This window comes from Quercus lobata, chromosome 5 (genome assembly GCF_001633185.2).
Source record: "Quercus lobata isolate SW786 chromosome 5, ValleyOak3.0 Primary Assembly, whole genome shotgun sequence".
NCBI lineage: Eukaryota > Viridiplantae > Streptophyta > Magnoliopsida > Fagales > Fagaceae > Quercus > Quercus lobata.
Window position 1 is genome coordinate 1,904,528 of NC_044908.1, and position 144,179 is coordinate 2,048,706.

At 34.1% G+C, this 144,179-nt stretch overlaps 11 protein-coding genes across 16 annotated transcripts in view; 7 read left to right on the forward strand and 4 right to left on the reverse strand.

Annotated features, from left to right (window-relative positions):
• Positions 1-4,854: 4,854 nt before the first annotated feature.
• On the forward strand, positions 4,855-5,205 carry LOC115989093 (protein PELPK2-like). Its single transcript, XM_031112756.1, has one exon. It carries the CDS (start codon positions 4,855-4,857, stop codon positions 5,203-5,205), a length of 351 nt encoding a protein of 116 aa, XP_030968616.1.
• Positions 5,206-12,724: 7,519 nt separating this feature from the next.
• On the forward strand, positions 12,725-27,475 carry LOC115989397 (phosphoinositide phosphatase SAC2-like). Of its 2 annotated transcripts, XM_031113069.1 has the most exons (17): positions 12,725-12,948; positions 13,114-13,214; positions 17,909-18,113; positions 18,201-18,366; positions 18,585-18,807; positions 19,269-19,345; positions 19,499-19,689; positions 19,770-19,867; positions 20,706-20,845; positions 20,953-21,078; positions 21,493-21,853; positions 22,339-22,460; positions 22,600-22,680; positions 25,254-25,472; positions 25,574-25,714; positions 25,885-25,921; positions 26,871-27,475. In XM_031113069.1, exons 2-17 carry the CDS (start codon positions 13,155-13,157, stop codon positions 26,946-26,948), a joined length of 2,325 nt encoding a protein of 774 aa, XP_030968929.1. In that variant the 5' UTR covers positions 12,725-12,948; positions 13,114-13,154; the 3' UTR covers positions 26,949-27,475. The 2 variants fall into 2 exon arrangements, with proteins under 2 accessions (XP_030968929.1, XP_030968930.1); XM_031113070.1 differs by lacking the exons at positions 12,725-12,948; positions 17,909-18,113 and having other exon boundaries at positions 13,128-13,214.
• Positions 27,476-39,482: 12,007 nt separating this feature from the next.
• On the reverse strand, positions 39,483-42,396 carry LOC115992183 (40S ribosomal protein SA-like). The gene is made up of 5 exons (XM_031116272.1): positions 42,140-42,396; positions 40,886-41,148; positions 40,528-40,725; positions 40,239-40,437; positions 39,483-39,862 (listed from the first exon to the last, which is right to left on the reverse strand). The coding sequence occupies exons 1-5, from the start codon at positions 42,282-42,284 to the stop codon at positions 39,771-39,773; spliced, it is 897 nt and encodes a 298-aa protein (XP_030972132.1). The 5' UTR covers positions 42,285-42,396; the 3' UTR covers positions 39,483-39,770.
• A 6,012-nt stretch (positions 42,397-48,408) lies between these two features.
• LOC115989036 (uncharacterized protein C4F10.09c) lies at positions 48,409-58,720 on the forward strand. Its single transcript, XM_031112685.1, has 16 exons — positions 48,409-49,392; positions 50,825-50,900; positions 51,335-51,454; positions 51,523-51,598; positions 51,965-52,033; positions 52,154-52,234; positions 52,920-52,991; positions 53,835-53,927; positions 54,129-54,284; positions 54,433-54,516; positions 54,657-54,800; positions 56,119-56,208; positions 56,564-56,646; positions 56,740-57,099; positions 57,617-57,839; positions 58,002-58,720. The coding sequence occupies exons 1-16, from the start codon at positions 48,609-48,611 to the stop codon at positions 58,680-58,682; spliced, it is 3,192 nt and encodes a 1,063-aa protein (XP_030968545.1). The 5' UTR covers positions 48,409-48,608; the 3' UTR covers positions 58,683-58,720.
• A 1,460-nt stretch (positions 58,721-60,180) lies between these two features.
• Positions 60,181-62,926, reverse strand: LOC115989037 (17.4 kDa class III heat shock protein). Of its 2 annotated transcripts, none has more exons than XM_031112687.1 (3): positions 62,769-62,926; positions 61,635-61,871; positions 60,181-60,662 (listed from the first exon to the last, which is right to left on the reverse strand). In XM_031112687.1, exons 2-3 carry the CDS (start codon positions 61,836-61,838, stop codon positions 60,405-60,407), a joined length of 462 nt encoding a protein of 153 aa, XP_030968547.1. In that variant the 5' UTR covers positions 61,839-61,871; positions 62,769-62,926; the 3' UTR covers positions 60,181-60,404. The 2 variants fall into 2 exon arrangements, with proteins under 2 accessions (XP_030968547.1, XP_030968548.1); XM_031112688.1 differs by lacking the exon at positions 62,769-62,926 and adding an exon at positions 62,320-62,700.
• A 14,427-nt stretch (positions 62,927-77,353) lies between these two features.
• LOC115992302 (auxin-responsive protein SAUR78-like) lies at positions 77,354-78,045 on the forward strand. The gene has a single exon (XM_031116455.1). The coding sequence runs from the start codon at positions 77,368-77,370 to the stop codon at positions 77,866-77,868; it is 501 nt and encodes a 166-aa protein (XP_030972315.1). The 5' UTR covers positions 77,354-77,367; the 3' UTR covers positions 77,869-78,045.
• A 15,623-nt stretch (positions 78,046-93,668) lies between these two features.
• Positions 93,669-93,980, reverse strand: LOC115989102 (auxin-responsive protein SAUR40-like). Its single transcript, XM_031112765.1, has one exon. It carries the CDS (start codon positions 93,978-93,980, stop codon positions 93,669-93,671), a length of 312 nt encoding a protein of 103 aa, XP_030968625.1.
• Positions 93,981-97,055: 3,075 nt separating this feature from the next.
• On the forward strand, positions 97,056-102,231 carry LOC115988399 (probable complex I intermediate-associated protein 30). Of its 2 annotated transcripts, XM_031111944.1 has the most exons (9): positions 97,056-97,140; positions 97,304-97,442; positions 98,362-98,423; positions 98,701-98,814; positions 99,217-99,267; positions 99,985-100,076; positions 100,525-100,605; positions 100,746-100,844; positions 101,608-102,231. In XM_031111944.1, exons 3-9 carry the CDS (start codon positions 98,384-98,386, stop codon positions 101,794-101,796), a joined length of 666 nt encoding a protein of 221 aa, XP_030967804.1. In that variant the 5' UTR covers positions 97,056-97,140; positions 97,304-97,442; positions 98,362-98,383; the 3' UTR covers positions 101,797-102,231. The 2 variants fall into 2 exon arrangements, with proteins under 2 accessions (XP_030967804.1, XP_030967805.1); XM_031111945.1 differs by lacking the exon at positions 97,056-97,140 and having other exon boundaries at positions 97,170-97,442.
• Positions 102,232-115,163: 12,932 nt separating this feature from the next.
• On the forward strand, positions 115,164-120,134 carry LOC115989601 (chaperone protein DnaJ-like). Of its 2 annotated transcripts, none has more exons than XM_031113376.1 (6): positions 115,164-115,643; positions 115,950-116,043; positions 116,264-116,334; positions 117,257-117,313; positions 118,519-118,719; positions 119,569-120,134. In XM_031113376.1, the coding sequence occupies exons 1-6, from the start codon at positions 115,536-115,538 to the stop codon at positions 119,638-119,640; spliced, it is 603 nt and encodes a 200-aa protein (XP_030969236.1). In that variant the 5' UTR covers positions 115,164-115,535; the 3' UTR covers positions 119,641-120,134. The 2 variants fall into 2 exon arrangements, with proteins under 2 accessions (XP_030969236.1, XP_030969235.1); XM_031113375.1 differs by having other exon boundaries at positions 119,573-120,134.
• A 19,947-nt stretch (positions 120,135-140,081) lies between these two features.
• On the forward strand, positions 140,082-143,383 carry LOC115989604 (25.3 kDa vesicle transport protein-like). Its single transcript, XM_031113379.1, has 4 exons — positions 140,082-140,211; positions 141,028-141,236; positions 141,777-141,937; positions 143,294-143,383. The coding sequence occupies exons 2-4, from the start codon at positions 141,049-141,051 to the stop codon at positions 143,362-143,364; spliced, it is 420 nt and encodes a 139-aa protein (XP_030969239.1). The 5' UTR covers positions 140,082-140,211; positions 141,028-141,048; the 3' UTR covers positions 143,365-143,383.
• Positions 143,384-143,476: 93 nt separating this feature from the next.
• LOC115989603 overlaps positions 143,477-144,179 on the reverse strand; it is a 4,712-nt gene continuing 4,009 nt past the window's right edge. For both annotated transcript variants that reach the window (XM_031113378.1, XM_031113377.1), the window contains exons 2-3: positions 143,971-144,179; positions 143,477-143,774 (exon numbers count right to left, since the gene is read on the reverse strand). The exon at positions 143,971-144,179 is cut by the window's right edge. In XM_031113378.1, the coding sequence (XP_030969238.1) occupies positions 143,499-143,774; positions 143,971-144,179 (485 nt within the window). In that variant the 3' untranslated portion in view covers positions 143,477-143,498. The remainder of the gene's footprint in view (positions 143,775-143,970) is intronic.

Here is a 144,179-nt window from a genome sequence, read left to right on the forward strand (position 1 = left end):
AAAATGGGACATTTTTCAGATGGATGTCAAAAATGCATTCCTTAATGGAGATTTAAGTGAAGAAGTTTATATGCAACCTCCTCCTGGTCTCTCTGTTGAATCAAATAAGGTTTGTTACCTTCGGCGTACTCTTTATGGCCTTAAACAAGCTCCACGAACTTGGTTTGCCAAATTCAGCTCTACCATCTCTCGCTTAGGTTACATGGCCAGTCATTATGAATCTGCCTTATTTCTTCGTCGCACTGACAAAGGCACTATTTTACTTCTCTTGTATGTGAATGATATGATCATAACTGGTGATGACCTCAGTGGCATTCAAGAACTCAAGGATTTTCTTAGTCAGCAGTTTGAGATGAAAGATCTTGGACATCTCAGCTATTTCTTGGGTCTTGAAATCACTTATTCTACAGATGGACTTTATATTACTCAAGCCAAGTATGCCTCTGAACTATTGTTTCGAGTTGGACTCACTGATAGCAAGATTGTTGACACTCTAGTTGAGCTTAATGCGCATCTGACTCCGTCAGGGGGGAAACCGTTGTCTAATCCCTCTCTTTACAGACACTTGGTTGGCAGTCTAGTTTATCTCACTGTTACTCGTCCAGACATTTCCTATGTTGTTCACCAGGTGAGTCAATAAACTATGCTACTGTTCTACACATTCTTCGATACCTAAAAGGCACTCTCTTACATGGTCTTTTCTACTCTGCTCAGTCTCCTCTTATTCTCCGTGCATTTTCTGATGCTGATTGGGCAGGAGATCCCATTGATTGCAGGTCCACTATTGGTTATTGCTTTCTCCTTGGTTCTTCTTTGATTTCTTGGCGAAGTAAGAAACAAACTTTTGTAGCCCGCTTCAGTACTGAAGCAGAATATCGTGCCCTTGCTGATACCACATCTGAGCTCCTTTGGCTACGATGGCTTCTTACGGATTTGGGTGTGTCCACATCTTCTGCTACTCCCCTTTATTGTGACAACCAGAGTGTCATTCATATTGCTTACAATGATGTCTTCCATGAACGGACTAAACACATCAAGATTGATTGTCATTTTATTCGTTATCATCTTGTCTATGGTGCTCTCCAACTTTTCTCTGTCTCCTCCAAAGATCAACTTGCAAATATTTTCACCAAGTCACTTCCTAAAGGACGCACTCGTGATTTAGTTGACAACCTCAAGCTGGTCTCACATCCACCTTGAGTTTGAGGGGGGCTATTAACGTATATTATGTTATGGACTTTAGGCTCAGTTAGGTTACTTGTACAGCACACTTATACTTGTACTACACTTTACTTGTACCACACACATATGCCTCCTATATAAAGGCACTGATGTATATTCTTTGATTGGTGTGAAATACAATACTATTGCATTCAGTATTTCTAACAAAGGAGATATTATAATTTTGTGACTTTTGTACATCAAGGATTTTGCACCAAGCATCGTCTCTGGCACCATATTGAAGAAGTATTGTTGTGGTGTTAGACACAAATTGAATATCCGTGCATCAAAGAGATCCACCAAGTAGAAGAGTCCAACTGGTTTGGAGCTACACCTGGGTAGTGTTAGTAAGTTTTAGTATAGGTAGCAACTTTGGGGTCATGTATATTCCTTATTGTTGTAACTTCCATTATATTACAGTGGATTTTCAAGTTGGTGGTGACCTTCAAACCACCCGTTGGTTTTTTCTAGCAAGAGTTTTCCACCATGACTTGATTGCTTGTGTTCAAATTTATTTATCATTGCATTTAATTTTGGTGAAATGGATGTACCCATCACATGTAAAATTGGATCATTGCATAATTTGAATAATTAATTAATTGTAATTGATTAAAATAATTCGAAGTCTAAATTTCCCAACACATAATTTTGGGCTAAAGACCCAAAAGAAATCCCAACAAGCCCAAAGTTAAGCCCAACTTGAAGCCCAGATCTGCCCAACCAACAACCTAAACCACCACGGTCTGACCTGACTATTCGGTTGATAGCGGGTCCATGACCCATTCACTTGATTTAATTGGGTTGAGTGTCAACTCCAAACCTGATCTGAGCCGACTTATGGACAATCCTATTCTCTATTAGGATTTGCTTTCAAATATATATGTTTTTGGCTTAGTTCATGGTTTCATAAATTGATAGACTACCACTTGACGTTGATCGGTAATATTCATGGACGGAACCTGAACTTTATAAATTTAGTTTAAGGGACCAACCGCCAAAGCATGAACCAAAGAATTTTAGAATCCAAGAATAAAAAATATGCTAAAATTAAAAATTAAATATACTATGAAAAATAAAACTAGCATCCATTCTTAATACATTTTAATGGTTAAAATTTGGATATAAACTTTGTTGCACCCTAAGGGTCCGTTTGGTTGGAGAAGTGGAAAAGTGGGAGGATAAAAAAGATTTGGTTTTCCCTCATGTGTGCTTGGTTGAAGGGGTAGAAAAGTAGGAGGGTGGAAAACTTTTTTGTTTGGTTGGAGAGAAAAAGAGGAGGATGGAAAATGTAGTTTATATAAATTGACTATTATATTCTTGTTATATACTATATAAGAAATAGATATATTTACACTCATTAAATAATATAAAAATTAACACAAATACATGTAAATTTATATTAATTATTTTATTATTATAATAATTTAAAATTTATGGCTCCTGCTTACTACCTGGGAAGACAATTTCAAAAAAAAAAAAAAAAAAAAAAAAACCAGAATGACATAACAAACAACTTATTGGCTTGCACTTTTTGTGTCTATTGTTTAGTTATATTATATACGTGCTATGTGAAGACCTCTGAGAATAATTGAAAAAAAAAAAATAATCATTCACAGATGAGATGAATAAAGTGAGGGGTAGGTGAGATGAATAAAGTGAGAGTATTTGTGTAAAATACATCATTAAGCACTTTTTCCTTCCCATTTTCCTCCTAATTGGGAGGATAAAAAAATGTGGGCCCGAAGGGAAAATTTTCCTCTCCATTTTCTATCTCTCTTGTTTTCTATTCTAAGCCAAACACTAGAAAATGTCATTTTCCATCCTATTTTCCTCTCCCTATTTTCCATCCTCCCTGTTTTCACCCCAACCAAACATACTCTAAGGTTACAAGTTTACTCAATATATATATATATATATATTTATTTATTTATTGAATATGAATTTTGACAAATTCACCATTAGATTACATTTCTTCTTAAATCCTCCATGGTTGCAAAATTTTTAGAATATAAAATATCAATAGTTATGTCATCAATCAATTGTTTAAATTTCAATTTTTTGTAGTTTAAAATTAAACATAAATTATAAGTTTATGAATCATATGACAAATAATATCTAATTGATACAAAATTTGATATGTTTGTTAAAAGCGTAAAAAACATGAAATTCAATTGTTAAATTTTCAAAATATATAGTAATGTTAATTTTTTTTAAAAGGAATTTGTAGTTTTATATTACAACCAATTTTTTTAAAAAGGAATTTGTAGTTTTATACTACAACCAAGTTTATAATCAAATTTTGTTCCATTTTTAATCAATTATTTATTAAAACAGAATTTAACATTCTTTTAAATCCTGAAAATAATCTATGACTGATTTTGTATTAAATTTGCAGAAATTTTCTTTTCAATGTACAAAGCCAAATATTCTTTTAGAAAACCATATTCATTTTTATTGTGAAGCCTAATTTTAACAATTTATATTATTGAAAATGCTTATGTTGTAACTGCAGTAAAAATAGAATAGTAAATACAAACAACAATCGCTCTATATACGATATTGGCAGGTTGTTGATATCAATTCCTGTCAACAATTAGACGCAATTAAGAAAGAAATGATGATGAATGAATGAAAAAAAATGCATGTTTTGGAAAATGTGTGTACACACACAAACTGGTAAAAAAAATAGTTTAATATGTAGAAACAAAAAGAGTAATCATACTTAAAGAATAATCTTTGTCTCTTAAATATTTTGTTGATTTAGAAAATATTTTTCTCTCTAAAGGATTTTGCTAACACAAAAAGAAAGAAAAAACCTTAAAAATCAAAATTTAAAAAATGTTGTCATTTGTTGAATAACTTGAAGTAAGTAAGTAAGTAAGTAATAATAATAATAATAATAATAATAACCGTTTTACCACTATTCTAACAAAAGAGTAAAGCTAAAGATATAAATTATTTTACAAAAAAAATTTACAAATTGTTGATGTGGTGATTGATTATTGGTAAATGAAAAAGTGATGTTAATAGTGGGTCTAGATGAAAAACAGTAAGAAGTTGACCACAATATCATCAGTTTGTAAAAATATTGTAAAATAGTTTATGTAATATTACTCTTCTAACACTACTTTCTTCTTGTCTGTGATGAGATTCTGGTACTATTAAACAATTAAGTACATTGGTTTGATTGGTGAGTTTACGAAGAAACCTTGGCTTCACAAGCCCCACGTAACTCAGATTAATTAGCTAACCAAACAGACAGCAAAAAGAGTTTAGTATTCTGTCAAAAAAACAAAAGGTTTGGTGTCCAAAGCCAAACCAAACCTTTGTGAATTATTAGCATTAATTTAACTCAAAAAAGTACTAAACCACAACAATAGTCAACATTTTTCATTGATTTTCCATGCAAGATGGTTAAGGAGATAGCCTAACAACAGGAAAGCTCGTGAGGGCAAAGTATATGCCAAAATAGTGAAAATACCAATCACCAACCTTGCATCATACACAACCCTTTAGACATATTCCACCTTGCTATATAAACCCCGAGCATGGTCATTGTTTCTATCATCAAAACCAAAGAGAATTCCTTGCTTTCTCAATTTCAAAACCTTGTAAAACATTTATTTTTCTATCATGGCATCTAACAAGTTTTTCATCTTGGCTTTCTTTGTGGTTTTCAACGTATTATCAAGCCTCAATCTCAGCTTAGCAGCTCGCAATCTCTTACAAACCACTACACCCTCTATACCAACCGTGCCAGTGGTGCCTACTTTGCCTAAACCGACACCATTGCCACCTTTGCCTACACTACCATTGCCAACCACTCAGCCATCACTGCCCAACTTGCCCACCATCCCATCAATCCCACAATTTAACTTTCCTCAAATTCCAAAGATTCCCTCACTCCCAACTATTCCAACTACAATTCCTTCCTTCCCATTCTTCTCACCACCACCATCTGCTACCAGTACTACTAAGCCTTGAATTATGTTTTATCTCATGCCAACCAGTATACAGAACAGACACACATTCAATGGCATGGAATTATTGGGGGCGCTTATTTTCTGTTTAGTTTTCTATGGATAATTTATGTTGTCTGTTTATCTGAAGTATTGTTATTTATTGCTTTAAAAGTTGTGTGTGAGCTGTGTCAGCTCTTGTATTGCTAGATTTCATTGTATGGAAATTACTTGGTGTTTTTATAGATATATTTCTATGTAATTTTACTTTCATTTACTCTGTCTCTCTTACTTATTTTTATTTTTTTCCTTTTTCCTTGGGCCCTTTATGTTGAAGCTCATTTAAGTTTTAAGAAATACATTTTTGTACCTAAAGACTTTAACATTATTGTACCTAAAATTATAGTAAAAATAATGGAATTGCTATTCTACAGTACTCAAAGAAATCAAAACGACTATTGGCAATGGCACATACCTAATAACAAACACTACTAAATTATTGAAGTCACGTGATGATTTTAATATAAGTCATATAATTAGAAGAGCACGTTTTGATAATAATTTATATAGTCACATGATGCATTGAAAGAAAAAACAGAGCCAAGAATTTCAATTTGGAAGGCTCACTTAAGATATTGATACACCAATAAAAAAAAAACACGTATATACATACAGTAACAATTATTTTTAATGATAATTTGTCATCTTTATAAAGGTTCATGAATAAATATATATAATATTTAATTTGCTATAGATATGTAAAAAAAATCACAATTATTTTATTGTCTTTTTTATTATTTATTATTTTAATCTTTCTTATTTTTCAAATGCTATCATTGTAAAATTAAATTAAACTCCTATGTTTTTCTATTTCTTTAAGTATTATAATGAATTTGATATCTTGAGTTTTAGAATCAAACATTAAAAACATTTGAAAAAACGTAACAAAGAAAAATATATTTACAATTCCATATATTATACAATTGTAAATCCAACTTATTACTTATAACTCATAGCAATGATAGAAAATTCTATTAGATCCAATCAAGTCCTCAGTTACCAATGATTAGAAGTTAAAATGAATAAAAGAAATTTTTTTTTTATATTAAAAAATCGCTCATTAGATTTAATCAAGAATAACTAATTCACTAGACAAGATAGGAAAAAGCTAAAAAGGAGAAATACTATTCTAGCATTATTCTTATTTTTTTTTTCCGAAAACTATATTTCAAGGAGGAATAATTTTTTTTTTTTTTTTTGAGGGAGCCATTTGAAAATTATACCATTGATATCATTTTTTTTATCTACTAACAACAATTAACCACCTTGATAGGTATGGAATTATTTGTAAGATGTATTAATTTTTTTGGAACCATTGGGCTAATCAATTGTTTTGTCTTCGTGCTTGTCACCTTGGTACTAAATTGACTTCAATAAAAGTCTAGGGGGATATAAGGGTCACTATATCAAAGTTCAAGGGGTGTTGGATTTTTCCCTCGAACCATACGTCATGACTATTAGATAAGTCATGTTACTCTAAGCACACATGAATAAACATTTGACTAGCTTCATAAGAGAATGAAGGAATTTTCCTCAAAACAAGTTTGAAGAACAATTACCTTCTTTATAAAAAGAAAAGCGTATGTGATCAAATAAGTTAGGTCCACCAAATTTTGCTTCGATCCAATTGGGTACGGGTTAAATGAAGTTCGGGTTGGAAACTTATCAAATTAAAACAAGTTGTAAAAGTTATGACACTTTAACATTTACGCAGATTTTGATGGGTCAAATCAACCAAAAATGACCCAAAAAAATAATAATAAGTAAAAAATTAAACGCAAATATATATATATATATATATATAAATATATATATATATATATATTTTTTTTTTGTCTCTCTTTTAATACAAAAAAGAGAACAACGAAAAAAACCAAGGGTTAGGCAATAAATTCTTAAGTTTTCAATCCAAAGGTTTCCAACTTAATAATTTCATAAAAGAATGAACAAAAAATCATATTCCATTACCAAATATAAACCTAAGGTGCACCTATTGTAATATGTGAAATATGGTTGACAGAGCAATAACAAGCATTTTAAATTTAATCCAGAAATACATAATAAATTAATTAAAAATTTACAAGTGAATGAGAAATATATATATATAGATAGTGAAAAATATGTTGAGGTACACGGCTGCACCAAGAGTCCAGCCCAATTAGGAATGCAAGCACATAAAAATCCTATTTCAATAAGAAATAGGTGAAAGTGGTCTACATGAGTAAAACTTCTATTCCTAATGTAATTAGAAATTGGTGAAAGTGGTCTACATGAGTAAAACTTCTATTCCTAATGTAATTAGGAGAGTGGCAGGCGGTGGCAGGAACTTTTATATAAAGCTTGGGACGTGTATTTCATATATAAAGAGATATAGTGAAAAAGAAGAAAAGTGGTGTGTGCCGCATAAGAAAAAGAAAGGGTGCTGCACAAAAAAAAAGGAAAAAAGAAAAAGAGATAATTAGTGTGCATGTGAGAGCAAAGAAAAATGAGAGAGATTTTTCTCATTTTTCTTTAGCAGTGAGACATACACAATAATTATTGTAATTGATTTGATAATAATAAAATTATTCGGAGTTTGTCCCGTGGGTTTTCCTTTAGAGAGAAAGGGTTTTTTCATGTAAATATTTGTGTTCTTATGTGTGATTGCTATTTTGGATTGCTAATATTTGTGTTAATATTATTTGGGATCCAACAAGTGGTATTAGAGCCAAGTTAGAGTGGAAGTGATGGCTGGAGAAGACGGCAAGGGTTCAGGAATTGAGAAATTTGATGGAAGACTTCACGTATTTGAGGATGTAGATTGAAGATTATCTTTATGGGAAGAAATTGCATCTGCCTCCTTTGGGGGCGAAACCTGAAACTATGAAGGATGAAAACTGGAACCTTCTTGATAGACAGGTATTGGGAGTTATTCAATTAACTCTCTCAAGATCAGTTACGCACAATGTTGTGAAAGAAAAGACCACAGTGGATTTTGATGAAGGCTTTGTCTAGCATGTATGAAAAGCCGTCGGCTAACAACAAGGTGTATCTGATGAAGAAGTTATTTAATCTGAGGAAGGCAGAAGGCACTCCTGTAGCGCAGTATCTGAATGAGTTCAATACAATCACTAATCAATTATCCACGGTGGGAATTGAATTTGATGATGAGAGGTTCGTGCATTGATATTTTTGGCTTCTTTACCAAACAGTTGGGAAGCCATGAGAATGGCGGTGAGTAATTTTGCAGGGAAAAACAAACTTAAATATGATGATATTTGAGATTTGATTTTAAGTTAAGAGGTTCGCAGGAGAGATGCAAATATAGACAATGCACAAGATCAAGCTTTTGTCACGAAGAACAAGAGTAGAGGTAGAAGTAGAAGACCTAATGATCGGAAATTCAATGGTAGGTCACAATCAAGAGATAGATCACAGTTCAAGGAAAGTAGAGAATGCTTCCATTGTGGGAAAAAGGGTCACTTAAGAAGAGATTGTTGGCATTGGAATAAGGAACAAAATAAAGGAAAATATGAAAAGAATGATAGGAAGAAAAATACTATAGCTACTGTGATTGATGAGGATGTTGTGATGCTCTCCATTGAAGAGCAAAAATGTGAGCATGTTGTTAATAATGATGTTGAGTGGGTTGTTGATTCTGCAACCCCCCACCATATTATCCCTACGAAGGGGTTGTTTACCATGTACAAAGAAGGAGACTTTGGTACAGTGAAGATGGGTAATTCTAGTTACTCAAAAATGTGGAAATTCGTGATGTGTGCATTGAAACCAATGTTGGTAGCACTATGATGTTGAAGGATGTGCGACATGTTCCAGATTTAAGGATGAATGTGTTTTTTACATTGGCTATGGATCGAGTAGGTTATTGTAACTACCTTGGTAATGGAAGATGGAAACTTACTAAGGGGCCATTGGTTGTTGCAAGAGGACATGCATGTTGCGATTTGTATAGGACTCATGTGAAGACCTGTAAGAAGAAGTTCAATGAGATTAAAAATTTTAAGAAAACTCCAAAGATGAGTGTTGGGATTAATGGTGTTGAAACCAAGAGGGTGAAATTCTCATTGCCTAATAGTGCTTCAGAAGAGGAAGTGGTAGGTGATGAAGAATATGAAGATGCTAAGGCTACATGAGATGATGATGAAGTGAAAGATCCCTAGAGGTCTTGAGCAAGGGGAGCAATATCCTCCACTAGAGATTGTTGAACCTTATGAGAAGAGGACTGCTGGAGAACATCGAACTGTTAGCTTCAAGAATAATTGGGCTTTTGATGAGGGGGAACCAATGGATTGGATTAAATAAATCCAAGATAAGATCAATTATTTGAGAATGAAAGGGATTGACGTTGATGAGGTGTTCTTAGTATTGGTGAAGATAATGAAGAAGGTCAAGCCTTGTGTTGGCTTGACTAACATAAAATTGAATTGAAGAGATGGAATGAAGATCTCTTTCCTCAATGGACTGGAGGGGGAGATTGTTGAGATGCATGATTGCACCAAGAGTCCAGCCTAATTAGGAATGCAAGCACATAAAAATCCTATTTCAATAAGAAATAGGTGAAAGTGGTTTACATGAATAAAACTTCTATTCCTAATGTAATTAGGAGAGTGGCAGGTGGTGGCAGGAGCTTTTATATAAAGCTTGGGACGTGTATTTCATATATATATATATATATAGAGAGAGAGAGTTATAGTGAAAAAGAAGAAAAGTGGTGTGCCCCACATAAGAAAAAGAAAGGGAGAAAGGGTGCTGCACAGTGAAAAAAAAGAAAAAGAGATAATTAGTGTGTGTGAGAGCAAAGAAAAATGAGAGAGATTTTTCTTTAGCCGTGAGACATATATAATAATTATTGTAATTGATTTGATAATTATGAAATTATTCGAAATTTATCCCGTGGTTTTTCCCTTCAAAGAGAGAGTTTTCCACTTAAATAATTGTGGTCTTGTGTGTGATTGCTATTTTATATTGCTAATATTTGTGATAATATTATTGCGACCCAACAAAATAAATATGTAGAATTTATATATAAATGATGAGTGGCATAATGAGGGTGCATTTTGTTACCCCAAGCCCTTTTTTGGTTGTGGATTGAAGTATGCATGATGTTAGAGATATATTAGCCCATTAGCATAGGCCCAAGTCTAATTCTACTTTGTGTGCAAGCCAAGTCTCCTACTTGTACTAGAAGTCTATTAGTCTAGGATTTAGTCTACTATATATACACATGTTATGATTTATTGTAACACAGGATTTGTACTACACTCTAATATATTATTGATGTAACCCTTTAGGTTTCCTCCGTGGATGTAGGTCATTAGGCTGAACCACGTAACTCTCCTGTATTACTGTGTTCTATATTTTATGCTTTCGCTTCCGCATCCATACTAGCATATTCAATATGGTGTATCAATGCTAATATTTAACACATGAGACACTTCCAAAATGGTTTAGAGGCGCCAGTTAAAATGGTTTTTATTTAAATTTTTTATTTTTTAATAATTTTCCCTTTTTATTTCTCCGAAGATTTTATTTTTTAATAATACGGAGGTGGTGGTGGTCTATTAGAGTTAAACTGAAATTGTATAATCTGTTATAAATTATAATACCAAAAAGTCGATCAACACAAACAAATAATAGAAACTAGAAAAGCAAAACACACTTCGTTCCTCGATCATTGAAAAAATTAGGTTCTTCCATTGTTCAAACTTGAAATTTGAAATTAAATTCCAAGGTCGGTTAATTATGTATTAAGTAAATTTGTTCTTCTTTTTTAATTTTTTTTCTCTCTCTATTGACTATTATGACTCAAAGCAAAAGTCCTTGTCGCTTTTTGTGGCAGTTCCGTCGGTTTTCTGTGACAACAGTTTGGAGAAGCGTAGAAAGCAATGGTAATATTCTCTATTATCATATATTCTTTTGAATGTGCTTCTGATTTTGATACCTTTTTATAGTTAAAAGATTTGCTGCTTATGCATGCTGTGATTTACGTAATTTCTATTAAAACTTTTTTTCCTTTTTTAATCACCCAAAAATAATGATAACTATTACATCTCACACGGGATGGCAATTACAAATCGGATAAATCTTCAAATTTTTTATTTTTTTAATCTTGATTATCTTAGTTGGAAACATCAAGAAGTGCCACAAGAACTATAAAACTCTTAGCAACTTAGGATAAATAGGATAAAGTTACAAAGGGTACTTCTTTCTTTCTAGGAAACTTGATTAAATTATTATACCTCTATGCAAAATCTTCTAGTACATTGTATGAATTTACTACTAGTTTGAATTTAATTCGTGAGGAAACTAATATATGTGTATTGTATTTAATTAAGTTTTACAATTTTTTTAACAATTAATAATTTTTATTATTTTGAAAAATTAACTAAACATCAGCAATTTCTTTGAGGTTACGGAGAAATTGCCATTGAATTTCATAGTAGGTTGAGGTTGCGGAGAAATTGCCAAGGTTTCCCATTTTTTTCATCTGAAAATAGTCAAAATACGCTACGTTTAATTGTTGGGGTCAGCCGAGATTTCCAATGTTTATGTTGGTTGTTAAATAAATAAATGAAACTTATAGTACTAGTTGGTAAGGATAAGGACGAATACTTTTCTCCATATCAATTTAATATTAATTTTCTATTAGCTACCGTACGATTCTTGCACTATCTTAACAAACTTTATATTAACCTCTTGCATATATATATATATATATATATATATTTGACAAATATATCTATATATATTAAATTTGAGTAAAATCAGAAATTCAATCCTCATTTTTTTTTCGAGAAAGAATCCTTGTTCTTATTAGAAAATAAATGTTCAAAATATAAATCACTTGGAGAAATTTAAATATCTTCAGGTTTTGTAGAATCATTAGAAAGAAGGATTAGTAATAACAAAAAAGTCATAAAACCAAGATGTTCATTAATGTTCTCTTGTTGTGCTAAAAAAATCAAATAAGTTCACTCATAATTAAAGAAAATCCACAAAGCTTAAGAATTTTTTTTTTTTAATATATATTCACTTGTTAAGACGAATTGACTCTTAGTAACATTTTTTTTAAAGAACCAAAATAACTTTTGAAGTCATAGCTTTGTGCTTTGAGGCAATTTAAAAATATATATATATATATATATATATTTCACATAAAATTTCAAGATATGAAAAAAAAAATTAAAAAAAATAAAAATCCATGAAAAAAAAAAAGGTATATATATATATATATGTTTTGTATATGTAAACTTATGCATTATATTATGATTTATGTGCATATTTGTATATATGTATCTATATAACGCTAAGGAAAAAAAAAAAAAAAAACCTATATCAATGATAGCTAGTGTTACAAGACTTTGACCGAATACTTTGGCAACAAATACAGCTCATAGGGAGAAGCTTTCTGTATTTGCCGCCTTATAAAAAGGAAGAAACAGAATGATATCAGAGTTCTTTTACAGAAAGACTTATAAGTTTATCCTTTAACCCGTAGTCCAAAATTCACACTCAAAAAAGATACGTATGGATAAAAGCCAAGCAAGCAAGCAAACAATAAAAGCCTAAACCTCTATATGGATCATATCATTATCATTCTTCTTGTTGTTTTAGCCTCTGAAAGTTGTGGTTTCTGCCTCCGCCATAATCTGATTATCGCTTTGTTTGGAAACAGAAAAAAGCACAAGGATAAAGTTTCATCAACTGGGTATGGCCTCGTTTTAACTTTCTTTCTTCTCAATCTTAGTCTCGTATTATTCTTTCTCATAATATTACACACTTGTGTCACATTTTATGTATATATAACATATGTTTTTGGGCTGTATATGGGTGTGCATGTGTGAAGATTGATATTGGAAGGTTTATTGTGCAGTGATAAAGCGCTTGGTAGTAACGAGGTTTTAGTGTTCTATCATGGGTTCAGAGTCATCTGAGAGCTGCTTGCAAAGTTTCAGGCTCTATGAGACTTTTTCGGTAAATATATTTCATAGAGAAATAAGCAATTTCTGTCTCTATATGTTTTGTGTGTGTTTTTCTTTAGTTTATATGTTATGATTATAGTTTTTTTTTTCACTGTATTTTGTTGGTTGCTTTCTTTTTGATCAGCTTATATATAAAGATCAATTTGGGTTTGTTTCGTGTTGATTATATATAGTTTTTTTTTTTTTTCCCTGTATTTTCTTGGTTGCTTTCTTTTTGGTTAGCGTCTTTATATATACGATAAAGATTAAGCTTTGAATTTTGGGTTTGTTTCGTGTTGATTATAATATATATAATCATTATAATTGAGTTTCCAGATTGAACGTGGTGCGCATATATTTAGACTTTGTCTTTTGAGAGGCGATTGCGTGCAGATTCATACTAAAATAATTGATTGACTCCTGAACATTACAAATTTTGATATGATCTCCGTCTAAAGGTGATCTTGTTGTTAAATGATCCGCGTAAACAATTAACGAAAAACCAAATTGTTTGCCTTGAATTTCTTTTTTATTTTTACTGATTAAAATGGATTCTATTTATTTTTTAGTTTGTCATTTAAAGAGTGGAAAGTTTGGTTTTACCATGTGATGCATTATTTGAGATTCTCTTTATTGCATTTATATTCATTGAATTAACTAATGAAAGTAATGCATATAAATATTATCTATAGTTCTGCGTTGGCTATTTATATTAAAATAATTTATATGATTATTTTTAAAAAAATTATAAATATTACAAAAAAAATGTTTTTATTTGAAATAATATTATATATTCTTACTGTAGTAACAATAATAATAATAATAATAATAATAATAATATATTTAGAAAAAGGATATTCTTCATTTTAATTGCTTTAATAATAATTGAGACAAAAGCCATCAAAATTAGAATTTTCTAAACAAAAATTAATTTAACCATTTAGATTCTTGACTTCTTATAGTGAAATGTAATACACACACACATTTATTTTGATGTATTAATTATTTACTTATAATGAAATTTTGATGTCATTTTTCTAAGATTTAAATGATAAATAATTGATTTGAAATATTATATTTTGCTCAAATTTAGTTGCTTTTGCAACAATCGAAACAAAGTCTAATAAAAAAATTAATAATAACACACAATCAAGAATGTAACAAAATAATTGAAGGATATTTGAAATTTTATTTGATCAAAACAATATTTGCATTCTTGATCTTGAGTAGGCATAAAACATGCTTGTTGATGTAAGTCAGTATATCATGCAATTTTTAAATTTGTAAACTCATATAGTGTGATCAAATCACTACACCACCCTTATTATCTTTCAATTTTGTCTATAAATTAGAACATTATATATTACAATTTTTTACAAGAAAATTTATTAAAATATTGGAGGAAACTAATAACATTTAGAAGTTTTGATCAAGAAAATAGAAGAGATTGGCTACGCTTTCTAACCTTGAAGCCTCTCTCACGTATATTTCTTAGATATGTTTATATTTATTTTGAATTTTATTTTCTTCCCCTTCTTTTTAATTTATGTTTTCTAAGTTTAGATATCAAATTCTATAATTGTAGATAGTCATTTATTTTTGTAAGTAAGAATATGTTTCAAAAAAGGATATAATTTGATGCAAAGTATAGGTTACATTGTGATATCTATAATATTAGATTTCATTTGTTACTTATTTTCATTGGTTTATTTTTGTTTAAAGAATAAACTAGATGAAAATTATAATTATATTTTAAAAAAAATGAGTTTTTAAGAATATATATATATATAAAAGTAAATAAGCTAAATAAAACCCCAAAAAACAAATCAAACAATTACATAAGTAAAATTCTTTCTAATTAACACTCAAAATATACCATTCCAATAAAATGTTTTAAACAATATTGTCTTAATTAACATTAGAAATTTTGTTTCATTACATAGATTAAAATGTTTTCTATAAGGATCCGATTTGGGTCCCTAGCCCAAAAGATGGATGGACTTAGGCCCAAAAAGTCCAAAACAATGAATTTGTAAAGAGTGGGTTGGAAAACTGAGTTGAAATGAGTTGGAAAAAAAATAAAGTAGTCTCAATTGACAAGAACAGGAAAATAGATTGAATTAAACCAAAGAAAATCATTTTCGGCACAGTCCGAGGAGATCAGTTCTTATATATTTCTCAAAAGTTTGATTACAAAGTTGGTTTTTGATTGCTACAGTATTTTTCTCTTGATTTCTCGATCTCATTCTTTCACTACCTCCTTCCCCTTTTATACTCTTTTCCTCTTTCATCCTTACCCTCCACGTGCAGGCCAGATTGTTGGTCTTTGATCCTTATCCCATCAGCACCTTCTTAAAATCTTCATGTGGTAGCTGTAAGGCTAAAAACCACTATTCATGTATCATTTTCACATTAATGCGGCTAGAGAGTTAGTTGCAGAGTATTTAATGCGGTGGTAGCAACTTTTTCCTTAGATATTTTAAGACTCCCCTTTGTCTTTTGTTTCTGAAATACTTACCCGTACCAACAGAACTTTTTGGAACATTCCCTTGTACGGCAGACCACCTCTACGGACCTCGGCTTGAGCTGGCCGAAGAGGCATTCATCCTTGGCCCAGCCTCTTAGGCCATTATGGTCAAAGTTGACCTCTTCATTTATTAACATGGGCTCCCCTGACAATGTTTACCCTTTTCAGATGACCCATTATCCTCGGCTTGAGTCTCAGGCCTAATATTAATATAGATAATGAGCTCTTGGGCCCAATGCCCCTATATTTTCTAACATAATTTCTATAATAATATATATAAAACGGAAGATATTTGAATTTTAATTGACATCATAATATTTTGTTATTTAAGTTTTTGAAGTTAACATGTCATGATTATAATATATGTGTATATATATATTTAATTGAATTTATATTCTATTTTATTTTTAAACACTTCTTTAGAATATTCTTTCATCATATTTTATTTAAATGGTAGAGTCTAATTCTTTTACTCCTTAAAAGAAAATTATCCCACATTACTTAATAAACTGTATTGTATGTTACCGTATAAATTGTCTCATCATTCTTTAAAAATTAGAAAAGTGTCATGTCTCCACAACATTTTTACAAGTCTTTCATAACAAATCTTAGGAAGTAAGTTGTTATTAGTTTTAATTTGAACTCATCAATAAAATTATTATTATTTTTTTTTTTTTACTTACCAGTAATAGTCACTAACAACTTGTTACTTAGAATTTATTGTGAAAGTATTATGAAAATATTGTGAACATAACATTTCTCTAAAAGTTACTAGTATGAATTTAGAGTAGAGTATGTGTCCTAATAAATACTATTATTGAAATATTATATCAGTAACAACCATAATTATGAATTTTATATTTAAGGCAAACAAATAAAAGAAAGAATTTTTTTGTATTTTATTAGAATAGACAAACTCGTTTCATAAATAATAATAGGTAGGCAGCACACTTTTGCATTTTAGGACGATTTATAACTATCTTCTTAATGAATAATTCTTGAATGCTTTTCTGATTGCCTGATATGACTCATATCTACTTGGCAGTTTCTTGGTTTCTTTTTATAAATTGACTAATCTGTAATGCATTGACATTTTTATTAGTTGTAGATGCGATGCGTGAGAATATATAAATATAATATAATGAGGTGTAACACATAAAAAACGACAATTATTTCAAGTATTGTTTTTCTTTTATTATAAAGATCTCTACATGTATTTTTTTAATTTTATTTTATCATTACAAATATATCATTTTGTTATTTTTGGTGTGTTTGATTAATATTTTTTTAAGGTGAACCATTTTATTTTAACTTCTATTATAGTCTGTTATATTTACCTAATATACAATTAAAATTTATAAGTTTCATATTTATTATTAAAATTTCTCATCTCTTAACTATTAAGGAATAAAAAGATTGTCATGATAATCAAAACTCATCACAAAATAATAGTGTTATCTTAACCAAAATTAAAATAAAACCATAAGAATAAAGATAGACTTTAAAATGATTTACTACTCAAATAATTGGTAGGCACATTTGAATTCGTAATCATGTAAATTTTGTTTTGATATAAACTCAAATTCTTATTTCCTAAAAAACCTAAGTATTAACCCAAACCAAAATTCAACCAAAGCTCTATAAGAGGGAATTGTGATGGGAAATTTAAAAAACACCACTAAAACACATATTAAAGTTAAATAATAAAAAAAACCATCAACTTATAAATGATATCAAATTTATACAAAATAAGATGGAAAGAAGAAGAGCCAAAATATAACCAAAGAGAAAAGGATGAAGGAAATTTAACATTTAAATAAAGAGTAGTAGGGAGATAAAGAGGCAAAGAGGGAGGGAAAAAATTAGAAAAAGTGTAATAGTAGATGTGGACTAATAAAGAGAAGAGATTTTTTTTTTTTTTTTTTTTTTTTTTTTTAAAGAGAGAAGAAAAGTTTAAAAAGAGAAGAAAAAAAATTGTGGATAATATGGTACAATGATAGAGTAGCGAAATTTGTTGCATACATTAATATTTATATATATTTTTAAAAAAATTATGGAAAAAAAAATGATTATGTGACTGTTGATGTTAACATAAACGTAACAATAATAAATATTATGCTTCAACTTTTAGATATATATAAATATAGATTACATATTCATATCACTTTTATTTGCAACAGAATTATTATATCATAGGAAGAGATAAGAAGAAAACCTTTTGGAAGGTGTTAAAGATTGACAGGTTGGAGAGTTCTGAGTTAAAAATTTATGAAGATTCTACAACATACACTGAGAATGAGTGTGCTGACCTGTTAAAAAGGCTAGATGAAGGGAATAAAAAAACAGGTGGACTTAAACTAGTCACAGCTTGTTATGGAATCGTTGGTATGTTCTATGTGCAAGATTTTACCACCATGCAATCATACAAAAATGTATATATATTAAGTATTTTGGTCTTGTGTTTTCTTTCAGGGTTTGTCAAATTTCTGGAGCCTTATTACATGCTGCTTATAACAAAAAGAAGGAAAATTGGTGAAATTTGTGGTCATGCAATATATACTATTACAAAAAGCAAAATGATTCCAATTTCAAATCCTACTGTGCGGACCTTAATAGCTTATTCTAAGAATGAAAACAGGTATCACTTTACAATAAAGTATCATCCAAATTCATTGCCTATTTTGATAGTAGTAATTTGTCCAGGATAGATCCAATAATGTATCTTCTATATTTGACATAATTGAAGATATATTATTTTGTTTTACTTTTTTCTTTTTATTTTTTTATTTTTTTTCAAATTTGACATAATTGAAGTTATATTAATTTGTTTTACTTTTTTTCCCATATTTGACATAGGTATCAGAAGCTTCTTTGCACAGTGGACCTTACAAAGAACTTCTTTTTCAGCTACTCATACCATGTTATGCGTAGTCTTCAAAAGAATTTATGTGAATATAAGACTGGACAATGCATCTATAATAAAAAGTGTGTTTGGAATGCATTCTTAACAAGTGAAATCCGGAATACTCTAAAAAATACTCTCTGGACGGTTGCTTTAGTTCATGGCTTCTTTAAACAGGTATGGGATATTTAAATTTATTAAAATTGAAACTTTGTGCAAATTAAAATTTGAGTTCTTTTGTAAACTTTTTGCCAACTAGACTAATATTTTCATTATCAAAATCAATACCTTTGATTGCTATTAAATATGCAATGAGTTGCCTTTTCTTTCATCTTTTACTAGGGGCTACCCAGTTGGTATAGCTTATTTGAATTTTTTTTTTTTTTTTGAAAAAGTGAGGTTTTGAAAACGCATTACCAAAGGGGTAGGTGTTCATTTATGTAGAGTATATGTAATCCGTTTATGAATATCTATTTGAAGTAAGGTAATCTTTTTAGTAAGTTAAATAACTTAGCTGTAAGGTATCATCTATAATCTGATGATTTATGCATGGGTGTTTCCTAAATATCTCTAACTTTATTTAATAGAAGAAATAAAAGGTTTGAATGATATTGATGATTTGAATTTTTGTTATCCAGGTCAAACTTTCTATATCTGGCAGAGAATTTACATTAACCCTTATTGCTAGACGTTCTCGACTTTATGCTGGAACCAGGTATGGAGATGACTGCAATATACTTTTTAACTTTTTTTTTTCTTTTTTTTGAGAATCATATACTTTTTAACTTAGTTAAATAGTTAAACCCTTTTGTTGTACATTTGATATGCCTAAGTTTCTATTACTTTATTTTTCTATCTTCTGATGCAGATATTTGAAACGTGGTGTAAATAAGAGGGGTAGTGTAGCTAATGATGTCGAGACAGAACAGATTGTGTCTGAAGATGCTGCTAAAGGTCGCATGATGCGAATCAGTTCTGTTGTACAATATCGAGGTTCAGTCCCTCTGATTTGGTCGCAGAATATTTCAGGATTTCGTAAATTCAAACCTGAATTTTCTTGTATGACTCTAGCACAACCAATTTTTACATTCTCATTGATAACTTTTCATTATTCAACTGACTTTTCTTTTGGTTTACAGTAGCACCAGAACAACATAACTATGAAGCCACAAAACTTCATTTTGAGAACCTTGCCAAAAGATATGGAAAGCCAATAATTATATTGAGTTTATTGAAGGTATGCCTTTCTATTACCTTTCTATATTTAATAAGGAGATAGAGGCTGAGTTGGGACTATTATTCTTCGGAATGACAAGACAGTATAGTTGTAGCTAGTTCAAATTTGACAATGGTTCAAAAAATTGAAAATATAACTCAAGTAAACAAAGAAAATGTAAAGAGCATTCAGTTCATTGTATATATCTCTTATTAATACAAGCAAAGGTTTAAATGAGCATTTTCAAAAACCGGTCAAGTTTGTCTAAATGATTAAAAAATTTACTCTTCAAATTGAGCTAAATTTGGCAGTCCTTAACTTGCAGAAGAAAAACAAAAAAAGAAAAGAAAAACATAACAGGTGGAAAAATGAGTCCTGCAAAGTAGAATCTTGGCGCAACAATGAAGGATTTTAAAATGTCAGAATAGAAAGATACTATATTTGTATCCATAATAAAGAAAAAAAAAATGCTATCTTTGTCTGTGCTCATTGCTATAACCTCTTGCTTAGCCAAAATTATAATGTTTGTCATCACCTGTTTTTTGTCTTTCATTCTTTACCATCTACTGTGAGCTGTAAATATTAGTCTATCTTTTCCTAAAATATTTATAAGTAAATTTTTAAAAGACTCCTTTAGATGCCATTAAGAAATAGTGATGATAATGTGTGCAGATTTTGATTTGACTTTCATAACTCACTTCATTTAAGATTTGTACCCTACTTGGGGGCATAGATCATCTAAAATTGGGACTTTATGTAGACTTAATAGTCTACATACTTGTAGCAAAAGTAATTGTGGATCTGCTCCCTAATTTTATTCTCATTTTCTTCTCATTTGATCACAATTGTTTATTAACAGACACGTGGAAAGAAGCGTGCTGAAAAAAACCTAAGTGCAGCATATGCAAAAGCTATTACATCCATCATTGAGGATTTACCAGAAGAAAATCAGCTAAGGTTTTGTCGTTGGGATTTAAATACACACATGTACCACAGAAGGTAGTCCACCTTTCCCTTGTATATATATAATAACTATAGATTTCCTATTATTTAAAATATGATTGACATTAATATAAAGCATGATTGACATGAATCTTTTGCCGCAGAGCTATACAGGAATTGAAACAGCTAGGAGAATTTTTTGCTAATACATTGGACTTAACTGGCATCTTCTACTGTCATGTACCACAAAAATTGTGTTTGGAGGGATTTTTAAACTTATCCTACTTTGAGTAAGTCTGATACATAGTGGATACTATTTGTTTGATATGGTATCTCATGTCATTTAATTTCTTGTACATGATATGGATATGAATTTTCAGAATTGTAACTTGACATGTTTTTCCAGACCAACTTAGTTGTAGCTTGTAACTTGTTAAATCCTGATAACATTACCATGGAATAAAAATTGAATATTCCAGTTTGGCCTATTTTTCATATGTGTCTATATATATAAATATATATATATGTATATATGCTTGCAAGCAAATCATGTTGGATCAGCTTATAAGAAGCTACTTAGACTCTTCGGAGCCTTCACGGAATGGCTTTCTATTGCTTAGGCTTTAAGATACTTGCTAGTAGTTCAAAATTTTGACAATTTTGATGGTTTAGTTCAAATTTTTGACAGTTTCTTTTTGCTGCAGTGAGAATAATGGTCAATTCTATCTAGAGAATCTCAATGAAAATGAGGATGCTGATAACCTAGAAACAAAAGTTGATGATGGTGTTAGTAGTGGAGATGTATGTAGAAAATATGGTGTTAAATCCACAACATCTCAGAAAGGGATTCTAAGGACCAACTGCTTGGACTGCTTAGATCGCACAAACATTGCCCAATATATGTATGGGCTAGTTGCTCTTGGACGTCAGCTGCATGCTTTGGGATTTATAGAATCCCCAAATGTTGATTTGAAAAATCCTTTGGCAGAGGATTTAATGAAAGTTTATGAGGCTATGGGTGACACACTTGCACTACAATATGGTGGTTCCCCAGCACACAATAAGGTAATCCTTTGGTGTATTTAAAATATCTAAAATTTATTAAATGTGAATGGAAATGAAAATTCTTATGTGTTTGCTATCCAAAATAATTGTCACCTAGGATTGACTTCCAAGAAGGAATTTTAGGGTCTTAGAGTACTCAGATAGTTTTGTGCAGTGAGGAGAGAATACACTTTTGCTTACTCCTTGTGAAAATTTGGAGCTGAGACTCTAAATCATATGGTTGTATCCCTCTCCAAGGTCTTTTGAGATCTTAAATTGATCATGAATGGTCTGAAGCTCTAAGCAATCAATTTTTTCATAACCTTACTTAGCAGGTTCAATGCTCATAGCCAAGGCAACACTGGATTAAATTCTAAATTTGTGACATTATGCCAGTTAATTCTTATCTTCCTTTTTTTTTCCTAGCTTAGACGCATGTTTCAGATTCTTGTTTAAATTTCAACTCTCCCAACTATTCACAATTTTGCATTGGTGATGCTAAATAGATATTTGCTGAGATCAGAGGTCAATGGAGACCAGTAGCTGGTTACCAAGATCTTATGAAAACTGTACAAAGATTTTACTGCAATGCCTTCTCAGATTTTGAGAGACAAGATGCAATTAATGTGTAAGTCAATTACTTAATAATAGTTGACTCACTATGGAAGATTCATAAAGCCTGCAATATGTATTATTCAAATACTAAGTGCATCAACCAAGATAGTTGGAGGAAATCTAATTAATTATATGACTTGAAATTTGTCTAGGTTCTTGGGTTATTTTCGTCCACAACTGGGTAAGCTATCTCTGTGGGAATTGGATTCAGGCCAGCGTTTCAATGTTGGGAGGTAAGATTTTGATAAGCATGTTAGACACAGATTGTTGTGCTGCCTACATTTTGTCCTTTTCAATTCAATGCAACTTCTGTAATGATTAATGAAGCAAGTTAGGTAATAACTACGTATTTGCCAAGTATTCTTTTAACTCACAATAATCTGTAGGCAATTGTATTTTCTTCCATATTTTTTCAGGTTAGACTGTGGTTCTGAGACAATTTTAAGAATTAGTTTCCAACACAGGAAGAACTAAGAATACTAAAATGTTTTAGGAACACTTGGGAAATGTTTACATTGCTGATTTTCTTTGAACACTTTCGAAAGCATGTTTACTATGGCATTTACCTTATAGTTATCCTTTAGCCTTTTGTATAGTTCTTAAATGTTTCTGAGAAGTACCTTTTGGTCCTTAAGTTATCATCAAGGCTTTCCATTATTGTTCAGTGCCCCATATGGATGGTGTTGAAGTTTCTTGTCAAATTTCAGTTTGAATTTTCAGTTTTCCAGTGTTCTTAACTTCTTCCTATTTTACTGATGCGGGAAGCATAAAGAACTTTGATTTTTTGATATCAATTATATTTTTTTTGGTCAATTGGATTTTTTTTTAGGTCTTATTAGCTTAAGAATTTCCAAGGCATTTAGAATTAGGATTTCCTAAGTCAACTAGAATTTGGGCTTAGTAGTCTATATGCATAGTATTGAACTCCTATGGAGACATTTTACAGTTTTATTGATGGATACATTTATGGTCCGTTTGGATTGAGGGAGAGGGAGGGGAAGTAGAGCAGAGTAGATTTAACATAAAATTAGCTTATTTTTAGTCAACATTACTCTACTCCCCTCCACTCCCCCCTCCAACTAAACAGGCCATTACTGTGAAACGTATCCAATGATCACACCAACCAACCCTGGGTCTTAACTCCTATATGTTTTCTAACTCCTAGGTTATCTCTCCTCTATTTTTCTGTTTTTCAATTTCATTGTTGAATCATTTTAGTTTTGTCTTGCGTTACACTACGCTCGTCATCTGGCTCCATTTCCCTCTTTCTATATTTCTCTTTCAGCTATATCAACATTTCCTAAAAGATTAAACCATCTCAACAAACCAAATATCATTAAAAGAAAATAAGAAATTTTAAAGTAGCTACAATAAAGTATAGACAATTAGACATGCATAAACGCATGCAAAGATACACATAACTTTAAACACATAATTTTCTTTCCATGAAGCCCAAATTTTCAACTCTCTTGCTTTTGAACAGCTAATAAGATTTTTCAATCTTCTCTATGAATATAAAAAATAAGTCACCTCACATCTCTGATATCCAATTGAGAAATATTTAGACAAAGGTGCTATTAACAAAGTTTATGTGAATGTGAGGAGGGGAAATTAATTGATTATACAATTTCAAGATCCTTTTAATTTGTTAATAGTCTTTTTTTTTCAAGAACTTGTTAGGTTTTAATCTTGGCTAATTCCTATGAAAAGATTAAGAGTAAAAACGTATTGAAAGTAGTTGTACTTGAGTTAGATTAGAACTTTGTAAGAGTTAATTGAAGAAATTTGAAATTAGAGAATTTCGCTCAAGCAAAATTCAAATTCGCTCAAGCAAAACATTAATTCAGATAGAAACTTTGTGAGTACTTCACTTGATGTGCACTTGAGTGAAATTGTCATGATTTACAATCCAAGTTTGACTAGAAGATGTATTCTTGCTCATTGTTTACCGTACTTCATGCATCTATAATGATATCGACACATCTGATATAGCCAAATGTTTGAGAGTTCCTCTATTCAATCCTTTTAAATCACTTGATGCACGAATTTTTGAAAGGAGAATGGCTGTCATACCAGAGCAATATAGAGAAAACTTGATCCTTTCTTTCCCTTGAGCCAAACTGAAAATGAATTAGATTTTACCCACTCATTTTGTGATCTGAAGAGTGTGAGATTAGCTTGAAACCATAGAGATTTTATATAGCGAGTTCATTGCAGCAAATCTTTGAGGAGTTCATTGGAGTCGTAGAGGTTTTATTTCTATAAAAGGATTCCAAAGGTTTTAGGTCTAGTGTGGTAAGAAGGCAAGCGAGGGGTTTGCAAAGGCTACATTGAATAGGATTGGATCATAGACTATTGTAACTAATTTTTTTATGAGTAAGTCTGTTATCATAACTATTTCCACAACTTTGCCACAATTTGTTCATGTGTTGACTTGTAATTGGTGGAATTGTGGAGTCACTATTTTTTCCCACCACTTACAAGTCGCCACATAATCAAATTGTGGCCAAAGTTGTGAAAATTGTTGTGGTAGTAGACTTACTATTTTTTATAGTGGATTTTTTGATGGAATTGGATCCTTGAATTGGTTTTTCCCAGTAAAGAGGTTCTTCTCTAGGTTTCCAAGTGTACTTTACTGCTTTATCATTATTGCTTTAGATTTGATATTTGATTTTTATGATTGATATATTTGCTTGTGTATGACATCTATGATAATCTTGAGTATTAAACAACAATTCCATTGCTTAGGTAAGTAGAAGTCTTTATAGAATTTCAGAACTTGTAGTGAAATTTTTCATATTTGCAGGTCATCTACTAAAAGGTCATTTTCGGATAGTGATATTCACTCTAGGGGTGACTCAACTATGACGAGCACAGATTTAATACATTATCAGCCTTTGTCTAAAGAACTGCAAGGAGGCAGCATGAGTCTTCCAGATATCCCAACTCAGCCTTTGTCTGATGAAGCACAAGGAGATGACACAAGTATTTTAGAGTGCACGCCAGAGGTCTCAACTAGCATCAGGTTAAACCTTTTTTTTGGTGGACTGATCTTTAGCCTGATAGTTAAAAGTGAATATAATATAATAGATGTTGGTTTTCTTTGACATACTTAATGTCTGATAGGCAACTTATGCAAGTGGACCAAAGTCTCAGAAGTGATGACAATCATAACGTTGAAAATAGGGATGTATCTAACCACTCAAGTTTATTTGATATGGACTGGCATTCTTCATCTGGAAATTCTTTTGTTGAAGCAAATGACAGGTTATTATCAATTTATCTATTACACCTTTTAGTATGAATGTGAAAAGCAAATTGCTCGCGCAGTCGCGTTATACCATTAAGTTTTTTTTTTTTTTAAATTTATTTTATTGTCTTCTAAGTGGGACTGCAATGTCTTCTGACTGAGCACTGTTTTTTGTGAATATATACAGGTGCCCTGAGTGTAAGGATACGATAGATCAAATGAAGGTATGCATATTACTATCTCATTGCTGACTATGTTTTATAATGAAAAAAAAATATATATATATATATATATATATAAATATTTAGCCTTAAACTATGTAGCCAAACAGCCCCCTTTTCCAATTATGTAGCAAAATAACTCTACTTTGGAACTCAATATTGCTGATGTTGAGTTCTGCCTAGAAGTTCTATGCATATTTTGCCATTTAAAATGTTTTGAAAATTTTACACAGAACTCAACATTAGGAACTTTGAGTTCCACTTAAAAATATGTATAAAACTTGATATTGCTAATATCAAGTTTTAGGAAGAACTTGGTATCAAAAAAATTGAATTCAAAAACAAGGATATTCTGCTACATAGTTTGAAAAGGGAGCTGTGAGCTGTTTAGTAACATAGTTAAAAAATTAAGGCTAAATAGTCATTTTCTACTTATTAATGATGTATCTTGTCCGACAGAAACCCAAAAATTATGTCATGCTAATCCACAGAAAATACAATAGATGAGTTAGTGACACCATTCCACTGACCTGTAAAGACTATATGAGAAAATCTCTTCCAGGCATTTCTATCTTTGACCTTAATGGATAAAACTTAGACTGCTATGATCAAGCTTTCAACAAATATTCAAGCATATTTAAGCACACCACTTTATTCTTATTGTTCATGACTAGTAGCATAGGATGGATGCAATTTCTGCATCTAGCAATGCAGCAAGTCAGTCGGGCCATAACAATTTGTCTCTCTCCCCAGTAGACATCGAAGTCCTATGTTTAGTTTTTCAAGCCTCTCTGAAACATGGCCCTGAACTTATTACATGGACAAAATTGTCATCATCATTTGTCTTCTTTCAATGCAAGTGAAATGGCAACAAAGTTATCATGTTGCTTTGCTTTTTTCTGGTTGCTGTAATTAGAAAAAAAAATGCTTACTTCTTTTTCTACTGTTTTAGGGAAATTTTCTTGGTGAATATAGTATGAGCTTTTTGAACTGGGTTATTCATGGGGAGGCACTGTTCCACGGAAGTTGACAAAAGTTATTTAAATATAACACTAGAGCATTTGGATGTAGCTTTTTGCCAAAAGTTGGCTAAAGTTTAGCTGTACTTTTAAAAGGTGTACATAGATAAATAAGCTAAAAAGCTTGAAGAAAAACTGGTGAACAGATGGATGTAGAGTGCTGGACAGAAACAAGAAGGTTAGAGAGAAATTGAAAGTTGAAGACTATTGGCATTCAATACATTTCTTCAATTCCTATAATTTCTTTAGGGACATGATATAGGAAACACAAGTGTAAATATCTACTGCTGATTCTTTGATTCTCACATAGGCTTTGAATTGACACTGTATATTTACTATAACATAATTTTTTCACTTTTTTTCCATTATTTTGTGGGTGTATTCATTAAAAGGAGAATTTAGAAAGTTGGCCAGCCCTTTGGTTTTTTCTCTTGCTAGTCTTTTGGTTCTTCCAAGTTTATGATGATTACTTAACCTTTGTGCTCCCCTTTTTCCTTTTTGTTTTTCTTAATTGTGATTATGAGTAATTCATGAAACTGGGACTCTGTAACTTGTAAGTTTGTCAATCTTTTAGTTTCTCCTCAATTTTTCTCTTGCCAACCTTTTCTTTTTGTCAATTTAAGGAAATTCCTTGTTCTTTTTCTTATATCTTCGTTTGTATCATTCCTTTTGTCTCATTTTCTCTTTCCTTATTTCCAAACTCAAATGAAATCAAACCACAGATAATGCTCAAATCATAGATGACAGTCTTTTTCAAATGATAATTGATATCTTGAGATAATCATTGGCTATCATTCATATGACAAATCTAGACACACTATGCAATCACTCCCAATAACAATGAACAGGTTTCCAAAGTTAAATTAGGTAGACAAGGCAAATATTGAACAGTATCTTATTCTTGAAGAATGTATATCGCTCTCTAAGTGATCCCTGCCATCAGGTTAGTACTATTATATGTAACCCTCTACAATATTGATGTTTTAAAGTATTTTACCCTGCAACCAATTTTCTATGTCAATGCTTGACCCCTTACCTTTTTTTGTTTCTTAGTCCTACAACTTATGACAAATGCAAGAAGATCCCCTAATCTAATGGAGCAAGCCTTAGAAGAGCAAGGCATACCGTATATAACTCTTTAGTCTTTAGCTTGATGCTAGAATGCCCATAAAATAGCGAGCTTGATGAAGGAGCATAACCAGAAACTATCTCAATATTTTATTTTTTATTTTCATTGGATAATTTTATATTTTAATATTTTTATTTATTTAGTTTGAGTTATAATAGGGATTGAATTGCATATCCTTAGATAATGATTAGTTTAGTATTTGGATTAGTTTAGATTAGTATTTGAGTTTGATTAGGATTCGTTTTAGGATGTATGAATTCTAATCAAATTCAAATACTAATCTAAACTAATCATTATCTAAGGATATGCAATTTAATCCCTCTCATAACTTAAACTTTTTTTTTGGAGATTGTTTTAACCTATGACATCCGATCCTGATTATAGTTCTTTAACATCAGACCAAGACACCAATTGGTTTTCAACCATCAGAAACTTTACCAGTTAAACTAATTAGAACCCACCTATCATAACTCAAACTAAATAAATAAAAATATTAAAATCTAAAATTATCCAATAAAAATTAAAAATAAAATACTGAGGTAGTTCTAGTTATACTTCTACATCAAAGCTGCTGTTAGTACTCTAGGTTCTTTTCAAAATACTTGCCAATTTCCCCCGCTATCCAGATAGAATACTATATATTTAGATAAATATATCAAATATATTTTGACATGTAGTGAGTTGTTAGGTACCCAAAGGTAATTTGGCTATGTAAATATAGACAAATCATTATATATATATATATATAGAAGTAGGAACCTCCTTTGTGAGAGCATGAGGTTAATTTTACTATGTGGAGCATTTTTTGAGAATTATTAACCTCATCTTTTAATTAGTGTTATGCTGTCACTCTTTTACAAAAGGGAGATATAATGCATAAAATATGAGTTTATGGATCAAATGGTAAATTATATCCGTTTGGCATGGAAATTGGCAAGCATATTGAAAACATATAGAACATGTAATCCAACGATTGGTTTTCTAAATTATGAATTCAATAATAAGTTATTGGGTGGCAAATATATATATATATATATATATATTCATTTAACCTTCCATCTAAGCAAATATTTCAATGAATTATATAATTTTTATTATTTATTTATATTAAAAATAAATATTATATTTTCTTAGAATTTATAATTTTGATAAACATTTTAGGCAGCCACACTTAGCTGTGTGCATATATATCTTTCAAAACCCAACCCCCCCCCCCCCCAAAAAAAAATAATGGTATTATGCATCATAAATGGATTGCCAATGTGTAAATGCCAAGTATGATGCCAAGTATGTAAATTAATGTTTTGGTTGATCAACCTATGGCGTCCGCTTCTAATGATAGCTCTTTATCATCAGACCAAGACACCAATCGGTTTTTAGTGTAGGCAGAGATTGAACCTCAAATCTCTTATTCAACCATCAGAGACTTTATCAGTTGAGCTAACAAAAACTCACTTGTCCAATATATATAATTTCAACTTCCCAACTAAAATTTTTGCCCAACATATTTTGTTCCAAGCTACAATAATCTATTGCCATGTGGTGCATTCCTTGAAATGAAAATAGAACAATACTCTTCATTTAACCTTCCACCTCAACAAAAATTTGTGTCAATTATATAATTGTTTAAAGTACTTTTTTCTATTTAGCTAAAAATATTAGTGTCTTCTTTTATGTCAAAATGTTAATTTAATGTCATGTGTTTAATGAGGTACATGTAGTCATTTTTAAGTATTAATTTTTTTATAGGTGAAGTGTAATAGTTATTAATATATAAAGGGAACATATTTCATTCTCTCTCTTTTTTTTTTTTTTTTTTTTTTTTTTCTCACAATAAGTTGGGATGGAGGATTTAAATTCGGGTTCTTTTAGACAACACTCTTAAGACATAAAAGTTTTGGTAATTTATATGGTTATTTTTAAAAAGGTTTATATTAGAATATAATTGATTTTGAATATGATATTCTCTTACTTAAGTTTTAGTTGCTTTAGCTATAATTGAAAGAAAAACCTACAAAATATGGGGTGGACCTATGGGGTGTTAGTTACCCTGTGTTAGTTACCCTAGACTGTTTGGTACCTAAAGTTTTGCTTTAATATAATTTTCTATTCACCACCCCCCCCCCCCAAAAAAAAAACCAACAAAACACATAAACATATTTAATAATACACGCAATAAAAAATATAAAACATAAACATGTGGTTAAGTTACTCAAAAATAATTATATATCTGTGAGTTCGTGAAATTTTCGTTTCTCTAATACAAAAGGTTTATCTATTAAGAATTTCATATGGGAAAAGAGAAGGTTACCCATATTTTTTGATAATATGAAAAATTCTCTTTCAGCTTGAACAAAAATGGTGAACAAGTGAACAAGAACAAGAACAAGACAGCTTTGTTCTTTAGTAAATCCACACCGGAGAATGTACATCTTGCTATCAAAGGAAGTTTGGGATTGCAAGAAATAGCACAATATGAAAAGTACCTTGGACTAGCATCTCTGATTGGAAGGGGGAAAAAGAGAGTTTTAATTACATCAAAGAAAGAATATAGAGAAAATTACAAGGTTTTGAAGGGAAGTTATTATCACAAGTTGGTCATGAATTTTTGGTAAAATCAATTATCCAAGCCATTCCAACTTTCACTATGGGATGCTTCAAATTATCCATTGGCTTGTGCAATGATATTGAGACTTTGATTAGGAAATTTTGGTGGGGACATTGTAGAGATGGTAGGAAGATTCATTGGTTTCGGTGGGATGAGTTGACAAAATCCAAGTTTGTAGGGGGAATTGGTTTCTGGGATTTGGTGATGTTTAATGATTCTTTATTGGCAAAAAAAACTTGGAGATTGTTACACAACAAGAATTCACTCTTTTACAAAGTATTTACTATGCTTTTTCCCCAATTGTTCTATTATGGAGGCTAAAGACTCAAGGTCAGGATCGTATGCATGGTGAAATATTCTTAAAGGAAGGGATGTTATTCAAAAAGGTGCTCACTGGCGGATTGGGAATGGAAAAAACGTAAAAATATGGCAGCATCAGTGGCTTAACAGGAAGCACCCTCCATTAGTTTGTTCTCCCATGATTGCATCCTTGGAAGAGGCCACAATTGATCTGCTTATTGATGATAAAACTAGGTAGTAGAACAATGGTGTCATTGATGGGATATTTGCACCGGAGGAAGCTGATTTAGTCTAAAGAATCCCATTATCTAGAGTGGAATTTGAGGATACTCTGTTCTGGCCAATGATGCAGGATGGTTGCTATTCCTGTAATTTCGATTACCGGTTCTTGAAGGAGGAAGCAGAGCTTGAGGTTAGGGACATGGAGGACAATCAGGGAAAGGGTTTGTGAAAAAGTATTTGGTCTTTGCAGGTGTTGAATAAAGTGAAGAATTTTGTTTGGAGGGCCTATCGAAACTCACTGCCCATAAAAGATGAATTTAGTTTGTCGTATGATCATTGAATCTCCCACATGCGATCGTTGCCAGGTTTGTCCAGAAATGGTGCTTCATGCTTTCTGGTCATGCCGAGAAGTTGATGTTGTTTGGTCCGATGTGGAGCTCTTGTTAGTGACGGAACTCGGCTTTATTCATGCTGTCTTGGAGGGGATTCTTTGACACTAATGTCATCTCTGAAACATGAATGTGAAATAATGTCACTTGATGGTCTGCTATTTTAAGATGCTCGTCGCTGTTCTAGTTCCTTTATCACGTTACTTTCATACTAAGAGAGAAGGTAATAAGGTTGCTTATTTTATTGCTCTATATGCTTTAAATATCTTTGACTTTGTTGTATAGATAGAAGATGTTCCATCACCGGTTTCTTTTTTACTTCAGGCTAATTTAGCCTATCATATTTAAGAAAAGCTAAGCAGTCTTCTACCAAAAAAAAAAAACTTGAACAGAAATGGCATACCAATTATAATGAAAAATTCTCTTTCAACTTGGAAAATAATGGCATACCAAAACATAGTTTCCAATAATGAGTTTTCAAAATAAGGCACACAATGTACAAAAGAAAGAGAAAAATAAAATAAAAATGTAAATGATAATAATGATATGTACATTTTTATTTATCACAATTATATTTGCTTTCTTGAGTAGGGATTAAATATGCTTATCTATATCAATTACTATGCTATAATCAGATTACTACATTGCATTTTTTCTCTATAAAATAGAATGATAAAGATTGCAAATTTTCTACAAAGAAACTAATTTAAGATATTGGAGAAAACTAATAACAAATCGATGATATTTGTGTTACTCGAACATTCTGATCATCCAAACACAAACTCTGAGAAATAACCAATACCCGTTAGTCAAAATTATACAAAAACCAAAATTCAAAACTCAAAATCCCTCATTTCTCACTTTCCCACTTACACTTTCTTATAATCCAACACACTACAATAGAACCAAACTGCCAAAATAGAGAGAGAATTGAGAACGTCCAGTAAAGAAGACTCTTAAGTCTGAGAAACAGGAAGCCTCTAACTCCGAAGGCTTTGTTTGGAAAGCAGACAAAGCCAACTTTATCCCAACGACATTAACCAAGGTGCATGCGAAGATGGAGAGAGATTCCTGTCCCAACAGTCTAGTTGATTTTAGGAACATCTGATTTGAGTTTGTCAACATTTGATTTGTAATTGGACATTTGATTGGTACTTTGAGGATTTGATGTCATATTATTAGGATTTAAGTCTCTATTTTTCATTTCTCCCAAAAAAAAAAAAAAAAAGTCTCTCTTCTTCATGGGAAAGTCTTTTGTGGAATTATAATCTTTGTTCATGATGTACCCCTTTTCTTTACTTCACAAATGAGATTTTTTCTTCTTCTTATATTTAGATATAAAAAAAAAAAAAAAAAAAAAAAAAAAAAAAAAAAAAAAAAAAACAAACAAACAAACAAACAAATTTGGAGGAAAACTAAAGTATATTCATCTCAAATTTAGAAGAAATATGCAATATGTACAAAATTAATTAAGGTTGTCTTCCGTAGATAAAGTTCAGACACTTTTCACCATTGGGCATATACATAAATGACATACTTGCCATATGCAAACTATAGTTTTCAAAAAACCAAACCAGCCAGTTCAATCGGAAATAGCTACCAATCCTGTTAGGTAAAAATTTCCATAATCGGTAAAAAACTCGGTAAAAACCGAGAACCGAGAGCTGTTCTAATTCTTTGACCTTACCGATATTTAAAACCATGATGTAAACTTTACATTATTTGTAGTCTTTGAACTTCTAGTTATATTTTCTTGCCACATACTTTCATGCTTGCAAAAATTTAGTGCTTATTTTTCTGTAAAATTATAAACTAAAGAAATTATAATCACAAACTATGAGAGGAAAGTCTTACCTTAGCTGAACGAGATCTTATTTTACTAAACTATTTATTTTTTTATTAATAGGATAGTCACAACCAAAGTTTCTTTTTGAGATATTACCTACTTAAATTAGGTATTGATTTAGACCCCAAATTTTATTTATGATTAATCCAACAATTAATGCTCTATATACATGATTAACCAAGTTGACTAAGCATGGATACAAATAATTGCATGGATAGGCATATTGAACTTTTCAAAAAAGATAAAGGGCAATAAATAAAGAGAACCAAACCTAAGATAACACCAGATGTGTTATCAAAAAGGAAAATTGGGGTACTTGATGTAAAAATCTCTTTACAGCTAAACCGCCGAATGATCAACTAGAAAGAATAGTTGCAGGATAAGACAGGCAAAAAAACCCTACAAGCCTAGTGTTATCTATGACCCGAAACTGACAACCCTGATTGAGTCCTTTCTTCAATCTAGCTTCTTGGATCCCTCAACAAAACTCGGTTGCACCTTTAAGCCTTCAAGGTTGAAATTGGGCAAACTCCAATGGTTCCGAGCAATCAATTCACTCACAATACTTAATGAATGGTATGATTATGATTGGGATGATCTTCTTTCAAGGTTTGGCTATGGTCAAAGGGAAAAATATAGAGAAGTGATTGTGTTTGGGTCTCGTAACAACGGCTCCAATTCTCTCAACTCATATGTGGGTGATTAGGGTAAAAATAATGGGAAATGAGATGTATTTATATTGAGAAGGGGTTGGTACATCAAAGGATGTGTACATTGTTTGATTTTAAATTAGGCAAAAATTCCTTTTTGGCCTCTACATTTTGGGCTATTTTCCATTTTGGTCCCCAATTTTTTGAAGCACCTATTTTTGGTCCTTGAAATTGTTATCAATTTAGTCTCTGTCATTATCTCACTAATAAAAATGTCCAAATAAGGCAGATAGAGGTGCATTGTTGGCACGTTACATATTGGCTATTAAAATAATATTAAAAACAATTATTTGGCATTCAAAAAAATCACATCAGCATCCATTTCGGTTTCTAAATTTAAAATAATTCCTTCAATTTTATTTATTTTTTGATAAATTTTTTTATTTGTTTTTCATTTGCATTTTTTTTTCCTTAAAAAAAAAATAAATAAACACAACAAACCTAAAAAATAAAACCCCTAAACAACACCAAAATATCACAATTGAGTTAAGATTTATCTTTCAAACCACACTGCCACACACTTTCATTTTTCAATTTCGTGTCTCTCTCTCTCTCTCTCTCTCTTATCTGAAAATTTGTCTCTCTTTAGTCACACTCTCTCTATCTCTGTCTCTCTCTCTCTCTCGGTTGAGATCGGTTTGATCTCAGTTAGAAAGAGAGAGGTTGAGATTGATGATATGGTATTAGGTGGTGGTGATAGGTGGTTGCGAAAGGGAGGTTGAGATGGAGGGTCGTGGTGGTTGAAGACTCAGCTTTGTAGTTTTGTAATCTTAGATCTTCGGTTTTGATTTTGGTTTCATATGGGTTTGACTTCTCAGTTTCATGTGGATTTGGCTTGTAATGAGAAATTGAAAGAATCAGCTAGGTTTTTGCTTCTTGGGTTTGCTTTTTTAGGTTTGTAAATTTGATGAACGTGTGTAATGTTGAAGGTTTTCGTTTCGGTTTGATTTGCTGGGTTTTAAAAGAAATTAAAGGTAGACTGGCTTATACCGCCGCCTCACCAGTAATTGATTAGATGCTCTCTAGACTCTAGCTCATTCAGGAATTTAAAAAAAAAAAAAATGCTCACTTGCTCTGCTTTATATTATAGGCTAAAGAAGAAATCAATAACCAAGATTGGGGAATGATGCTTGCTTCTTTGTTCTACTTCTATTTCTGACCTAAAAATATGAAGCAAAATGGTGTGCTCAGACACCTTGGCACGTTGTGTTGTCAAATAATGGTGCACCGTTTTTTGATAGACGGTTACTATTTTATTGAAAACCAATTTTAAATTAACTATGATCTATTACTATTGTTTTCAGGTTACTTGAGATAAATCTCAAGATGCTGGTGCTAGCTCAAAGTAAAATTTTGATTTCATAGACTAGAGCCTGGAGTAGGGATGGCAATTTTTTCCCGCCCCGTTTAACTTGCTCCTCCCTACTTCGCTTCACGAGGGTTTTCCTTGCCGCGCAAAGGTGGTGGGCCAGGGATGGGACAAGATTTTAACCTTGCATCATGGGGCAGAGCGAGGATAGGTTTAAACTTTTTAGATCCACCTTGCCTCGCCCCTTCCTATCTCGCCTTGTCTCGTGTTGTAAAAGGTTATAATTGTAAATTTTTCATACCCTAAAACCCTACTATTTAAACAAACATATCAATATTAGCTTATTTTATTCTACCCAATGTGGTTCTCTGTCTTTATTTTGTTATGTGTTATACTATGAGATTTTTTAAATTTTTTTATTATTATTATTATTTTTTTTTTTTTATGATTGTCTTGTTAAACACCTAGATATATTATTCAATTTTTTCTAAAATTGATTTGATTTGATAGATTAAATTTAGTTGTAATTTCAAGTATAGTTTTATTAATGAAATAGGTTTCATTAAAAAAATTATACTAATTGTATGGCAAATTAATAAAAAGTAGAGTTTTACGGGATGGGGCACGACTTCATGGGGCCCTAAAGAGCAGGGATGAGGTGAGAAAGTTTTCCTCGTCATGCAGGGCAGGGCGGGAATGTGGCAAGACAAAACCATGTGGGGTGGGGACAAAGACCCATCTTTTGGCCCCATCCCGCCCTATTGCCATCCCTAGCCTAGAGTCTGAAAATGCTTAACTTGATAAGATTTTTTGAGAAATGCACTCATTAATCATGGAAATGAGAAATCCTAAGTGACTCCTATTGACTAAGTCGAACTACTTAATTTAAGTTACCATGCCTACTCGAAGTAAACTAAATTGAAGTGAGTTATCTCAAAATTGCATGAAACAAAAAGGATTACTCTAACACTACTGGATTACTCTAACACTAATTTGCCTTGAAATAAACATTAATAAAATCAAACTCCAACAAACAAGACAAATAATACCAATAGAACGAGAATGCAGAAACTGATCTATACAAGGAGGCATGTTATTGTCAATTTCATCCATGTTCAAGTAATAGGATGAAAAAGAACAGAAAAGAAAATAACTGATAAAAATTTTGTAAAACAATTTTTTTGGATAAATTGCAAATTTGGTTATTATCATTTACACCATTTTTTAATTTGGTCTCTAACCTTTTAATTGTGTCAATTTGGTCCCTAACATTTCAGTGCTGTGTCAATTTATTCCTTGTCGTTATCTTTTGGATAGAAATTGCTAACGTGACAAATGGCAAAAATAAAGAATTAGTTTATGTTGATGTGGCAATAAGCTAATTTTTTATTTTAGCTGTTTGCCATAACAACAATTTTCATTTAAGAGATAACGACATAAACTAAATTGATACAACACTGAAAGGTTGGTGATTAAATTGACACAATTGAAAGGTTAAAGATTAAATTGAAATATAATGTAAAAGATAGAGACCAAATATGTAGTTTATCCCCAATATTTTTTTCCCCAAAGTTATTGGTGTGGTATGTTAGGGTTGATGTAAATAAAATAGTGTCAACACTAGAAGTATGTGAAAGTAATGTTGCATTATTCACAATATATCATCTCGTGAAAATTGTGAATGAAGTTATGAAAATAGTTGTGTTACTACTTATCATCTCTACTTAGAACTAGATAGCCATATCTTCAGGGTAAAACCTCCATTTGGAAAGGGATGAATGAAAGACTTGGGGTTCCATTCATAGGACAGGTGAGAGTTCTTGTGGGGGTCAAAAACACTAGATAAGATAGGAGTACTTAACAAAAAATTTTGATCAACACAACTGATTTCTAAAATGTGGGAAAGGGTAATCCACAATGGGAAGACTAAGAAGATAGTTATAGACAATAGGTAACTGAATCATGCATTTATATATGAAGAAAAAGGTGTTCCTGTGGTACAAAAAAGGTATTCTAAGTGATGAATACAAGTGAAAAGTTCCAACTCTCTTTTTCTCTCTTGTTCTTGCTCCAGTCCTCTCATTTTTTTGGATCCCCTTTTCTTGTTGCTCTCTTCCTCCTTTTATAGCCATATTACTTCATCCTTTAGCTGTCCTACTCTTAACTGGATTTGAGGGGATACTTGTCCCATCAACCTTTTGCCTTGCCAGTTCTTGATCATAAATAAAGACTTTTGTATTTCTACTGTTCATGCCACTCATTCAGCACTTAATGTGGCTGACATTTGGTGGGAGAAATTCATTAATGTAGAGGTGACTGTTACATTGGGCTTTGCATTTTTTTCGACATGTTTCTCGAGAGAAGAGTGAGTGACAGGTTACCTCAAGTTAGGAGGAAGGTTGTTCCTCGGACAATCTTTGGGTCCACGAGAAAGTAGGGTTTTTGAAATTACCTTGGTAACGAGCCTTAATGGGCCTTGGGAAGAGCAAGTACCATGGTTTACCTAGATTGTGGGCCCAAATGGCATCTTCTTATCCGAAGTCCCTTTTATCTCTTGTTGGACTCTAGGCTAGGTACATTTCTCGAATTCACCTCTTGGGTTCAAGTCTCGGGGTGAATTTAGGTCCCCCCAACTCACCACAATTCTAAAAATAGAAGTGTTGAAATTTATTCTTAAAATATTTGGTTTTTTTTTTAAAAAAAATTTCTTTTAAAAAATTCTTTCAAAAGTTTATATTTTGTATGCAACAACTCCATTATAGATAGCACAGAGCAATTATAATTATCTTCTAAAAAAACCCTTTGCGTATAACTAGAGATGCCAATTTTACAGTCCTACAACCAAATGTTATTTTGGGCTAAAAGTAGGCAATATCATTTGCCTAGCCAGCTGTAGGCACAAAACGGACAATTTTGTTTTTGGCTAATCTTAGTTGATTTGTTTCAATTGCATTGGCATTATAGTTATAAGTTTTAAAATATGTCATATTTTGACAGTCTTATAAGAGTGCTGCTTAAATGATTGTTTGAGCAGCTTATCAAGTGGAGGAGATGATAATTTTACTCATTCATAAAGATATGATAATGCAAAGTCACAACATTTGCAATAGAAGAATATATGAGGAATAATTACTCTTGCAATAATGATTTTTAAAAGATTATTATGAAATATTAACATACATTTTAGAGATATATCATATATATTTGTAAAACATTGTTCTCTATAAAGTTCTTTTCTAGCATAATTACAATGTCCATTAAATAGTCCTCTGTTTCGAGTTTTATTTTTCATTAAGTGATTTTTCCTTTTTTTTATCATTTTTTTTTCTAAATAATCTAGGTAAATGCTATCATGTTTTTTTTTTCTAAATAATCTAGGTAAATGCTATCATGCAAAATGGCTACAATCATATATTATGAAATTTATTGACTGTTTCTTAGTGTATACGCAAAATTTTCCAACTAAGACTCCATTTGGATATAATTTATTTTTGTTAAAATTGAAAATTGAAAATACTGTAATAAAATAATTTTTAAATGTATAAATAATTCTGTGAGTCCCTATTTTTAATATTTTTTTTTCTAAATAAAGTGGGTGTGAGTCCCATAATAGTAAGTGAACAATATGTGAACAGTGATAAACAGTAAAACTTGTCTATAAAAGCTGAAAAGCGTGAAAGCAAAAAAAAAAAAAAAAAAAAAAGCAAAACGTAATCGCAAACGCAATAATAATTTCTATCCAAACACTCACTAAACCGAGACTAAATCATAATGATATGATGATTAAAAAAATCTGAAATTTATAGTAACATCTTAAACTACAAATAGAAAAGACATTCAACTGAAGAAGAATTCAAGTTTTTCTCAAAAGATACTAATGCATGGGTTTATGAGAATGAGTACATAAGGCTTGAAGGGGACTGAAAGGAAGCCAGAAATCAAACCAAAAACAAAATGAATTCCCCTGCCATAAGCATAAAATCCATTATAAATAATATCTAAATCAATTGATATCTTTTGAGAAAAACACTATTGCAATCATTCTCGAGAGCCCATGCATTAATATTCCCTCTTTTAAAAAATTCTTAAAAGAGTTAATCAGGTTGTAGAGAATTTAATTCTATGATAGTTCATAAAACATGTGTTACACAAATATTAAATCATAAAATATAAAGCATCCTCAACAAAGTCAAAAATCCCTGAAACTCAAATCTAAAACTAAGCTGTTCATTCCCCAACAGAAAATTGATAACACTTAAATATCTAACTCAAAATCCTGAATGCAAAGAGCATTTAAGTAAAAAAGCTGGCAAACTTCTTTTAATCCCAGCCAGTAGCAGGAGGAGCACCTTCAGTAACAGTAGAAGCCATTGGGGGTGGTGGAACAACATCCCATTCAGCAACAGGAGGAGCTGTAGTAGAACAACAAAAGGGTTTAGAAATATATTTAAAAACATGTCAGCAGCTCTAAAAGGACAGAATGACATCCATCATATGATTTTTAGAAGTAAACACAAACTATCAGCTTTGTAAGAAAAGCAACAAAACACTAACACAAAATGGGGGAGGGAAATTTAAGCCCAAACCCAAGTTATCATCCATGAGAGAATATGTATAAACAATGCCAATAAATCACAAGGCTCTTGGAAAATATGTATAAACAATCACATTATATATGCACAAAAATAATAGCTCAAGTCCATGCCAATAAAAATAGATAGACAATGTCAACAAGATAATAGCTTCCATTTTAACAAGCCAATGTATAAGAAAGTAATTTAGTTCTACCTGCTTCAGAGCCCCAGGTACCAGGAACTACTGGTGGCGGAACTTCAGTGCTCCACTGGGTATCAGCACCTTGAACAGGCCATTGGTCAGCAGCAAGGGGAGCAGCAGAATACTCAATTCCATAATCTGCAATCGCAGTTGGTTCTTCTTCTTCTTGTTGCTTAGCCTCCTCTGGCTCCCGATAGAAGAATAGATCCACCTAAACATACAAAGAATGTCCCATTTTTAAATTGGCAATTTAGCTTTCCAACAAAAAGCCACCAAACAAAGCATTCTAGTTTCCACATACCATCACTTCCCATTTAGAACCAACACGAATAGTACCACGCATCTGCAGAACCATCCTCGCCAAAAGCCAGAATAGACATCCTATGCTATGCTTCCCCTTGTTGTTAGCAGGGATCCCAATATCAACATACCGCATTGGTGAATCAGTATCACAAAAAGCAATGGTTGGGATATTTCCAAGAGCAGCTTCCTTAATGGGCTGCAGTCAACTTTTGGTAGTGAGTAAACATCGGTACAAACAAGAAGCAGCAAAAGCAAAAATAAAGCAAGAACATCAATAAAAATATAATCCTTAAAATTTAACATTCATAGTTCTCAATAGCATAGGCATCATGTTAATTGTGAACAGCAGTAATCACCTGGTGATCAGTCCTTGGATCGGTAAGGATGAGAAGACGGGGCTCACTGAATGATGTTTGTAGCTGATTGGTGAAGGTACCAGGAGTGTGCCTTCCAGCAATAGCATGGGCACCTGTGTACTGAGCAAACTTCAGAACCGCTCTCTGACCATAAGGCCTTGCAGACTGTACGATGATGTCCTGAGGATTCTCAATGGCAACAATTACCCGAGCTGCCAGCTGAAGCTTCTCCCAAGTCTTTCCCAGGTTGATAATGTAAATGCCTAAAGTCAAGAAAAAAGTTATCAAGTATTAGAAAATGTATATTGGTAATCAATACATACACATGCAATAGCAATTTGCACGTGCAATATCAAAGAACCCCAATTTGTGTGTATATATACACAAACAGACAAGAAAATGAAGCTCTTTATAGCATTTGTGTTATTGATTTACTTTCCCAGTAGACCACACAATTAAGAACTGCATTTTCAAGCCCAAATTTAAAAAAATTTCAATTGAATCAACACAATCTGCTTTTACGAGTTAGGAAAAAAAAAAAGAGAGAAATATGGAAGCTACAAGTATAAACTAGCCTTAAAACCTTGAATCTTAAACCTTCTATTTACAGATGAAATACAAAACAATATAATCTAAAATGCAAAATTTCACTTCTCATTCTGGAATTGATTGAAAACAGATGCTTTACACAAAAGATTGAAACAAGCATCCAGGCCGATCCTAGGGTATCTTCATTTTTGCAGAAATAAATCTCAAAATCATTACGCAAATTATGTTGTCTCCGAAGTCCAAATCCAATAAGATCAATTATACAAAGACACAACAGACAAACTGGCCAAGATTTGGAATCAATTGTATAAACAAGTCTTCACCAACTGACCACAATGTATAAAAACCTTCCTATTGCATCAGCATCCAAAGATGCAGAATGTGAAATATCAAGACAATTAAGTTCGTTAATCTTAATAATCATCAACGTACAAACAAATATACACACATCAACAAATAACAATAAGATCTCTAAAAAATAGTCAAAACCCAGAAACAAAAACTCACTAACTCTAATAAATAAGCTATACCCATTTCTCCAAAAGACACAAAAACCAAAACCCAGATCTCAAAATCCCTCCTTTCTCTCTCCCAAACTCACAATTTCTCACATTCCAAACATACTACTACACAACCAAAAACCACACCAACAAAAACAGAGAAAGATCTAAGAAAGTGATATAGAGGAAAAAAATAAATAAATACCATCGTTTCTCCTCTTGAAGATGTATCGCTCCATCTGGAAGTCACAATTCTTGGTTCCCAAGTGGACATCGGAGGCCAACATCATCTGAATATCAGACTCCTTTTGGGAGAGCTGGTGTGGCGGTGCTGCGGTGGTGTTTGCCATTTTTGCTTTGAAAAAGCTCTAAGCTTTGCAAGCTTGCCTGCCGTGCCTGAGCTTTCTGTGAATGGTAGAGGAAAATGAAAAGAGGGATTCGGGTAGGGTTTTGTACTGGTAGCTTATAAATGGGGTACACTGAAACCCTAGCTTCTTCTTAATGACTCAAATGCCCCCATCCCTACTACGCAATTTACATTTTACACTTTTTTATAAATATTTTATTTTTTTTATTTTTTTTATCCATTTTCAATTAAAATAATTCATACTCCAATCCAAAATTATTGTAAAAAGAATTTCTTTTATCCTTAAATTATTTATAAAAAATATCTGTTTAAAAATTTGGGATGAAAGAAAAACTTTTTAAGTGTGTTTAGGTACCTATAATTTACACTTTTTATAAATATTTTATTTTACTTTTATCAGTTTTCAATTAAAATAATTCATACTCCAATCCAAAATTATTGTAAATAGTACTTTTTTTATCCTTAAATTATTTATAATAAAAAATTGTATTAAAAAATTTATGATGAAAAAAAAAAATCTTTTGTGTGTGTGCTTAGGTACCTATAATTTCCTGATTTGTATATAGTAATTAAAAAATATATATAGTTTCTAATAGCATACTAAATATGTGACAAAAAATTAACTTAAAAAAAAAAGTTACTTTTGTTACCATTTTTTTAAATTATAAATGTAGGGACCGTTCAATCAGTAGGCGTATAAAGTTCAGAATTGATTCAGGATTGTTGGGCTCGTGGCCCATCCGAGGATACATATCCGTCCGAGGACACCCTACTCCTCGGCAGTATGCGTCCGAGGACGATCAGGACGTGGTCTTATTGCAACCAGACCTCAGAATTAGGTCACCGTAAATGATAGAATAACCGACCAAGGATGAAAGAGATAAGGCAAACAAATATCTATAACTACAGCTGCCTCCGCATTAATGACCTCTCAACCAACTCTCTGGCCGCATTAATGTGGAGGTGATAGCTGAACAGTAAGGAAGCAGCCTTACAGCTGCCCATAGGAAATTCCAGGAGGTGCTAGATGGGACAAAAAGAAATCCTCTGGACCCAACCTACACGTGTGCGGTAAGGATGGAACGCAAAGGGGGGTATATAAACTAAAAGAAGAGCATGAAGAAAAAGGATCGGAACAGAAAAAAAGAAAGAAAGGAGAAAGACATAAACAAAAAAGAAGAGAGCAAGAGTAGAGAAAAAGAATTACATTGATCACTAAAGAAAACGATTGTTGTACCAACTTTAAACCTTTAACATACTTGAGAGTGAATCTTTTTAAGGGAGACCACAGTTAACCTAGTTCTTTACACCCACGCTCTACAAATCATATTGTCTGGGCCTTTTTACGTGCGAACCCAACACTGTTACGGTTCGTTACAAAATCGCGTTCTTACAATAAAGAAGACAAAAATATAAAAGATAAAAGATAAAACTTTTAACCGAATAGAACTTTAAAGTTTAAAAGCGAAAAATTAAATTAATAATGATTTTAGAGATGAAAATAATATTTTATTTTAAAATAAAATAAAACCTTAATTTAGGGAAAAAATGTCATAAAATCCACTTCTCTATGGCCCGATCATTTACATCATTTCACACAAAAAGATTTATCTATTTTAGCATAAAAATTATTATTTTTATTTTATATACTTACTGTGGGGCCTGAAAATTGGAATCCCGGCCCACTTCACATTAAAGGCCCAAAGCTCAGGCCGAGGAGCCCTATTGTCAGGGACACACAATAAAAGCTCCTTGAAGGCCCAAGGATGTGGCCGAGGACGATTTTATGCCCGACATCTCACAAAACGCCAGAAGAAAAGGACAGATTCAGCACAGGAGCAGCACAAGGGAAAAGGCTGCCAGCACCTTAATGTGGAGCCCATCGCCTGACAAACCCATACTCATACCATGCTATCCAGCTCTTCCCCAACCACTCTGACGTGAGGGTTGACAAGACGAGTAACCACCAAAAATAAGGAGAAACTGACATGTATGTGAAGAACGGGAGAAAATACTAGTATAAAAAGGAGGGGGATGACTTCCCTAAAGGAGATTTTTGGGGGGGGGGGGGGGAGGAGGAATGGTGAGAAGATACTGCTCCTCGGACTAATTCCAAGGAGAGACCTTTCAAACCACATCCGTATAAGGCTTAGCTATACAGGCCAAATCCACCTTCGTATGGGCTTTCATGAAAATCCTGACTAAACCGTTGCCCAACGACCAAGGTCCAGCCTTTCCAAACCCACTCTCTACAAATCATATTGTTCGGGCCCTTTACACACGAGCCCAACACCATCCTTGGGTCGTAAAAATCGTGCCCTTACAATTGGCGCCGTCTGTGGGAAAGGCTTGCACGTTGGCGCAGGTGGCGATGAAGTCAACTCTCTAGCAAGCAGAGATTCGCGGGGTTTCCTCCATCTCTGGCGACATGCAGCTGTTGCTCCGACATAAACTTCTGCTAGGGGCTACGCCTTGCAGTGCCAATGGCGCGGGCAGCTCTAGGGGCTTTTGGCCTCAAGCCAGCTCTCCCCGCCCTGGTCTAGGGGCTTACGTTCGAAACATAAATAAGTGTAAAAAGAAATCTTACAAGTTTTGGACAGAACCAAGGCCTTGTATGGTCCTCGGACTCAAGCCTATGGGGAAACCAAGTACAAAAAAGAAATCTTACAAGTTTTGGACAGAACCAAGGCCTTGTATGGTCCTCGGACTCAAGCCTATGGGGAAACCAAGTACAAAAAAGAAATCTTACAAGTTTTGGACAGAATCAAGGCCTTGTATGGTCCTCGGACTCAAGCCTATAGGGAAACCAAGTACAAAAAAGAAATCTTACAAATTTTGGACAGAACCGAGGCCTTGTATGGTCCTCGGACTCAAGCCTATGGGGAAACCAAGTACAAAAAAGAAATCTTACAAGTTTTGGGCAGAACCGAGGTCTTGTATGGTCCTCGGACTCAAGCCTATGGGGAAACCAAGTACAAAAAAGAAATCTTACAAGTTTTGGACAGAACCGAGGCCTTGTATGGTCCTCGGACTCAAGCCTATGGGGAAACCAAGTACAAAAAAGAAATCTTACAAGTTTTGGACAGAACCAAGGCCTTGTATGGTCCTCGGACTCAAGCCTATGGGGAAACCAAGTACAAAAAAGAAATCTTACAAGTTTTGGACTGAACCAAGGCCTTGCCTGGTCCTCGGACTCAAGCCTGTGGGGAAACCAAGTACAAAAAAGAAATCTTACAAGTTTTGGACAGAACCAAGGCCTTGTATGGTCCTCGGACTCAAGCCTATGGGGAAACCAAGTACAAAAAAGAAATCTTACAAGTTTTGGACAGAACTAAGGCCTTGTATGGTCCTCGGACTCAAGCCTATGGGGAAACCAAGTACAAAAAATAAATCTTACAAGTTTTGGACGGAACTTAGGCCTTGTATGGTCCTCGGACTCAAGCCTATGGGGAAACCAAGTACAAAAAAGAAATCTTACAAGTTTTGGACGGAACCAAGGCCTTGCCTGGTCCTCGGACTCAAGCCTGTGGGGAAACCAACTACTTAAAAGAAAAACTATGTTACATGAACCTTAAAATCTATCCGAGGAGAACTCCCCGTTAACAGTTGGGTTAATCCCTAAACTGCACGGATTCTCCAGTCTACCCTCGGATCCCCAATACCAAAGGGATTGATGCAATATAGTGCAATATATTACCCAAAAACACAATCGAAGTCCCTCGCTACTCGACTACCCTCTCGGACGAATTATTTGGAGTTCATCGTTCTCGGACATTTGTTTTGCATGCATCGCACAGTGCTCGGCCGTTATTCCGGTTAGTTTCAAGAGTTTAATTAATTGAGAATTACCATTGTGATACTTGATAACATCGATAAGTTTAAACTAGTAGGAATTTGTTTTAAGACATTTTTCTGCTCCAAGTATTATTAAAGACGAGCGTATATTTGATGTTCATGCACAAAGTAGTTGTTGCAGAAAAGAAAAGTATTTAGAAAGAAATAAACTCATCTTTTATTAAGACAAAGAAACAGTACAGTGTACAATGAAAAGCTGGAATAAACTTATACTAAAGATAATTACGTAAGTGAAAAGAAAAAATACAAGAGAATGAAGATAAAGCCGAAGAAGAAGCACAGAGGAGAGGTTGGCTGCTGCTCCAAGATGTTGAGTAAGGGGACCATTCCTCAATACTTTTACATGCCCATAGCTCAGGCAGCAAAAGAACCCGACAAGGGGCCTGCACCGTTGAAGAAAAGGTGCAGAGAGCACCTGGCTTCGGGCTAGCGCCACTGAAGAAAAGGTGCAGGGAACCCAACTTGAGGCCTACACCGTTGTAGAAAAGGTGCAGGGAGCCGGAAGTTGAGGAGTCTCCGCGAAAATTTGCCTGCGACAAGGCAGACGGCACTGATGGCGGAAATTCCTTCTTCTGACACACCAAAAATCTGGCATGACCAGAACCTGTTTCGGATTTTGACTGAAAGAGGGAGAAATACCATCTTCCCCCTCTCTAAACGGGGGATTGGTTTGAATCTGTGCCATCCTTGTCCGTACCACATCACCTTGAGGATTCAGTGCCTCTGAAGCGTGCGAAGACCTTTCATCCCCATCCACGCCTCAAACATCTTGCTTTGAGGCAGAGTGGCGCTAGAAATGGAGATCGTGAATATGGAAGAAGAAGTATGATTCTGAAGGGAACGAGAGAGTTCATGTGCAGATGGAGTGACCCCCTACCCTATTTATACACAGAGCAAACCGGTGGCACTTAATTTATGCGAATTCCCAAGGAACGCTACGGACAAGGAAAATTTGGCTCAATTTCCAACCTCATCCTCAACCATAGGATCTGAAGATCCTCGTGAAGGCGCGCCTCGAGTACCGAAATATCAAGGGACTCTGCGTGAATAGAAAATAAAGGAGCGTCCCTTGTTTTGACACGACTCCCATGTAAATGGAAAAGCGTAAATAATAATAGAATACAGGATGTGAGTGAGTCACGAGGTGGGCTCAGCATCACCAAAACCCTCATTCCCAACTAAAAAGTCGGGAAGCAGGATTTTGAGGGGCTATTGTGGGGCCTGAAAATTGGAATCCCGGCCCACTTCACATTAAAGGCCCAAAGCCCAGGCCGAGGAGCCCTATTGTCAGGGACACACAATAAAAGCTCCTTGAAGGCCTAAGGATGTGGCCGAGGACGATTTTATACCCGACATCTCACAAAACGCTTGAAGAAAAGGACAGATTCAGCACAGGAGCAACACAAGGGAAAAGGCTGCCAGCACCTTAATGTGGAGCCCATCGCCTGACAAACCCATACTCATACCATGCTATCCAGCTCTTCCCCAACCACTCTGACGTGAGGGTTGACAAGACGAGTAACCACCCCAAATAAGGAGAAACTGACACGTATGTGAAGAACGAGAGAAAATACTAGTATAAAAAGGAGGGGGATGACTTCCCTAAAGGAGATTTTTTGGGGGGGGGGGGGGGAGGAATGGTGAGAAGATACTGCTCCTCGGACTAATTCCGAGGAGAGACCTTTCAAACCACATCTGTATAAGGCTTAGCTATATAGGCCAAATCCACCTTCGTATGGGCTTTCATGAAAATCCTGACTAAACCGTTGCCCAACGACCAAGGTCCAGCCTTTCCAAACCCACTCTCTACAAATCATATTGTTCGGGCCCTTTACACACGAGCCCAACGCCATCCTTGGGTCGTAAAAATCGTACCCTTACACTTACTTTTTAAAACACTTTATATTTGGTTATCTATTTTACATTATATTATATTAAAATATAAATTTTCATTGATTGTTTTAACCATATTTTTTTCTTCATACACAATAATCACTATTCATTTTATTTTTTCATTATCAAAATACATAAATAATGAATAAAAAACTAAATGTAAAGTAAATAGTATCAATATATATTTACATAATTAATATAATAACTTTATAAATTTACACATTTATCTAAACGGTGTCGAGGCTTAAATTTGTAAAATTTGATACATTTTTCTATTTTCGATTGTCTATGTAAATGATTCATGGAGCTCCAAAAGTCCAAAGTCCAACCCTAAACCCTTAGACCCGAGCCCACAATAACTGTGAGTTGGCCGATACCCAATAGGGCCGACAGTCCATAAGCACGACTTTGCATCGTTCACAAAAACTTCGAACTTTCTCACACCATCCCGTTTGAAAACCCTCACTGAACTACAAAGTACAAACCTTAAACCCTGTCTCCCTTTCCATCTCTCTCTCTCTCTCTCTCTCTCTCTCAGTTAGCTTTCATACATGCAACAATGGCTGGTTCATCAAAGTCCAAAAAACCTTCAAAAATCCCAGAAGACATAGACGCTATCAGATCCGACGTGGCCTCTTTTGCTTCTTCTCTTGGTCTCTCTTCCTCTCTCCCATCCTCCTCTTCTGGCTTCAACGATTCTGATTTTCTAAAAACTGGTCCTCTCAAACCAAAACCCAACAAGTCTCAAAAGCAAAAAAACCAGAAGATCAACAATACCAATGAAAACAATGAGAAATTCAAGCCTAATAAGGGGTTTGATAAACCAAAACCAAATCCTAAGTATACCCAGAAGCCAAAGTTTCAGAATTTCAATCCAAATGAGAGAGACAAGAATACCCAGAAGCCAAAAGACCAAGCTTTGAACACAAATGAGAAATTCAAGCCTAAACCACCTGTACTGGCAGTTGATGACAGTGATAAGCAAAGGGGTTTTGATAAGTTCAAGAATTTAACAAAGCTGCCATTGATGAAAGCTAGTGGGTTGGGAGTGTGGTATGTGGATGCTGCTGAATTGGAAGCAAGAGTTGTTGGAGAGGGGAAGAGAGTGGAGGCAAGAAATGTGCAGCAATGGAAGAGTGTGGTGGAGAAGAAGAGGGAGCTTGGGGAGCGGTTGATGGCACAGTATGCAAAGGATTATGAGGCCTCAAGAGGGCAGAGTGGGGATATTAAGATGTTGGCGGCCACACAGAGGTCGGGTACTGCAGCTGATAAGGTCTCGGCCTTTGCAGTTATGGTGGGAGATAATCCAATTGCCAATTTGCGGTCGCTCGATGCACTTTTAGGTAAGGTTGCTTTGGAATTGAAGGTTTGACTATTTTGAATTAATAGTTTCTACATTTGAATTATGAATGTGCAGTTTGCAGATTTTAAGTTGAAATTGATTTGTTAATGACTTTACTTCTGATGCTGAAATGTGGCGATCGTATAGAAGTTGAAGCAAAAGGGTGTTTTAGTGTCTAGTTTGGTTATTCTATAAAAGTTAATTTTTGTTTCTTGTGGATGCATATGCTCCGGTTGTTTGGGATCGCTTGGGTCATGCCAGGTTCAGTTGAGGACTTATTATTCTGTTGGTTTCATTGGCTTGGGAAGCATAGTTCTGATATATGGGAGTTGGTCCCAGGCTGTTTAATGTGGACTATTTGGTCTGAATGGAATCGGCGGGCCTTTGAGGATGAGGAAAAAACTGTGGTTCAGTTATTAGAGTTTTGCCAGAGGACCCTCTTCGATTGGTCTCATTGTTGGGGTTTCTCGGATTGTTCTACCCTTACGGATTTTATTTCTTCTATTAGAATAGTTTAGGGGCTGCTTTTTGTCTTGCTGTTTTGTTTTTCCATTGTTCACTACCGTGAACTCTTTGTGTTTCTCTCACTTTTCTTTTTTAATAATATTCTCTTCTTACTTATCAAAAAAAAAAAAAAAAAAGTTTACAGTCATGGTTAAAGAAGGTTGGTTAAGCTTGTGAAAAAGAATATTGTTGAGAGGATTTCTAAGCTTGTAAGAGTTATGTGACTTAGTAATATTGTGTAGTTGTAAAGAACATGTGAATGAGATAGACGTGGGGGTGGAACATGACTTTGTCTAGTTATTGTTGAATCCATGAGAAAGTTATGACTTATGAAATGTACAAGCTCCTCCTTGTAGAACTCTAATCATGCTTCTATTGATATTTATGGGACTAGGGAGAGTCAAGAGAGCGATTTCTGCATGTTGTATGCTCTTTTAGATATATTGGTATTGGGGATGGTATACACAATAGTGATCACTGGTCAAGCAGTATTTTTATGGATATGTTGTTCTTGGATTGTTTGCCATTATTATTAGCTTTTATCTAGAACACTACTTGAAAAGCATGTGTCCTTTGTTCCATGAATTCTTTGATAAGTTAAAGTGTTGTCTAATGAATGCTAGGTCTCTGTTTTTGTATGGCTTTGCTCTAGATGCTACTTCAATACTGATTCTTGGCTTGTTCACTATTTATCCTTATGGATAAATGTGCTAAAGGGAAACTACAATAATAGCCACACTTTGCTGGTGTTGTGTGTGTATATATATATATTGTATTTCAATGTGGTGTAAAATTGATGATCATTCTAGAAATGAAAGTTATTTGTGTCAAATTCTATGTACTTGAGTACTTCTTTTTTCGCAAGGGGGTTTAATGAGTAGTCTATTGGGTGATTGAGTTGCTTTTAATGGACGGATCATTTGTTGCAGGAATGGTAACATCAAAAGTTGGGAAGCGTCATGCACTGACTGGTTTTGATACTCTGAAAGAACTGTTTATTTCAAGGTTCTCTCTCTTGCTCTCTCTAATTTCATGAAATCTTATAACCTAAGAAATGACTAATCGGTGTTAGTTGCTTAATGGCCTCTCGGAGCATGAGTACTTGGTTGAGGTGTGTCCTAGGTTTTTGGCCTCTGCCTGTCATAGCCACTTTAATCACTGTTTTTAACTTTTTATAGTTTCTGGTTGTATTCAATTACTTTAGAGTTTCTTCATTTCAATTGTCAATTAATGTATGAGAACCTCCTGGTTCCTAGTTTGTCATGTATTATCTACATGTGTCTGAAAATTAGAAGCAGGTCCACTGTTAGTGTAGAATTTCATTGGCCTCAACATTTCTGTTTGTATCATGACTCTCATCCAACAATTCTCTACTTTGAATGTATGTAGATTACATGCTTCATTGCTGCGCTGACTGCCCTCTATTTTCCTTTTACCAGTTTACTACCTGATCGTAAGCTGAAGAGCCTCTTGCAGAGACCAGTAGATAATCTTCCCGAGACAAAGGATGGTTATTCCCTTCTACTTTTCTGGTATTGGGAGGACTGCTTAAAGCAGAGGTATGTGTTATATCTGTATCATTAAATGAACACTGCTGGTTCTACAATTATAAACATTTCTTTTTCAGGTATGAACGCTTTGTTATTGGACTTGAGGAAGCATCAAGAGATATGTTACCTGCACTAAAAAATAAGGCTTTGAAGGTTAGTTGATTCTTTATTTTCTCTCACTCTGACTATCCATTGATCTTACTCATGAGCATTTATAATTCACTTTTATAGATCACTTTCTGAAATGTTTTCCTAATTATAGATCTTGATTCCTCTTTAGAGAACTTGTAATAGTTATTTGTAACTTGGATGTATGATCTAAGTATCTTGCAGCTATTTAAGTTCTTGAATAAGCTTTTTTTTTTTTTTACACTGTATGTTGCAGTGAGGTTTAGCTCTTAATCAGATGTTGCATATAAATGTGAATGATAAAATCAAATATATAGTGGATTAGAACATAAATAATATAAATTTGATGTTGGCCAAAGTTTTTTGTGACATCAATTTCATATTTTGCAGACAATTTATGTGCTGCTGAAGAGTAAATCAGAACAAGAACGGAGGCTGCTCTCTGCATTAGTTAACAAAGTAAGTTCACGGTTCACATTGAATTTTGGCCTCATCTTATTGACCTATTTTGTCTAATTAAAGTTACTCCCACTTTTGAAACTGGTTTCTTGTCTGCTTCAAATTTTTGGTTACGTACAGCTGGGAGATCCTGAAAATAAGGCCGCATCCAATGCTGACTTTCACTTAGCAAACCTTCTGTCTGACCATCCAAATATGAAGGTAAGACAGACTCTGTGTTGTTGCTTCTAATTCTTTGCCATATATATGACATGGGAGCTTATGTGCTTGTTACACTGGCTTGTTTTAACCAATGACCCATAGAAATTGAAACTTCAAGAGTATAGGACATTGCATTCTATTCTGTAGTGAAAGGCTGTACCTAGGTTATAAGTCAAATCTAGCAAGATATGCCACTTTATACATGGACAGTTTTTAATTAGGACCACCCCCCCCCCCCCCCCCCCCCAAAAAAAAAAAAAAAAAATAGCGGCTATGAATCCTCAACACATTAGTTAGGGTTGGCTTACCCACTTTTCATTGCATTTGAGGTCTGATGCAGCGTTTCACTAGTTGGAGATGCTCCAATGAGTATCTATATTAGATCCATTCATAATAGTGACTAAATTATACACTGGCTGTCAACCTACTGCAACCCACCTCCTTTACCTGGGCTTGGGACCAGCTGTGAACTAAACATATGACACTAAGCACAAACACAAGCAGAATTAACAACACCCCCCCCCCCCCAAAAAAAAAAAAAAAAAAACCACACGCACACAACAAAACAAAACAAAGAAAAGGAATAGAAAACTACTGTTTTCTGGTTTTTTGGGTGAACATAGTAACATTCAGAGGAGCTATTCTGGATGCTGATGTTATCTGATTTGTGAGGTCCTCTTTACAGGCTGTGGTGATTGATGAGGTGGATTCTTTACTTTTTCGGCCGCATCTAGGATTTCGAGCAAAGTACCATTCTGTAAGTCCCTTTATATAAACTGCTGATTAATTTAATCACTGCCATGTAATTAGGAGAAACTGCATTTATAGAAAATGGTTTTTCCCATATGTTTTTATAATACTCTCCATATTTATTTCAATCTTGTACTTGGAAAAAGAATGGCTGCAGTCTTATATATAACATCTTATGATGGAGTTTTTAAGCTTGACAATCTAATGGCCACCACTGTCCTAGCAAAGTGGTGAGATATTTGGAGGAGTGTTTAGCATTTTGTTGCACCATAATCATGTTTACTAGGATTAACATTTAACAGATAAAACTGATTCGATCATGCGTGCTTGATAAGTCTGGTGCATTTTTCTATTCTTGTGTAGGCATTCATAGGTTCCCGAGGAACATATAAAATAAGAATATATGTATAATCTGGAATCTTATCATACTTAGGATATTTCTACCTTTCTACCCTCATGCCATTTGTCTTTCTGTAAATAAATTGCCTCTGTACATTAGTTCAACTGATTCCAGTCGCCTAGATAGTTTTGAGCTTGATTCAATGTATTATCCCTTTTCTTTCTGAATTATATATTCCTGAGCAAACACATATAGTATGACTATTTCATATTTGAAATCATATGAGCAGATGGCATGTTATTTCTTGTTTTGTGCCACTTGTTTTAATGTACTGAAACTGCATTGGTACATATAGTGAACTGATTCTGATTACCTAGATTTTAAATATTCCTTTAAACTATGTACTTCAACTTCCATCAATTACTCCAATTCTTTACACACACACACTAACCAATTCATTTTCATTTGTTTAACCTGCAAACATTTTAAATCTGTTGTGTACATTTGCAGGTTAACTTTTTGAGCCAAATTCGTCTCAATCATAGGGGAGATGGACCAAAGGTGGCAAAACGTTTAATAGATGTATATTTTGCACTTTTCAAGGTATGAGTACACTACTTTTTTAACTTTTTATCATTTCTAATGATATTTTTTCTTTCATGTTTAAATTAATTTTACAAATCCTCTACCTTACCAACTCAGGTTCTTTTGTCAGATGTGTAGTTCAATTACTACAATATTGAGTAGTCCTTTTGAATTACTAAGAATGTTAGAAAGTCCATTGATTATAATTCACCATTTCAGGTTCTGATTACCGAGGCTGAAGCTGATAAAAAGATAGATGAAAGTGGCAAAGCAGTGGATAGAAAAGCTTATGGTTCTAAGAAGGATGGCGAAGTGAAAAGTTCATCAGAAACTCATGTTGAATTGGATTCACGGCTTTTATCTGCTCTTCTAACGGTCAGTACAAAAGTTCGTTATATCTAAGTCGAGAATTACTCTGATAGGATTTTTTATCAGCTTCCCAATTGATATGGCCATGCTTTCTGAAAGGCTTTTTTCTGAATATTTTTGCTAATTACCTGTGCTTTCACTTTCATCCTCATAGGGAGTTAATAGAGCATTTCCGTTTGTCTCAAGCAATGAAGCTGATGACATTATTGAGGTCCAAACACCAACGCTTTTTAAATTGGTAAGTGTAATGGTTGATGTCAATTAATAGTGATAACTGGGTGAGAAGAAATCTTTGTTTTTGTATTGTCATATGGATGTTCATATCTCATGATTGCCTTTATAATATGCTAGATGTTAATATAAACCTTTTACCTTCAGGTTCATTCAAAGAATTTTAATGTAGGAGTTCAAGCATTAATGCTTCTTGATAAGATCTCATCTAAGAACCAAATTGTTAGCGACCGGTTTTACCGTGCCTTGTATGCAAAACTCCTACTTCCATCTGTCCTGAATTCTTCAAAGGTATGTAAATTTGAGCTTATTTAATGTGTGCTTCCTTTCTCTGGATAATGATATATTTGAAAGGCTTAGCTCAATAATCAATTATATTTAATGTGGTTTAGTTTTGTTTAATTGCAGATACATACAATGTGAATTCCATTTCTAATAGTTCATAAGAACTTGCAAATTCCATTTCTTATTATTATTATCTTTCAACTTTTTTGGGGTTTTGTTGTCACAATTCTTGGCATTCCATTGTCATATGATGGCATTTGAATATTTAAACTAGCTTCTGGTATGGAAGTAGGGTGAGGATGTTTTAATTCAAGTTCATCTCTACATGGATTTAGATATTTTTGTTCTATTGTACCTACGTTGATCCTCTTTGACATCTATGTTTCTGGTAAGGTAGTTTTGAAGTTTATGCTGAGTACAGATTGCCCGCAGTCTTTTTTTTTTTTACAATAGAGGTGATTAGAAAAATAGAGGCACACCCCCTGCCCCACGGGTGGGAGGGCCAGAGGGGGTTAGAGAGAGAGAACCCCCAAATTAATAGTTCTACCTAATGCCCTGTTTTTCTGATACTACCAAACACATGAAAATGCATAATTTTTTTTTGGGAAAACAACCCTATCTCATGCTAAAGCTAAATAAGGAAAATCAAGAGATTATTATTATTATTATTATTTTTAAAATTTTTATTTTTTTTATTTATTTATTTTTTTCTGATACTACCAAACACAAGAAAACGCAAAAAACTATCTTCACATAAAGGTTTTCCATCAAAACAAATGGAGACTAAGTATGACCTTGTTGATATTGTAGGTTCTCCTTTATCATATACAGCCCTAAAAGTGAAGACTATCTTCTTGACCCGTGTGGGCTTGCTGTGGAAATTGTTTCTTCAGTTATTGAGATAGTATGTAACAAACTTAAGATCTCTCTAAGGAATTGTTTCCCAAAAATAATGATAATAATATCCATCCTAAAAATATGAATTTCAAGGTGGTTTGCAGGACATAAGTTATCTTTTGAGAATGTGGCAATCTCTTATTTAGTTAGATGACAAATTTTTCATATGTGATTTGATGATAGTGTTAACATTACTGGCTTGTTCTTCAATTTTCATTATTATTCTTCCCCAATTGACTTGTACCAAAGAATTGGGTTTAGCCAGAGCAGAGTGGCATTTCTTTGATTCATTCGCCCTACATGATCGTTAACTTTCTTCCAGTGGAGAAGGGGCAGACCTTTCCCATCTAGTGTTTGGCGTGCAGCTTTTTTTGCATTCTCTCTTGTTTTCATTTTGTGATTGATCTTTACGTGGCTTGTCTTTCAGGCTGAAATGTTTATTGGACTTCTTCTTAGAGCAATGAAAAGTGATGTGAATTTAAAGCGTGTTGCAGCTTTTGCAAAGCGTGTTTTGCAGGTTAGTATTCTCAGCTTGGTCCTTTTTTAAGCAGATGTTGAACAAAAGCAATCCACTTGGATAGTTCTACATGTGCTTCCCGTTGTAAAGTACCTTATCAATATAGACCCAGAATTTACCTTCTGTATTGCATTCATTTATGCTCTTTTGATGCCATAAAGAAAGAGCAAGATCTTTTTTTTGTCACAAATGAGGGCCCTGGTCTTTGTTTGTACATATGTTTGAGCATTTTGTAACTCGTGAATTATTAATTGAAGATCCATAGGGTAGTCAGAGTTGGGTCTGTCAAATAAGGATTTATGGCTTTTCTTGTCCTGTACTTTGACAAAAATTACATATGCAAACACACCTACAGGTTGCACTTCAGCAGCCTCCTCAATTTGCCTGTGGATGCATTTTTCTCCTCTCTGAAGTTCTTAAAGCTAGGCCACCCTTGTGGTAAGATGGGTTTAATTTTAGGATTCTCTGAGCTGCATTGTGCTCCATTGTAAATGTTTTTACGTTTGAAATAAGAATTCTATCACCATACAGGAACATGGTGCTTCAGAATGAGTCAATTGATGAAGAGCTTGAACATTTTGAAGATGTTGTTGAAGAAACTGATGATGAACCAAACACTACATCAAAGAAAGAAGAACATGTTGTTGGGCTTGTTCATGGTAGTGATGCTGCTAAGTCTGACAGTGCATCTTCTGATGATGAAGATGACACTCCTGCTTCTGATTCTGAAGATGTTTCGGATGGAGAGGAATTGCTTGTGAGAAATGACTCAAAAGATCTTGAGGAATCCAAAACCTTATCTGAACTTAATGGGCAGCAACGTCAAGTATCCTCTAAGTCATCTTTGTTGCCTGGAGGGTACAATCTGCGGCATAGAGAACCCTCTTACTGGTCAGTTGTCTATCCTAAGCTTATTTTAACTAGTTCTAACTTCCACAGCGTGCAACATATATACATGGGCAATAAAGACTATAATACAATACTTTGGACAGAGGCCTTCTGGGCGTGAGGATAAACTGCTTAGCTCCTCAAGGGTGAAAAGCCCCTGGATTACTCGGTAACTGGTTCTAGCAGGTGGGGTCCAGTTGCCCGTAGGGGTTTGATTAATAGTGAGGATTGTTGTATAGTATGCTCCACGACGTACAACAAATCTGAGTAAAGTTCTCCTACATCCAAAAAAAAAAAAAAAAACTTTGGACAGAAAACCACAAAATCATGCAAATTATAAATATTTAATCTAGTCATTGTGTAATAGTTAAGCAACATTGAACATCTTTGCTGTAGGAACAACCTAGTGCAGGGTTTTTCTTTTGGGTTATGTTGCAAATTTTCTAACACATTGCCTTACTCTTTATCTAATAGCTTGTTCATTCTTTTCTCTCTTTCTAATTTTCTAATGCACTTTCAGCAATGCGAATCATGTAAGCTGGTGGGAGCTGGTGGTACTTGCTTCTCATTCGCACCCTTCGGTTGCTACCATGGCTAAAACCCTTCTTTCGGGGGCCAATATTGTCTACAATGGAAACCCACTGCATGACCTATCACTGACTGCTTTTCTAGACAAATTCATGGAGAAGAAACCAAAGCCAAGCACATGGCATGGTGGTTCCCAAATCGAACCTTCTAGGAAGGTCAGTTTCTATACTGAACTTTCTAGACCTGTAAATATTTTTCCTTAAGTACCCCCCCCCCCCACCAAAAAAAAAATCCTAATGTGAAATTCTTGTCTAGTGTTCTTGAGTGATGAAATCATGGACCTTTTATTGTGTTGCTGACTTGATTTTTGTCTCCAGCTTGACATGAACAATAATTTAATTGGGCCAGAGATTCTCTCTTTGGCTGAAGTTGATGTACCCCCTGAGGATCTTGTCTTTCACAAGTTTTATGTGAATAAAATGACTTCCTCCAAGAAACCAAAAAAGAAAAAGAAGAAAGGAGCAGAGGAAGAGGCTGCTGAAGATTTGTTTGAAGTGGATGGTGTTGAAGTGGATGACGGTGAAGTGGATGGCGGTGATGAGAGTGATAACGAAGAAATTGAAAATATGTTGGATTCGGCTAATGTTTCCATGGAAGCAGATGGTGACTATGATTATGATGATTTGGACCAAGTTGCTAATGAAGATGATGAAGACTTGGTTGGTAATGTCAGCGATGCAGAAACAGATGTCCCCTCAGATATTGCTGAGGGAGAAGATTTTGATGCCATTGCAGATGATGATCACAGTGACAATGGCAATGATGTTGATATAGGGGATGCAGATGATGATGTTGATAATGAGGATGGGGATGAGGATGAGATATTTGACCAAAGAAAAAGAAAACCAAAGGCTGGTGGCAAGGCTGCAGCTTCCCCATTTGCAAGTCTTGAAGATTATGAGCATTTGTTGAATGGGGATAGTCCTGCTAAAGAGGGTTCCACAAAAAAGAAGCTCAAGTCACGAAAGAAAAGAAAAGTCACCAAAAATGAATCTTGACAACTCATTCACTATACTGTCTGATCTAGGAAACACAATGTAATACTCAATTTATTCATATCTCGTAGTAGCTGGAAAGAGATTATTCAGCCTAGTGCATCAATTACTGGTACGAATGGCACCCCAACTATTCCATAGCATTTTTTGTTAAAGAGGAAATATGCTTTGTTTAATCTAGAAACAGACCTCAAGGCTCAAGTGCGGCAAACTTGCTTTTTGGGCTTTGCTACACACCTTAATATAATCCCTTCCCAGATCCCCTTGGCCCATAGTTTTTTTTTTTGGGGGGATATTTGTCCCCTTCTTTGAATGAGATTGGATTGCAAAGTCCCGACATCATAGTCATGAGATTCAATTCATTGCACTTGCATGAAATGGGAGACCATGACCTCTGGTTCATCTTCTCTATATTCCAGTTTATCAACTCAAGCTATACTTTTCTTATGCTGTAAAGTAGTATTCCGTATGCATGGAACAAAAAATCAAGTATAGTTTGGATGGAAAGGAAAACGACATGTAGTTTACCAGGCCAAAAAGGACTGCACAGGGTTTTGCTCTTTCGATGAAAAGAGAATAAACATCAACTTGAGGAAAGAACCAAAATGATATGCGTAATTTAACCATAAAGATCAGCAATGTTACTAGTGTAAACTCGATAAAACTGTATTTTAATACTCAGGTTAGCAATTGTACTGGAAAGTTCCAAACCCAACATAATGGTTAACCTCTAACCTTCGTGTGGATTGCGTTGAATGGTACTTACTAATCCCTTTGTGTTGATTGTATCGTATGAAGATTTTGATTTGCAATTATTATTCATGTATCAGATACCTGGTATATTTGCTCTACAATACATCCTCTCATGATGTGCCCATACATTGTAAGAGGAATATAAAGGGAAGAATCCATATATCAAATAATCTATGAGATCAGTTGATTTGTGGCTATATAAGCTCTTCTGGTTTGGTCAGTTAGATAATTATTCATGTATCATATCATCCTCTCATATCACCACAAATATGATAAGAAGCACCCCTCAATCGATTGGTCAAAGACAGAGACATAATACCAGTTGCATCTTTAATCTTTGAAAAATCGGAGTCTTTTCCACGTAATAGCATCATCCAAAGACCAGAGCATCTTAGTAGGCACTAGAGAGAAATCCTTAGTAACTTCGTCGCTCCAAAATCTTTTGGCAAACTCCAAAACATGACTTATAATAAAAAATGTTTTAAGTGAGAGGCTTTTCTTTAGGTATATTTAGACTGAAACTTTCATCCTCTCACAAGTTCACTAAGGATCCACACATTCAAAATGGATGAGAAATTCTAGTTGATTAGGCTATGTCAGCTACTATGTTTTGGTCAACTAGTAATTACAAGTCATACTGAACTCCAACAGAGGCTTCTAAATAATTTCTACATCCTCAGTGCCTTGCAGACATTGTTTGTCCCTAGTGTCAACTTCAATTTATCATATCCAAGGCGGTCTCAAACAGTGATCATAAAAGACATAAAAATAACATTACATGAATCAAAACACTACACCATTTACTACATAAAGTAGTAGGAAGATACACAGGAATTTTTTGACATGCGCATTCAAATAACAACCAACTTGATGCCTAAACTAAAACCTATCTACAACATGGTGGTGACACAAATTAGAAGCCTAGAAACTCATTACTCCCACTTTGTCTTTCCCATCCTCCCCAAATCTATTTTAGGAAATGGCAACTTCAACAGTTTTGGACTTGGGTGGTGGAGGAAGCTTCTCAACAACCACAGTCAAAACCCCATTTTCGCATTTGGCTGTAATGGCTGACACATTAGCATTTTCGGGCAATCTGAACTTTCTCAGAAGCTTTTTTGGTGCTCTTCTCTCAAGCCTGAGGTACTTGCAACCTTCTTCTTCTCCATCTTCACGTTTTCGCTTTCCACCACTCCTGATCACGAGAGTGTTCTCATCTTCAACCATCACCTGCAACAAAGTAAAAAGAAGACTTTAGGCAGAGCTTCCCAAATATATATCATTTGCACAACATTTAGACAGTTTAGTTTGCTACTAAAGTCTTCAGTATGACATACATATTCAGGCTTCATAAAGACCAAAAGGCTTGGGAGAGAAATGATAAATTTTAACCGGTTTGGTAGAGCATTTTAGCAACTCATTTTCAATTTTTAAACAACATTACACATATTTCTATATATTTTTTCACCCACACGTATTCAAAATACTACAAACAACGTTACTTAAACTCTTCTACCAAACGGGCCCAAGTCTCCCATAGCCATTTCCAAAATATGTGTCATTTCTAGCTAAATCTTAATTATTTGCAAATACCAAAAATTCATTAAATCCATCAAACATAAAATTCCTAGACAAGTTTCATGACCTACAGCCTCGCTCAATATACATATGAAGTTCTCTTGTATCATAAAGGATAGTACAAGGGATCCTCTCCCTCAAATTTTTGAAAGAAAAAAGCGCCATTTCACATCAAAGATTTAACTTTTTATGAATATATAGATATACATGATCCTAATTTATCGAAAATCAGAGAGCATTCCTAATCGCGCAGAATGAGTATTTAAATCACATAAAATTAAGTACACCTATAGATTCATGAAAAAATCACATCATATCAAGTATACCTATAGATTCATGAAAAATCAAATCTTCTACATGAAATGGACCATATCCATATCAAAACAAATTGGATGTGCATCATCAGTAGATGCTGTATCAAATTTTTGCACCTAACTAGAAACAAACCATTCTCTTCTTCTTCAAATCAAAAATGGATGTGCAATTATCACTACAAGCTCTCTCAACCTTGTACCTCCTCTTCATCAAATTCCACAAACTTCTAAATCCAACCAAACCATTCAAGCACACAATATTGTAAAATAAAACATTGGCAATGTAGGAAGGTGGGAAAGATAGACACACCTGAATATCAGACTTGGACAGACCAGGCACGTCCATGAAGAAAATGTACTCCTTGGGAGTGTCCAAAATGTCAACTGGAATGCTCAACACACCCTTGTTCTCATTGGACTCGTGTTCCTGCGAAGGAAACATCAATTTCTCAAAGCTCTCCGGGAAATTGAACAGGTGGTTCACCAAGTCCCCATTGATCCCAGCACGGCTCATTTTTTCCAATTCTTAGCAACACACACGAATGCTCTGTGAATTTCAACAAACACAGCAACAAGCATTAGCAACTAACAGCAACAAGAGCAATACTACAAATTTTACTACATAAAATGATTTGTCAAAATATTGTTGATGTGACACTAATTACATTCATTTGCACATTAATTTGGAAACTATTTATGGTAAAATTGACATAGCTTAGCATTATCCATCAACTACACAATATTCAAAAGCCTTGACCAGAAACTCCAAACAACCCATTTGCAACAAACCGTCAGAAAAATGCAACAGTAAAAATAATCACGTTGAGAGAAAAAAGGAGAGTGAAGCAAAACGAAAGCGAAGGGCTTAATTGTTAAATTTCAATCGTGCATAAATCAAACAAGCCTAGGGATAGCTTAAACTGTACGTCTTCCGGGTTAAGAACTCTGTTTGTTTCACGAGAAATTGGCAAAGTAAAGTGAAGGAAAATGGTTACCAGTAAATATAATAGCCACAAAACATTAATCGATAGCCTTAACCCAGAAACTACAACTAACCCACTTGCGCAAAACTTCGAAAAAGAGCGATGGCGTAGTGAAATCCCACTGACCCAGTAAGGAAAGTATAAATTTTTCTAAGAATTACAAGCTGATGCTCTGCTTGTTTCTCGGGAAAAAAAATGCAGAGAGAGAGTGTGTGTAGCAAAATGCTAACTAGTAAAGGGTGTTAGCATTTCGTTTCGTTTCTTTTATGATGACCCACAAAAGTTTAGTGATTGATTAAGCATTAAAGTGTTCAAGATCAAGAAGGTAGTACTCTGTTTGTTTCTCGAGAAAACAGTAAAAGAAAGTGAAGAAAAAACTGTTCACAAATAAAATGAACTGACCCACCTAGAAGAAAGGAAGAGAAGAGAAGAGAAGAGAAAATGAAAACCGGATGCTTTACCTGATAAAGGCCAAATGGGTCTTTCGGATTTGCGCGGGAAAACACTGATAAAGCTGTGACTCACTGATTGTTCGCCGAGAAAAATGTGGGAAATGTTTATATAGAAAATACAGAGAAAAACAGAGGAAAGTTCGAGAGGGACAACCGAATGGTCTGGAAAAATCTTGGCCCTTGGAGAAGCCTGATGCTTACACTTGTACGCCTCTAGGATGGTGTGGGACCCTCTTATCGTTTTATTTTTTGTCGATGTGACTTATCACATTATTATTATTATTATTTTTTGTTTTAAGAATGGATAGTATTTCAAGGAAAAATTGTAAAATGTTTCCATTTTTTAAATTTAATTTTAATAAAATCAAGTTCAGCGTAAAACTGCATATTACTAAAATTGAGTTCTAGGTATAATTTTAGGGAAACTTGACATTAGGTAAAATATGCATAGAATTTAATATTGTTAATTTTTTTTATTTTTTGGTAAACTAATATTGCCAATGTTGAGTTCTACCTATATACATAGAATTTGACATTGCTAATGTTGAGTTCCACCTATAATTTGATTTTGTTAAAATCGAGTTTAAAATACTGGGACATTTTTGCTAAATAGTTTCAAAAAGAGGCATTTTGCTGAATAGTTTGTAAATTATGGATAAATATCCATTTTTCTCTAGTATTTCAAATGCATTCTATCCTTAATTTCTTATTATCAAACTAAAATATTAATTAATTTTTAAAATTATTAGGTTAAGATACCAATCAATTTTTGGTGTAAGTCTGAATTGAACCTTAATTATCTTATTTGAAGATGACAAACTTATCAACTACTCAAGTACCAACAAGAATAAAGTTACAGACAATATTTTCATAATAAATTTTCAACAAAAATTAAGTAGCAAACTGTTAATGATAGGTCAAAAAATTATGTAAGTAATAAATACTAATAACAACTTACCACTTAGATTTTGTTGTAAAAAATGTTGTCTATGTAGCATCACCCTTAGCACCACTGTGTTATCCTTGGCACGCAATTTATTTTTTTTATAGCTCGAAGCCTTCAATAAACTTATATCCATAACAAAAGTAAGAAAATCAAATTATAACAGTATACAAAGTCTTAAAGATTCATCAATGTCTTGCTCGATCAATTTTTTACGGGCAAGCTCTAATCCATGTTGACCAATCTCTATCAATTTCTATGTCAACTAAACTTGCAATAATGTCCTGTTCAAATGCCCCATCCCAATTAGCCTCCTCAGGTCCTAGTCTTGCTTCATCTTCATTAGCCGCAACACCATCGTCCTTCAAGTCCAAGTTTTCCAATCCACATTTACAACTACAAGCTATTATAATTACACATAAGATTATAAATTTAAAAGTTACACTACCTTTATTTTTAAATTAGTAACATAAATATAAAACAACAAAAGGATCGGAATGCTTTTGGTAATCTTCAATAGTACAAGCTATTAGTTCTTGTAGAAATGCTTCAACTGTTCAACCTCATCAATGGTTAAAAATGGAGATTCCTCCTCTTTAATATCCATGCAACAATGAAGCTGAAATCTTCAAAATCAATAGGATCATAATTTCGACCCAACCAATAATTCCTATAAGAAAAATACAATTTACATTTATCATTAAAAAAAATTTTTAAGCAATAAATAATAAGTTCATGAGAAGTGAAATTAGCATACCTTTGTTGCAACCTTAAATTGTAATGAACATACAGTCATACACAACATCATTAAGCCTTTTTGTAATCCAATCTATTTCTTCTTGGAGTGCAAAGTGTTCAAATACACTCGAACTACATTGACTCAACACAGAAATGGAGTAGCTTTTTTTTTGGAGATTTGGTGCACTACTTCCACATCAAGACCACTATTAATCTATATACAAATTTTGAATATAAGTTTAAATTTCACAGCTAAATATTATAATGAATTAAAGTTGAACTAATTTAAATAAGTCAAAGTTAAAATGTATTACCAAGGAGCATTTGATTACGATCACATGTTAAAGATTAAAGTCCAAAATCTCCCTCGACCTTTTTACACAATTTCATGATTTGGTGCACGACCAAAAGAATATTTCTGTAAGATCTGAGACGGTAAGTATATGCTTTTCGTTGACAATACCATGTTGGTTGCTAGGATTAATCTAAAAATCTAGCTACATGAAGACTTTTATGAAGTTGAGTATCCCAAAAAGCATTATGAATTTTTAGATAGGGTTATACATTTTTCTTCTTTCTTTGAAATCTTCTTAACATCTCCTCCCTAACCTTAGAATAAAATGTTTTATTCATGTAAATATTCCATCTTCTTGCAAATTTTGGTTTTAACAATTTTAGCTGATTTTTTTAGGGAATACAAACCAAAAAAAAAAAAAAAAAAACTTTATTTTCTTTCCTATTGAAAATATTAGCAAAAAAAAAAAAAAAAAAAAATACATTAAAAATTCTGCATTTTTTTATTAAAAAAAAATATTCTGTGTGGGAGGACTTTTGTCTCGACTCCCAATCAGGTATTGTTCGCTTTGGGATGGGCAAAAATCGACTTACGTCCCACCCGCACGAATTTGCTGAATCCCATATCGGGGAGAGACGCTTCTCACTCATGCTTTATAATAAGCCTTTGGCCCATACCTTAGGCCAAAAGCTTATAAGGCATGAGTGAGAGGCTTCTCTCCCCGATGTGGGATTGAGCAAATTTATGCGGGTGAGACGTAGGTCGATCCTTATCCATCCCAAAAAGAACAATACCTAATTGGGGGCCGAGACAAAAGTCCTCCAACAAAAAAGCGCATTTTGGGGTTTAAGGGGAAACCCCCATGTTCCCCCTTCGTAGATTCATGTGTGACCCGAATGAGTGCACTACCATAGCATGAGGTAGCAGTTTTTGAGATTGCTCTACTTCACATGTGTAGTAGTGGTACATTCATCCTTAAGCCAAAAACTTATAAGGTATGAGTAGGAGGTGTCTCTCCCCTTTTTACTGGAGGACTTTCGTCCCGACCCCCAATCAGGTATTGTTTGCTTTAGGATGGGTAAGGATTGACCTACGTCTCACCTGCACGAATTTGCTCAATCCCACTTCAAGGAAAGACGCCTTCCACTCATGCCTTATAAGCCTTTTTGTGGGAGGACTTTCGTCTTGGCCCCCAATCAGGTATTGTTCGCTTTGGGATGGGCAATGATCGACCTACGTCCCACCCATACAAATTTGCTCAATTCCACATTGGGAAAAGACGCCTCCCATTCATACTTTATAAGCCTTAGGCCTAATGATGAATGTACCACTATTACACATGTGAAGTAGAGCAAGTCTCAAAAACTGATACCTCATGCTGTGGTAGTACACTCCTTCAGGTCACACATGAACCTACGAAGGGGGAAGGTGGAGGTTTCCCCTTAAACCCCAAAGGGCCCCTCCTTAATAATATTTCAAGTTTATGGCGTCTCCTCAATGATGATAGCTCATTAACATTAAGGTAGAAATCACATTTTCGTCTCTATATTTTTAGGCGATTCTCATTTTGGTCTCCAGATTTTATTTTTTCCACTTTTAGTCCATATTTTGAAAAACGATTCTCATTTTGGTTACTGTCGTTACATCAGAGATAGAAAATGCACACATAAGAGCACTCCCATCAGGTGTGTTAAATGTGCCAAATGCTAGCATTTGGCACATTTAACACACCAAACACAAAAACAAGCCCCCATCAGTCGTTCTAAATGTCAAAAAATTTAGAACATGTCTACAGTACCGTCTCAAATATGAGACGGTACGGACAACAATGCCATTACTGTTTGGCTTTATTTAATTCATTTTTTCTCTCTCCTCCATCAGTTGTCTCTCTCCGGCTCTCTGTCTGCAACCCATCTCTCTCTCTCTCTCTCTCTCACTGGCTCTTTCTCTCAGACCACCATCATCATCACTACCCGATCGGTGAACAGACCCAACCATCATCATTATCATCACTCGATCACTCCACACCCAGCCACCATCATCACTCACCCTGATCGGCGAACAGACCCATTCAAGCCGAAACCCACTCAATCCGAACACCCAGCCACCATCATCACCCACCCCGATCGGTGAACAGACCCATTCAAGTAGAAACCCACTCAATCCGAACACCTAGCCACCATCATCACCCACCCCGACGGCGAACAGACCCATTGAAGTTGTCGAGACCGTCGCCTCGTCACTTCAGGGCCATGGAGACGTGGGTTTTGACGAAGCCAGCGGCGCCGGTGATGAGGACGGTGAGGCCGGAGTCGAAGTGACGGTGAGTCGAGCGAGTGACATGGCGCTCCCAGTCGGAGTCGCCATAGGAGCCAAGAGATCGGCGAGGGTTGGAGCCTTGGAGAAGAGAGAAGGAACAAGTACACCAAAAAAAAAAAAAAGAGAAGGAAAAAGAAGCAGAGACCAGAGAGAGAAAAAAAGACAAAAACGGAGAGAAAAAAAGACATTTATGGGTTGTGTTTTTTTTTTTTTTTGAGGTGCCGGTGGTGGCCGTTGGTGATGATGGTGATAGGGATAGGGAGGGGGAAGTAATATATTATTTTAATGTGTAGTGAATATTATTTTAATGTATAGAATTGAAGTATAGAACATCTGATAAACGATATGTTGTAAAATGATGTGCTAAAATGATAAAGTGATTTTTTGATGTGTCAAAATGACATTTTTTTTTAGAGAGCCAATGAGAATGCTCTAACAAACGGTAAAATAAAAAAATAAAAAAAATTAAAATTTTTTATTTTATTTTAAAATAAAATAAAATTTTAGTTATCAATAATTTTAAAATAAAAATATTAAAAATTTTAGTTAAAAATAATTATTCTTCATGTTCTTCCTCCAAGAACATGGTTGCCCAAAAAATAAGAAATTCAAGATTTTCTTCTCTTTTATTTTATTTTCTTAGCATCCAAACAAGCAAATACATATACAAACCAAGATCAAACTCAAATACTCTGACACAATCAACTAACAAAACCCAAAACACCATCTCAATCGAAAACCCCCAAATCACAGTCTCGCAACTCAAAGCCCTAATCCAATCCCAATCCAAAACCAAACCCTCTCCACCAACCAAAACTTCCTCTTATCCAAAACCCCAGCCGATCTTCTCAATTTCACGAACATGGCGAACCCCAACGCCATCCTCTCGTCCCTCAACCTCGCGTATGGCTCCATCGTCTTCCTCACCTACGACGACGAGCGCAACGTTTCGGGCCCGAGGAATTTCAACCCGGCCGACTCGTTCAGGCAGAAGATGACCATGGACGACTTAATCGCGAAGCAAGTGAGGGTCACGTGCCAGGAGAACCCGCATTGCGGGCTCGTGTCCTTTGATTGCGATTCTGCGCACGCTTTCCAGCATTACATGAATGAAATGCTGGCGTTTGGCGTGAAGTGATGTGGGTTCAATACGGTACCGTTTCGGAGACCGGAAAAGTCGAGGTGGACTTCATCTATGAGCCTCCGCAGCAAGGGACTGAGGAGAATTTGGCTATACTCCGAGACCCAGATGAGGAAAAACTTGTGGAAGCCATTAACAAAACCCAGAGGGAGTGAGTGACTGAAAATTATCTGTTTATGGTTGAATATAAATATATTTGTGTATAATTATTTGTTTTGTATATATATATATATATATATATATTTATATTTAAGTAATTAGATTTAAACCCAGATGGTCACCGTGGTCCTCTGAGATCTGATCTTCTCTCTCTCAAAACCCAAAACCCAGATAGTCACCGTGGTTTGATCTGGCTAACTCATAATCGTGTTTTGAGTTTTGTTAGTTGATTGTGTTATCTAAGTTTGATCATCGATTTTTATATGTTTTTGCTTGTTTGAATGCTAAGAAAATGAAATAAAAGCGAAGAACATAATTCTTTAGTATACAGCTCCTAATCTACAATTGAAAATATTAACTACAAAAAAGATCATTCTTATCTGATTAAAATCATTATAGAAGGAAAAAAGAATAATTCTTTATAAAATTTAGCTTTCTGCATCAAATAGGGAAATAAACACCAAACAACAAATTTATTTTTAAAAAACAACAAAGCTTCTATGAGGAATTCCATAAAACGCACTCTAAAATTTTCTAGATTTAGCCTATCAACTACTCAAAACACATAGATTTTACAAATATATATATTGGGCAGTGTTGGTGTAGTAGCTAAAGGTCTTATAAGCCAAGGATGACTGATTTGCATTAACATGCGGGGGAAAATATGTCATTCTAAATACAAAATTCCTAAGAAGAGTCAACATAAATGAGGTGCAAGAAACTGAGATCCTATAAAACATGTAATTGTGTGCCAGGTATTAAGTATAATTATCTAAAATTCAAAAACATCGCAAGTTTATATAAATGAACCATTACGAATTTTGAACGTGTATAAATACCAAGCTTAAGTGCCCGTTTGGTTCGGCTTTTTGAGCCCAAAATGCGCGTTTTGAAAAACGCTCAACCAATTTTTACGTTTGGTAAACTCAAAACGCAACTTTTTTATAAAAGTTGCGTTTTGAGCATTGAGAAAAAACTGAGTAGAGTGCCCGTTTGGTTCGGCTTTTTGAGCCCAAAATGCGCGTTTTGAAAAACGCTCAACCAATTTTTACGTTTGGTAAACTCAAAACGCAACTTTTTTATAAAAGTTGCGTTTTGAGCATTGAGAAAAAACTGAGTAGAAACGCGGAAGGATTATGGACCCCTGAGGGTCCATAAATGAAAACGCGCAGAGCACGTTTTGTATATTACCGTTGCAAATCCGAAAATTACCGAAATACCCATCAGTCTCTCACGCCCTCATCTCTCATCTGTGTCTTTTTCCTTCATCTTCTTCCTCTTCATCTTCCTCTGCTTCTTCACCAGTCTACCCCCACAATCAACAAAACCCATTTCACCTTTGATATTCCGAACACAAAATCAACAAAACCAAACCAAAAATAACTCAAAATCAACACAAAAACAACTTAAAATAAACTCAAATCCGGAAAACCCATCCCAAACCCAACTCAAAATCAACCCAAAATCCATAGAAAAAAAAAACCCAAAATCCCAAAATCCTTATCTTCAGCTTCAATCATCTTCATCTTCATCTTCATCATCATCATCATCATCATCTTCTTCTCTGAAGTGTGAAAAAAAAAAGAATAAAGGATGAGTTCTGGCGTTGGTGACGATGGTTCCGATGTGTTCCGATTTGAAGTGCTAAGAGGAAAAAAAAAAAAGAAGCAGATGGTGTTCTGGACCGAAGTGCTAAGAGGAAAAAAAAAAAAAAAGAAGAAGAAGCAGATGTGTTCTGGACCGAAGTGCTAAGAGGCAAAAAAGAAAAAAGAAAAGAAAGAAAGAAGAAGAAGAAGAAGAAGAAGCAGATGGTTTCTGACCGAAGTACTAAGAGGCCAAAAAAAAAAAAAGAAAGAAGAAGAAGCAGATGGTGTTGGACCGAAGTGCTAAGGCCAAAAAAAAAAAAAAAAAAAAGGAAAGAGAGCTAGGAATGTTCTGGACTGAGAAGATGGGAGAGGAAAGAAGGAAAAAGGAAAAGAAAAGAGAGTGTGGTTGGTTACGTGGGTGGATGAGAAAAAAAGAGGAGAAAAAAAAAAAAAAAAGAAGTAGAGCCACGTGTGTGGAGAGAAAAAAAAGGGAGAAAAAAGAAATTATACCATAATATTTTCACAATATTTTTACAATAAATTTTAAGGTAGACTATTATTAGCTAATATTGATGAGAAAAAAATAATTTTTTTAGAAAGAGAAAAAAATAATTTTAATAGTATGTTAAAATTAAAATTACTATCAATTTTTATCACAATATTTTTACAATACTTTCACAATAAATCTTAAGTGGTAGATTATTATTAGCTAATATTGGTAAGAAAAAAATAATTTTTTTAGAAAGAGAAAAATTGATTTAAGTATGATGAAGTAATTGATTTAAGTATGAAACAAACTCACATAAAAAAAAAAAATTTTGAAATAAATTTCCTTATATATACATTGTCTTTTTTGGTCATTTATCCCTCAAAAAGCCACTTTTATCAGTTTTTACCAAACACTCAGCTTTTTCATTATGCACTTTTTAACAGCTTTTACCAAACACTCAGCTTTTTGAAACTCCACTTTTTACATTATGCACTTTTACAAAACTCCACTTTTTTATTATGCACTTTTTCTAAAAGCTGAACCAAACTCACCCAAATTTAACAACATAAAGAAATATTTTATGCTCTATTTTGTATATAATAATTCAACAAAATAAAACATAATGGTTATAGGTAATTTACTACAATAGCAACTCAAACATTACAAACACTAGTGGGAAAAATGCAAGAGACGACAAACCATATATAAAAAGACCATTTGAAATTGAAACTCTCATTTACAAAGACATCACCAATCATAACTGAAATCCCTTAAGTCAAGAAAACTTAATCTTTGGCGTAGATTGAAATCTAAAACCATCTTAGGTTATATGCAAGGTTTGTTGCAAGAGGATCATAGATTAGTTTGTGAACAAAGCAAAAGTGCTTTTGGCTTTTAGTCAATTTTTGCTCTGCCTAAAGCAATTCAATGCCTTAGTTTTTTGGCTTTAGAAATTTCCAGGTTTTGCCATGTGGTGTGGCACATAGAGATGAAAGGGCTCTCTACAATCTTCTAGGGAAGACTCTTTCCCATACATTTGATCATTTTGCAATTAACTAATTTGGCCTAAAGTATAATGAACAATATAAAATGAAATTTTAGAATAAAAGCAACATTATAATTTTATCAAACAGTTTGTAAGCATGTAACTAAAATGTAGTTACCATTACCATTAGAACAATATTTTTAACATAAAGACCATCAATTACATACAGTTGGGTTGATGTTTGGGTAGGAAATGCCTAAGAAGTTCTTGGAGGACTGTTGTTTATTCATCTGAAATTGTGGTGCAACACTATCTGCAATAAGTAAGCACATCATCACATAGCTATGGAAAAAAAAAATGTTTACATGTTATGTAATATTACCAATTGCATCACATTTGGTTCATAATTCATTTTATCCACCATGCTGATATCTTCTAGACTTTATCCTTCTAAACTTTTGTTCAAATTCATTGTTGATAAATGAATAAATCATTTATATTTATCACGATATGGGGTGGGGAAAATCGAACCCAAACATCACATATTAAGTCGAAGAGGGATTCAATTGTGCATTTTTCGTCTTTGATGTAATGGTAGGGACTAAACGAGAATCGTTTTTCAAGATAGGGACTAAAAGCTATAAAAATAAAATTTGGGGACCAAAGTAGAAATCGTCTGAAAATGTGATTTTCGCCTAATATTAAACCAAGACATCAATTGGTTTTTAGTATAGGCAGAGATCGAATCTCAAATCTATTATTCGACTACAAAAAACTTTTACCAATTAAGTTAACTAAAACCTCTTTCTCAAAAAAAAAAAAAAAAGTTAACTAAAACCTACTCCAAAAGGGAACTTTAATTAATAATAATAGACTTTCTAAATTAAAACTCTATAAAATTAATTGATAAGTGAAATATTCTGACAAAGATCCTAATTAATTGATACTTACTATATAAAAAGGCTATAATTTGAAGAGGAAAACATGAAGAGAAATATAAATTGGAGGCTATAGGATCAAGGAAATATTAACCTAAAATTTAATATTCCCAAAACTACATTACACTATCGAAAATTAACAAAGTATAAAAATTAAAGCGTATATTCTATCCTAGATCAATTGTTAGAAGTCCCTCAAAAAAAAAAAAAAAAAAAAAAATGATCAATTGTTAGAACTCTCTATTAGCTCGATGCTTGAATCCCATAACTGCTCATGCAAACCTGATTGGAGCATTGCTGGGAGAATGCATGACATCAATGTTTTTTTTCAAGAAGTAACTTTGTTTTAATTTGTTCTCCTTTTTCTTGTATAACTAGATCAACCAATATGATTGCCGATTCTATTACTGATTGGGCTGGTTCTTGTAACAAAGAAGGCCCATTACATCTTTCCTTTCTCCCACCTTCGGATTTATGGGCTGAAATTAAGGAGATATGCTCCTTTACTCTTTCGTATAATACAATATTTTATTAATTAAAGAAAAAAAAAAAAAAAAAAAAAAAAAAAAAAAAAAAAAAAAACAGCCACATTGAATCAAATTGGGTGGCTCAGCTATGCTGTAAGATTCTTAGTAGTTTGCAATAACAAACGAGCCTTGTCCACAATGCACTTGTTCATTGGGTTTTTTTTTTTTTTTTTTTTTTTGCTAAATTTGTTCATTTGGTTTTAAGACTTTGAAGGCCCATAAACTAGAAGAAAGGAATTTTTTTTCCCCAGGTAATAAGTACCAACTAGCTAGAGTTTTATTTGAATTAACTGATAAGTTGATTTATAAATCGAGAGAGAGAGAGAGAGAGAGAGAGAGATGCCATTATAAATAGGGCTATATTCATTAAATATACAAGATTGTTCATTTCAATTTATTTAATCATAAATTGTATCTCGCTACAAAATTAGATTATATTTTCTAATTTGGTATATATTTTTGTTGAACAAGTTCAAGTTTTTTAATGAACTACTTGATCAGAAATTTCTTTTACACACACATATATATAAAATAAAAACTATGACTAAATTAATTTATATCTTCATGAATCTATACTAATAATGAATAACTAAAGTATATAATTAGACTATATAATGAACTATTTTTATTATCAATAAATTATAAGTAATAATTTGATATCGCTTATTTACAAATTTACATAACTCAAGCTCAAGTTTATATTAGTATATTATAAACATATAATATTATATATACATTAATGGAGTCTCATGCTTACAAACTTGTTCATAAGTTATTATGTTTGAGTTCGACTTGTTTAATAGTTAAACCTAAACTTAGTTTGAAGTTTAGTTCAATGGTTAAATAACAAGTTTTTTTCTTGAACAACTTGGTTACTTTATAGCCCTAATTTTGAGGGAAATTGGGAGCTTTTTTATTTGCATAATTTATAAATCTAACAAACTTTCAAGGAGAGAGAGAGAGAGAGAGAGATCAGAAACATTTTTTAACTAAAATAAATACAATTTTTCTTAACCATCTAATAGCAAGGAAAAGCTAACTTTTTAGACTTCTAAAAACATGATGAACAAAAGATTAAGCTTCACTAAAGAACAAATTTTTCTTTATTATCATGTAACAAAAACAGCTTTTCTACTTTGGGGTGTGGGGAAAAGAAAAAGAAGATCTTGTTTCTTTGATTTCTATAGGTAATGTGTTTTAAAATTTTAATTATTGACTACATGCATGATCCCCAACAAGATAGAAGCAATGTCCATTATGCAACATCATAATCATCATGCAAATATTGATTTTGATTTTATGTCTGCTAATCAGTTCTCAGACAGCATATATATGATGCTCTCCACATTTCCAAATAAACACCTATTCAATTACATAGTTTTTTGTTTGGAACTGAAAATAATTAATACCCTACAACTTATTACAAGATTTGTATCTTTAAATAATCCAAAGTGAGTGATATCTTTTAATTATTTTTGTTGTAAAAAGCACATGATCCAATTATCCCTCGAAATCTTACATTGATCACACACTGATTTTCCTTAAGCACATGCCCTCGAAGCCAAACAAATCCTACTCCAGATTTAGGATACCCTTTGAGGCGTGCATGAAAGGAAGAGATCGAGGCAATCCCATGTGAGAGCATTGCAACATAATGTCCTCGTTACCTTCCAACAAGACTAATTAATTTGAATGTCCCAAATCATTTTCTATTATAAATAAGACATGATTATTATTATTAGCTTTTTTAAGACATAAAAAAACTCTGAACTCATAGTCTCATACACACTTCCTGCTCTATTTAGTGACTTTGGATACCAAATTGAGAAGAAAAAAAAAGGGGGGAAAAGAAACAAAAGTAAGAATGGTTTGGTATTAATAATTAGGTAAGCTTAAAAAAAGGAAAAGAAAATGAAAAGGATTGCTTGGAATTAGGTTGCCCATCTAACTATAGCCCAAGTTGGTGAGAAGATCTAGACTCTTGGACCACAGTGTAGGAGAGTTGGACCAGAGGTCTTTTGTCCCTAGCCTGGGAGCCCCTATGTGCCATATTGGACCACAAATTAACCAGGGAAATGTTAACAAGCACCTGGTCGGTGCTTGTTAATGTTTAAAAAAGACAAAAAAATGTTAGAAAAAAAAGTAAAAAAAGATACCAAGTGATATTTATAAAATTGAAAAAAAATGAAATAAAGCTGTTAAAAAGACAAAAAAATTGTCTGAAAATTTTCAAAAAATTAAGTTGTTAACAGGCAACTTATAGTGTTCATTAACACAACCCAATTAACAATGTGACATACTGAAATTTTTTTGGTTTTCTTCTAATTCATATTTGTTCCATTTTCTTCTTTCTTCTTCTTTTTCTTGGGGGGCAAACAAAACATAACTAAAAGTCTAAAACTTTGAGTACTTGACATATATTTAGTATGTTAATTAAGATCAAACCAATGCTTTTATAAATATAGGAACTTATTAAAAAAAAAAAAGTTGCCTATAATCATACTAATTATATGCATATTTAGTATGTAAATTGAGATCAAACCAATGCTTTTATAAATATAAGAACTTGTAAAAAAAATAGTGCCATCAAAGGGCTAATCACAAAAAGTAATATCTAAAGTCTAAACTGCAACATTCATTCTAATAATGTGCAAAAACCAATCTAAAATTAAAAAAAAAAAAAATTAAAATAGAAAGGAATTTAAGTTTTACCGCTACACAAATGGAAAGCTATTTTAAGAAAAGATGCCAAGCTTATGGCTTTTCTCTCATTTGGAAACAAAAACCAATTGTTCTTTCGGATGGAAGCTGGTGGGCTGGCTACCAACCAACAGCTAAACTTTTTTGTTGTTAATGTTCGTACAATATATATTGACAGGAACAAGAACAAGAACAAGAAAAAGAAATTAACCAACCACCGAGAATGATACATTATACGTGATTATTCTTACAACCTGAGAGCTTTATTAAATGCCCTCTTTTTGTGATGTATTGCAATACTTTCATAAAATTTGAAGATTGTTGGAGACAAAGATTAGTTGTTTTACTAACAATTTTTATCATCTTAGTAAGAGAATGGGAATGGTAGATAGAATTTAATACCAGGATAGTTAGGTACTTTTGTGAACTTGTATTATATAGAAAATGATTATTCATATGAGAACATAATTAGAAAAATGTGCCTAAAAGTACTCTATTGAGAGTAGCTTGTATGTATGAGATAAATGTAATGAAAATTGTTCCATTTTACACTCCTAAAATTAACACTCAAATTGTCATTCGTATACAAATCGTGTTTCAGTTGAGAAAATGATCTTCTTTATTTGAAATTGATCTATTTCATGGTTTCAATTAAATAATACAAATTTTAAGGTGTATCTAATACTACAATTTAAAATTTTAACTAGTATACTAGTTTATATATTGCTAAATTTTACAAAATAAAATATTCATCTTCAATGAACTTTCGTTAGGTGAAATGAAACATATTTCATTTCTTTGAATTGACTGACTGATGCATGTATGATATTATAAAACATGTGGCTCAAAATCGTGACAAGTATTCTATTTGCCTTTCTTTGCACAATTTTCGTAGTGGATAATAAAAAATGTGGCTCGAAATGCTTTTCCTGATATGACCCAAACAGTAGAAAGATTCAAATATATTGAATACAATTTAAAAAAAAAAAAGATTCTTCGTACAAGAACATAAGAAAAATGTGCCTAAAAGGACTTTGTTGGGAGTAGCTTGTATATATAAGATAAATGTAATGAAAACGGTTTCATTTACGCTCCTCAAATTATCATTCATATACAAATGGCATTGAGCCATTTTAGTTGGAAAAATGATCTTCCTCATTTAAAATTAAAGTTTCAATTATATAATACAATTTTTAAGGTGTATCTAATACTATAATTTAAAATTTTAACTAATACACTAGTTTATATAGTGCTAAATTTTATGAAATAAAATCTTCATCTTGAATGAACTCTCGTTAGGTGAAATGAAACAAATCTCATTTCTTTGCGTTGATTGACTGATGCATGCATGATATTATAAAACATGTGGCTCAGAACCCTAACAAGTATCTATTTACCTTACTTTGTACAACTGTCGTAGGGGATAATCAAAATTAGGTATCGACTCTAGTTCAGAATACTTTTATTCATATGGCTCATACAATAAAAAGAATAAAAAAAAAAAAAAATACTTAATCCAATTTTTAAGGGCTTTCTTAACCCCCAAAGAATAAAAATTAATTAATTAAGAATGATGGGGTTGGAAGTGGGTTATTATGGACATACACTCTACAAGCAAACATCACACTCCAAAGACATCTAGTCCCACTACTCCAAAGTCCCACCAGACGCCAAACAAAGGCTCAACTAGTTTTGCACCTAAACATATCATTCTTAGCTGGTATCAAACAATGGGCCATGCATGTGCTCTCTCTCTCTCTCTCTCTCTCTCTCTCTCTCTTTTTTCCATGGCCTTATATACGAACCTTCCCTCACCCTTTTCCCACAATTCTCACAGTCACAACGAAGCCTCCTCTCTCTTTCTCTCTCTATCACACACAGACACATACAAACACATTAAAACCCATCAAACAGTTTCAAAGATGACCAAAGTTGGAAAGCTGACAAAGCTCAAGTCAGCCATAAAAAGATGGCCTTCATTCACCAAGCAGCTCTCCCGAGCCAGAAGCTCCGTAGCTTCCTCAACAAACGAATCCGATGATGTCTCAAAGCAGGAACTTCATGCTGTTTACGTGGGAAAGACTCGGCGGCGATACCTTGTAAGCTCTGAAATCATTGACCACCCTCTCTTTCAGGAGCTGGTGGAGAAGTCATCAGGTGAATATGATGATGGAGTTGCGGTTGCTTGTGAGGTTGTGCTGTTTGAGCACTTGCTTTGGATGCTTGACAATGCTGAGAATCAGTTGGGGTCCATGGACGAGCTTGTTGAGTTCTACACTACTTGCTGACTCTGACTATGGTGGTGATCATGGTTGATTCATGATTGATTCTATAACAAGAGATGTATGAATATTGTAAAGATTAAACTAGGTTTGCTTGTAGTTTTATGAGTGATTATTGTGTGAAAGTACCAAGGTGAGGATTAACCCTTCTTATATTTTAATGCGGATGATCATTTTAAACAACTTGATCAATTGAATTCAAAATTGTTTCGTCGTTATGGTGAATTAACTCCATTTCCTTTAGGCAATGAGAACATCATCCTCTCTATTTTACGATATTAACTTTAAATTAAATTTGTAATACTTTATTTGAAGGCTAGAATTCGATTTAATCCTTCTTTTTTACTTATCAAATCAGTTATTAAGATTTAATTTTTGTCAATTTACTTCCTCACTTCATCAAAATAAGTCAATTTGGTCATTCCGTCCAAATTCAAATGAAGTCATTTAAACTTTTTTCTTTTTTAAATAATACTTATCAAACAACAATATCAATGTTTTTAGTAAATTTTTTAACAAAAATAATGTTTAAACAGTGTTATTTGTTAACAAATTTGGACGGGACAACCAATCATTTTTAAGGAGGGACTAAATTGATAAAAATTTAATTTTAAGGACTAATTTGATAATTTCCCTCATGGATTGCTGATTTGTTAGTTTTTTGTTCTTTTCAATCTGACTTTTTTTTCCCCTATCTTTCTTGCTTCCTCATATCTAACTGGCAAGCTAATTAACCAGTAACTCTATACCCCACAGGGTGGCTTGAATTGCAGGCCACTTGATTAGATGGCCCTTTACAGTTAATAATCACACAATCCATTGGTTGCCACTTATAGATTGATTTTTTATTTATTTAATTTAAATGTCACTTGTTGATTGATGGAGTTTCATTCTTGTACTGAAACATCAAAAGGTTCTGGGTTATGAAACGTCCATGTTATACTATACCATTAAAAACCCATGATGCACTGAAGAAAAGAGTGGGGAAAAAAAAGAAAATAACAAATACTACTCTTTTTCTCCTCATAAAGTTGCACTTAGACATGTACTAGACCGTGATATATGGTCAACTAAAGCAGACTCAAAGTCCAAAAAGAGGTAAACAATCACAAAAGCAAAACAACTGGAATTGGGTGGTTTTGTTGATGCGATGATGATGAAAATAAAAATAAAATAAAAAACCTTGTTCACATGCTGAACTTGCAATAATATTGGTCCCCCTAATTTGGGTCCTACCATTAGGAAAGGTCAATCTCATTTAGATTGGCCATTGAATTATTCTGATATTGGCGATGGATCATGGATGCAATCAAATATTTTCTGGTAGGATCGATTAATCAATATTGTTGCTTCTGATTTTAGCTTTTTCATGACTCACATAAATGTTGAAATGATTCAAAGTCCTAAACAATAATATCATTATACTACTAAAAATGTTGGCAATTTTTCTGTCACCTTAAATGTCCAATGTCTTAAACTAATTATTGTGTTACCTTCATAGATCACACAAATTACTATTACCATTAATGTCCAATTATTAGTACTTTTAATAATTCTTTGAGATTATATTAGCATAGCAAAACAAGTATTTTTCTTAAAAACAAAACTTAGGTACAGTACCTTAACTAAAGGTTTTCCTACTAAACTAGGTACAGTACCTTATTGTTCACATGCTAAACTTTAGGTTCCCTTCTTAAGATTCAGTCATGTGACTACTTAACTAAAAAATATACTTTTATCACATGAGAAAAAATCTACATTGCTGAATTTTAAGAAATGACCCTAAAAAACAGTATCTAAGTAGTGTATCTAAATCTTGCCCTTTTTTTTTTTTTTTACATTAAAAATTTTCCTTTTGTAGCTCAAGTAGCCAGGTATGACAGTTACCTTTGCATAACTATCACCATTAATTTCCAATTACAATCACCTTTACATTACTTCACATTAGTTTGAGGACAAGGCCAATCTTGTTAGATTCACACTATTAATTAAGTACTGTATTTTTTTTTTTTTTTTTTGATAATTGATAGTTGAGGATGTGAAGACTTAGAATCTTAAAATTTTCTGTTAGAAACTCCAAGAGACATGCGTTGAATTTTTTTTTTTTAATACCAAGTGAAGCATCTATTACTGAAGAATGTGTAAGGGGACCATTGTTGGTGTGGGGCATGACCCAGATGTGTAATTAATAGTGTAAGAAAAAACAAGTAGTCAGATGAAGTAATTATAACATAAATGTCAGGCAAATATTTTAAAGACCATAGCAAGCTGTCAACAGAGAGCAAGTATTGAGCATCTCTTAGACTTTACCTTAGAATAATGATAATATTGTTGACATAAAGTTAAATGGATCGAGTGCATTAGTTTAAGAAGCAAATGATTGGGTAGTTAGAGATGCTTTTGCAACATACAAGATCGCCTTGACCCCAGACTTTATAAGCAAATTCTTGGTCATGTACTATTTTATGTGAATCACAAGCACATTTGCTTGTGGTTGAAGGCCTATATCAACAGCTTAGCTAAAAAGCAAGGAGTATTTAATTAACAAATTCTTCAAAGAAATAATATCAGACAAAAGGAGTCCAGACAGATGATGAATGTTATTTAATTTGCATTCTCAAGAGAAAATATGATTACACTATGAAAGTTCTTGAATTATCTTGTCCCGTGTGGTGGTTGGTTTGCCTTTGGAAATTTGGGGCTGATTTGACAAACAAGACATTTCATTGTCTTAATTTTTCTTCTAATAACTCAAATCTCACAAGAAATGAAGCTGTAATTTGTCCTTCAATTCCAATACGATTCGTGCACGTTTAGTGAATCCTCTATTTCTTTCTTTCTTTGCTAGAATATCCGAATTGGGATCCCTTCCCCGTGCAACTATTTTTATAGGAAAGTTTCTCTTATTACTTTTTTTCATCCCCAAAATTTTATTTCACTTTGATATTTGTTTCTTTAATATTAAAAAAAAAAAAATATATATATATATATATATATTATGATTTATCTTTAAAAATTAAGGTTTAAGTTTCATCCTTTTATTTATTCGTTGTTAAATTTATTATAAATGTGTTTGAGTTTTTTTTTTTTTTTTTTTTTTTTTTTTTTTTTTTTGGCACAATTTTTTCAAACCTTATTTTACAGGTACAATTTTTGGCTTTTATAAATTATTTTGAAATAAAATATAACAAAATAAATAAGCTAACACAAACACACGCTGCAGTCTATATATATATATATATATATATATATATATTTTTAAATAATTCGATTGAGGGAAATTGAATGCTAATTTTTTTTTTTATTTGGAAAAAATTAGAAGGTTTCAATCTATTGAACTACAAGTTTATTGACCAAGTATTTAGGGGACATTTAGTTTGTCGTAATTTTACATTATGCCGTAATATTTCATTATTGTAATCTTACGTAAATGTAATATCAATATAAAAATACAACATTACATTGTTTTGGAAGGTGATGAGATTAAGATAATGTGATATATTTTATAATTTTAAATTATGATAATGTTAGAAAAAATAAAATAAATTATAAATTTTAATATCACATCATTATAATATATATCACATTAAGAGCACATCACAATAAACCAAATATCCCGTATATAAATTGTATAATTTTAGGAGACCAGAATTAAATTCCATATCTTTCCTCTCTTATTGTTTATCTTGCGAATTTATGGGCCTATTTAGTTAAATATCTCTAACCAACATTTTTACATTTTAAACAATCTTACATACTTTTCAACACACTTTTTCCCCTACACATATATTAAAAATAATATAACATCATTTCTCAAACTAACTTACCAAACAGCCTATATCATATTAATATGCCATGCCATGCCCAGTTGGCTAGGCAAATGGCTCAAAGCACTAGGAGGCAGCAATATCAGGAGGTCGGCCAATAAAGTTATAAACAGTGTGCGGTTACCATGGACCTTGCCCACTGGATCCATTTCGCTGAGCAGATTGTTTTTGCAAATTGGCAGATAACATCAATCTTGAAATAATTTTTGCCAGGACAATGACTCCTAATGTGCTAGAAGCATTGCATCCAGACAGTTGTAAAGCTCTTTTGGGTGCAATACAATTAATTTCCATTTTTAGCAATTAAAAATAAAGTTATATATATAAAATAATAATATAAAGATAAAGATACAAATAATTTGTATAACTTTAGACAAATCATAATCAGAGAATAGTAGTAGTTGTGAAAAATTTTGTGTTTTTAAATTTAAGGAAAAGTTAACGAATGTCTTAAGGATATTGGTTTAGGAAATATATTTTTATTCTAAATTTTATGGGAAAAGAAAAAGATTATTGAATTTTTTAATAATTTTTTATATTTTTCATAAAAATAGTATCAAAATCTTCTTAAGATGGTCAATTCACAAATACCCTAAAGAGCAAAGTCACCGTATAGACCAATTTATTATATAAAAAAGGATTTTAGTGGAAGAGTTAAATTTCACACATAAGCTCCAAAATAATGAAGCATGTTGAAAGAGAAGAAAATAAGGGAGAAGAAGGAATAAAATAAGGGGAAAACCATCCAAAGTAGACACTGGCTTTTATGGCCCACAGCTTAATGGGCAAACCGAAGCTGGCCCCCCTAAGTCGCAACAATGAGGAAAACTTGTGAGTTGTGACTTTGACAGGGAGAGAAAGAATGTTTAACATGCTGCTTAAAAGAATGAAGAATTGCTCACCTAGATACTGACTTTGTGCCTTTGTAATTTCGTCCACAATTCATTTATTTTGCTCTAGCTTGTCAATCCCTAAAATGGCAACACATATTAGTCATAGTGATTAAATGCCAGCTGCAGTCCTTAAGAGAACACATTCAATTGCGTTATCATTTACTATCTTTTTTCAATTCCTTGTCATGCCCATCTGTTGCTCGCTTGCAGATGAAGTAAAGGTTATCCGAAGGAAGAGAATTGAAAATCAGATACTAAACAGCCCGGTTGAAAGTAAAGCAATACTTTAAAGTTTAAAATGTTGAGAATTTAACCTAATTTGAAAGATTTATGTGGTTTGGCAATATATTTATGTCCACAGAGTTGCAGCAATTTTTACTATAAATCTGTAATATAGCAAACCCTAATTCTGAAACAGCAAATATATACTAGATAAGCCCAAGCCTTTGCTCCATAGACAAGAAAATTACATTTAAAACCGTAATACTTCCAAGTCGGGTCAAATTACAAACCAAAATGAACACAAATTCAGGATCCACATAGCCCAACATCCATTGTCTTAGTTTTTCACATTTTCTCACCTCTAGGTCTTCTCTCTAGAAACCCCTAGGAGGCTAGGACGGTGGAACTTCCTTGCCTATCTTTTGGTAGGCTAAAATGGATGGTATTATATTTCATGCACTGATTGTCGTAAAAGGGCCAAAATAATTGGATCCACATTTTTGTGTGAAAGTTGCAAGAAAGAATCTTCTTGTCCAACAATAAGGTTGTGGTGGGCCTTTTTTATATCTTTGGCTCAATTGAAACTCACCTTAAGCCAGCTTGTGCGCAAGCTAGGACCCCTGGCAGAGATCTTGGTCACATGTCCATGGCATGGAATACTGTCATAAAAACGTTATAACAGGAGAAACATAATACAGCAGGATAGTTAAAATATTCTAACTGAAGTAGTAAAGATAATGTTTAGACGATTTTGCAACAGGAAAATACGATAATAAGAATATGGCAAGAATGAATAAGCAAAAAGAAAAATAATGTTAGCACTTAGACAATTATAATAAAGGAAGGAAGGGGTCAGTTTGCTGAACTTGGCTTCTTGGCAGATTTAAGTCTAAGAAGAAAACCAATTTTCAATGTAGGTAACCTCATAGGGAGATTTTGCTATAGAAATTACCTACTTTGGAAAATGGGCCTAAGTGGCTTAATATCAAACTCTTGACTTGCTAGAGAATGGGCTATTGAGAGAGAGAGAAGGGAGTAGCCTATTGGTGCATGCTCTATCACTCCTTACACTCTCATTTTCTCACTTCACTTTCTATTCTCTTATTTTCTTTCTTTCTGTTTATCTTCTCCATTTTCTTTGCTTTCTATTTCTCTCTTTTTTCTATGTTTCTTGCTGTTCCTCCTTGTTGTTCACTGTGCACGGCTAAGGCTTTTTATACTGCCTGCCATGATAAGATTTACCTTTTTACCCATCAACTACTCTTAGCCTGTTGTGGGTGTCTTTCCTGGAATACCCACTGGTCTACTGGCTACTCAGCCACCACCATTACCCTGTGCTAGCTACACCAAGTTTCATTCCCAGACAAAGGGAGTTTTGTTTTATTTTCTTACTTTCCGTGGCATTCCCATCTGGATAAAAGCTGGGTATTCTCTCTTACTAACTCTTATAGCATGCATCTAGTGATTCCAGCTCATCTTTGCCTCTATTGTATGACATTTCATCCCAGTAGGACATTTCCCCCAAAAGAGCTTGAGCGAAAATCCCAGAATAGGCTTCCCTCTTCTCCCCACCGCTAGACCTCACCCTTTTTTACTTCTGATTCATGACCACTGCCCCTGTATTGGCTGGGTACAAGTTGGTGGTGCTTAAGTCTTGTGTGTGCTCCACTCCTATGTGAGTCCATTGCTTGTCTGGTGTTAACGCGTTTGCTATTGCCTATGGGTTTGTCTAGCATTGCTGCGTGTTCTGTCACTTGTTTAACTTTTTGTGGCGTGGGTGAGTCATTGGGCCTTCATTCTCTGCATCTTGTTTCTTCTTTGGGTTGGGTATTACTTGGATGTGGACCTTTGTTTCTTTCAATTCGGCCCCTATCTCTTTTTGCCCTTGGTTTGTGGGCTGACTAGTACTCCTACCATGCCACTGCATTGTTCCTACCATGATATCGTTTAACTTTCGTTTGCTGGGTCTATTCTCATATCATCTTGGGCTTCCTCGACCCATTCTATTCCTTTGGGCATCCTTGGCCCGTTTCATTCCTTGGGGCATCCTTGGCCCATCTCATTATTTTCTACTTCTTACATTCCTATGGGCTTTTGCTAAATCTTTCAGACTTCCCTGACCCAATTATCATATCCTTTACTTTTGAGTTTATTGGCATTTGAACCAACCTCATTTACTAATTCCTTTCTTTGGGGCTCCTCTGGCCCATCTATGCTTGCTTTCTACTTCTTATGATTCCTATGGACTTACTACTTCCTTCTTTGAGACTCTCTTGGGCTCATTTGCTTTTTTTGTGGCTCTTTTACTATTTTGTGAGCTTGTGAACCATTATTCCCGCCATTCAGACCTAATGGTTTTTCTTACTTTGCTAATTCTTCTTTCTTCACCCCTTTTATATTGTTGGGCATCTTCTTGTCATTGGGCTTTTTCTTTTTGCCAAAATGGGCCTCAACAAAGGTTAGTTTTAATTTATGAAAAGATTAAATATATTTTATTGGACCCCAAAACTGGAGAATGCATACTACAATGACATGTGTTCATTTTCAAAACAAACTATAATGACATGTGGCAACTTCTTACATTTCATTGATATATATGGACAAACAATGCCATGTGTCAAAATTATTTATACATGTCAATATTGTTGCCATAATGCTAGACATGTGCCATATAATTAAAAAAATTGAATGAAGCAAATTAGTATGATATTTATGTTATGTTTTTATTTTATTTATGATCATTATTACTTAATTTGTCATTTACCTTTTAATTTTCCCAATCATTCCCCTTCCAAAGGCTATTCAAATATTTTGTTGAAAATACTTTAATTGAGAATATATATGCAATGGCTTAAAAATGTAGAAGCACTACTAAAATTAATGAAAAACACCTAATATATGAAATTTTATTAAAACAAACAATTTTTGTAGTCTTAAATGTCCAATTAAAAAAAAAAAGTCATGTTAACAGGTGACTTTAAGGTCATTGTTAATAAACCATATTAAGAAAGTTTTAACATCACTTTTATGAGAAATATAAAAAATTGTTAACAAAATTAAATGCTTTATCATTTTCCCATAAATATATCTAAAAATAGTTCCCAAATCAATGCCCTTCGGGGATTCTTTAACATTTTCCTTAAAAAAAATGCGAAAATGATGGGTGTGGGGCCCAAATGATTTACGGCCCAGGCCCATCTACCCGGGGAGAATCCAAAGGCCCAAGCCGAGGAGGGCTGTGGCCCAAACTCGACAAGATAGCCTTTGGATACCGCCGAGGACAGCTTAGTCCTCGGCAGACCCAAAGTCCCCCCAAAAAGAAAAAAAGGGTAAAAACGGCATAGGACTGAAACTTGGAAGAAAGATCTAAAATATCCAGGGAAAGCTGCCCTTACTGCCATTCAATGCTCTGAACCTGACAGAGCCGCAGTCTTAGGCTTTTACAACCACCCCCAACGACTTTGAATATGGGCTGATGGGACAAGTATCAATTTTGGAAATGTTGACCCTATACGTGGGCGAAGGACAGTGGACGCAGGCGAGTATAAAAGGAAAAATAAGTAACCTAAAGAAGGGGTTGGGAAAAATGGCCAAAAACCAGAGCCTCCCAGCCCACCTCCAGGAGAAAGACTCCAGGGGTGTAGGAAAACTTAAACTGGTACGAACACTGCGAAAAACCCACCGCCTATCGATCAAGGCCTAACCTTCTAAACCCACGCTCTACAAATGATGTTGTTAGGGGCCTTTTCACGTGCGAACCCGACACTGTTACGGTCCGCCACGAATCGCGTCCTTACAATGGGTATAGAACTTAATACCATATCTATCTATCTATAATAATAATATTATTATATTATAAAAGTTAGATCTTATGAGTTCCAATTAGGTCAACTGGTAAAGTCTTTGAATGTTGAATAAGAGATCTGAAATTCAATCCCTACCTAAACTTTCTATGATAATAAAGAGCGCTCATTATGAGCAGATGCTATAGGTTGAAACTTTCTATAAAAAAATAAATAAATAAATAGATCTTTTTTTTTTTTTGAAAGAAATAAATAAATAGATCCTTAAAACTGGTAGATGCACTCATGTATCACTTTCTCCAAGTATAAAATGATAAGACAAATAATTTCTTAATACCAAAATTACAACAATTAATATGTAAAAAAAAACTAAACTAGCGATATATGTTTATTCTTCTCCTTCTCTCTCTCTCTCTCTCTCTCTCTCTCTCTCTCCTTATTAATTAGCATGTGTCATTAATAGCTAAATAAATTATTCTAAAAAAATTATCATATATGTTTTTTACTTTCCTTAAACCTTATCTCTCTATATTTCTCTATTTATTTTTAAACATTATCTCTTTTTTCTTAATTAGTAGTATATACTATATACAGCTAATTGCTCCAAAAAAAAAAAAAAAAAAAAATTGATCATCTATGTTTTTTCCTTTCCAATATACCATATCTCTTTTTTTTTTTGAGGAAGTGGACAAATGGTTTTTTCTCTTCAAGTTTTCATATGTTGATATGATCGTTACAAAGCTTAACAGACTTCTACTCTTCTATAATCATTCCCCTTCCTCAACAAAATATGCAAACTTTCAGCTACTTATTTATCTATCAATAATATATAATATAATTTTTTTTGGTAGAAAATAATATAGTATAAAAGTTGAATTCCTAAAACTAGAGGATGCACACAATGATGCCATGTGTAACTTTCTCAAAGCGTAAAATGATGACATATATGCTTTCTTAATACCATAATCACAGAAATTAATATTTGAAAAAAAAAAAAAAACTGACCATTTATGTTTTTTTTGTGAGTTGTGCTAGTACTTACCACATAATTGGGCACAACTTTGTGTCACAACTTGCCACATGACGAGTTGTGATTGGCAAAAGTGTGTTAGTGGGCCATGTGGAGACACACTTTTGCCAATCACAACTTGTCATGTGGCAAATTGTGGCACAAAGTTGTGCCCAATTATGTGGTACTAGCATAATTCTTTTTTTTTTTTCCCCCTTATCTCTCTCCTTAATTAGCATATGTCATTAATGGCTAAATAAATTATTCTAAAAAAATCTGACCATATATATTTTTTCTTCTCCTTATCTCTTCATATTTCTCACTTTTCTACTTTCTTAATACCATAATTATAGCAATGAATACTTGAAAAAAAAAAAAAAACACTTTGATCATTTCTTTTATAACTCTCTCCTTATTAATTAGCAAATATCATTCTCTTCCCCATTTATTCTATTTACCATGGTGTGATTTGAGAGTGTTTGTCTCTTCCATTATATGTGGTATATCAGTGTTTGGGAATGTGAGCATATAAAAGTCCACCAACTTCAAAAACGTGGTATCAAAAGCTAGCAGATTCGTAGTGATAATTGCATTTTCCAACTAAATGGTGTCATTTTTTTTTTCATTGGTTATCAAAGAAATTTTTGATAATTGGTAGGAATGGCAACAAGTCAAGTTCAGGGCGGGTTTCTTTATGCCCGAACTTGCCCCCGAAACCTGAACTCGCCCTATTTAATAAACGGGTTTTTTTTAACCCCCAAACCTACCCCACGGGCCCCGCCAGCCATGACAAATCTGAAAGCCAAAATAAACCTTTACAAACCTAGATCAAAAACCTCCCCCCCCAAAAAAAAACCCCAAGATCATGTTTATCAATTTAGACCAGAAACCCAAAAACAAAAACCCGAAGATCATGTTCATCAAGACAAGAGTAGCTACCAAAACCCCAAGATCACTACTCATCAATGAGGGATGTGAGTTGTGCGAGATGGGTGAGGGAGATGAGAGAGTTGTGGCCTTGTGAGGTGGAGGAGGGTCCGGTGAGGTGAGGGAGGAGGAGTGGTGTTTGCTGACTACGGCGAGGTGAGGGAAGTAGGGAGGAGGGACTGGCGAGGTGGAGAAAGGAGCAGCCTTGACGAGGGAGCAACAGCCGAAAGGCAGGGCACCAATAAGGGAGCAAGTAAGAGTGAGGGAGAGAAAGAGATGGCGGTTGAAAGAGGGAAAGAGAGGTGAGAGTGAATGTGAGGGATTTAAGGTTAGAATTTAGGAAAAAGTTTGTATTTATAGTTAGGGTTTTTTTTAATATATATATGGGTTGGGTATTTCTAAAACCCACACTCGACTCAAACCCGTTTCAGGTTTACTTTTTAAAACCTAAACCCGACCCAAACCAGTTTCAGGTTTACTTTTTAAAACCCAAACCCAACCCTACTATTTCGTGAGTTGAGTCGGATCAGGTACCTGCGGGTCAGGTTGTTTTTTCCATTCCTAATAATTAGAATATTTGAATGAAGGTGTTACTCATATCTCAACATATATGGTAGATAGTGGTAACACGCCCAAAAGAATGTTAAATAGCATGAGAATGTCCAAAGAAGTTTGGGTTGAACCTATCGATGCAATCTATTTGTCTAATTATTGTCCCATATAAAGATTGTATGAGGAAAAACCCCATATAGCAAGCTTGGAGCAGAAAGAATCCTATAGTTTCTCACTTACATTTGTTTAGGAGCATTGCATATGCGCATATACCAGATCAAGAAAGATTTAAGCTAGATACCATAGTGAGAAGTATGTGTTTATTGGTATGATCCAAGCTCTAAGGGCTATAAATTGTGGAATCCAAACACCAAAAATTAGATGAGATGTGGAATCTAATGAAGAATGCATATGGAATTGGAGTACCAACAAAGAAGAAAAATATTATTTTCCCCTTTATTTAATGAAGATGAGTAGATGAATGAAGTTCTAGAAGAGCTTCTCTCTCCACCTTCATAACTAGCATCTCTTATTCATTAAAGTTCATCCTCAAGATCATCACTAGAAGGATTGAATGTTAGGAATGTTAAGGGCATATTTTTTATATTTTGGCATATCATTTGGCAAAACGCACTTTACTTGTAATTGGGTAGTTCTAAGTGGTTTTTAGAATATCATGAAGTATGTTTGACAAACAAGACAAAAGGTGTTATTGAAGACAATGAAGACTGCACCAAGAAACAAATGAAGAAAAGCTGAAAAAGTGAACCTCGACACTAGTTCGATACTAGCATCTATCGAGAATAAATGAAGAATCTTGATACTAATCTCAACACCTCTCAATCTATCGAGCTTCGCAGATATAGAAATCTCATATCTGTTTTTCGGTCCATGATAACTTGGATTACTAGGGTTTCGTTCACAAAACTTCTAAGGGATATAAAAACTTCATTTTAAAGTCATTATAAGATATATATACTTAATTAGAGAACTCATATACTATTGGTGACGCTACTGTGTTCTTATGCGCCTTAGGGTTTTGGAGCAAAGTGCTTCAAGATCTTCAATGTGTTTTGAAGTGAAGAACTTTGCATCCAACAACAAACATAAGTTGCTCGGAGTTAGTTACATAATGAGATTTCAGGCAAGGAAGAAGTCTCTACAAGATCAAGTCCAATTGGGGATTGGTGCAAAGGTTCAACTATAAATTGGTATTTTGGGATAGTTCAGGGTAGTGGTAAGATTCCTTATACTTGTAACCGCTTGATTCTTGATTAGTGATTCTTGGGAGTGGTGACTTGAAAATCACTTGGTGGAGTTTTTGCCTTGTGGGAAGTTTTCCCCTTAATCAACATATCACCGTATCAAATTTATTTTCCACTGCACTCTAGTTTATTTAGTGATTTGTTCGTGCCTCCACAATTTGTATGTAATTTAACGCAATTTAACATAATTAATCAATTTAGATAATTGAATTAATTAACAGGGGTCAATCTATAACCTAACAAGGATCCTAGTGGTTCCTAGTGGAGATAGGAAGGAATTGTAGAGAAATTGAATTGAATTGAGGTAGTTACCCTCCATAGAAAAATAGCTAGAAAAGAGGAATTGTACTAAGTAATGCATTGGTTTATTCTTCAATATCGCACACACTTTGCGCGAGCATGAGGCTTTTTTCTTTTTTTTTAGGTTCAGTGTCATAATTTTTTATTCATCACAATTTGAGGTTTAAGTGTATGTTCATATATACTATGCATTTGAGAATTACTTATACAGCCAGGAGTGTCATGAGGCTAGTCACAAAAAATGAAAACTGAAAAACATTGAAATCATATGTTCACATGTGAATGTGTTCATTTTTTGGAGGTAGCCTATTGACACCCTTGATTGTATAAGTAGTTCTCAAATGCATAATATAATCGACCATACACTTAAACCTCAAATTGTGATGAATAGAATTAAACCCAAAAAAAAAGGGGATCCTCATGCACACACGGAGGCTAGTTTGAATTATTGATGACATGAGAAAACCAAAACTATTGATCATTTCAAAATTGATGAATATGATTTTACGAATTCCATAGAGAAATTACTTTTAAGAACTTATAGAGAATCTTGATCAGTTATAATGGCATCCCATTTTGTGTTACTAAAATGTCATGCGGTTTGATCAATGGCATGCAGCTTATGGCAAACTAGAATTGCTTAAGATTTGATTAATTAGTAATGACATGCAACTTATGTCATGCCCTCTAGTTGATGACCTGCCATCGAGAAAAAAACGGCATGCCATTTAGTGCAAGAGAAAAAGATAAGTTACATAAATAAATAAAAAAGAGAAAAAGACAGTGTGTAACATGCCCTTCAGGGCCATTAACAAAAGCAGCTTGCCGTGTATGTTTCATCAACTTGTTTTGCTAGTGAATTGCTCTGAAATTGATTGATATTCGGGATGAATAAGAATTTTATTCAAACCAACTAAAAACTTTGGCACAAGCAACTACTAAAAAGCAAATGGTGATCCAAATTGCAAGAATCGTTACAGTTTAGTTAGAACTAACACAGCATTCCTAGCAAGTAGCAATCACATAATATAAACTTAATTGTAATTCAATCATCAATCTTAGAAAGCATGACCAAAGAACCAAAATATTAGACACCCTTGAAGATATTCCATGTCTTTCTCTATCCTTGTAAAGACCCAAGGAGAAAGAGAGGATTTGGAATATCACCTGGTGGAGTTTTTGCCTTGTGAGAAGTTTTCCCCATTAGTTAACAAATCATCGTGTCAAATTTATTTTTCACTGCACTCTAGTTTATTTGGTGATTTATTTGTGCCTCTGCAATTTGTATGTAATTTAACATAATTAATCAACTTAAGTAATTGAATTAATTAACGGGGGTCAATCTATAACCTAACAAAGATCCCAGTGGTTCCTAGTGGAGATAGGAAGGAATTGTATAGAAATTGAATTGATTGGAGGTAGTCACCCTCCATAGAGAAATAGCTAGAAAAGAGGAATTGTACTAAGTAATGCATTGGTTTATTCTTCAATATCGCACACACTTTGCGTGTGCATGAGGCTTTTTTTTTTTTTTTTTTTTTTAAGGTTTTGTGTCATAATTTTCTATTCATCACAATTTGAGGTTTAAGTGTATGTTCGAACATACTATGCATTTGAGAATTACTTATATAGCCAGGAGTGTCATGAGGCTAGTCACAAAAAATGAACATTGAAAAACATTGAAATCATATGTTCACATGTGAATGTGTTCATTTTTTGGAGGTAGCCTATTGACACCCTTGACTGTGTAAGTAGTTCTCAAATGCATAATATAATCGACCATACACTTAAACCTCAAATTGTGATGAATAGAAAATTATGACATTAAACCCAAAAAGAAAAAAGAAAAAAAGGAGAGCCTCATGGACACACGGAGGCTAGTTTGAATTATTGATGACATGAGAAAATCAAAGCTATTGATCATTTCAAAATTGATGAATATGATTTTACGAATTCCATAGAGAAATTACTTTTAAGAACTTATAGAGAATCTTGATCAGTTATAATGGCATGTCATTTTGTGTTACTAAAATGTCATGCGGTTTGATCAATGGCATGCAGCTTATGGCAAACTAGAATTGCTTAAGATTAGATTAATTAGTAATGACATGCAACTTATGTCATGCCCTCTAGTTGATGACCTGCCATCGAGAAAAAAACGGCATGCCATTTAGTGCAAGAGAAAAAGATAAGTTACATAAATAAATAAGTAAATAAAAAAAGAGAGACAAAGACAGTGTGTAACATGCCCTTCAGGGCCATTAACAAAAGCAGCTTGCCGTGTATGTTTCATCAACTTGTTTTGCTAGTGAATTGCTCTGATACTGATTGATATTCGGGATGAATAAGAATTTTATTCAAACCAACTAAAAACTTTGGCACAAGCAACTACTAAAAAGCAAATGGTGATCCAAATTACAAGAATCATTACGGTTTAGTTAGAACTGACATAGCATTCCTAGCAAGTAGCAATCACATAATATAAACTTAATTGTAATTCAATCATCAATCTTAGAAAGCATGACCAAAGAACCAAAATATTAGACACCCTTGAAGATCATCCATGTCTTTCTCTATCCTTGTAAAGACCCAAGGAGAAAGAGAGGATTTGGAAATGGACCAACCCATTTGCAAATTACAGTCTAAGGGACCAAGATGAGCCAACAAAATTTATAAGCTTGTTAACAAAAATGAAAACCCAACATTAGCATAGAAGAGTGCTCAAAATTGACTTAAACTTAGATCAGAAAAAGAACCAAAAACCAAGAGGGATTAGGGGGAATGCGTTGCAAAAATCAATGGTCCTTATTTAAGTTATTTCCCCTTTGTGCCTACTTGTAAATGGCAATCTTATTCCAAGAAAAAAGCCCTGAAGAGGCAGTGCTATATGCTACCCCATTATTCTTATCCCCAAGCCAAGATTGCCAATGAACATAATTATAAAGCATTGACAATACAAACACACATTATTTATATAAAACAAAGTATTGGGTATCCCATTCCCATAGCTAGATTGGTTTAACCCTAAAAACGTTTCTCTTGGACCTTCTCAGCATCCACTCCTCAAAGTCTTTTGCTTCATATGGAATCCTCAAAACTCCTTCATTACAGAAGCCATATTCTTCAGCTGACCTGTAGAGAAACTCCAAGAAATCTGCATCCTCTAGCATTTTTACACGAACCATAAATCGCCTTGTATCATTGTTCATACCAACACGTATAGGGATGTAACCTCTAGGCGTCAATGAAGAGCCTCTTAAACGCTTCCTTAGTACTTGAGCTCCAATAAGTTTGCTCAACTTACTGGCTCTCAACCCCATCCTCTAAAGCTTCCAATTTCACTATATGACTCCTAAAACAGATTTAAAGCCGTATGTACTAGGTGCCTTGCCATGTCACATTGGATGATGATTAGAAATATTTTTCTTAATTAAATGATGGTGATATGCTAACGAAATATATGGCTTGTCATGTTCTTGATTAAAATTGAGGTAAATTGCCTTTGAAAGAGGTTGCATGCCGTCACCACAAAGTTGATTAGAGATCAATTATTATAATCATCTACTATATTATTTAATGTAACAATCATCCTCGGTGAATTTGGAATATAGAGTGCAAATTTTGTAAGTTTAAGAGAATAATTCCACCTTGCCGACCCTATCTCTAGAAATTTAGAAGGCTCTTGTAAAAATCCTCTCGTTGCTTCTTTGTTTTTATACTCATTTAGACCATGAAATACTCATGCTGACAATTCGGATTGTGTGTACGAAACAAGTACTAGGCCAAACATTTTTTTTACTTAATATGAAGTACCTCATGTTAAATGACCCAAGTCCAACATGTTATCTATTCGACACATTTCTCTTTGGGTTGTTTGCTTGTCCTAGAAAGCAAGCTTTACCACTTAAAAGTTTTTTTTTTTTTTTTTTTTTTTTTTTTTTTTTTTTTTTTTTTTAAGAAATAATTACAATATGCTGCTAACCTCACAACTCGAATACTTTCCCCTAAACCTCTAAATATTTTTTGCATTTCTACTTAAAGTTAGAACTCAATAAAACTTGAGGACATTATAATCAACCAATTTGATGCAATAGCTTGCAACACACTTAAGTTAAATAAGCATAAAATAAATCTAGAGACATACCAAATTTTGCATATAATTTCATAACTTGCTTATTTGTGTGAGTATTTTTTGTTGACTACTTACCATTGCACAAATCAAAAAGTTGTGAAATTTAGTATAGGAATGGTTGTTTATATAGTATTTGGATCCTCAATTCTTGAATATTGGATTGGGTTGTTGAGTTGAGCCCACCCTATATCTCAAAACAAAAGGCAAAAGACCCATTAAACAAAACACAATTAGCCTCGGCCCTTCAGAGAATGTGAACCTTGAGCCCACCAAAGAAAAAAAATATTGGTCCAAGAATAATAAAATATGATTATTTTAGGTCCTCCTAAAAAAAATCAAAATGAATTGGAGACTGTTCATTTGAAGACTATGATTTATTTAAGATAAATTAAGGGTACAAATTCTTCTTCTACATCATTTAAAAAGCAACATTTTAACTCTAGCAACTTCAACTGTGGTTAAGTAAAACTGAGGATCCATTTGCTCCAACTTAAGATTGGAGTATGCATGTTATTATTATTTAGTTTTTGGCTAAATATTGCTTAAATTAGAATTTATTTGTGATTTATGGGGAAAAAAAAAAGAGTAAGAAAGGAGAGAGAATGACATGATTGAGGAGACAGGAGAGAGAAAAAGTAAATTTGGCACTCTTTTGTGACACAATTGCTTCCCATTTTTTACCCGAGAATAGACTACCCATAACCAAAAATGGAGAGAAGAGAAAAGGTAAAACTGGCAATGGTGTTGCCAAAATAGGAGAGATGAACAAAGTTGGTAATTGTGGCAATGGTGATGTCGAAATTGGTGATAGAGAGAGGGAAAAGAGAGAAATTTTTTGTCAAATAATTATTAAAAAAGAAAAATGCTAGAGTTACAAATTTTTTTACAAATTGTTGATGTGGTGAGTAATTATTGTGGTAAGTAAAAAAGTGATGCAAAAGGTAGGCCAAAACGAAACTAATAAGAATTTGACACCTTATTAGTTTGTAAAAATGTTGTAAAATTTTTATGACTGTAGCCTTATTCACTCAAAAATTGTACAAGGTGTAGAAATTAGTGTGAGATGAGAGAGATAGAGAATAAAGTTGGTAATTGTGGCAAAACCATTGCCACAATTAACATTTTTTTTTTCTCTTCCCTATTTTTGCAACACTATTGCCACAATTACAAACTTCTTTTTCTCTCTCTTCCCTCTTATTTCGACAACACCATTGCCACTTTTACTTTTTCTCTCTCCTCCATTTCTAGTCATGGGCAAAGAAAAAATGGGCAGCAATTGTGACATTGAGAGTGTCGTACTTACTTTTTCTCTCTCATTGGTAGCGCCATTCTCTCTCTTCTCTCCTATTGTTTTCGCCAAAAATTTGGCAACCACGTTGTCAAATTTCGCCTCTCTCCGCACTCAACTAATAAATATTGAACAGTATACATATCGCCAATAAACTCTCATTTAAGTAATATTTAGTCGAAAGACTTCATTCTTTTTCCTCAACAAGTTTTTGTGCATTTTTAGTTGTTTTAAAAACTAGATTAAACCAGACCAACCGATTTTACCAATAATCGAATCTTAAATTGGTATGGTAAAAACCAGATAAAAATGAGTGAAATACCTAGCCCAAATTCTAATTATTTGACCAATCCGATTTTTAAAACCATTTATTTTATTTTCAAATTACAACCATTGCCACCACCATCCTCCACTGACCACAACTTTTCTGTATTCATCACCTCCACTACTCTCCCTCAGATTTGGCATGTTAACACAAATTTTTTTTAAGAAAAAAAAAAAAAAAAAAAAAAAACTAAATGTTAGCTTACTTACCACAGTCAAAGTAGCTAGAGTTAGGATCCATTTGATTGGGATGATGGAAATGTGGGAGAATAAAAAATGAAGAATGAATAAAAAAAGTGGGAAGATAGAAGAAATTTTAGTTTTCTTTATTCGTATTTAGTTGGAGAGGTGGAAAAATTAAGAGATGAAAAAAAAATTTTTGTTTGGTTGAAAAGAAGAAAAAAAATGGGAAGATAGAAAATAGAGTTTGCATAAATTTACCAATATACCCTAATACATATTTTTTTTTTTTTAAAGCTAGAATTAATTACTCTTTTTTTATAATAATAAAAAACACTCATGTACAGGTTAAAAAAAAGAAAAAAAAAGTGATCCACCTGACCCAAAAAAAAAAAAGCACAGACAAAGTAACCAAAAAAAAAAAACACTAACCTGGCCAGCTGAAAAAAAAAAAAAAAAAAAAAACCCACCCAGTACTGTTTCTTAACAAAAAAAAAACTCGGAAGTGAGAAGACTCTAAACAGAACAACAAATTTCCAGATTGGTTTTGCTCAAGGTATTTCTTTCCCTCCCAGTTTTATTTTATTTATCCTCCCTAAAAGCATCCAACCAAACATACCCTTAAATTTGTTAGCTTTTAGATGATGTGGCATAATCTATACCCTTAGATTTATTTTAAATAAATCCTAACCATCAAATGCGCACTCTCCAATTTTAAGTGAAATGGACAGGATTCCGATTTCCGGTTCCTCCATTGTGTTGTGATACTTGTGAAGTGAGTACAAAGAATTTGCACGAAGCAGCTTCTTTGCCACATGTAAAGTCGTAGCGGTGCTGACGGAAACGAAAACAACACTGGTGAGCTCCTCTCTCTCTCTCTCTCTCTCTCTCTCTCTCCCTTATTCGTAAATCCAAGAAATAACTTTTTTTTTTTTTTCAATTTTTATGATATTAGTTTAAGTTTTGGGCATATGGGAATTAGATGGGCAAGCATGATTTGAATTTGTGTAGAGATACATAGTGTTCCAAATGGGTTTTTGGGTTGGCATGTTCTGATGCACTGATTTTGGAATTTTGAGGTGTATGTTGCAATGGGTGTGTTAGACTTGTTGCATTTTGGTTAGAATGGTTTCATTACTCTAAGGTTGCATTTGGGTGTCCCTTGGAAATCAAATCAAATGGCTCCACCCCAAGGTTTAGAATTTAGATACCATTTCTTGAGCTACTAATATGTCTTCTGAAAAATGTGCCAATTTAAAGGATTCAATATATATATATATATATATATTTATATAACAGATAGTTCCACAGTTTCATATTTTGTGATTTTTAATGGAAATGATTGTTTTGCAATTGCTGCAATTTTATCGGTTCCTTTGTTCATTACCTAGTGGGGGTCTCAAGTTGCAGCTCTCAAGACTTGAACTTGTTCACTACTTTGCCATTGCATTAGGGCATTTGCTGCAATTTCAGATATTTGTGTGTGAAAAAAGGTCATCCTAATGCACAAAGCTATTGATTTTGTGAGGTCTGGGAAAGTTGATTTATAGGCATACTTAATCCCAATTTTGGATAAGCTGATTCATAAACTCGAACTTGTGATACATCACTTGGTTCTGTATATATTTAATATATGAAAGTTAGATATGGAACTAGTGTGAGTATGTCATATATCATATTATTTCAGTGGGATACATCCAATTAAGGGCTTTTTCTTCTTCTTTTTTGTGCATGCAAGCTGACATTTCTCAAAATATTGGATTCTCCGATATTGTAGGAACTTGAGAGGTGTATGAGAAATGTCCAGGTTTCGAGCACTTCTGAATGCAACTAAGAAAGGTACTATATGGTTTATGGTTGCCATCTTTGTCTCAAGCTTGGCTTTGTGGGTTGTCTTTGTTGGTCATAAAGCACTACCTTATTGCTTGTTCAATATGCATTGGAATGTAATTGTTAGCTATGCTTCTAACCAATATGTATACATGCGCAACAGAAGCAGATTATCATAGATAGGATAATTTACTTCTTTACATCAATCGTATGCAGGATATATATGTATAATCACTACTTATGACTCTTCTTTTGTTTTTCTTCTTCTTGCAAAATCAATCAATAGCTCTCACATGGAGTGCCGAAGACTTGATGCCTCCTACAGAAAGATACATATTCAGCTTCAATTCAAAGGAACAGCTAAAAAAGTGGCATCTATATTCAGATTCTGAATATGGAGGTATTTATATACTCAACTGCAAGTCTCCATTGCATTCATATGTATGAAGTTATGCACAATATGCCAAAAAAGAGCTTAGAAAACTAATGTGCTGTTGTCTGAATATAATTTGCGAGTGTCAGTCCTTCATATTTTTTCTTAGCATGGATAGCACAAAGCAATTTTTATTATTAATGAAACCAACTCAACTGCAAACCTCTCCTGGTTCAATGTCCTTAGTAAACATAAAATTAAGATCAGGATTACATTTTATATACATATGGGAATAAAGATTGATTTTCTGAAACAGTTTTATTTGTTTTGTAGCTCTTTTCAGTTTCTTCTTGATATTAATTGTAATTGGTATCCAATCAGAGCTTATTTTGAGACTAATATAGATTTCAATGTTTAATTGTATTCCAGGTTTGTCCTCAGCATCTTTGGAGATCAAAGAATCTGAAAAAGGGTTAAGTGGTACTGCCAAAAACATATCTTTTACAAGTGACACATTAGTATAATCTCTATAGCTTATGATATCCTTTTATTTTGGCTCTGACGACCATTTTTATGTTATATGAATAGAGTACCTGTAAGGTCCAAGGTTGTTTTCCACATTGTTGAAAAAAAAAAAAAAAAAAAAAAAGAAAGAAAGATAGATTGTTGCTTGAACAAAGGCTGTTGTTTTTATATATATTTCTAGAAATGGATGAAGGATCTGGTAACCTTCTTAATATACCTGTGTTTCACATTCATTCTATGATGGTTTGGAAGAACCCAATAAATATTATTTTTCTACTCCTATACAAGTCTCCTTGCTGGAACACTAGCTTTGCAAATTGGGGATGACTCCCTTGTGCCATCGCTACTGTCTATTTTGGTCTCTTCTGGCTGTAGTTTTATATACTTATGTAAATGAAAACATAGAATTCAACAAAGTAAAAATATTTATTTATTGGTTGGAGCCCGGGGGTGGGGGGGGGGGTTGGGGGGGAGGGAGAGGGATGGAGGGGGTGGAGAGGATAAATAACATAGTAAAAGGAATATATACAAGTGATTTTCAATTTCTGAAAATCAAAGTTCGTGAACCATGCCAAAACTTCTGCTTAATCCATTGGCTCTACTTTTTTCACTTTGTTTAATTTAGATGCATCTGAATTCTGATACCTTTATCATTTTGAATCTATATGATAGGGGTTTTCTCTGGGAACCTTTCCTTGGATGTATCTAATGATTCCAAGTGGAAAATTTCTCGCAGTGGCTTCTGTGGAATGCGATCCAAAAAGGTGAACAATATCTCCAAGATTCTTAGGAATTTTAAATCAATAGTTGGAATTGAACATGCAATTTTTTATTTATTTTAACTAATATGAACTGTTATTATGTTGCACCTTTAGATCTATATGGTCACCCATTCTTCATTGTTGGCTACTCCATGAGATCAATATGTATAGTTTCTACCTTTCATGTTTTGTGCAAATTGCTTGGTTAATGGGTCTTTGATGTAGGCTTTATTAAAAAGGTTCCTTTTTGATACATGAATAGCATGAGTGTTGATGCTGCACAACCCCCCCCCCCCCCTCTCTGTAATGACTACATTACAAAAACACAAAACATAATGAATAATTTCATTTCAATATGTAAACAGCCCCTCTTTCTCAGTTCTCTTAGTATCCATCAGAGGCAACTGTTGGTAGAACTGTATCTTTTCTTAACAATTTTCATCTTCTGCAGTTTGATGGATTCATTGATTTGGATTCATATGATACAGTAGCATTAAAGGTTAAAGGAGATGGAAGATGCTACATATCTACTGTGAGTATTCTTTCCCCTGTTCATGTCATAAAGAAGGAAATAAGCAGTGGTTTTTATTTCTGGTGGTTGCTTTTTTCTCAACCTTTCTGATTGATTTAAAACTTGAAAGTTTTACCCGGTTCTCTCAAATTCTGATGCAGATCTATACAGAAAATTGGGTAAATTCACCTGGACAGGAGGAAGATAACTCATGGCAATCGTTTGTTTTTGTACCTAAAGACAATTGGTATATTGCAAAGGCAAGTTTCACTTTCTTCAAGCTTATCTGCTTGGAAACATGATATCATAGACTTGGCTCTCATAAACAGCTGTGGATCATTTATATGATGTAACTGTAGATGCTTATGACCATTACATGGATAAACTTAATGAATTAGTGACCTACCATATTAGATGTAGATTTTCGGTGAAATTAGTTATTCAGTTGTACAAGTCTGTTCTGAGGGCATGGAATTAACAACTGATGGATGCACAAGGGTCAAACAACATTAGTGTATACTGCATTTTCATGCACATCCTCATCAGCTAATGATACATGGGAAATGATATACCACCTTGTTCCTATTCTCAATAAAAAAGACAAGAAATTTAGTAGAAACATACTTGTTTAGGATTGATATGACAAAATCAATCTAAGGCAAAGAATGTATTTAATGACATTAAATACATTATCCAAGGCAAAAAGTCTATTAATGCTGTCAAATATGTTCATTAAGTATTTTATTCATGAAGATGGAATTGGTTTTCTGCTTTTATAGGTGGTGGTATTGTGGTTTTTGCAGAATTGTGGTGGGGGTAGGGTTGCAATAATGGCCTTTGGACATATGGGCTATGGGCTATGGGCTATTCCATGAGTGATAATTTACTGAGATGTGATGCACTGTGTCATTTGCAATGCATGAGCGTCAAAACACCATGGTGCTTTCGCATTTGTGCAATGTTTTCTTAAATAAATTTGGCTTATATTTTGTTTTATGCCTAAAATTCAACTGAACTTTTCAGATTCCTCTTGCTCGATATTTACCAACATGGAGAGGCAATGTTATAGATGCAGAGTTGGAAATGAATCCATCTCGTATAGTCGGTATGTCACTGTCTGTTAATGCTGAAGGTGGTGTGCCAGGTGCTAGAACTGGACCAGGTGATTTCCAGGTTGAAATTGACTGGATCAAGGCCTTGAGAACAGAGTAGGTTGATGTAGACTACTTTGGGGAGAGGGGACGTTAGATGTATTAAAGCCTTGATTTTGTGTTAATAAAGTATTTTTGTTGTTGAGCTTTGACTAGCAAAAAACTTTTCATGGGTACACTTGTTTTTGTTTCCCCCCTTTTGGCTACAGATTGTCAAGCACTTGCTAATTTAAATGGGGGAACTATCTCATAAAACCCATGAACCCAGTTGATCATTCCAACTTATCAAACTAAAATTAGAAAGGAAAAGAGAGAGAAAAAGCATTCTAAGCAGTAAACTAGACGGATTCAAAGCATGGATGACTCCTAATTATTGATTGTATTGACTGAGGGAATTGTTGTACCTTTGTTCTTTTATTTCATATTAGAATATGTACCAAGAAAGAAACTAAGCAATGTATTGATCATGAAGGCATTGGGCCGGTCCTTTATGACATTTTGGTATTTGCCATAATGGCCGTGAGATGACATAGTTATCTGAAAAATCAACAATCCCATTACATAAATTTTAATCTATTTAAGGTCATAGCTATGATACTTTGATTGTTTCTATTAAAACAGAAATTTAACAAGTATCTACCTATGAGTATCAAATGCATAACATTGTCAATCAAATTAAAAAAGAAAGAAGGGTTTAATCCATAGTCACCTGTGTAATGGAAATTGCACAACAGCTAGAGTCGACTCAGCAGAAGAATGGCAACAGTTGTTGATATTATTACATTTTAAAACATGCACCAATGATCTTGCTCGATTGGAGACCACTCAAGTCGCAAGGAAACATGATTTGGGCCAAGATTAAGGCTACATATTGACCATATAAGTCATACAAAAGAATAAGTATCTCTTGCATCGGGTATATGCACTTAAAGCATGCCCACTCACAATATTCACATGCTATAAGTGCACTTACAGTATTCACATGCTGTGAAAGATATGTTGCAAATGCTCAGTGTATTGGATAATTATTGCATATTTAAGCAGAAAGTATTTCAGTTCTAGTAAATGGTTGGTTTTGAACAAAAGTTAGGAAAGTTAAGGAGATAATCAAGGGCCCTGCGAAGGTGTAGTTGAATAATTGGACTGGGTTTGAGCCTCTTTTAAAGCATTTATCTATGTTCCATAACACAGATTGAGATGGACCTTAGGCTTCATGAATTAGGTCTCAGGAAGAGAGAAGAGGAGAGAGTTAAACAGCTTATCATGGACTTCAAAAGAAAATTGACCAGATCTGTTTAGGGGCAAGGTGAATTTTCTTTCATATCTGTCTAGCAATTGGCTGATAAACAATCCACATGGGACTCTGGACACCAGAAGTTGGGTTGGCTTTGGAAACTCTTATATTGGAGTGGAAATGTTATTAATGCAAATGTGGAATGAATCTATCATAGTAGCCATGGCTGATATTGTCTCTATTTACCAATGCTGAATGCTGATGAAGGTGGTGTCCCATGCCATGTGCTAAATGTGAAAAGAACGAATTTTTTGATTGTGAAGACCATCCATGGCCATCAAAATCTTTTCAAGTACAGGCTTTGGTCTGTATGGCAAATAGGAATACAAAAAGAAAGTTTGACTCAAAATTCTTTATTGATTGGTGTTAGATCTTATGGGCTTTGTTATAGGCCCATAGTTGTGCAAAATAAAAAATAAAAAATGCCCTCAACAACAGTCCCTCCATCAAGCGGATGTTTGATATATGTACTTAAAAATATGTGTTTTGTTATTTGAAAATATATGTGAAAATACGTATGGATCAAAAAATATATAAAAATACGTGTAATGTTGTTTAAAAACTGAAAATGTGTATTTGAAAAGGTATACCAAACACCAATCTCCGAGAATCCATTCTCTCATTTTAGCTCTCAGACTTTATGTTCTTGGTCCTAACCTGTACCTGTTATAGCACTTAGACCGCTGTTGCAGTTGAGCATTTAAAACCTGGCTAACAAGGATTTCTACCTCATTAAGGATGAAAGGTCCATGCAAACAAATAGAAAAGAGGACAGAGAGATGACCACTGATATTTCCGAGAGTTGATATCCAATAAAGGCTTGGCTGCCTTACTTTAGAGCAAGTACTCTTTGGCTTCTAGGTAGAGAGGATAGCTTGGTTAGTAAGGTACTACTAACACTTCATCACACGGGTCCATGGGGAAACTTTTTCAGTGAGCAATATCCAATTGAGTTTTGCTAAGGGCAAGGTTTCTCATTATTCTAAACCTCTATAGCCTCTTGGAAGAGTGACATTATCCCATTTTACGTTGTTCTTTTAGGGACAAATATTTTGTAACAGTCTTTGACATAATTTGCATATTTGTGGATTCGTGATTGAATTACATCACTTACTACGTGGAAACCACTACTAGTACTAATAAAAATCAATCCAGCTGACAAATACTAATTATGACAAATGTATGTTAAAAAAAAAAAAAAAAGTATTCTTATATGGACACATATGGCGGCCAAAATGGCCAAGTTCCACTATTTGGTAAAATATGTATGGATCTATCACTATTTGTGAAATAATTTGGGATCTATTACTTTTTTAAAACTCAAGTTTATGGAAAATTTTTTACAGAACTTGAGTTCCATAAAAAATGGCATGGCAAATTTGAAAGCTATTTTTTCAAAAAAAAAAATTCAAGTTATATGGCAAACTTAAGTTCAAAAAATATAAAAAATTGTTAAATATTTCACAAATATGAGTATATTGTTAAATATTTTATAAAGCAGTAGTATACAGCCATTTTGATCACATTTAGGCACAAACTTTGATAAAACTTGCACATTTGTCATTTTGTGAATGGATTCCACTGCTTGCTTACATATGAGAACCACTATTATTATTTTGTGAAAAATTTTCCAATAACCGCTTAACATGTGTAATAATTGTGAAAGCATGTATCTTTGGACTTTTTTGTATTTTACAGAACGGAGTTTCCTTGCTCGATTTTTTTCCCCTAAGGTAGAGCCCCAAAGGAAATTTGGATTCGCTGGATCAATTTCTTTGGATACTTTATTTGATATAACAGAGCCCCATGCATGATATACTCTAGAATATATGGAGCTTGTAGAAGACTACTGAAGGACTCTCCTAAGGTCCAACTAGCCAGCTTGTCTTTGGACTTTTCGGGTTACAAAATCTTAGATGCATGGAATCGATGAACGACGTGGACAAATGAGTTCCAAGTTCCAAATACAAAGTATCAACCTCCTTTACTCGCTCATTCCCTGCCCATCACCCATGTGTCATTCTTGAAGTTTGAAGCACAGCCTGCAAAATATGTTTCTCCAGAAAGGGTCATCACCCATGAGCCGAAAATGAAATGTTGCGTGTGTTAGCTAATGGGAATCTTTTGTTTGAAATAAGAACTTAACTGCACCGCCCCAAACCCTATTCTTTTCCCCCTTTGTTTGTTTGTTTTGTTTTTTTTGTTTTTTTTTTTTAATATATATATTTGAAAGTTGGTCATTATAACTAAAATATTTTCAAACTATAATGACCTTTCTGTTATATAATATAGATTCACGTTAACGAGTACTCTTTAGAACATTGGTTAACAATCTATTTTAAGAAAGTTTTGACGCCGTTTTTATAGGAAATAAAAAAAATTGTCAAAATATTAATTTTTTTTCCCTATAAAAACTTTCTTTAAATGAATTATCAACTAATAGGGCATTCGTTAGCATTCCTTATAATATATACAATTTTTTTATTACCAATTAAAAAGGTAAGCATAGAAATTGCGCCTTTCAACCAATGAACTTAAAATAATAGGTTATAAATTCGAGTTTCAAAATTAACTTCTTTAAAATAAATAAATATATATATATATATATATATATTCTGCAAAGTAAAAAATTTTCTTTCTTATTTGCTCCAATCGGTATATTTATATAAATAAATAAATAAATAAAACCAAATAAACTCGTGACGCTATACCTTAAGAATCCTAATCCTGATCTGTTACCCCTTAAGCCTGAAAATTAAACACCAAAGTTAGATACATGTTATTGCTTAAGTGAATATAACATTTTTTTTTTTTGGGGGGGGGGGGGGTCCATGAATATGACTTATTATTCACCCATGCATGATTTCCAATTTAAATGGTAGTGGCACATCTTTTTCCATAGGAACATGATGGAAGGTTGGTGATAACAAGCTTGCTAAACAAGATGCAAATTATTGGACCCTGATGATGTGCAATTAATTTCTTCTATGAATTCTTTAAAAAAAAAAAAAAAAAAAAATCTTCTATGAATGATATGTCTATCTCTCCATACATACAATAGCTTGTAGGTCACTATCCCTACTTTTCCAATTAATTGAGTGGGTAGTTAGAGGGTATACTACTTAAAAGAAGCACAGATTTTCCAGGGCCTTCCAAATTCCAATCCCACATGGCTGAATATCACGTGGACATTTTGAGCCAAAGTGGACCATTTGCGAGTTTGTCACATATGAATTCGTCTCCAAGCCATTATTTCCATTAATGGTTCAATTGCACAGATCCTGATGATCCCAAACATGGATGTGCTAAGTGCTAACTGAGTCACTGACTATAGTAGATGATCACTAAGCTAAGCCCATTGATTCTAATATTCTAAAGCTACAAAACCAAAATTTATTCACCCCTCTAAGGTTCTCATTCATCATCAACCACAATTTTTGCTTAGGTATGGTTCCAAACTTGCACTTTTTTCGTGTTTGTTATTTCAAAAACACTATAGATTATCAATAGTCACAAAGTTTAAACAGTTAAGAAATAATAAATTTAATTATTTTATTTTTATTATAACACTCTCCTTCAAAAACTTCATTTTAATAAATGAAGTCTAATATGTATAATTTTTAACATTTTAAATAAGAGATAAAAAGAAAATTAGATTTAAACTTAAGAACAATTGCTCTGATAACATAATAAATTATTACTACTAATCTTAAAATTTTAAATTATTTAAAAATAATTAATTTAATCATTTAACTACAGTATTATTCTTAACTGTGAGAATATATATGGTTTTATGGCCCAAAATGTTCTTCTTTTTTTTTTTTTTTTTTTGAGAAACAGCCCAAAATGTTCTTCTAAATGGTTCACAAAACCAACCCATTGTTGTTCATACTTTATAGTAGTTCAACTGAATTAAATGACCTCGTAGTGTTGTAAGCTTAGATTTTAATATGTTGGCTTGGAAAGAAGTCTTTTTCTCGGAGCTACAGCAGGGGAAGAAAATGTGGAACAAAAACTTAAATCACTTTGCGGAAGTTAGAGAAAATATTAATAAATTAATCATTCAGAAATTGGGGGAGACGGAATTGTAAACAACAAAATCGTCAATAAACAATTGATTTGATGCCTATGGAGACAAAAAGTACGAAATTTAAGGTTGCCAGAGAGAGACGATAGTTATGACCTAAAATAGTTGTTGTCACTAATAAATATTAAATAAAGCTCAATAGTAAGATGAAAGCTCTCCCACGCAAAGTGAATCTGTGCATACCCAAATTTATAGGTTGAGATTGCGCTGAGTTGTGTTAGATGAAAGTTACTTTTGAGTAGCTTAATTGCCTTGGCCCAATTATGTTTATGTTTAAACGTTTTTTTTTTTTTTTTTACACTTTACGTGCAAGTGATGTCTCATATTAATAGAAAATTCAAGAAGGACTGATTTATATAACATAGTTCGGTCAAAACTCATAAGTTTAAGCTTTTTGGATTAAGTGGTGTTATCTTTATATATTATATTAACTACTTAACTAGATGCTCCCAAAGATGTTATCTCCCCAACAAGAGAGTATTGCTAATGGTGTGCTAAGTCACTTTGTGGCATGCAGTTCCCATGAACATGGAAGTGTGGGCTAGTTTTCAAGAATTTGTAATGATCTTGGAAAAATACTCAACAAAGGAGTGTTGCTAATGGTGCGCTAAATCATTCTGTGACATGGGGCTCCCATGGACATGAAAGTGTGAGTTAGGCTGACATGTGATTTCCATGGATGATGTATGAGAAGTCCATGGATGACACATTGATGAAGGAAAAAAGCCAGAAAGCAAGGGGGTGGTAGTAGGACTTATCAAAAATCACGAAAAGGCAAAAACTCACACGAAATGGGAGATATATAATGTTGGGTATAAACATATGAGTGAAGTCTCATATTGCATAAAAATGACAAAAGTGAAGGTTTAATATAACATATTTGGGCCCAAACTTATAAGTTTAAACCTTTTGGATCAAGTAGTACTCATATTTGTTAATTAACTATTCAATTGAAGGCTTATCAAAGTGTTATCTCCCCAATACACTCTCTCTTTTATTTTATTTTATTTTATGAAAAGTATAATTTATTTAACTAAGGAGCAACTAACAGCAATTTAAGCTACATTTAGTGTACATTCGCAGGGGCGGAGCCAGAAATTTTGGTTTGGGGGGGCCAAATTGTGATGCTAATATATTAGTTAAGACAAACCTCTACACACACATGTATGTAAATTAATTTACTAAGAGAATTTATCATTTTCTAAATTTTAATGAGTATATAAAAGTCATGTATTTCTTCTATTAGACACGTACAAAAATTTATCATTTTCTGCATAGTTTAATTTGTCAAACCTCTTAAATTATATGATTTTAATATAATTTCTCTTTTTTTAAAAGCACCATTGAAATAACTCAAAATTTGGGAGGGCCAACCTCAATTTTTACATGCTACATTTTTTAAAATGTAAATAATATACATACTATAAATTAATTTTTTTAAATTTTGGGGGGGCCTTGGCCCCCCCACCTTTGTGTGTGGCTCCGCCACTGTACATTCGGATTTATGGCCTGTTTGGAAGTTTAGAGAGGGAGGAGAGGAGAGAAGAGTAGAGGAGAGGAGAGAAGAGTAGAGGAGAGTGGATATTTTTAAAATTAGTAAGGAGGAAGGGAGTAATTAGCCCTTCTTCTTATTTGGATGTTTTAAAAATTAGGATGGAGAGGAGAGAAAATGATTTAAATAAACAAATTTACCCCTATTTGAAAATGGACTTACAACATTGGTCTATGATTAATTTATCAGTTTTGTAAAGTCTTGAACCTGATTATCATTCATCCAAATCTTAGAATATGTTAGTGATTTTTTTTTTTTTTTTGGAGAAAAAAAAAATAAAGTATATACCTAAAAACTAAAAAAAGAGTAAAAATCAGTCAAAATTGACCTGTTCTCTGAATGTTTGAAAACAAATCGTTTATAATAGTATTAATAAATACTAAACAGTGTCAAATTTAGTAGGTTTTTTAAAACTCCAACCAAAATCCAAATTCCCATTTCTTTTCCACATTTTCTGGGCAACCAAACACAGGCACAAGTTGAGGGGGAAAAAAAAAAAAAAAAAGCGAGATCCTGGAGTTGTAGGGAGAAACCCTAGAATCATTGCCGAAGAGGGGGCACTAGGAATGGAAATTGTACCAAGAAAACGGACAGTCGCGATCTTTGGAGGAATGTCGATCGCGATCCTCGTCGTCGTCGGGATAGTTCTTTGGAATCAGAGGGGAAGAGTCGTCGTCACGCTTCATCGGCGACGAAGTGACTCGAGGCCCGATCGAGCTTGAGTATCTAAGCTCAATCCTGATTGCCGCGAGCGACGTAGACCTTTGGATGTCATCGTCGATGACCTACGACTCGGCAACGTCTAATTTCTTATGCTTTTTTCGGGTTACAGCTGTGAGATTTTGAGAAAAATTTTGTGGCTTTAATTTCTATTTGGGTGCTTTGAAAATGGAGGAAAAGGGAAAGGAATTTAAATTTGAGTATTGTGTATTTTGTTTGTTAGAAAATAAAACTTACAGTTACACTTTTGAAACAGAAAAGTGTTTGTTTTTGTGGCTTTTCCGGTTCTGAATTTCTAAAATTTTAGCATTAAATTATTTATTTTCTCATTAAACAAACAAAGATTATATGTTTGTAATTTTGTTAATTAAGAAATGGTAAATTAGGGAATTCATTTGGTCAATAATTTATCTACTCTACTCTCCCTTCAAATCTCTATTTGGGGGAATTAAAAATGAGGGGTTAAAGATAGTTGAAACCGCTCCCCCTCCTTCCTTAAAAAACTTTTAAACAAGGTAATTGAACTACTCTCCCTCACTTTACTTTACTTTACTCCCCCTCATTTTTTTTAACTTCCAAATAGGCCATTAGTTCCATTCCAAAAGATGAGACACAAAGATGTTCATGTTGATTGCTACCCTTTTTTGCCAAACATCTGCACGTTAATTTGCTTCATGATATACATGTTGGAGATTCACTAATCACTTGTCATTCCATGTTCAACATTTCCCACAATCTAGCATAATAGGGATAACGAGGGAGAAACAATTCGGTTAGTAGTTAGCCTATCAATAACAAATACCGACTTCACGTACACCACTAGCCAATTTATCATTTTCCATACTAGTTAATTTATTAAAAAGGCTACTTAAATTTGATCTAACTACAAATAACCCTTTACTACATCTCACTCCTTATGAGTATTTCACAATAAGAGCATTAGCATTGAAGAATGCTAATGCTATATGTAAGATGTATTTAGCATTTTAAACTTCAAAACCCACTGCATCAGAGAATGCTAAAGGCAAGTATTGTAAAAATAATAATAATAATATTTTAAGTCCCCTAAAATCTCTCTCTCCTCCCTCATTATTTCTGTTATCTTCTCTCTCTTCCTTCTCTCTTTCTCATCTGCTTTCTCCTCTCTTTAGACCCAAAAACATCATCCTCCTCCCAACATCACAGTGGAGGAAACGTTGGTCTGGGTTGATCAACGATGTAGGAAACGTTGATCTAGCGGCGGCAGTGGTGGCGGTGTTTGGGTTTTGATCGGGGTTGATATGGGTTTTTTTTTTTTTTTCCCTGTTGTGATCGGGGTTGATCAGCGATGTCTGGGTTTTTGTTCCGGTGGGATTTTGGTGGTTGATCTGGGTTGATCAACGATAGAGGAAACATTGATCTAGCAGCGGTGGTGTCTGGGTTTTGATCGGGTTAATCTGGGGTTTTTTTTTTTTTGCTGTGATCGGTTCTTAAAGGAAGAGGTGGGTATGGCTGAAGTGGGTCGTGGGTCGTGGTTAGGTTCGGTGTTTGGGTCGTTGGTCGTGGTTGGGTTCGGTGTTTGGGTTGTGGTTGAAGTGGGTAGTTGGTCGTCGAAGATCGCCAATGTTTGGATTCGGCGAGGTCATGGCGAGATCGGCATGGGTCACTGCATGGTTGGCTGGTTCTTTTGGGTTTCCGATGGGTTTTTATTTATTTATTTATTTATTTTTTTATAATATGGGTTTTTGTTCCGGTGGGATTTTGGTGAGCAGTGGGCAGTGGTGGCTTGGGTTTTTGTTCCGCTGGGTTTTTCTGGGTTGATCATCGGCGTTTTCTAGGTATTTTTGACGGCTAGGTTTTTCTGGGTTGATTATTGGCTCCAACTGGTTTGATGGATTGTGTGTGTGTGGCTCTGTTTAAGGTTTGATGGTTTGTGTTTGTGTGTGTGTGTGGCTGTGTGTGTGTGGTGATGGGTTTGGAAAAGCCCAGGAAAACCAAAAGTTACGGTTAGAAAAAAAATAATAAAGAAAGATTAAAAAATAATATTTTAATAAAAATAGAGTTTTGGGATGTGGGAGGTATTGTAAAATGGTATGGTATAAGTAATAAAGTGATTTTTTGAGATGGTAAAATAGAATAGGATAACATTCTTTGATGCTGATGCTCTAAAGACACTAAAATAACTTTAAAGTTATTTTATCACCTCAACCAAAAAAAAAAAAAAAAAACAGACCCTACAATAAAGGTACTAAAGTTAAATTTTTTTTGCAACTGGCTACAGTAAGTAAGTTGCTACTACTAGCAACACACTGTAGCTAGTTGCTACTCACTTTTTATTATTTTTTATTCACCCCTTTCTCCCTCTCTCTCTCTCAGATCAGTAGATCATAGACATGGTTTTAAAAACCGGTACGATGAAAGAACCAGTCAAGGAGCTAATTACTGGTTTTCTGGTCGGACCGAGGTTCGACCGATGGTCGAACCGATGACGTCATAAATAATTTAATTATTATTTATTTAAATTATATAAATAATTAATAATTTTTAAATTATATATAAAAATATATATATTAACAAGTGTGTGTAAAAGTCAAACAGGTGTAAAAACAGTAAAATATTTTACAAAATCACTCAGTCACTCATCTCTCCCTATTCTCTCGACACTGTGCTTTCTCAAAAAAAAAAAAAAGTTTCCCTTCCACAAACCAAACCTCCAGCCTCCGATCCATTCCCAGATGCCACTCATCACCGGCCATCGATCCACTCATCGGCGCCATTCATCACCGACCACCGATCCACTCATCGGCGCCCCTCATCACCATTGCATCTCCACCGCCATCGGCGCCATTCATCACCGATCCACTGAGTTTTTTTTTTCTTTTTTCTTTTCGTTATCCTCCATCGTCGTCGGCCCCACTGTTTCTTGGCCACCTCCACCATCGTTGATTCATTCTTTTAATCTCAGTTCTGGATTTTTTTTTCCTTTATTGTTGTGTAGCTTTATCGATTTGGGTTTTTGGATGGTTTATGGGTCATGGGTGGCTGGGTTTGTGGGTTGTGGTGGATGGTTGGGATGTTTTGTGAGTCTTGGTGGTGGCTGAGTTGTGGGTTTTGGGTGGGTAGTTGAAATGGTTTGTGGGTAGAGCAGACTAGGAGTGAGCTCAAAAGGCGAGGGCGTGCCGTTGTGCCGCTGTGCGTGAGGCAGAGAGAACAGAGTGAGGTAGAGAGTAGAGACTAGAGAGAGATTGAGTTGAGTTGAGCGGCCTTGAAAACTTGAGGTGAGTGAGAGAGTGAGGCAGATGAGAAGAGGAGGCATGAATCGTGAGGTAAGAGTGAGATGGCTGATGAGAAGAGTGAGTCAGTGAGGACTTTAGGTTAGTTTTGAGGAGCAGAAAAAACGACGTTGTTTTGAGGAGCAAAAAACTTAAAAACGACGTAGATTAGTTTGAGGAGCAAAACCAGTTTGACCGCGCCAGTTTCCGGTTCTCAGGTTGAACCGGCCGGTTTTTACTATTTATCGGTTTTTAGGTCATTTTCGGTTTTATACCATAATCGGACCGGATTGAAGGCCGGTTCCCGGTTGAACCAATTGGACTGGCCGGTTCGGTCTGGTTTTTAAAACTATGATCACAAACCTCACGTTCTCTCTCTCTCTCTCTCTCTCTCTCTCTCTCTCTCTCTCTCTCTCTCTCTCTCTCTCTCTCTCACAGCCACCTTTTCTTCATCGCCACTTGAAGCCACCGAGAAGAAGAGATCTCGCTGAATACCACCCCCATTATAAGCCCAAGTCGACAGTCATTTTCTATTGCTTCTCCCCTGCTATCACCCACGCTACCAAGACTAAACAATCCTAGCATTGCCTAAGTCCCAACCTCCCTTAGCCTCTCTTCCCTGACCCATGCTGCCAAGCCCCTCATCCCTCTCTCACTTTTTTTTTCCTCTGTTTCTCTGTTTTGATTCATAAAGAAAAGAAAAGAAGAAGAATTTTTAAGATTAATTTGGGGTTATGTATGGTAATGTACAGGGGGTTTTGATTTGGGGTTAATTTGGTGGGTTTGTAATTTTGTTTTGGTTGGTGGGTTTGAGACTTGGTTTTGGGTGGTGGGGTTCCAATTTGTAGGTTGTGGGTGGCAGTAATGGTGGTTTTGGGTGGCTAGATGTGGCTTTTTCCTTTGCAGGTTAGCTGGTGGGGTTTTGATTTATTAAGGTTGCAGATTTGTGGGCAGCTGGATGTGGCTTTTTTTTCTTTTTCTTTTTCTTTTTTTGGGATATATTATTTTATTATATTATTTTATTTTGTTGTGTTGTATATTAAAATAGAAAATTTGATGTTGGGTGAATTATTAAGTAGGTTTTTAAAATAAATAAAAATAAAATTTTGAGTTGTTAAAAGTTATATATATTTTAAGAACCTCGCTCTGATTGCTCTTAGTAATGAATATACCTAGTCATTAACGCTCTACCATGCTTTACCTAGTCCCTTCTTCCTATTAAACATTCGGACCAAAACCCCTATTGGTTGGTATAACTAGACACTGAGAGTTCCTCCATTGGTATCCCGCGGCATGTAGTCAAAGGAGGTCTTTAAGTAAAGGCTCATTCCACCACTGGATCTTCAATTGTAGCACCTTCACATTGAGCTTGATGAAAAATGCATTGTTAGTCTTCTCTCTAACCTTATGTTAGAACCTCTCTTACCTCTCATTTCTAATTGTAGGAACCTGCATTTTTCTCGTGAGACTCTCTAACAAGGGTTAGAGAAGCAAACCAATATGCTGATTCAATACCTAAACATTCTCCCCTCTCTCAATTTACTTGTATTATTTTGAATTACAGCCCATGGCCTACGGTAATTTACTTGCTAGCTTTTGACAATACTCAACTATCTTTTACTAGTACTACATATTTTCCTTTAATGCAACGTTTTTATCACCCATAAATAAATAAATAAATCATAATCAATAAATGCATAATTGATACAAGTTGTATTTTTATGCTTGGAATCTAACGGGTCTGGTTTTTAAAAAAAAAAAAAAAAAAAAAACTAACCTTAAATAAATTGCATAGATAAAATTTTTGCAGATGGTATACACACACTAGTGGATACTAATTCCGATTTTTTCACTAGACAACTTTCCTAAAATAATTGGTCATAGATTCAGTACTCTAAAATTATTATACATATGAATTTGTTTTAGTCCCCCCCAAAAAAAGGTTTAGTTAAATTATAAATACACACTGACACTGTGACACACATGATTTGTGACCAATCTATGATAATGTAATTTATATATTAAAGAAGGCCAATATATTCCTGTCCAACACAAAAGGAAAACTTAGCTGTAAATGGTAGTAGTTAGTAATTTAGAAACAACTTGCCAATTGGGACAATTTTTTTATTTTATCTTACTCCAAAAATGGAATGGCAGTTCAGTAAATTTCCTAAAAAATGGGTGCCTCTTTTCTAACTGTGGAGTGTGGACCCTACACCATTTTTTTTATTTCCAATTACCCAAGTGATGTCCCAAGTTACCAGTGGGAGTGTGGGACCCAAATCTGAAATCTCATCTCCCTCAAAGTGTTGCCGTCAAAAAAGACTTAACAGTGAAAACAGAACTTTCTGGAGACTCAATCTGATAAAATATCTACCACCTCCATTCAATCTCAACCGCTCATCATCACCCATTCCTTTATCTCTTAGTCAACATATAATAAGAACACAATCTATTACATTTTATTATAATATAATAAAATAATTAAATACCTTGGCATCTACAAAAGTTGAAAAAATAAACAATTATAATATAAAGTTTTATTAAAACTATATAACTTGGTCCGACTTCTGGAGTGTTCTCTTGAGCTTTAGCATTTAGGGGGAGAGGTTATATTGTGTGTGATCTCTCCCACAATTTTTTTCTTTTCTTTTCTCTCCTTCCCCTTCTTTGCCACGGAAAACAAATGCTAAGGTTCCGTGTTCCAATTCACAAAACATATAATCCAAGTTTTGTGATAGATATCATATATCATATATATATGTTATAGGCCACAATAAGTTGTGTCAAAAATTTGTCGACAAGAAAAACCGTGTCTTGGTTTAGTTGCTGGCCGGTATTGTGTTTTTTTGAGATTTTTTGTGTTTGTTTGTGTGTTGGTTTGGTGTTTGAAAGAATGGCAAATGGAGAAGAGAAAAGCAATGATGATTTGTATGCAGTGTTGGGGTTGGAAAAGGAATGCACTGCTTCGGAGCTCAGAAATGCTTATAAGAAACTTGCACTGGTTAGAATTGTAAACCTGTTCTTAACCATTTTTTTTTTCAGCCTTTGTTTTTTCTTTGGACAATTCAATCAAAATTTAAAAGGGTCTTCTTTGAATCTCAAAAACATGTCTTAAAATCAGTCTTTTTGAGCTTAATTGCTCAAACGAACATCTGGGTTCCTTCTAAATTATTGAAAATTACTTTCTTTTCCATAGTTTTGCAATAAATAAGTGGATTTTACATATGGGTTTTTCCTGGGAAATCGTTTCCTAGGAATTGAGATAATTTGTAGTAAGAAACAGTATTTTTTGTTGTTGTTGGGATAGAGATGGCACCCAGATCGTTGTTCAGCATCAGGGAATTCAAAGTTCGTGGAAGAAGCTAAGCAAAAATTCCAGGCCATCCAACAAGCCTATTCTGGTAATTAAGTCTGCTTTACCATTGTTATGATTATTTTACTGAAAATATTAAACAATGAAATACTAGTACAGTAGTATTAAATGTCAAAAGAATCGGGATTGTTCTTTTCTTTTCTTTTCTTTTTACACTTTTTTGTTTTCTGTGTTGGGTAATAATTTATTGGATAATTGGATTCACGAGATGCTACATCTATCTTGTTGTTTCTATGCTTTGTGTACAGTTCTATCTGACTCGAACAAAAGGTTTCTGTACGATGTAGGAGTCTACGACAGTGATGATGACGACGAAAATGTGAGTTTCATATTCTCTACAACCAAGCTAACGTGCACCTTTAGGCCGTGTCAGAATTTTAGAATCTTGATTGGTTAAAAAGTGTGGGCATCTACTTATATGTTTGACTTTTTCTTCCTCTGGACCAATCATTTTGTTAAACTTTGCTGGGCTTGCCCTGTCCTATCATTGCTTCACATCAGAGCCTTCACCGTGGGCATTTTCCATTGGTTAAGCTTGATGCATAAACTGGGTTTCCATTTTTTGTGGTTTTGGCCATGGGGGACTCGGTTTGGCTATTCTGCATGCTTTGTTTGTCTTGTAATTTGGTAAGTCTGCCACAAATTTTGGTTTTAGTTGTTGGTGGTATTAAGCATTGGAGTTGCTTTTATTCTAGCTTCGTTGGTTTGGTAATTTGCATTTTTTTTTCAAAATGGTTGTGTTTAGTAATTGGTTGGTGCTTCAAGAAAAAAGAAAAAAGAAATTGTTCAATGATTGAGAAGATATCTGGTGCGCCTGCCAGGGTTCCACACGCTGTGGGACCCGCCAGTGTGTAAGTGACCCGGCATATATGCCAAGTACACCATATACTAGCTATTGTGTGTTTCCGTCATGTTTCTTCACCCTCACAAGAGGGTGGACCCAAGTGGGGTTCACTTTTGGATCCACCCTCATAAAAGAAGTATACAACGGAAACACACATAAGTTTCTTGTGTGCATGACGTATGAGACCTTTGTCTTGCTAACAAGTGGGGTCTATTTTCAATGTGAGGGTGAAGAAATATGCAACGGAAACACATAGAAGTTTCTCGTGTGCATGGCGTATGAGACCTTTGTCTCACTGACAAGTAGGCTCTACTTGTCAGTGAGACAAAGGTCTTATACATCCGGTGCATATAAGATTTTTACTTGATATAGACTTACTATCATTAATCACGTGCAGGGAATGGGTGATTTTCTGAATGAGATGGCAGTGATGATGAGCCAGACAAAATCTAATGTAAGCTTTATGCATTTTTTTTTTTTTTTTTTTAAACTTAAGTCTTGTTTGTTTATTTAGTTAAATTTTTGTATCAAGTTTTAGAATAATTTACTTTATCCTTGGTTGTTAGGCAAATTTTGCAGTGCCTCAATTCGGAAAAAATTTGTCTAATCCTATGTTTTTGGCTATCTTATCGAAGACCGGCTTTTATTTTGTCGAGACTTGAAGTAAAATGATCGTGTGTTACTTCCGTGTTGCATGAACACAAGTCAATCCCAATCAAGAGACTGTAAAATGGGCCAATTTAAGGTCATTGGTCAATAAATTAATTTTAGTTTCCTTTAGGCCCAAAACCTCTAAGTGGGAGATGATATGAGTATGATGGGGCCATTGAAGTGATTGACTAATGACCAAGGAAACTCATTTCTGCACTGTAGGTTTTACTAACAAACCTACGGCTATGAAGCATTGTGTTGGTCTATTGATTTGGTAGCCTAATTGGCCCACCATACCTTTATTCAATGAGATGTGATTAGCACACCTTAGTGATATTTTTTTTTGTGAGCCCCTATGAATTTGGGGTTACAATATATTTACTGAATTTGAGCCTTGGTACAGTGACCAATGGAAAAAAATATTAATCCTTAAAATGGCAAAGGAAGATAGGAGGAATTTGTGTTTTGAGGTGAGGCACTTCAGACTCGTAAATTGTCATGCTGTATGGCTAAAAGATAGAAGTTTTAATTATTTTCCTTTAAAGTCTAGAAATGTATGCAAAAAGTATTTTGAGCAATCAAGTTAGAAATGTTACTTAGAATTTCAAAAAATTGTTTCATGTGCTCTTGTTTCCAATGTCATGTGTCATCCATATGGAAGACATGTACAAGGAAGAAAAGTCACCAAAAAGCATTTCAAGCAAAAGGTGAAAAAGCTCTATCCATCCAAGATAAAAATGAGAAGATCAGATAGTTTTGCGGGCTTTTTATTTTTATTTTTTGGGTATTCTGCACAAAAACTATTAGTCTTATCGAATATTTGTGTTGCACACAGAAATGCACTTTTGGAGTTGGAATAAGGTGACCCAATATTGCCTAATGTTACTTGTAGGAACCTTTGTAATGCTGTTGCCGTAAGATTTGAAGATAAATTACAATGATGATAATGTGAATGATTAACAAACTAATGATATCTTTATCATTGTATGTTGATTGATAAATTTACAGGAAAAGGGGGAGGAGACCTTTGAGGAATTGCAGGACTTGTTTGAAGAGTTGTTTCAAGGGAACGATGATACTTTTGGCTCAAGCTCACAGACTACAACCAGTGAAACTTCTAGTTCCAACAACAAACGCAATTCCTCTGAAATGAATTTAGGGATTTCAGATTTGGAGGGTAACTTGAACTTTCAGAATTTCTGTATAGGGGTTAGTACACTCTTTATGTAGTTAATGGACTCCTTTTTATTTTTTTTGGATCCTTTCATGTCCTGTGAAAATTAAAAAAATTATTAATTTAAGGCTTATAAAAAATGCAGTATTTTTAGGCTCATCACAATTTTGCTAGCATGCACGATACAGTGCACCTCTTTCTTGTTTTATTTCCCTGGGAAATGATATCAACAAACTATAGAAGCTCTAAGCTCTAAAGTCTAAACTTAGAGGATGACTGAAATACTTAATTTTTGAGATGAATGGCTGAGAATTTTCACCTTAACAAGACTGGGAATCAATTAGGTGTTTGCTTTGCTACCCAAAAAAAAAAAAAAAATGGTGTTGGCTTGTACCATAATGATTATTAGGAATTTGAATACAGTGCTTTAGAATTTTGAAACTTCCAGTTCAATTTCTTACATAAATGAACAATCACTTGTAACATGAACCTTACTGATAGTTGATTTATCTTTTGGCATTTTATAAAATTGTACATCGGTGGATAGAAGAAAAATATCCCTCTTAGTGATAGCCTTTGCAAAAATTATTTCTAAGATTTGTTGTAAAAGTTAGACCTTAAAATTGAAGCAACATTACAATGGACTCCGTGATGTATTAGACCTTTTCTTTTTGGTTTGCGGTCATCCATTGACCATGGAATGGTTTATATTAGAAATTTGTACTCAACAAGCAACATAGTGTTAGACATGCCAACCGGTTCTACTTCTTTGTCAATATTATTTATTTGACTTGTGCTAAGTTGTCTGTGAATATTAAGATCAAAACTGACTGTTCTTGTATCGGCAGCATGCTGATGTATTATTCTTCATAATTGTGTTGAAGACAGGTGGAACAACAAGAAGATGCCATGAAGGGGAAGGGGGTAAGAGAAGTTCCAGGAGGAGCCGGCGATAGACGAAGACATGGCAGGAAACAAAAGGTTTCATCTGGTCATGATGTCTCCTCCACCAACTATTCTGGCATCTCTGTTTGATGATCCACTAATTCATTCACTAATAGTTGCAAATCCAATATTAGCATTTCGGATATCTTAAAAAATTGACTTGACCTTGAGAGGGATGATGCACCATATATCCAGGAAAATACTACAAATTGTTTTTGCTTATATAAGTGGATGCGGTTACAATACTGTCACCAGTGGAATCATGAATCCTTGTTCTAGCCCCATTGTACTGATTTGCCATCGCTAAGCCAGTGTTCAATCTTAATTTTTTAGTTGCTATGCCCTGCTTCCAAGCATTTGTTATGTTACTTTGGAAACAAATTAATGATTTCTTCTCTAGATTCTAGTCACTATTATTGTTAATCCAAAACTGAGAAATTTCCTACCTCAAATTGTTTAGTGAACTAGTCAAAGACTTGGTGAATGTGATGCATTTATGTGCTTATGCGTGGAAGAAAGAATATTAACCTTGGGCTGTCAATGAAGTAGAGAAGTAAAAGCCAGCATTGTGTAGTCTAAATCAGAAAGGCTGCCCCTATGGAACAATAAATTTCTTTCTATTATTGTGCCCAGCATTGTGTAGTCTAAATCAAACATTTGGAACATGCTAGTCGTGTGCTCTCAAGGCGGCAAATGTAGGGTTGGTACGTAAAGGCTGTTGGTTGCCTCGCTTTAATAGAGGAAGTGGCATTCATTTTTGTGTCTAAAAATGGCGCTTTTGGTTGTCCTGTTCTTTGACTCACTAAAAGAAACCAATGGACTTTGCAGCCATGTGTTACACGTAGATAAGAATGGGTTTCAAAATCTGAAGTCATTTGCAATAGATTAAGAGATGTTTGGTTTGTGTTTTTAAACAATTATTTTTAGTTTTTAAACATTACACGTATTTCTACATATTTTTTTTATTTACATGTATTTTTACAAATGTTTTTAAATAACAATTTTCAGTTTTTAAATACATGTACCAAATGAGCTCTTAATCGGTCACTTGTGCCAAGTCAAATTGAGCATACGTCCTATATTAGTATGAAATTAATGATAGTCATTTTCCATTAAAAAAAAAATGATGGTCATTTTTTCTGTTACTTGTAGGGTTTGTTAGGGAATAAATTATTTAGCTGAAATTTAAAATTTTTCGTTGAAAGTATGGTAAGTAAAACTAAAAGATAGCTAAAATAGTATAGTTGAATTTCTGAATAGTATTGAAAAGTGTAATGAAATCCATGAATAATATTAAAAATAAGTTAAATAAAAAAGCAAAAAAAACAAAACAAAAAACTTTTCAAGCCAACGACAAACGCACATGCACTAAACTCCACTTATCTTAACGTGAATCCTAGTCAATTGGCTTTTATTCTATCAGTACCTAGTTGAGTAGGAAAGCTCTAAGGACACCAAAAGGTCTACATAAGGTGACAAGGGCATTTCAAGCAATGGGCTGTCTCGCATTTTTGGTTGCCAAGTACACAGATGGTCATTTTTCTTACGAGCTGACAAAGTGAATCTATCTTATACTGACATACAACACGGCAAAATCTAGTTAAAGATTTTTAGGCTGAATTTATCAGCGTGTTATCTTTTCAAACACAATTAAATTTAACAGAAGAAAATGGCCCTTAAAAAAAAACTAATTATCTTTTTCAAACGCAATTTGAATCACGTTTCCTCTTTCTTACGTGAATGTTTGTTTTTAAATAATAATAATCTATGTGATTTATTGGCAAATGTATTAGAATGAATTGGTGAACATAGAGTATAGCATTTAAGAAATTGTTAAGGATGACAATGGGGCGAGCGGATTGATAACAAACTCTATCCAAAATAAATTACTATTTATGTATATATTCGGTCAAGGATGGGGCAAGGTGAGATGGAACGAGACAAGCAAAATTCATCATTGCCTGTCACATTTTCTGGACCAGAAAAATCTGCATGAGACGAAGTAGGGTAAGAGTGGTTTAAGCAGGCTGAGACCTTTTTACTATCCCTATAAATTGTACCTTACTCTAAAATATAAGTTAAAGAGATATAGATTTAAAAAAAAAAAAAAAAAAAACATGAAATGGCAATATTGTAGATTTGGTGCCAACAAGGGATATTAAGTTTGGGCCTGCGGGGCCTAAAGCATGTGGTTAGAGTGCCCACAAGTGGGATGTGAATGCAGTCCACACGCCAAAATAATTTTCGAATTACTGTTCACACCAAAAATATTATTCATTTACCTATTTGCACTGTTTATGTCCTATGAACAATGCAATAGGTGCTGGTTTAAAAAAAAAAAGTTGAAAATGCAAAACGTGGGACGTGGATGTTGAATCCAAACGCTACCTAAATCTGTAACATACTTTTCGGTTTAAAAGTCATGGCCCCAAGCATGGTTTTGAACCAAACCATTTAATGAATGGGGAAAGGAAGTTCAAAGTTTTTGAAGTTGGACCAAGGTTTAACCGATGTTAAACCGTGATGTGTCATTTAATTTTTAATATATTTAATATTTAAATTGGTTTATATTTATTAATTTTTCATTCCTAACTAACAAGATGTGTGTGGCCCGATAATTTGCATGTTGGATATGTTATTTCACTTGCTGATAATAAGATATGTATAAAAATAAAAATATATAATAAATAAATAAATTATATATATATATATATATATATATAGAAGTATAAATGTCATCTTCAAGTACAAACATATTTGAAATCAAATTCCATCCAAATATATACATATATATATATATACACACACACACACACACACACAATTCGAGAATGAGGCAGGGTGAAATGAGGCGAGACAAGCAAAACTCATCCTTGTCCGTAACCTTTACGGCGCAAGGAAAATTCGTGTGAGACAAAGAGTAGTTTAAGTGGGATTAGACCTTTTACCATCCCTATAAATTGTACCTTACCCTAAGGGTTTGTTTGGTTGGGGACTCTACATACAAATTTAATAAATTTTTCACCTTAACTATTAAATAAAAAAGATTATATATATAAAAAGACTTTGCTGCACATGCTTGCACGTATAGAAAATTAGAAACAAACAAAAACAAAACCCATTCAAATCAATCTTTCGTCTACCCATGGTCCCATATCCAGTTCTAGTAACTAGAGCATGGAGAGGACATCAGAGGAATAAGAAACAAGATTTTGTGGGTGGCGAAGGTGACCTGTGAGATTTTGTGGGAGGCGATGTGAAATTTTGTGGGTGGCGAAGTCAACGGTGTGAGATTTTGTGGGTGGTAGAGTCGACAGCATGAAATTTTGATGAACGGCATAGGGCGACGACGACTTAGCTAACCTTGACTTAGATGGACAATCTAAGGGGGTATATGCGTCATTTCAGGATTGGAGCTTTTTTCTCTCCTCTTTTCTTCCCAATTTGGGGAGATGAATTTTTGTGGACCAAGGTGACTTGTTTTCTCCCCTATTTTCCTTGCCTTCAGTTTTCTCTCTTGAACCAAACAGAGGAAAATAACATTTTTCCTCCCATTTTCCTCTCTCTCTTGTTTTCCCTCGCCTTTTCACCCAAACCAAACCTAGCGTAAAATATAAGTTAGAAGAGATTTAGATTTTTTTTTTAAAAAAAAAAAGTGAAAAAAGAAAAAGAAAAAAAAGAAATGGCAATATTGTAGATACAGCGCCGACAAGGGATATTAAGTTTGGACCTGCGGGCCTAAGCACGTGGATAGAGACCCCACAAGAGGGATGTCAATGCAGTCTACACGCTAACCAAAACCCACATTTGTCTGCCTCATTTAAGGCACACAAATTCCATGGATAAATCTCCCATATACTTTTCGGTTTAAAAGTCATGGGCCCCCAAGTGAATTCAAGTTGCCCAAGTCAATTCAAGTTGATTCAAGTCTCAAATCACGAACACAAACACAAACACAATAAATGGTCATCCTTTTTCCACATTTTTTCGTCAGCAACTCAAATTCACAATGTCATGTTACACACAACTTGGCTGGCCAACTTGCTTTGCTCACTGCACAAAGATGCAACTTTTCCCACACCATTTGTGATTATTTTACTGTCTTCAATTAGACATAGGTTCTTTTCTTTGGATTCTTTGAGTGAAGACCATTGATTTTGATCTTTTAAACATGATTGTGTGTGGAGTTAAATCATTTTAAATGGTATTAGTTTAATCAATTCTTCCAAGTCGCAATTGCTTTTTAATTATTTGTGCTGTAATAGGGACCATATGCAAGTTGGAGTTGTAGTAGTGATTGGATCCTTACCTAATTTTGTGCTTAGCATCTAGCTAGGAGAATCTATAGTTTCTACTTTCTATCCATGAAAAGAGATAAATAATTGAAGTGAAATATGGCTTACAGCACATTCAATTTGGCATTTACTTCATTTTCTTTCTCGGTTTAACAAAGCTTTGATAATTTATTTTTCCTTGGCAAATCAACAAGGGATTTTCAAGATTGGATTAGACTAATTTAGATATAATAAAGAGTGTAATTTTGGATAGAATGAAACAACGGAAAATAATACATGGCAGACAACCTGATTTGTATGTTAAGAATTCATAGTTAATTTTGAGAATTTGAAACTAAGCTTTTGTTGTTAGTGGTGTTGTAAATGTAGCAATGAAATAATTGAAAATTAGGGAAATTTGATAGCTGATTATATCAACCATTCTTAAAAAATAGATACATTACTTATCAAATCATTAAACGTTTCATGGACTTGCTTAAAACAAGTTTGAAATTCTCATATTCAAGGTTCATTTGGGATCTACTTATTTTGTTGAAACTGAAAACTTTTTACTAAAAGTACTATAGATAAAAGTAAAATTTAGTTGAAATAGTACAGTGAGACCTATAAATAGTACCAAAAAATATAGTGAAACCCATGAATAGTAGCAAAAATAAGCTAAATAGTAAAATAAGTTGGCAAAAATAATTTTTGCCAAATAGACACAATGAGGCAAACATTTTATAGTCGTGTGGTTAGCTAGTCGTCAAATGGTCTTTTAATCAAAGTAATGTAGAACAGACAATATAAACCTTTTTTAGCGGAGAGATCGTCAAAAGTCAACACACGTGAAATTCAAGAAGAAAAAAAGTACTAGTAAAAAAGTTAGAAATCATTGGTGACAGTGACGAAATTGTGTGAGATTTGGTGACGTGAAGGGAAACAGTGGTGGAAGTAAAACTCATTACCATTGGCAACAATCAAAGCCGCTTTTCGGGAAAATTACTTTATTAGAGCAATTGTTCCAATCAATGTAAAATAGAAAAAAAATTGTGCATTTTACACTTTTTTGCTCAAAAACTACCGACATCAGTGTGTCTATAACTGTTCATATACATAATTGGTACAGTAACCATATAAATATACACGGTTACTGCAGCTTTTTATTCTACTGTTTTTTTCTCTCTCTCCCCATACTCTCTTCACTGTGAACAAGAAGAAGTAGAAAAGCTCCAACCTCACCGTGAAGAAGAAAAAGAAAAGAAGATCCAACATCAACCCCTTCTAACCCACCACCACACAACCACCACCACCCAACTACCAACAGTACAACCCATTTCAAAAGTTGATAATCCAACACAAAATCAAACCAAAACAACTCAAAATCAACCCAAACCCATCGGAAAACCCATCCTAATCCCAACTCTAAATCAAAACAAACCCCATTGGAAAACCCATCACAACCCTAACTTAAAATCAACCAAAAACAGAATCAAATCAAAAGCAAACCCATTAAAAAAAATCCATAAGTAAACCCAAAGGAAAAGCCACTAGTGCCACTGATATAATCTTGGAGCTATTGCCGGAGCTTCTACCAATGTCGCGAGTTGCCAATATGACCTTGTGTGTGGCTATTTGGGATAAGAGTGTGTGGTGGTTTAGGATGAGAGAGAGGTAGATGGAGAGTTGATAAAGAGAGCGTATGGCACCATGAGATTGAGATGAGACAATTCGATGTGGGTGTTTTGTAAAAATGGTTGTGTAAAATAGAAAAAGTAGGTTCTTTTTGTAAAATAGATAGAAATTTTTAGAAGAGCTAATGTAATTGCTCTTAAGTCCTTGAAATATGTGCTTTTACGTTTTAAATAACTTTTATTTAAAATTTAGAATAAAGTCTTCTCGATCTGTTTTAAGATTTTTCTTAGAGACAATAGTTTTAATTTTTGCAATTATCTCAATTTTGCTATTTTTTTTTTGTAAAACTATTTTGTTATCTAATTTCGTGATTAGAGCAAATTAGGATTTTTTTTTTTTTGGTGTTTTCCTAATTGCCATAGATTTTATTTTTACTATTTAAATGCATTGTATCCTCCAAAACAATTCAATTTTTAGATTTATAAAAATATAGATTTTTGTTTATTATTTTTTCCGATGGATTCCAAAACTTTATCATTTTATGTATTCCAAAACTTTATCATTTTGTGGATTTAAAGAACCCTATGAATTCAAGATTTTTATTTAAGAGCTATGTTAATTTTTTTTTTTTTTAATTTTAAAAATTTTTCATTCATTTAGAAAGTAACGCGCTGATTTTGGGTAACTTCCACGACATTACAAAATGCTTTTGACATTTTCATATCCAATTACTCAACTGCCTAAAAAGATTCTTTAAAAAAATTTTAAAAAGAGAGAGAGAACATTGCGTATGGTTATTTTTGTGTCCTTCAAAATAAATGTCATCGACAACTTCCAAAAATATGATACAAATTTCCAGAAATATCATTATCTTTTCGAATATAGAAGGAATTGTAAAAACTTGAATCTATAAAAATTATTATAGATTCAAGTTGTTACAAATCCTTTTATTATTGGAATAGATGGAAACTTGTAGAACCCCGTGTGTCCATTTTTTTAAATTAAAATATTGCCAAGTCAAGCATCCATAAGGCCTCTCTCATGCTCGAGAGCCGAGACAAATCTTCAAATTAGTATATGCTATTGCAAAGGAGAAACTTTTAATGATGATGGGGACAAGTTGTGATGGAAGGGGAAAGAGTGCGATAAAGTGGACAAGTTGATGGATATAGGGTATACTAAGGAAAGTCTAAGAATGTACCAAGTTGATGGAAGGCAGCAAGTTGAGACTTAAGAATATGGGTTATGAGAACATGCTAATATAAAGTAATCCCAAAAATCTTTTCTGGTCTTGGAAAAATCATAAAATATTCAGTAATGATTCTACATTTATTAGAATGAAGTACATATTTTCAACTTGCGGAGAATAGATGTTTGTAGAGACTTATGTATGTATGGGCAGTATGGCGTACGTGATGATGCAACTTACAAAATGAGATAAACTTCTTCATTTATTATATTGGAATGGTGTTTGCAAAGGACCCTCCAATATCTAAATATCTAAATTAGATATTTGAGATTATACGGTAGATATTATGAGAAACAGAGAAAGGATTTTGACCAAAGAATTGAGTATGTGTGTATACTCTCTGGGAGTGGCTTTATAGCCTTTCGCTATAAAGCCGTTTGAAGCCTGTGCTCCTTTATGGCTTTTGTAATGTTTTGTGGGTTTAATGAGAGCATCCATAGACCTATCAACAGTTATCTTTTTATTTTATTTTTTATAGAAGGTAGAAATTTTACTCTAGTCTAATCTAAGTGTATATGTGTATGAAGTATCCTTCTGAAAACTTGAACCCTAGCTCTTATTCCTCATACTTCATAATCACTTATATTTGTGGAGCGACTATCGCACTAAAGGTATGCGGTGGTGATTATCTTTTTATTAGTTTCTGTTAATAATGGTTAGGTAGTTAATGCCCATTTAATATATCTCTGTCCATTCCATATTGGACAAAGTAAATTCTCAAATTCATTAGTAAGTATGTACTAATTTAATTTTAACTCAATTATAACATGTAATGGAAGTCCAAAAAATGATCACATTCCACCGATTAAATAGAATGTTGGCAATTGCATCAAGTCATGAAAACAACAATTGAATGCAACTTTCCATATTGGTAACACCTAGTACCACTAACCAAAAAAATAGAGCTAGAAACCCTATAGTGGGGACATTGGGGGTAGTTTCCAGGTTCAAGTCATGTTAATGTTATATACAACAGTCATCATGAGATTAGACTGAAATCTTTTTATTTTCATAAGTGAGTTTGGCTACAAGAGAATTTTACTACTGTTTACTCCTACGGAGCAAGGGCTAAGAATAAGAATCAAAGTGCTGGTACATCCTTTTAAAGATATGTTTTCAATTTTTAAATAATATTACATGTATTTTTACACATTTTGTTACTTATATATATTTTTTTAAAAAATTAAAAACTATTGTTTAAATACACGTACCAAACAGGCCCGAAATCTTCCTATCGAGCTTAATGGCTGTTGTTTAAATAATAGTTTTCAGTGTTTAAATATCACAACATGTATTTTCACAACGCTTAGGCTTTGTTTGGAAGTTCATAAGGGAATGAAATGGAATGATCATAAGAAAATGAAAATGAATGAAATGGAATGGAATGTATTTAAGTAAAGGAAAGGAATGGAAAAGAATGAAATGAAATGGAATTAAGTAACCTTGATTGAATGTTTTAGGGTCCGGTTGGGATTTCTTAAGGGAATGGAATAGAATGGAATGAAATGAACACAAAGGAATAGAATGGAATGGAATGTATTTAAGTAAAAGAAAGGAATGGAAAAGAATGGAATTAAATAACCTTGATTGGATGTTTTAAAATAAAGGAACGGAAAGGAATGAAAATGAATGGAATGTATATAATCTTATTTGGGAGTAACATGGAGGGAATGGAATGGAATCAATTTATATCAATATTATTATTAGACTCTTATTTTAAAATAAATTGTTGAATATATAGGGGTATTTTAAGAGTTTTAGTAAAAAAAATCATTAAATTTAATTCTATTCCCTCCCATTCCTCTCAATTTCGAAGGAATGAAAATTTGAAGTTTTAAGGGAATAGGGAGGAATGAGTGTTCCCTCCTACCCATTTCATTCCCTTCTACTTAAACTCTCAAATAAGGGAATGAACTTTCCATTCCATCCATTAAAACTCCCAAACAAGAGAAGGGATGAATATTCTAAAATTATTCTTTTCATTCCTTTTTATTCCATTCCATTCCCTCCTCCTAAACGATAAACAACATTACTAAAAATCTCTTACCAAACAGGATTTCTAAGAAAATAGTATTATTTATGTTTTTATTAAATAGAAGTTAGATAATATTATTTAAAATGAAAAATTATGAGTTTTCAAAAATTTAAAACTCAAATAAAATATTAAGAATTGATTTTTCAAATAAAATCAAATAATGGAACATTATACAGTAAAGTGACCCATCAAATTATATATTTTGATAGACATGAGGTGTTATTAAGAAAGTTATGAAAATGTATTTATTGATTTATAATATTAGACAAACATATGGGGATAAAATAAAAAGGTCCAGTATGTATGTCCTTAGTGTTGGGCTTTGTGGAGCCTTTATTTTTGGGAAAAATTTTGTGGAGCTTAGCTGTATTTGATTTGATTTATGACCCAATCCGATATAAAAAGTGTTACGATTTTAAATGGGCCAAGCCGGAGCGCTCATAGTCAAGCTTCCTTGGGGGTCCCTTTTTAGCCCATTGTGAATCCTGTGCATATGGTAGGGGTATTTAAACAACAGTTTTTGTTGTTTAAATAACACAACACGTATTTTCACAACACTTTTTCATCCATACGTATTTCCAAAAAACTTAAACAACGTTACTAGAACAACATTACCAAAGGGGCCCTAGAGTTTGGTGTATTGTTTTGAGTGGAAAAAAAAAATTGTATTACTGCATCTTGTATTTTTCTCTATGAATAGTAAAATCCCTACAACTCCGTGGACGTAGCCAAATTGCCGGACCACGTAAATCTTTATCTTATGTAATTGTTTGTTTTGTTGCATTTTTTTTTTTCTATTTTTTGGATCTCACATATCTAGGAATTTCATGTATATTTCCTACACTTAGGGCATACATTAATCATCTATTTTTTGAAATACTAAGAAAAGTGGCAAACTAAATGGAATGGAGTATGAAGTAGTAATCTATCCTCTCTTCTTTCTTTCTTTTTTCCTTTTTTTTTTTTTTTTTTTTTTTTACTCAAATATAGGGTTAAAGCTTTTTCAGAATTGTGTCAAAGTATTTTTGTTAAATACAAATGTTATCATTTACAACACTCTATGCAAAAGTGATAGTAAGGATTTATCTAAAAGTTTATGCTACCATATGGCCTGACATAATCAATGATGATATAACACATTGTGACTTAATAAAATTTACTCAATGTAATGCAATCGAAAAAACTACATAAGTGAATATATATAACCTACATATAAGAGGTCAAGAGCCTTTTGTAACTTAACTAGTACCTTTTTAGTGTTTTCAATGGAGCCGCCACGAATTCAAAATCCCACATTCTCGATGTATTTGTTGAATCTATCAAAAAAATAAAACAAACAAAAATCCTTACAGATATGGGATTGGTCCTAATAATCTTGCTAACGCAATTAAAAAAAAAAAGTCATTAATATATTTCTCCATCATATTAAACTAACCCAAGAGATGCCAAAAGCCATGCTAATAATCTTGCTAACACAATGAAAGGAGTCATTGATTTATTTCACTATCATATTAAACAAGTCTAAGAGATGCTAAGAGACTTGGAATTCAATTTGTTGCTACCTCTTGGTGTTTCTAAAACATTTATGGTTCAAATCCTCCCTCCTTATTGTGACTATCGAATTATCACTACAACAATAACAACAACAAAAAACTAATAGATCATTCGTAAGCCCATGCTAAAAGTTTTATAGATTTAAATGATGACAAGCCACAAGAGAAAATGTACTTGTTATTTTAGTATTGTACTAAAAAGCACTTCGTAATCCATATAGCCAAGGTTCTTCTAATGTTAGGATTTAGGTTCAAATCTTTCATACCCTATTTGTTGCAACTTGCAAGGAAAAAGAAAGCACATTAGTTAACATAATAAAATGAAAATTCATATTCATAGGGGTTACATTAAAATAATGCCTAAATATTTCATTTAATAAAATTTAACACTTATAATATGCATGATACTCTCTCTCTCTCTCTCTCTCTCTCTCTCTCTCTCTCTCTCTATATATATATATATATATATATATATATAGAGTTATTTGATCTTCCCTTAATTGTAAGTCAAATAAAAATATGAAAATTTAGGTTTATAAGATTTTCATTAAATTTATAGGTAAAAATATAATTTTCAAATAATAGTCATAGAAGGAAAAAAATAATTAATAATTAGTACATTTCTTAAAGACCCTTCAACTATAAAAGTAAAATTTCACACCTTTATAATATCATAAATAAAGCCAACTTCCTCTTTTTTTTAATGGGAAAATTACACTTTTCTGCCATGAACTATGACTATGATTACACTTAAACATTTGAATTATTGAAACATATGGTCGACCCCTTAATTTTAAAAATATATTACACTTACTTTCTACTAAATGTTTTGCTGTTAATTACGGAGTATGATGGAATTTAGCAATGAATGACTAATTTACCATTTTGATGTCTATCTTGAAGAGAGGAGTAAAATGGTCTTTCAATATTAAATTCTATCATACTGAATACAAAAATAGATAGTGGGGGGACATTGAAACAATTTTAGGGGGGTCAATTGTGTGTTTTAATAATTTATGGGATTAACAAGTGTAATCATGGTGAAAGATTAGGATGGAAAAGTATAATTTATCTTATTTTAAATGTAGTTTATATATATATATATATATATATATTTAATGTAGTTTTAAAATATGACTTTTCTTGTGCACTTTATTTTTTGCATTGGACACAAACAAAAGGATGGGATTTTTGTCACAAATTTAGAGGAATCATTAATTTTTTATATTGTTTTTAGAGGAATTTTTTTTTTTTTTTTGAGAAATGTTTTTAGGGGAATAGGATTCATTAATTTGACGCTTTGTTTAGTATTTACATAGGATGAATCATTCCATTTTAAAGAGCCACCATCCAAAACTAGACCAATTTGTAGAACTTTTAATCCAAATGAAAATCAATAAAATTGGAAATTATAAATATTTATAAAAATTAACCATAAAGAGAAATATTAGTTTCAAAAGTGAATATTATTGTGGACTATAAATAATATATAGCATCGTCTTTTTTTTTTTGATGAATAGAATTGTCTATTTTAATTTATTTATTATTTTTTTTTATACAAGATAGAATTTCTACTCTAGCCTAATCTAAGTGTATATGTGTGTGAAACTTCCTTCTGGAGATTTGAATCCCGGCCCTTGCCCCCCACACCCTACAAGCATTTATATTTGTAGAGTGACCATTGCACTAAGGGTGTGCGGTGGTGTCTATTTTAGTTTATAAAAAGTGATTGGTTTAAAATTTTTGAAAGGATGCACTTTATATATCCGCCAAGTTTGTATTGCATATATATTAAAATTTTCTTTGAGGATTGCATTCTATTAAGTAATGAATTTGATTGAAATTGGTTTTTAATACAATGTTCGTATGTATATTGTAAGGACCTGTTTGTTTAGACCCCAACTTGTGAACAATTGATGGTGGTCCAGCAAGCCCAACACAATATATTTGTTAGAGAGTGGATCTTACAAGAGAGAACGTTTCAACCAATTAATTATGGGCGTTAGTTGAAAGGGATTAAACCAGTTAGAAAAACACCACAATGCGAGAATAGCACTCCTCAGTCAAGTCTGAGGATAAATTGTTCTTATATTGACTCAAGCTTTTTTCTAAATACAAGGTGTTCTATCTTTCTTCCAGAGACTACCTACCCCATCTTTTATGGAGGCCATTCCCTTATATAGTCTTGTCCTCTTCGATCCTAATCTTCCACTTGTTGATTATGTGGGTGATCTCCTGGATGCTTGTCCCATCAGAGACATCCTAACAACTTTGTGAGTAGCTATGAATTAAGATATCTTTGTTGAGGGGTTATTTTCACATAAATGTGGCCAGTTGGTTAGGTGCAACACATTTAATGTGATGGTAGCAGTCTTTCTATCCAAATATTTCTTCTTTTGTTGTTGGTTACCTTCCTTGAAGCTTATCCATAAAAGGAAGGATTATCTTTTGTACAACATGCCAAGGAAGATTGGGCTCCAACCTTTCATAATGCTCTCTCGAGGAAACCCAGCTCCTCAGGAGCTACCATTAGTTTGTTGTTATACTTTCTTGTCCTCTGCTCAATGATTCCCAAACTTAATAAACCTTATTACCATCCTCAGGCACCTAAGTATCCTCGAACGCAGCCCACAACCCAATACTCTTGCTCAGCTTGTTTATACTCACATATATCATTAAATTAGATATCAATTGGTTTTGTTATAAATGAAGTTCAACACTGAATCCCTTATTTGATGATAAAATACTTTTATAATTGAGGTAATTTGAACCACCAACAATATGAATGATTAATTGTGCTAAAACTTTTCCTATAAAAAATAAAAAATTGTACTAAAAGTCTTAAAACTTAAAAAGGTTTTATTTATTTATTTATTTTTATTTTGAAATCCAAATATATGGATGAGAAATTGAAAACCCATTATAAATGGGCCAAAAGAAAATTTATACTTTATACAAATTTTAATATATATATATATATATATTTTTATACAAGATAGAAATTATACTTTAGAATAATTTAAGTGTATATATATATATATATATATATATTGTAGGGCGTAAATGATTTATGGGCCAAGCCGAGGAGGATTATGGCCCAAGTTCAACAAAATAGACTTTGGGTACCGCCGAGGGTAGTTCAGTCCTCGGCAGACCCAAAGTTCCCCCTCGTAAAGAAGGGTAAAAATGGTATAAAATTGAAACTCGGAAAAAAGATCTAAAATATCCGGGGAAAGCTGCTGTTATTATCATTTAATGTTCTGAACCCGACAGGGCCGCATTCTTTGGCTTTTACAACCACCCCTAATGACTTTGGGGGATAGACTGATGGGACAAGTATCAGCCTTGGAAAGATTGACCCTACACGTGGATGAAGGATAAATGGATACAGGCGAGTATAAAAGGAAAACTAAGTAATCTTGGGAGGGGGTTGGGAAAAATGGCCAGAAACCTGAGCCTCCCAGCCCACCTCCAGGAGAAAGACTCTAGGGGTGTAGGAAAACCTAAACTGGTACGAACACCGCGAAAAACCCATCGCCTATCAACCAAGGCCTAGCCTTCCAAACCCACGCTCTACAAATGATATTGTTAGGGGCCTTTTCACGTGCGAACTCGACACTGTTACGGTCCGCCACGAAACGCGTCCTTACAATTGGCGCCGTCTGTGGGGAGGGCTTGTGTGTTGGTATAGGAAGTGGGTCGATAGAGTTTCTTCGATATATCTAACCGTTGGTTATAGAGTTCTAGTATAAAGTTCTGTTAGGAACTACGTTTCTTGATTAGGGGCTTGGTTGAGGAGCCAACTCCCTTAAAGCCAAGGTCCCCTGTAAAGAGTAAACTAGATACCTTGTAACGTTAACCGTATGGATAAACTCTAGGGGCTTGGCTGAGGAGCTAACTCCCCTAAGGCCAAGATCCCGCACAAGGAGAAAACTAGGTTTTGGATAGAACCAAGGCATTGCATGGTCCTCGGACCCAAGCCTCAGGGGAAACCAACTACCTGGATGTGGAAAACTAGGTTTTGGACAGAACCAAGGCATTGCATGGTCCACAGACTCAAGCCTCAGGGGAAACCAACTACCTGGATGTGGAAAACTAGGTTTTGGACAGAACCAAGGCATTGTATGGTCCTCAGACCCAAGCCTCAGGGGAAACCAACTACCTGGATGTGGAAAACTAGGTTTTGGACAGAACCAAGGCATTGCATGGTCCACGGACTCAAGTCTCAGGGGAAACCAACTACCTGGATGTGGAAAACTAGGTTTTGGACAGAACCAAGGCATTGTATGGTCCTCGGACCTAAGCCTCAAGGGAAACCAACTACCTGGATGTGGAAAACTAGGTTTTGGACAGAACCAAGGCATTGCATGGTCCATGGACTCAAGCCTCAGGGGAAACCAACTACCTGGATGTGGAAAACTAGGTTTTGGACAGAATCAAGGCATTGCATGGTCCATGGACTCAAGCCTCAGGGGAAACCAACTACCTGGATGTGGAAAACTAGGTTTTGGACAGAACCAAGGCATTGCATGGTCCTCGGACCCAAGTCTCAGGGGAAACCAACTACCTGGATGTGGAAAACTAGGTTTTGGACAGAACCAAGGCATTGCATGGTCCACGGACTCAAGCCTCAGGGGAAACCAACTACCTGGATGTGGAAAACTAGGTTTTGGACAGAACCAAGGCATTGCATGGTCCACGGACTCAAGCCTCAGGGGAAACCAACTACCTGGATGTGGAAAACTAGGTTTTGGACAGAACCAAGGCATTGCATGGTCCTCAGACCCAAGCCTCAGGGGAAACCAACTACCTGGATGTGGAAAACTAGGTTTTGGACAGATCCAAGGCATTGCATGGTCCTCGAACCCAAGCCTCAGGGGAAACCAACTACCTGGATGTAATGAAAACTAAGTTTTGGACAACCCAAGGCATTGCATGGTCCTCGGACCCAAGCCTCAGGGGAAACCAACTACCGGATGTGGAAAACTAGGTTTTGGACAGAACCAAGGCATTGATCAGCCTCAGGGGCCTTGCATACGGACTCAAGCCTCAGGGAAACCAACTACCTGGATGTGGAAAACTAGGTTTTGGACAGAACCAAGGCATTGCATGGTCCTCGGACCCAAGCCTCAGGGGAAACCAACTACCTGGATGTGGAAAACTAGGTTTTGGACAGAACCAAGGCATTGCATGGTCCTCGGACCCAAGCCTCAGGGGAAACCAACTACCTGGATGTAATGAAAACTAAGTTTTGGACAGAACCAGGGCATTGCATAGTCCTCGGACTTAAGCCTATGGGGAAACCAACTACTTGGATGAGGAACCAACTATTTAAAGAAAAAACTATGGCCCGTAAACCTCGAAATCCCTCCGAAGAGAATTCCGCGTTAGCAGACGGGTTAATACCTTGATTGCGCAGATTCCTCGGTCTACCCTCGGATCCCCAGTATCAAAGGGGTTGATGCGATACGGCGCAACATATTACCCCAAAAGCACAACCAAGGTCCTTCGCTACTTAGCTACCCTTTCAGACGAATTATTTAGAGATTATCGTTCTCGAACATCGGTCTAGCATGCATCGCGTAATACTCAGCGCTTATCCCGGTTAGTTCCAGGAATTTAATTTATTGAAAGTTACCATTGTTATACTTGATAATATTTGTGAGTTTAAATTAGAAGGAACCTGTGTTAAAGCATTTTTTCTGCCTGGAATATCCTTAAGGGCAAGCTTGCATTTAATATTCATGCATAAAGTAGTTGTTACGGAGAAGGAAGATATGTATGGAGAAATAGACACATATTTTATTAAGACAAAGGAACAGTACAGTGTACAATGAAAAGCTGAAACAAGCTTACATTAAAACTGACTACATAAGTAAAGGAAAATACAAGCGAGTGGAGATAAGGCCGTGGGGACAGCTCAGAGGAGAGGTTGGCTACTGCGTCAAGTTATTGTTTAAGGAAACTATTCCTCGACACTTCTGCATGCCCATAACTTAGGCAGCAAAAGAACCTGACCTCAGGCTAACACCATCTACAGAAAAGGTGCTAGGAGCTTGAGGTTGGGAAGCCCCCACAAAAATTTGCCTGCTACAAGGCAGACAGTGCTGATGGTGGAAATTCCTTCTTCGGACATACCAAAAATCTGGCATGACCAGAATCTGCTTCGGATTTTGACTGAAAGGGGGGGAGACACCCTCCCCCCTCCGTAGAAGTGTAAATTTCTCTTTAAGTTTATGCTTTCTTGGCCCGTGCATCACTCTTTCGAGTCTCGGGAGGACACGGCGCCTCCGCGGTGGAGAAAGTTCTTTTTCCCTAACCCTCGCCTCAAACATGATTTCCTAAAGGAGGAAGCTGAAGGATTTGTGCGTAGGAAAAGTAACTTTCTCTCCTATTTTATATCAAAAGATAAAATAGTAGCATTTAATTCACGCAGCGTCCCAAGGAACGCTACAGACAAAACGTCTCTGGCACGACTTCCAATATCGTTTGCAGCCCTGAAGATAGAGGAGTCTCGAGAAGGCGCACCTCGAATACTGGGACGCCCAAAAAGTATCGCGTGGCCTGAGAATACGGAAATACCCCCTAATTTTGGGCCCAGTCAACTCACGGCCCAGGCCCGATTTAGCACAAGGGCCCGGGGACAGAGCTTAGGACTTGAATGGTCCTCGGACTCAAGCCTATGGGAAACCAAGTACAAAAGATGAAAATTACAAGTGTTGGACAGAACCTAGGTCTTGCATGGTCCTCGGACTCAAGCCTATGGGGAAACCAAATAGTTGGGTAAGTAAAGGTTTGAATTTCGTAAGATGGGCTACTTGATAAAAACGTCAAGTCACTTCGTCTACGGCTTAAACACCATAGAAGGTTAAGGCCAATAAGGGGGTAAGGAAGGTGGTGGGACGCCTCAGCATTTAGTCGTATAAGAGGGCTATTCATTTGGCAAGGGATATGTTCTCGAACGGTTATTTCTCACACGGCATCAAGCCTTCGGTTCTCTCCTCGGCTAGTTCCGGGTAAGTACTATTTTTCTTTTACGGGTCGGCCTTATTGTGCCAAGCACTTCTATTAAAGCTATGACGACATCATTTTATTATCAAATATTTTGGTCTTAGTCGTCGTTGATTTAGATGCTATATTATTGTGCCGAGCAGCGCTTGCAAATTTATGAAAACATAGAGACATAACATGCGAAATAAGGTAGACAACAATTTTTATTAATATAAAAAATCATTACAACATACAAAAAGGGGCTCAAACGAGCCTATACAAAATGTAAACTGCCTAAGCAACCATTACATCTGTAGTACAGAAAAGTAAACTGTCAAGCGTATTTTAAACTCGTCTTCAAAGTTTCTCCAATCTCTGCCTCATTGCTGCTCATACTAAGAGAGGGACTCACTTTAAAAAAGAAAATGAATGAAGAAGAAGGAAATAGTAAGGAAGAAATCAATGACGAAGATGAAGGGGATGAATAAAGAAAATGGAGGACATGAGTAAAGAAGGAGGAGAAGAGGAGAGAGAGATGAAGAGACAAAGAGAGGAACAAAAGATAGAAAAGAAACAGCATCAGGGCGGAACTGGTGCTGGGAAGACAATAAGAAGAGGGAGGGGGAGGGCACCAAGGAGCAAAAGAGGGAGAAGCAGAAGCACTTAGCCCTGACTCCTAACACGCCGGTGCCATATTAGGTACGCTCGTGAGGAGCCGGATGGTAACAATCTTGGGTGTTCTCGACTCAGTCACGTCGAAAGTTTGACGTGACGAGTCCCTGCTTCGGATTTTGACTGAAAGAAGGATGAGGTTGATTTTGGGTTTTCGCCATCCTTGTCCCGATCGAGCCATGATAAGCTTTATCGGAACGTGGCGTTTTTGGGAGGGGTGGGGCTTTTGCATCCCTTGTTGTTATGGTAAAGTATTTTACGATTAAGTGTATAAACCAGCGAGTAAACCGAATCCTAAGGGAGGCTAAGTATTCCAGAGTCGCAGGGGGATGAAAAGGGATTTTTGGTAAAAACAATAACCTCCTCCTGTCCTACTTATACAGAGGGCGGAGCGGGGGGCATTTAATAGGTTCAGATCTCCAAAGGAATCAGCAAACCCAAACACGCCGGTTCCACTTCTCCACCCCATCAAAATAAACCGTCGAATTAAAGTAGTCTCGTAAATAGTGATTATTTAAAGCTCGTTTTGGATACCCCAAGCGATAAGAACGCCTCAAGCGCGAAATTAAAAACTATCTCGTAAACCGGTGAATCTCTTGGGCATATGAGGAACCGCCAGCGTGTTTAATAGGCCGAATGGATTGGGCCACAGGAAGAAGTTTGGCGTCACCAAAACCCCCCTGTCCAGCCCAGAGGTTGGACAGCCGGGTTTTGAGGGGCTAATGTAGGGCGTAAATGATTTATGGGCCAAGCCGAGGAGGATTATAGCCCAAGTTCAACAAAATAGACTTTGGGTACCGCCGAGGGTAGTTCAGTCCTCGGCAGACCCAAAGTTCCCCCTCGTAAAGAAGGGTAAAATGGTATAAAACTGAAACTCGGAAAAAAGATCTAAAATATCCGGAGAAAACTGCTGTTATTATCATTTAATGTTCTGAACCCGACAGGGCCGCATTCTTTGGCTTTTACAACCACCCCCAATGACTTTGGGGGATAGACTGATGGGACAAGTATCAGTCTTGGAAAGATTGACCCTACACGTGAATGAAGGATAAATGGATACAGGCGAGTATAAAAGGAAAACTAAGTAATCTTGGGAGGGGGTTGGGAAAAATGGCCAGAAACCTGAGCCTCCCAGCCCACCTCCAGGAGAAAGACTCCAGGGGTGTAGGAAAACCTAAACTGGTACGAACACCGCGAAAAACCCATCGCCTATCAACCAAGGCCTAGCCTTCCAAACCCACGCTCTACAAATGATATTGTTAGGGGCCTTTTCACGTGCGAACCCGACACTGTTACGGTCCGCCACGAAACGCGTCCTTACATATATATATATATATATATATATATATATATATATAAAGTTCCTTCCTAGAGACTTGAATCTCGGCTTTTATCCCTCACACCTCACAAGCAATTATACTTGTGGAGTAACTATCACGCTAAAGGTGTGCTGTAGTTTTTAATATTCAAAATTGTGTATATGGTTTTTTATTTTTATTTTTTACCTCTAATCATAAAATTTAGTTGCTTTTAATTATTTTTCTATTACATACTTACAAGTTGAGAAATGCTATAAACATTAACTATTTTACAATATTTTTACAAATTAATATTATGGACAACTTCTTATAGGTTTTCATTTAAGTATACCATTAACATCGTTTTTTTTATTTACCAATAATCACTTACCACAATATTTTTTTTTTGTTTCTTAAAAAAAAAAAAACTCACATTAGTAATTTGTAAATTCTTTTGCAAAATAGTTTGTATTTCTAGAACTACTCTTTCAAGTTATGTTCATTCGTTTCTCAAAAAAAAAAAAAAAAAGTTACGTTCATTCATCCTGCTTGATAATTCAAAAACGTAAATAAATAAATTACATTAAAAAAAACGTAAATAAAAAAGAAAAAAAGAGTTGGATGAGAATTAGATAGGTTACATTATGACAATATATCACGGCTGTGTAAGTTGTACCTTCTGAGAATAATAAGGTTATTTCCAAATCGGCCTTCCAAGGTACAATACCTTAAAGGGCGCACTCTCTCATTATTTTTGGTCCTTCAAAAACAAACCCCTCTATTATAGCCATATTGTCTCGGTCAGATTCTGAGCATTGTCATCACCGTCCCTCAGATCCTTCACATCAAAAGCAAAGTCCAAATGATATAAACCAGGTATGTCCATTACATATTAAAAAAAAATACACAGTAAAAACTGTGTCTTTGTTATTTATTTAAGGTTGTTAGTCTGAATTTCCAGATGGGAATGGCATTTTTTTTTCAGCAAATTGTTCATTTTGGTTTAATGGGTATTTTAAAAAATGAATAAAGATATGATTTTGGTGGCTCATATGGCTTGGTTTGGTGCCTTGTGATATAGATCATTGGAGATCTTGATTCAGATGGGGAATGCTTATCATTTTGTATTATCACAATTGAATTCATAGCATGTGATGAAGAAGAAGAATTGGGTCATTTTGGTGATCTCTTATGTGTTTTTAGTGAATATAAAAAATGGGTTTTTTTTTTGTTCTTTGTGGTTTTTAACAAATGCCTCCCTAATGCCCAGCACAATGAAATATGTCAATATTGTAAGAACCAAATCATGGGTCTTTTTTTATTTTTATTTTTTTAATGGGAGTTTGGTCATTTGGATTTTGAGAGTAACATTTGAAGAGGTGAGTTGTCAAGATGTGACCTTGCTTAATAACTCATTGTGATCCATTAGAGTTAAGAGGAACTATAGATGGTGTTACCATGACAGATATGATTATGGACTCTGCATGTTAAGCTTAAATGGCAGTAGTTGTTCATGGATGACTGAGAGAGATAAAGTAGCCGTTAGATTATGTGAATTTAGTGGTTTGTTATGGTACTAAGCTGAGTTATTTGTTAATTTGTATATCAGTTTCTTATTTGTGTAGGATTGTTGTCTTCATAATCTCCTGGTTTTGGGATAATAGCTAACAAATTTGAGTCATTTTTGTATAGCTGAAAAGGTCTAAGCTGAAGATGGTGAAGCTAACTTTGATTGCCTGTGTAACTGATGGTCTTCCACTAGCAGAGGGTCTAGATGATGGCCGTGATTTAAAAGATGCTGAATTCTACAAAGAGCAAGTCAAGGCTTTGTTTAAAAACCTATCAAGAGGTCAGAATGAGGCTTCAAGGATGTCAATTGAAATTGGCCCTTACATTTTCCAGTATCCTTGTGAAATTTTTCACGTGTGTGTGTGTGTGTGTATTTTCCCAGTATAACTTATGAGTGATAGAAACTACAGTATTATTTCTGGTACAGTCTGGAGTATGCAATCTCTTTATAGTTTAGAGTATTCAAACACAATGTGAAACCCAACTTGATTCAATCTAGCGAAAAATTTATTGCAATTAAATTTGGGGTTGGCTTCAAACACAATGTGAAATTATGGAGATTTTATGAGACTTTTAGGTGATTGTGAGATATTGAGTTCCTTGTAGGCGTTGCCATCTAGTTAAAATTGTTCTATTATATTTAACGGATGCAAGATTTGATGGCTATAGCAGCTTCAGTTTAGAAATTATGCTGTCTTTTTCAACATGTCTTTATGCTGAAGTACCCTACTTTGCATAAAAGAGACTCAGTTAGAATTTCTTTCTTTTTACATAAGTTGGACATCTGATCTTCTTTTCTATATGCTCTGTTAAAATAATAATTGTGTCTGAATGTGGAACAATCTTAATGTTACCTTGATGTAAGTTCTTAGTTATATTATCGAAGGATGCGTTTATTACTTGACAATGTGTGACCATGCTTATCCTAAGAAACTTGCCTTTCAATACCTTGAAAACCTCAAGAACGAATTTGAGCTTGTTAATGGGGCTCAAATTGAAACTGCTGCCCGACCTTATACCTTCATCAAATTTGGTATGTCTTGTTTTTTCTTCATGATTCTTTTTTGTACTTCCTATTCTTTCAGCATTCTTGTTGGTGTTTCTTTTGATGAGTTTAATTTTCCTACTTTTTATGTTTAAAAGACACATTCATACAGAAAACCCAGAAACTGTATCAGGACACTTGTACCCAGCAGAATATTGCAAAGTTGAATGATGAACTCTATGAAGTCCACCAAATAATGACTTGCAATATTCAGGAAGTTCTTGGTGTTGGTGAAAAGTTGGACCATAAGATATTCCTTTTTATTTTCAGAAATACTTAAATTTAATTATGTTATTTTGTTCTGATGTTTGTTTGAAGCTATGCAACATAATCTATTCGCAAATTTTAAATAATGTATGAAATGCTTAAGATCTTGCATTGTTGCATTCAATAAGAAATTTCTCTTTGGTCACCCTGGTGGGTTTATTTCACAGGTCTGCACAGCTTTGTGTGCGCACACACACATAGGGCACCCCAAAAAGAACATTCAATGTCTTAGGATACTTGTAGTTGTATGTATGTGCTTGGAAATGCATGTTCGTTGCTTTGTTGATTCGTGGTTGTGTTTAGTCTTGAAAGAAGAAGCTATTATAGATACATTCACCATTGTTGAAATAATGCTAGAGTGCAATCGGTACCTATCCACTCGTAAAGGTACCTCCACTTTGCTGTACCAGAATCCGCACACTGGCATGAGGAGTGTCAAGAACAAAGCCAGGCTTGCTTTGAAGTTCTGGCAAGATGGATTTTGTGGGTTTGCTAGCTATTATCAAAATTTTGTGTTTAATATTGTCTCTAAAGAAACGGTTATTGGCATATTTGCGCTTGGTTGAAACACTTGTTGAATGTGAAGTTATGTTTGTGACATCAAACTGTATGCTGTCAACACAAAATTATAGTTGCATAACTCTCTTGTAGGTCACAGCTCTGTGTGTGGAGGTCACATATTTGCGCTTGATTGAAACAGTTGTTGAATGTGAAGTTATGTTTGTGACATCAAATTATATGGTGTTAACACAAAATAAATTATAGTTTCATAACTCTCTTGTAGGTCACATTCCCCCCCCCCCCTCCCCCCCCCTCCCCCTCCTCTCCCCACCCTGCTCCGCCCCTCTCTGTGTGTGAAGGTCACATATTTCTGTTTATCTAGATTTTGCTAAAAAGAAATCAGAAGAATTACTTAGTAAACTTTATTTCTTAGACTAGTAATAAATCCAAAGCCTCCCCCCTTCCCCTTCTCTCTCTATCTGTCACGCTAATGAGTGCCTTTATTTTTTTCCTTATTAAAGTAGTTGTCTTGAATATTACAAGTAATATAATCTCTTTCATATTTCAATTTTGCAGAGGTCAGTGAAATGTCAAGTCGGTTAACATCAGAACCTATATATGCTGATAATGCAAGAGCCTTAAATTGACAGGTTAGTTTGATTATTCAGAATCTCGTATATCTACATAGACGGTTATTACATCAACAAAACTATCATGTACCTCTCTGCTTCAAGAAACTTTCTTATTCACTTTGAGGGATTCCAAATATATACCAAGGTTTTCAATACTGTCTGAAAGTAAGATTCAATCGGCCAGGCCGGAGTTTTGTTTCTTCAAGCAAGGACTTTGGTGCACTGTTTGGGTGAATGGCTGTAACACCATGAAAAATAAGCCTAGATTTTCCACCAAATATAAGAACATCTCCGGATTCCAACACAACCTTCTCTGCCTTGTCAACATCCCTCTGATCACCGAATAAGAAGTCTGCCTTGTCACCAATTGAAAAAGAGACCACAGGTAAACCTTTAGCAAGACTTTCTTGGCTTTCACGACGATCCTGCATGGAATTGAAGTCATTAGCTGTCATAGAAACTTCACAAAGCCATAGTTAACGAGGAATCTAGAGAAACAAGTGAGGTGCAAGTTATGGATGAATAATTCATAAAAAATAAAACATAATCAAGGAAGGAAGAATTTCCAAGAATAGAAATTGCAAAGAAATTGATAAGTCAGATGATATGGGTAAGGCACACCTGATGGAGACGAAGTCGACCATTTTCAGAGTAATAATTTACAAGACAAATGTTTGGTGACATCCAGGGAAGTATGCTTTCTACATTGCTTGATTTGGAATTTTTCTGAATAAGGGAATGGGAATCTTCAATTGATTGTTTTACTAACTCATAGAATTCAGCAGGTATAGTGGGTGGTTTAGCCTCATCAACTGGACGGTGATCTCCAT

Coding starts and splice junctions, on each gene's coding strand:
- LOC115992302 (XM_031116455.1), top strand. CDS start 77,368: ATGGCCTTATATACGAACCTTCCCTCACCCTTTTCCCACAATTCTCAC.
- LOC115989397 (XM_031113069.1), top strand. CDS start 13,155: ATGGGTTCAGAGTCATCTGAGAGCTGCTTGCAAAGTTTCAGGCTCTAT. Junction 21,854..22,338: donor GTTCCCCAGCACACAATAAG/GTAATCCTTTGG, acceptor GATGCTAAATAG/ATATTTGCTGAGATCAGAGG. Junction 25,473..25,573: donor GAGGTCTCAACTAGCATCAG/GTTAAACCTTTT, acceptor AATGTCTGATAG/GCAACTTATGCAAGTGGACC.
- LOC115989093 (XM_031112756.1), top strand. CDS start 4,855: ATGGCATCTAACAAGTTTTTCATCTTGGCTTTCTTTGTGGTTTTCAAC.
- LOC115989604 (XM_031113379.1), top strand. CDS start 141,049: ATGGTGAAGCTAACTTTGATTGCCTGTGTAACTGATGGTCTTCCACTA. Junction 141,237..141,776: donor ATTGGCCCTTACATTTTCCA/GTATCCTTGTGA, acceptor GTAAGTTCTTAG/TTATATTATCGAAGGATGCG. Junction 141,938..143,293: donor TTATACCTTCATCAAATTTG/GTATGTCTTGTT, acceptor TCAATTTTGCAG/AGGTCAGTGAAATGTCAAGT.
- LOC115989036 (XM_031112685.1), top strand. CDS start 48,609: ATGGCTGGTTCATCAAAGTCCAAAAAACCTTCAAAAATCCCAGAAGAC. Junction 54,517..54,656: donor CACCAACGCTTTTTAAATTG/GTAAGTGTAATG, acceptor TTTTACCTTCAG/GTTCATTCAAAGAATTTTAA. Junction 57,100..57,616: donor CATAGAGAACCCTCTTACTG/GTCAGTTGTCTA, acceptor ATGCACTTTCAG/CAATGCGAATCATGTAAGCT.
- LOC115989102 (XM_031112765.1), bottom strand. CDS start 93,980: ATGGGGTTGAGAGCCAGTAAGTTGAGCAAACTTATTGGAGCTCAAGTA.
- LOC115992183 (XM_031116272.1), bottom strand. CDS start 42,284: ATGGCAAACACCACCGCAGCACCGCCACACCAGCTCTCCCAAAAGGAG. Junction 41,149..42,139: donor CTTCAAGAGGAGAAACGATG/GTATTTATTTAT, acceptor TCTTGACTTTAG/GCATTTACATTATCAACCTG. Junction 40,438..40,527: donor GTTCTAAATGGGAAGTGATG/GTATGTGGAAAC, acceptor TTGTATGTTTAG/GTGGATCTATTCTTCTATCG.
- LOC115988399 (XM_031111944.1), top strand. CDS start 98,384: ATGTCCAGGTTTCGAGCACTTCTGAATGCAACTAAGAAAG. Junction 99,268..99,984: donor ATCTGAAAAAGGGTTAAGTG/GTACTGCCAAAA, acceptor TCTATATGATAG/GGGTTTTCTCTGGGAACCTT. Junction 100,077..100,524: donor GTGGAATGCGATCCAAAAAG/GTGAACAATATC, acceptor CATCTTCTGCAG/TTTGATGGATTCATTGATTT.
- LOC115989037 (XM_031112687.1), bottom strand. CDS start 61,838: ATGAGCCGTGCTGGGATCAATGGGGACTTGGTGAACCACCTGTTCAAT. Junction 60,663..61,634: donor TGTCCAAGTCTGATATTCAG/GTGTGTCTATCT, acceptor ACTTTGTTGCAG/GTGATGGTTGAAGATGAGAA.
- LOC115989601 (XM_031113375.1), top strand. CDS start 115,536: ATGGCAAATGGAGAAGAGAAAAGCAATGATGATTTGTATGCAGTGTTG. Junction 115,644..115,949: donor CTTATAAGAAACTTGCACTG/GTTAGAATTGTA, acceptor TTGTTGGGATAG/AGATGGCACCCAGATCGTTG. Junction 118,720..119,572: donor TTCAGAATTTCTGTATAGGG/GTTAGTACACTC, acceptor TGTTGAAGACAG/GTGGAACAACAAGAAGATGC.